The 144179-nt window shown below is 41.6% G+C and overlaps 1 protein-coding gene, 2 long non-coding RNA genes and 1 pseudogene across 4 annotated transcripts; 1 reads left to right on the top strand and 3 right to left on the bottom strand.

Annotated features, from left to right (window-relative positions):
* Positions 1-2069: 2069 nt before the first annotated feature.
* LOC139357933 (acyl-protein thioesterase 1 pseudogene) lies at positions 2070-4618 on the bottom strand (annotated as a pseudogene).
* A 32879-nt stretch (positions 4619-37497) lies between these two features.
* LOC105471819 (BUB1 mitotic checkpoint serine/threonine kinase) lies at positions 37498-77970 on the top strand. The gene is made up of 25 exons (XM_011724565.2): positions 37498-37647; positions 41246-41305; positions 41387-41525; positions 42743-42939; positions 45035-45078; positions 46053-46153; positions 47715-47767; positions 47859-48043; positions 49128-49279; positions 54022-54281; positions 55809-55867; positions 57115-57243; positions 57337-57447; positions 58203-58302; positions 59218-59299; positions 60424-60601; positions 62828-62915; positions 65567-65805; positions 66959-67102; positions 73570-73685; positions 73997-74158; positions 74336-74493; positions 74595-74766; positions 75972-76078; positions 77654-77970. The coding sequence occupies exons 1-25, from the start codon at positions 37622-37624 to the stop codon at positions 77847-77849; spliced, it is 3258 nt and encodes a 1085-aa protein (XP_011722867.2). The 5' UTR covers positions 37498-37621; the 3' UTR covers positions 77850-77970.
* LOC105471820 (uncharacterized) lies at positions 65726-118458 on the bottom strand. 2 transcript variants are annotated; one of them, XR_011612007.1, is made up of 7 exons: positions 118247-118458; positions 115600-115716; positions 111877-114202; positions 93437-93561; positions 84165-84290; positions 78436-78644; positions 65726-65861 (listed from the first exon to the last, which is right to left on the bottom strand). It is a non-coding gene; the product is annotated as an uncharacterized lncRNA (long non-coding RNA). The 2 variants fall into 2 exon arrangements; XR_011612008.1 differs by lacking the exon at positions 84165-84290.
* Positions 118459-121417: 2959 nt separating this feature from the next.
* LOC139357723 (uncharacterized) lies at positions 121418-124326 on the bottom strand. The gene is made up of 3 exons (XR_011611326.1): positions 124208-124326; positions 123874-123998; positions 121418-121844 (listed from the first exon to the last, which is right to left on the bottom strand). It is a non-coding gene; the product is annotated as an uncharacterized lncRNA (long non-coding RNA).
* Between the last annotated feature and the right edge of the window lie 19853 nt (positions 124327-144179).

Here is a 144179-nt window from a genome sequence, read left to right as displayed (position 1 = left end):
GAGAATACATGTCTATGGCAGGGAGATAGTATTTGGTCTGTTAGGGATAGTAAAGGAAGAAAGAATATTTCTTGAGAGAAAAAAAAGAATATTAAATAGAAACATCAGGGAAAAGAAAAGCCGGGTCCTCAAAATAAAAGGGCCATTAATTGAAGAGAGCACTTAAAAGCATTATCTCTGTTATTAGGAATAATGAAATACTACCTTATTCTTACTACATATTACAATCATGTATATTTGTGCTGAGTGTGTATATATATTTACACAATTCAACATATATATTTATGTATATTTATTTATACACAAACTACATGTAGTATAGTATATATATAGTGTGTATATATATAGTATAGTATATATATAATGTGTGATTGTGTGTGTGTGTGTGTGTGTGTGTGAGTGAGAACATGTGGTGTTTGATTTTCTGTTCCTGTGTTAGTTTGCTGAGGATGATGGCTTCCAGTTTCATCCATATCCTTGAAAAGGACATGATTTCATTCTTTTTATGGCTGCATAGTATTCCATGGTGTATATGTGCCATATTTTCTTTATCCGGTCTATCATTCATGGGCATTTGGTTTGGTTCCATGTCTTTGCTATCGTGAATAGTGCTATAATAAACATACATGTGCATGTGTCTTTATAGTAGAATGATTTATATTCCTTTGGGTATATACCCAGTAATGGGATTGCTGGGTCAAATGGCATTTCTGGTTCTAGATCCTTGAGAAATCACCACAGTGTTTTCCACAATGGTTGAACTAATTTACATTTCCACCAACAGTGTAAAAGCGTTCCTATTTCTCCACAGACTCGCCAGCATCTATTGTTTCTTGACTTTTTAATAATTGCCATTCTGACTGGCATGAGATGGTATCTCATTGTGGTTTTGATTTGCATTTCTCTAATGATCAGTGATGATGAGATTTTTTTTCATATGTTTGTCGTCCGCATAAATGTCTTCTTCTGAGAAGTGTTCAGATCCTTTGCCAACTTTCTGATGGGGTTGTTTGTTTATTTCTTGTATATTTGTTTAAGAATCCTTGTAGATTCTGGATATTAGACCTTTGTCAGTTGGGTAGATTGCAAAATTTTTCTCCCATTCTGTAGGTTGCTTGTTCACTCTGATGCTAGTTTCTTTTGCTGTGCAGAAGCTCTTTAGTTTAATTAGATCCCATTTGTCACTTTTGGCTTTTGTTGCACTGCTTTTGGTGTTTTCATCATGAAGTCTTTGCCCATGCCTATGTCCTGAAGGGTATTGCCTAGGTTTTCTTCTAGGGTTTTTATGGTTTTGCATTTTACATTTAAGTCTTTCATCCATCTTGAGTTAATTTTTGTATAAGTTTTAAGGAAGGGATCCAGTTTCAGTTTTCTGCATATGGCTAGCCAGTTTTCCCAGCACCATTTATTAAATAGGGACTCTTTTCCTCATTGATTGTTTTTGTCAGGTTTGTCGAAGATCAGATGGTTGTAGATGTGTGGGGCTATTTCTGAGGCCTCTGTTCTGTTCCATTGGTCGACATGCCTGTTTTGGTACCAGTATTATGCTGTTTTGGTTATTGTAGCCTTGTAGTATAGTTTGAAGTCAGGTAGCATGATGCCTCTAGCTTTGTTCTTTTTTCTTAGGATTTTCTTGGCTATAAGGGCTCTTTTGGGGTTCCATAGGAAATTTAAAGTAGTGTTTTTCTAATTCTGTGAAGAAAGTCAATGATAGCTTGATGGGAATAGCATCTGAATCTATAAATTACTTTGGGCACTATGGCCATTTTCACAATATTGATTCTTCCTATCCATGAGCATGGAATGTTTTCCCATTTGTTTGTGTCCTCTCTTATTTCCTTGAGCAGTGGTTTATATTTCTCCTCGAAGAGGTCCTTCATGTCCCTTGTAAGCTGTATTCCTAGGTATTTTATTCTCTTCGTAGCAGTTGTTAGTGGGAGTTCATTCATGATTTGGCTCTCTGCTTGTCTGTTGTTGGTGTATAGGAATGCTTGTGATTTTTGGACATCGATATTGTACTATCAGACTTTGCTGAACTTGCTTATCAGCTTAAGGAGTTTTGGGGCTGAGACGATGGCATTTTCTATACATACAATCATGTCATCTGCAAACAGAGGCAATCTGACTTCTTCTCTTTCTATTTGAATACGCTTTATTTCTTTCTCTTGCCCGATTGCCTGGCCAGAACTTCCAATACTATGTTGAATAGGAGCATCGAGAGAGGGCATCCGTGTCTTGCAGCGGTTTTCAAAGGGAATGCGTCCAGCTTTTGCCCATTCAGTATAATATTGACTATGGGTTTGTCATAAATAGCTCTTATTATTTTGAGATTGTTTCATCAATACCTGGTTTATTGAGAGTTTTTAATATGAAGCGATGTTGAATTTTGTCAAAGGCCTTTTCTACATCTATAGAGATAATCATGTGGTTTTTGTCATTGATTCTATGTGATGGATTACGTTTACTGATTTATGTATGTTGAACCAACCTTGCATCCCAGGGATGAAGCCAATTTGATCATAGTTGATAAGCTTTTTAATGTGCTGCTGAATTCAGTTTGCCAGTATTTTATCAAGGATTTTCGCATCAATGTTCATCAGGGTTATTGGCCTGAAGTTTTTTTTGTTGTGTCTCTGCCAGGTTTGGGTATCAGGATGATGCTGGCCTCATAAAACAAGTTAGGGAGGAGTCCCTCATTTTTAATTGTTTGGAATAGTTACAGAATAAATGGTACCAACTCCTCTTTGTACCTCTGGTAGAATTTGGCTGTGAATCTGTCTGATCCTAGGCTTTTTTTTGGTTGGTAGGCTATTAATTACTGCCTCAATTTCAGAACTTGTTATTGGTCTATTCAGGGATTCAGCTTCTTCCTGCTTTAGTCTTGGGAGGGTGTTTGTTTCCAGGAATTTATTCATTTCTTCTAGGTTTTCTAGTTTATTTGCATAGAGGTGTTTATAGTATTCTCTGATAGTAGTTTGTATTTCTGTGAGATCAATGGTGATATCGCCTTTTTTTTTTTATTGTGTCTATTTCATTCATCTCTCTTTTCTTCCTTATTAGTCTAGCTAGCAGACTATTTTGTTAATTTTTTCAAAAAAACTACTCCTGGAGTCATTGATTTTTTTAAGAGTTTTTCATGGTCAATACATGGTGACATTTTAGCAATTTTAGAATAAATCCATAGACTAAATCACAGCATGCATAAATCATTTATATCTTAATGGCTCATTTAATTATTTTATTTTATTTTACTTTTTTTAGAGACAGGGTCTTGCTCTGTTGCCCACGTTAAAAGGCAGTGGCAACCATAACTCACTATAGCCTTGGACTCCCAGGCTCAAGTGGTCCTTCTGTCTCAGCCTCTTGGGTAGTTGAGACTACAGTTGTGCACCACCACATCCTGCTAAATTTTTAATTTTTTGTAGAGACAGGGTCATACTGTGTTGCTCAGGCTGGTCTTAAACTCCTGGCCTCAAGTGATCCTCCCCCTTTGACCTCTCAAAGCACTGAGATTACAGGCTTGAGCCACCATGCCTGGCCTTAACTGTTCATTTAAACCTGAACAAATGTTCATTAAGCATACTAGTAATTTTTTTTTTTTGAGCTCTTTAACCCAGGCTGGAGTGCAGTGGCTCCATCTCAGCTCACCGCAACCTCTGCCTCCAAGGTTCAAGCAATTCTCCTGCCTCAGTCTCCCGAGTAGCTGAGATTACAGGCGTGCACCACCATCGCTGGCTAATTTTTGTACTTTTTGTAGAGATGGAATTTCACTAAGCTAGCTTCTTTTTCTCAAACATAATTATTAAAATAAGTGAAAAAACTTCATTTATTGTAATACTGATATATTCTACCATATATCTGTGTATAGAAATGTACAGAAACTTAAAAGATCATAATTGCCCATGAGGAGCCATAAGTTAGTTCATGCCATTGGCGTGTATTTGCAAAACATTTTCACACTGCAAACATTAGAAGTTTAAAGATCTGGCTGGGGGAAAGGTTTATACTCTACTACAGTGATGCTGGTGTATTTCTGCAGAAGGCCTTTGTAGTGAAATCTATCAACAGGAGGTAGGAGTTTATCAACAAATTGCTTGATAGCCATCATTTCCTGGCGACAAGCTGTGCATCACGCCTATGAAGGTTTTGAAGTTTACTTTGGCTGGATATACCAATGCTTTCAGATTTTCAACAGTAAGAAAACCAAACATTAGTGAAACTAAAGGATCACAATTTCCAAGGCACTGGAGAATAGAAATATCTCTATTTGTGCCACAATGGCACCCTGTAGAAATGGATCCCAAAGTGGGCAACTCAGTTGCCCAAAGTCAGCAACTGAGTGCAGTGACACTCAGTGCTGGTTTCTGCTTTGTGGTAAAAGATGTACATAAAGACAAGAGCTCCTCCTTGAGAAAATCCTCCCAAAACAATTCTGTAGAAGAAATGCCATTCTTCACCTCTTGATTTATCAATGCTTTTACATTTTCTGTTGCCTGTTTAATTCCAGGTTCACCCTTCCGTGAGTCTAGCGAAAGTCGTAAAATATCAAACCAAGAGGTCATAGGCAGATTCATACTGAATGTAGCAGGCACGACTGTTACATAACTGGAGCATGCAGGCAGATATATTGATATGTGAACTGATACATGCAAAGGTTTCTATCCATCCATGCCTGGTGTCTCTCAATCTATAAAAGCAAATCATCTCGATTTAAGACCCTCTCCACTGATGCCTGTCCCTTCAATCTGGGACTGGGCAGCTGGAGGTCCTGAGGGTCCCATGGGTTACATTCTGTCCCCAGTGCAGAGGGCCCCAGGAAAAGGAAGGCTGTGATGCCCGCACCTTCCCCACACAGCACAAGCCCAGTCTATTGGACCATCCACAGCCTACCCTGGGCAGGGCAGAGCCTCAATTTTTCAATATTAAGAATGATTTTAGGTCTGGGAGTTTTACAGATGGAGTTTAACAAACACCACATGTTCTCACTTGTAAGTGGGAGCTAAATGATGAGAACACATGGACACGTAGAGGGGAACAACACACACTGGGGCCTATTGGAGGGTGGAGAGTGGGAGGAGGGAGAATATCAGGAAAAACAACTAATGGATACTAGGCTCAATAACTGGGTGATGAAATAATCTGTACAACAATCCCCATGACACACAGTTACTTATGTAACAAACCTGCACATCCTGCACATGTACCCCTGAACTTAAAATAAAAGTTAAAACACAAATTAAAAAAAAAAAAAAAGGCCGGGCGCAGTGGTTCACGCCTGTAATCCCAGCACTTTGGGAGTCCAAGGCGGGCGGATCACAAGGTCAGGAGATCGAGACCATCCCGGCTAACACGGTGAAACCCTGTCTCTACTAAAAATACAAAAAATTAGCTGGGCGTGGTGGCGGGCGCCTGTAGTCCCAGCTACTCAGGAGGCTAAGGCAGGAGAATGGTGTGAACCCGGGAGGCAGAGGTTGCAGTGAGCCAAGATCATGCCACTGCACTCCAGCCTGGGTGACAGAGTGAGACTCTGTCTCAAAATAAATAAATTTTAAAATGCAGGTTAAAGAAGTTTCCTTTTATCCTTAGTTTTCTGGGAGTCTTTACCCTGAAAAGAGGTTACATCTGGCACATGCTTTTAGCATCTATTCAGATGATCATATGATTTTTCTCCTTTAGTCTACAGATATCATGAATGACACTGATTCAATTTCAAATGTTGAATCAGCCTTAAATTCTTGGGATAAATCGCACTTTGTCATGTCCTTTGTTGTTTCCTTTATTACTGTTATCTGTGCTCAATTTTATTGATTTCTGCTTTTTGTTTTTTTGTTTTTTAAGACAGAGTCTTGCTCTGTTGCCCTGGCTGGAGTGATCTCTGCTCACTGCAATCTCTGCTCACTGCAAGTGATTCTCCTGCCTCAGCCTCCCAAGTAGCTGGGACTATAGGCATGTGCTAAAATATTCGGCTGATTTCTGCTTTTATCTCTTGTATTTTCTTCTTTCTGCCTGTTTTAAGTTTAATTTGCTCTTTTTTCCCCTAGTTTCCTAAGGTGGAAGCTTAGATTATTAATTCAAGCCCTGTTTTATATTTAATGCTATGCATTTCCTCTAATGGCTAATTTAACTACATTCCACACATTTTGATATCTTATGTTTTTATTTTCATTCAATTAGAAATATTTTCTGATTTTCCTTGTAGAGTTCTCTTTAAAACGTGGGTTATTTATAACTGTGTGATTTAATTTCAAATATTTGAAAATTTTCCAGATTTTTTTGCTTTATGCATTTGAAAGTATATTGTTAGAATCATGCTAATTTAGAATTATTATCTCTTCCTGGTTGATTAACTCTATCATTACAAAATATCCCTCCAGTTCTGGTGGTTCTTATTTTAAACTATCTTATTTCTTATATTAATAAAACTAAAATGTCTTTCTTTTGGCTTTCATTTACACAGGATATTTTTCCATCCTTTTGCTGTCAACCTTTTTGTATCCTTATATTTGTGATGTTTCTCTTGTAAGCAGCAAATAATTGTACTTGTCTGTTAGTCCAGTCTGACAACATAATTGAGGTATTTTGCCTTTCTATTTTTATTGTAACTATTGATATATTTGGCTTTACATCTATCATCTTACTATTTGTTTTTCATTCATTCAATCTCTTCTATGTTCCTTTTTCTTTTTATTCTTTTTTTTGAAATAAGTATTTTTATTATTCTTTTTTCTCTATTAGCTTATTAATTATATGTTTATTTACTTTTACTATTTTCTTTTTTTTTTTGGAGACAGTCTCACTTTGTCACCTAAGCTGGAGGGCAGTGGTGCAATCTCAGTTCACTGCAGCCTCGACCTCCCAGATTCAAGCAATCCTCCTGCCTCCGTCCCCCAAGTAGCTGGGACTACAGGTGCACAACACCATGCCCGGCTAATTTTTGCATTTTTTATAGAGATGGGATTCCACCATGTTGCCCAGCCTGGTCTCGAACTCCTGAGGTCAAGTGATCTGTCTACCTCACAACTGCTCAGTGCAGCAGTTGTGAACCAGCCTCATTTCTTAGCTGTCTCCCCTGCCTGTGGGCGGCAAGCCACCCAGGTGTCAAGGCAAGAACCGAGGGCACAAGCTGTTCCAGTATAATAAAGAAAATATACAGAATAATAGTTATACTAGAAACAGATTATAGATGTGATTATATATGAATATCATTCATCACTAGTTTGTAACATTATTCTGTTCCAATATTATACTAATCTTTGTTCTACAATTATAACCTAGGAAAAATCAGGCCATGCAGAGATAGGAGTTGAAGGGACATGGTGAGAAGTGACTAGAAGACAAGAGTGTGAGCCCTCTGTTACACCTGGAAAGGGCCACTAGAGGGCTCCCCGGTCTAGTGGTAACGCCAACACCTGGGAAGACACCCCTTACCTAGTGGACCTTGGTCTAGCGGTAGCGTCAGTGTCTAGGGAAGGCACCCGTTACTTAGCAGACTGGGAAAGAGAGTCTCCCCTTCCCCGGGGGAATTAGAGAAGACTCTGCTGCACCACCTCTTGTGGAAGACCTGACATCAGTCAGCCCCACCCACAGCCATCCGGAGGCCTAAACATCCCCCTGTGATGCTGTGCTTCAGCAGTCACACTCCTGGTCCACTTTCATGTTCCACCCTCTACATATGGCTCTGCCTTCTAGATAGCAGTAGCAGAATTAGTGAAAGTACTAAAAGTCTTTGAAATGCATAGAAGAAGTAAAGGCATAAGCTCTCCTCTCTCTCTGCCTCGGCTGCCTAACAGGGAAGGTCTCCTGTCCGGTGGACACGTGACTTACGTGACCTTATCAATCATTTGAGATGACTCACACTCCTTCCCCTGCCCCTTTTCCCTTGTATCCAATAAATACCAGTGCAGCCAGGCATTTGGGGCCACTACCAGTCTCCGCGTCTAGGTGGTAGTGGTCTCCCGGGCCCAGCTGTCTTTTCTTCTCTTTGTCTTGTGTCTTTATTTCTACAATCTCTCATCTCCACACATGAGAAAAATCCACAGACCCTGTAGGGCTGGACCCTACACCTGCCCCATGCAGAGTGCCCTTTGAGGGGAAGGAGCTCACTAGATCCTCTGTGCCTTACCACAAAAGGGGCTAAATTCATGTTTTGATGATGGTAGATTGTTCTTTTTACTTATATTTTTCTAAAATACACGAGGTTCTTCTTTTGGCCATCTTCACCTTAATCTCTTGCCCATAAACCTGACATTAATAAAGATTAATAAGGGTTTTCTGTATTCTAGATATTCGCATCTCTGTTTCTAGGCTACACCTCCTTCTTTTTAACACGTCAAATTGAAGAGAAGGTCAATAGGGTGTAGTGTGGAAGGATGTCACAGTGTGATTAATAGCAAGGGCTCAGCCCTCAGACTGTCAGGGTTCCAGTCCCAGCTCTGCTCTCAACTAGCTGTGTGATCACGGGCTACATGGTTACCCTCGCTGTGCCTCAAGCTCCTCCTACAGGAATAGTGCCCACCTAATTGGTGTGATGAGTCTAAAATAATCTGCAAGAGGTGCTTGTTATAGCACATGGAACACAGTAAAACATCAAACATTAGCTATTATTAATATCATACTACAAAAGTGGTACTATGCTGTCTATGAAACTTGCTTTTTCTCATAACATTGTGCCTCTCCTGGGTTGGTGAACCCCCATTCACTGTCCTTGGACAGTGTAGTACTGACGTCTCGTCCTGTGTCTCTCACAGCTGACCTCGATCCATCTGATTATCTACGGGTTCCTGGAAGCTATTAACATCCGCAGCATCAGATGGTCAAGGGCCTTAAGGCCAGTCTTCCTAATTAACTTCCCTAAAAGTCATCAGGTAAGCATATGATTTAGGATACGTGATGGTTTGTTTTGCAGAAAGTTAGCTGGTTTCTTGTAAATAAAATAACATTTTGTCTCCATAGATCCGAAGGGCTTTCCGAAGCCTCCAGAGCACCCTGCCCAATATCCTCTCGTCTTCCATTGTTTATGTTCAGAGTGCTGATGTTCTCCCTGATGGCCTTGAAGCTTTTTGGGAATCAGTGAGCACATTTCTCCGGAAGTTTCTGCCTGGGAATTCTCCCATATTTAGGTTGAGCCTGTTGGTGGCACAATCTGTCACCAAACACAATCTTCTGTGTTCAAACACTGCAGGAGTGCTCTTGAAAGGGGAAAAGTGTGTCCGTGTATTAATTTACGTGTGTGGTTTTCACTTTGTGTTTTTGGTTCCTCTGTAGGGGTCTGAAAACAGCAGAGGGATCACCTTACTTTGAAAACCTTCTGGAGATAGCACTTGAGCTCTACGTGCTGGTCACTACAGCGAACAGCCCTGACATCATGTCCGCGCATCCTCGATCCACGTTCATGAACATCTTTTACCATAACAGATTTCGCGCTATTCAAAGCAGCTGTCTCCTGACTCTAGTAGGGCTGAGAGAGGACAAAGAGTGATTTTCTGTTGAGTCCTATTCACTGTAAAGGTTTTGAGAAAGATAAACTTTTACACCACTAATAGCCTATCCTCTCTACTTAACACTAAATTTAAATGAATTCTTTCAAAATGGAAAGGAACAGAAGACACCTCTTAAGATACAATTCTTAATATCTGAGCCCACTTTCTACTCTGGGATCTTCTTTGAGTCTTGAATTTAAAGACATAAGCCATCTTTGTAAAGGAATCTTGGCTGGTTCTCCTAAGCATTGATACAGTTTTTTGGCTACATCAAACAGGAAATAAATGTAAACATCAGTAATTGTTGGGGTCATCAGACCCAACACCAGGTCGTGGGGGTGACCAAGTCTGGCGTAGTCAAAGGATTGAGAAAAGACTGAGAGAGAGAAGTGTGACCAAGGGGCCATCGTGATCACGGAGGCTGCAAAGGCCTCGAGCTCTGGGAGCCCAGTGCTATTTATCGTTAATCCAACAAAGAACCAGGTGGTGAGAATGTGGAGGTCAAAAGGGCACACTGCATTAAGCACATGATTTACAGCTGTGATGGTTTAGCATTTGCTCTGCTACTTGAGATAATGGAGAGCAGGTTCTTGTAACTCAAGTTACAATCGATCCTGGGAGAGCAAGGAGCGAGGAGCCAGCAGGTCTAGACACATTCCAGAGCCACAAGCCCTGGACACTATCCAAGCCACGAGGGGTTTTATGCCCTGGGCTTAGATTATGGTGCGTCAGGGTAGCCTTCCACACTTTAGCACACAGTTTGGTGTTCCAAAGGCCACAAGGGGTTTTAGACCCTGGACCCTGGACATGTTCCAAGACTCTTTTTACGTTGTCAGACATGCAAGCCCTGCCTCAGCTTCCCCCAACACTCAGCTTTTTCCCAACATGCTCCCCTTCTCTTTTTTGTAAAAGAGAAAGTATCATTATTACTACCATTATTACTAGTTGTCATTATTACTAGTATAAAAGGTGGCCTCTTTTAATTGAGCAAGGTGATTGCAGACTGTGTAGCCCTTAACTGCTGGTTGGTGATCTAGCTTCATTTTTCTTAGCCCTTATTCAAACTGAAGTCACTCTGGTTTGAATGTTTCCCACATATCTTCCCTTTCCCTTTTACAACAGGACCGTTAATCCTAGGGGTTGCAGAAGGATGAAAGTCCATCTTCTGTAACTTCTTCATGCTGAATAGGGACGATGATATTCCTATTAGAGTCTCTTGTATTCAGGGTAGAAGGAGCTGAGTCAGAAAGCTTTGGTCTGTGTTAAGTATCGTGACTCCGGTTGATCTTTGTTCCATCTTTGCATTCAGATTCAACTGGCTCATGGCTCGTACTGGGGGAGCCGGTCCATGGTTAGGATCCATGGGTCCCTCCAGTCTCCTGTTCCATGGTTGTACACATCTTGAGGGCATGCACACGGTTCATTCATCTCCTGCAAAAACACAAGCATACCCTCACCCCCATGTTAGTAAATCTACTGAAACAGAAGCAAAAACTTTTGTGGCTGTAGCTGGGAGGCCACTGATAATGAGAAACAGGCCCCTTCTAACAGAAGGCACAGGGAAAGCAAATGGAGTCTTTTCAGACCTTCAATTTGCACTGTACAGGTGGATCTACTAGATGTGTTGGCTCATGATAGATCTTCAGATGTTTGGTGGGCACCCACACAGGCACCTGATAGTCATCTGGAGAGACACAAGCAAATCCTCTTCCCCATATAATTATCTTTCCTTTTTCCCAGCTCTTTGTATGTGACCATATCTTTTTCTAAGGCCTGCGGCGTTAAGATGAGTTAAAGAATGGAATGCTTGTGCATTAGCAAAAACTGCAGACACCAATGCATCTGCTCTTTGTTTAGTTAAAGGACCAAAAGGTCCTGTTGGAGAGAAAAGAAAGAGCATTTTTTTAAGACATAAGAGAATTTTAATCTTTTCATTATGGCAATGTAAGCCTAAAAATATATAAAATTGACCTAATAGAGAATAACTCCCCTCTCTTTTCATTCTAGAGATATACGACCCAAGGGAAAGGCCTAGGCTAGACCAGCAACCAACGTGAAGCATCCTGAGGAAATAATTTATCTTCTGAATAAATGAACGATGAGAAAGAGCATTTTTATCCTTACCGGCCTCCCCTCTATTCCTTTTATATTTGCCCTTTGAGCTCTAGCTAATTTCCATAATTCAGAATGTTCTTCTCCCTGCAAATCTCTGCTTGTCTTTGCTAGTCTCAACTTTTGTACCTCTTTAGGGCACTGATCAGTACCTCTGTAGGGCATTGACCTTATATTGCTAGTCTTCACCTATCCCTATCTGTCCCTGTGGTACCTGTTAGTACCTGTGAGTTCCTGCAAGTCTCTATTTATCTCTATCTCTATTTATCTCTCTCTATCTCTATCTCTGTATATATATTTGTCTCTATCTCTATCTGTATATTTATCTCCCTTATCTCTACTCACTTATCTCTGCTTACTTGTCTCTGCTTACTTGTCTCTTCTTCACTTACTTGTCTCTACTTCACTTACTTATCTCTACATCTTTCCTGGAAACCTTTTTTATGACCCTGGGTAGAGCTCAGAAATCCACCCTTTCAGCCTCAGCAAGAGACAAAAGAGGGACCCTGGACCTGGCACCAGATTGAAGGGAACAGGAAGTGCTCTCCTCTCCCCAAAGCAGGAAAACCAGTTTGGCCCTTGCAAATTTCCACTCCACATCAGCATCATCCTCAATTTCCTGGAATGAATTGTTGATCATGGCAATTAACATATTTAGCAAAACAATGACCATTGTAACATTATAGACTCCATAAAGAATATAACCAATGTTTTCAATGAATTTGTGGTTATAGTTGATGACTACTGATTTCACTTCAGAAAGTTCAAATATAGCCCAGAACACTGTCTTAAAACTCTTGTGAAGGCTTCATTTTGTTTTGCACCAATGTAGTGGGAGTAGCGGTTGAACATTCCCATCATAAAGGCCACAAACACCACAATGAACACATTCAGCCCATATCACGCCTGTGTGCTCTTTAAATCTGTTTTTCTCTAGCAGAGGCAGGTTAACCATGAAACTGAAGCTTCAGGATGACTTTACTTGCCCTATGCAAAGCAGCCCGTGATTTATTTTTTCCAGGGACTACTGCCCACCAGGCCTGTGGGTCAATTTGTAAGCACCCAACAGCAGGTCTACTGTACAAATAGGTCTTTTGTCAGACACTTGATTAACCCTATAAACAGCCTTTCCTATTGGATTAGTACTACCAAAGCCTCCTGTTCTTTTCACTGTGCTGCTTCCCAGCTTTATGTCAACGACTGAGCAATTCTCTCTCCTAGGGAAGCAGACCACGGAGTTAAGGAACTAATAACTAATTGAATTTCTCCAGTATAATCAGAACCAATCATTCCCATATGCACAGTGACACCTCTAGATCTTTCAAGTAATAGACCGACTGTTCCTGAGGGCAAGGGCCCCCTAACTCTCATGGGGACCTTCTTTGGTGGCTCCCCAGAAAGTAAGGAGATAGGAATTGTGCTGCAGAGGTCTATGGCAACACTGCCTGCTGTGGCAGGAGACAGTTGTTGCTGTTTGTAAAGGCACTGGCTGTGCCGGATATGCCTTGGTTTATTGAGGTGCTCTCCGAATAAATAAGCCTCAAATTCCACTGGGTCTTACTACTACCAATTGCTCCAGATTTTAATGTTGCAACTACAGGAGCGGTAAGTTTTGTAGCTAATTCATTTTCTCGCCCATAAAGGGGAGAGCGAGGAGGTGGCCATGCACTTAATTCAGCAGGTGGAGCCAACAGATTAGTAAAACAGTTTTTTCAGTTTCCCTCTCTTTTCTTTCATTTCCTCTGGTTTCTGTTTCTCACATTCAGAATCTGAAGTTAGTATTTTACACTCATTCTCCTCTTCCTCATCTGAATCTGCCTCATCATCTAGTTTGAAATGGCTCAAGAGCTGCTTTTATTAGAGCCCACACTGACCAAACCAAGACTGGAATTTTTGCTTCATTTTATATGCTTTTTAAAAATCTCTGCCAATTCTCTCCCATTCATCCAACTCCATAGTCCCTTGTTCCAGGAATCAAGGGAAAAACTGCTTTACTGCACTAAAGAGTGAAAACAAACTCTGAGTACTAAGTTTCATGCCTCCTCTTTGTAATACATGCATTAAGAAATTTTAATAAGCAGAATGTCTGATTTCACTTTGTCCCATTGTTACCCTGGTTCTTCTGAGCACTCAGCTTTCTCACTGAGCTTCTTTTAGATGTCCTCAGGTGTCCTTTGACGATGCGTCCTCCACTTTCACACGCTCTAGCGTTCCTTTACCAGGGTCTTTGTCGCCCCACGTTGAGCAGTCACGAATGTTGGGGTGATCAGACCCAACACCATGTCGTGGGGGTGACAAAGTCCTGTGGAGTCAAAGGATTGAGAAAAGACAGTTTGAGAAAGAGAAGTGGGACCAGGGGACCATTGTGATTGTGGAGGATTTGAAGGCTCTGAGCTCTGAGAGCCCACACTATTTATTGGTAATCCAACAAAGAAACAGGTGGTGAGAATGTGGAGGTCAAAAGGGCACATTGCATTAAGTACATAATTTACAGCTGTGATGGTTTAGCATTTGCTCTGCTACTTGAGATAATGGAGAGCAGGTTCTTTTAACTCAAGTTACAATCGATCCTGGGAGAGCAAGGAGCAAGAAGCCAGTAAGTCTAGACACATTCCAGAGCCTCGAGTCATGGATTCTATCCAAGCCATGAGGGATTTTATACCCTGGGCTTAGATTATGGTGCATCAGGATAGCCTTCCACCCTTTAGCACAGAGCTTGGTGTTCCAAAGGCCACAAGGGGTTTTAGACTGTGGACCCCAGACATGTTCCAAGACTCTTACATTATGTCAGACATGCAAGCCCTGCCTCAGCTTCTCCCAACACTCAGCTTTTTCCCAACAGTAATTGCCACCTTGCTTGCAAAATGCCAATTCTCCACCCATTTGGAAATTACTTAGGAGAAAAACCTCATGGTTTTTTCTAATGTCTTCTTATTATGGATTTACCTCATGCATATGAGTAAAGTTATTAAGTGGTACTGCACAGAGTAGCTAGTGCTCCAGCTCTAGAGAGTGGGCAGAGCCTCACTGCAAACGTCAGTCCACATCTGCTCCAATAGTGACCTCAGAGAGGCAGGTTTTCTGTCATCTTGTGATGCATAGGATCATCAGATCAACTTGCTCTTAGTTGTTGCTCCCTCTTGGGCCTGGGCCTGGTCCTGCTTATGTTCTCTTGGGTCTTTCCTCAGACCCCTGGCTGACAGCCTAGCCAGCAACCCCTGATGTCCCCTCCTGTAGGAAATTAAGTTTCCATTAAAAGTAGAGTGAGCACCTGTCACAACTTGCCATTCCACGATCATCACCGGGTACCTTTCATGCATTGTCCCTGCATGGTTAGAATATGACCTGGCCCCCAGCCAAGGCAGTTGGGTGTCCCACAGAGCCCTGAATTTGCACTGCACAACCCTCTTCCCAGCCATGCTTCTTATTCTCTTTGTAATTCCTAGCAAGTCACTGTCCTTTCTAGGCCTCAATTTTCTCATTGTGAAGGGAGAAAAGTGAATTGGGAGATCACTAAGGTCCTGCCACTGTGAAAATTGGTGCCTCTGTAAGGTACTAAGAATTTCAGAAAGTCAGGTGTGAAGCAAGCTGTTCAGCATTAGGGATATGGCTCTGAGGCCTCATCACACCCTATGGGGGAGAGCGAGTGTTAGAGGAGGCTTTCCGGTGCCTTGTGCACATGGACTGTGCATGTGGGATGTTGCCTAAGGTCAGCCTTATATGCATTGTGGAACTAGGGTATGGAAAACCAAGAAACATGATTATTTTGTTCTAGGACGCCTGCCTATGAGTTCAATTGGTGGTATTCTTTGTACTTTATAATCTACATTATCATCAATACCTACATCTTCATGTCTGTCTTTCTGGCCATGGTGTATAGCAATTATAGGAAGCATTTTCACATGTTGCATGTGTATGTGTGTGTGTTTTGTGGTGATGAACAGAACTTGTTTTTTACCCAATTCTATTCTCTATCTCTATTATAATAGTAAATTAGCTACTATAATAGATAAAAGTATGATTCTCAGTTAAATAAAATAGATTTTTAAAAAATCTTGTTACAGAAGAAAAAAAAAAACAAAAAGAGGATTAAGTACTTTTACTACTGGGCCGAAGGTTAGAATCATTGATAATAAAGTACTTTCACACATCGCTTCATTTAATCTTCACAACTCCTGAGAAACGGACATTGTCTCCTACCATATAAATGAAGAAACACTCAAACTGGGCAATACATTTTATGATAATCAGTCACAATTCATCTCGTGGATGTTTCCAGGCTTTACTTTGGGGTGATTTCTATTAACATCTGCCCTAATAACAGTTTTCTAAGGGTGCTACCCAGCTGGTTTCATCTCCTGGGGGCCCTCCTGGTGCTCTGCAGTGCAGGGTCTGGATGGTCCCAGGGACTTCTCAGTACCCTGCATTCTAGCACTCAGCACCCACGTCAAGATGGCTTATGCTCCCGCTCACTAGCCTGTGAGGGTCTGGAAGAATGGGACTCTCTTTTTTCTGTGATCTCTGGACCCCAGCACACTGCCTGGCAAATAGTGGTCATCACAAAAGAGGGTGTTGTCCCCAGGCTCCTGCTCTAAGCCAGATCTGGCTTGGTACAGACTATGGAGAACACAGATGACTCAGGCATGGGTCCTAGGAATCTTCTGTTCCAAGTCCAGTGGGGGCACCAAGGGAAAAGAGTGCCCATGTTAGCCCCTAGGCTCTTTCTATGGGATGGAGAGGTAGGAGGCCCATTCTCAGCCCCTGTTCCATTGCAGACCAGACTTGCTCATCTGTCCACAAGGGAGTGCCTGGGAACCCCTTGCTACCAGTGTAGGGCCATTTTCCCCAGCCTGCTGACCCAGAGTCAAGGCTGGAGAGGGGTTTGCAGGCAGAAAGATGCTGACCTTTCACCCTGCCATCCCATCCCAACCCCAGTCCACGAGGCTTCATCTGTGTTCTATACTTGGAGTCACAGGGGCCAAAGGCCTGAGACCCCACCCTACTCCAAACTGGCTAAGATAGCTCTCAATTCCTGGCTCCCCAACTTGGTCTCTGACCTGAAGCAGGGCACTGGACTCTGGGCTGTTTCTCCATAAGCAAAGTGGGCATATCTTTCTAATCAGTTAATGGTCAACAGTGTCCCCAAGGATAGTGATGGCTTACATGGAAACCCTCATTCCTGGAGATTCCAGACCATTCTCAAGTCTACAGCCACAGCAAGAAGGAGCCTGATACTCTGATTTGGTGACATAAGCCCCACCAATTGTTAATGCAAGTTTTTATTTGGCTGTATACACAATTTAAGCTATTACAATTTGTACAGTATTTAAAAATTAAATAATACTCTGAAACTGAGTAAAAAAAATTGGGGTGGATGGGATGTCAATTGCTGCCGAGAACAAACTGCTTCTACTCATTCCCAAAGTGAACTCTCTTCCAGGGCCCAGGAGCCCATTTACCTGCTCTGGGGTTTGGGCATCCTTGGTTTCCACCTTTGCACTGCTCTCCTGACCTATTAACCATGCTGGACGTTTTCCCTCACTTACTCCTCACTGCCCAATTCCCCTCACACACACCCCCACCCCATTTTCCACTTCCTGGCAATCCAGAAAAGATAGCTTATCTATTTAGAGCTTCCCAGATTGGTGTTCTTGAGTTAGGGGACAAGAGGAATTGGTGATGGGGAGGAGGACAGCACTGTAAGGAGCAGGAGGAAGGTATTCTCTGGAGAAAAAGTCATTCCCTGAGCAAAACATTTGTATAACTTAAATTTGCATAGTTGTTAACCAAGGAGCTCCTCAGGCCTTTCATATCTTAACATGCTGGGGGACTCTCCAAGATGGGAAATCAGTGGGCTCTGTTTCCTAGGTTAATTTCACTATATATCCCCAGTAAAATCCTCAGGACACAACTAACTCTTCGTTCCCCCCATTGAAATCTGACTGGCTCTGGCCTGCTCAGACTCCTCCATCTTCTAGTGGAAAAAGCACCACTGTCTTCATTATCACCAGATCCAGCTGCTTTGTAGTTGGAGGTAGTTTCCATCCTGCCTGATCATATTGTGTTTATACCCTTAGATAACTTCCCTCCTCCCAGAGTCAATTCAAATATTTATCCCACCTCAAAAACAGCCCAGATTGACCTCTGGGAACTTCCAGGAAAGCAATGAAAAAAGGGGTAAAATGCTCTAGGCCAAGAACTCCCAGCCTGCAGGCCTCAACACCCTTGGAGGCTGCAGTTTTGGTCACATCCGTGAGTCTTTTTGAGAGCACGCTGCTCCTGATACTTGGACCGCTGCACTCCAAATGACTCCACAACCAACCCCATGCTTTATGGCAATGGCAGTGGAGGAGGAGAACAGACCACTGGATTCTCCTGATGGAGATTTTCTCTTTTCTCCCCGTCAAGTCTGGATTTTCATCTCCATGGTAACAAGGTACAGGAAGGGCAATCAATTGCTGCTGCAGCCAGTAATAACCAAGCCAAGCCAGTTTATGGAAGCCCACAGGAAGCTTCTTTGAGCAGTATGGGTAAATCAATGTAGACCCACAATAGTGTTTTCCCCGCTGGACCTGGTGATGCCAGTCGGAGGGAAAACAGGTGGGTGCAGCCTGAACTGAAACACTGTCTATCCTGAACCCTCATCAGTCCACACCTAAGTGACTGAAGTCAGGAGACTTCATGCTGCTAAAGTCAGGGGACTTCATGCTGCTAATGTCAGGGGACTTCGTACTGCTCAGATCAGTGGCTCCCAAGTTGACCTCCACTCTGAACATGGCATTGGGAAGGGGTCTGTCTGCCGACTCGGCTCCTGCTGTATATGTGGGAGTCACACAGACACATCTGCTACTTCTAGTGTCCCTCAAGAGCTTGCTGCTGCACAAATACAAAATCAAGTTGTCCTGGTTTCTCAGTGTCTTTCCTGATGCTGTTTTAGATGAATAGTGACTGCTTGCTTTGCCTAGCTTCAGGGCACTGTGCTCCTAGGACTAGTGGCCACAACCTTGTCCTGCTTGAAGGCCTGCAGGAAGCCCTTGGGACGTGAGTACTTCCACTGTCTAGTGCTCTTGAACTGGTTATTTTAGGGAGATAGGGTGTGTCCAGCTGTGGGCTGGTCTCCGGGGCTGTGACAGTTCAAAGTGACAGTAAAGGCACTCAGTGTTAAGGGGTTCTCTGTGTCAGGGGTGCCTGGTGGCAGAGGCTGAGGTAGATGGGCGCCACCTCAGCAGAGGCTGAGATAGATGCCCTGCCTGACCTGTGCTCTCTAGCCCCTCCCTCATCCATCTGAAGCATGTGGGTTGAAGCGGGAGGCAAGTAAGGCTATCCATGCACAAGGCTGCCCCTCTCTGTGGTCTGGCAGAAGTGCATGTCTCTTTATTTTTATTTCTTTTTTCATTATTATACTTTAAGCTCTGGGATACATATGCAGAATGTGCAGGTTTGTTACATAGGTATATATGTGTCATGGTGGTTTACCACACCCATCAACCTGCCATCTAGGTTTTAAGCCCCGAATGTATAAGGTATTTTTCCTAATGCTACCCCTCTCCTTACCCCTACTCCCCGATAGGCCCCAGTGTGTGATGTTCCCCTCCCTATGTCCATGTGTTCTCATTGTTCAACTCCCACTTATGAGTGAGAACATGTAGTGATTGGTTTTCTGTTCCTGTGTTAGTTTGCTGAGAATGATAGCTTCCAGCTTTATCCATGACCCTAAAAAGGGATATTAACTCATTATTTTTTATGGCTGCATAGTATTCCATGGTGTATCTGTGCCACATTTTCTTTATCCAGTCTATCATTGATGGGCATTTGGGTTGGTTCCATGTCTTTACTATTGTAAATAGTGCTGCAATAAACATACATGTGCGTGTGTCTTTATAGCAGAATGATTTATACTCCTTTAGGTATAAACCCACTAATGGGATTGCTGGGTCAAATGGCATTTCTGGTTCTAGATTTTTGAGGAATCACCACACTGTCTTCCACAATGTTTGTACTAATTTACGTTCCCACCAACAGTGTAAAAGCGTTCCTATTTCTCCACGTCCTCTCCAGCGTCTGTTGTGTCCTGGTATAGACACTCGAGGGAATCTCCTGGTCTGCGGGTTGCAAAAACTGTGACAAAAGCATAGTATCTGGGCTGGATAGTACTGTCCCTCATGGCACAGTCCCTCATGGCTTCCCTTGGCTAGAGGAGGGAGTTCCCAGTCCCTTGCGCTTCCCTGGTGAAGCAACGCCCCATCCTGCTTCTGATCACCTTCCAGGGGCTGCACCCACTGTCTAACCACTCCCAGTGAGATAAACCGAGTACCTCAGTTGGAAATACAGAAATCACCCGCCTTCTGCATTGGACTCACTGGGAGCTGCAGACCGGAGCTGTTCCTATTCGGCCATCTCTCCAGATCCCCTTTGTTTTTATTTCTATTTCTTTTTTTCTTGCCCACTCTTTTGTTTCCTTTATCTGGCATTCCACTTTCCACAAAAGAACCATGCCTTCTCCAGATGATCCTAGTAGAAATATCTCTCAGTGTCTCACCTGCCCTTAACACATCGTCTTTTCAATATAAACATACGAAAGAGAACCTCTCTTCCTCTTTCTGGGCTCCTGTACTCAAAGGCCCGTGAATTCCACCATCTACTTGAAACCAAGCAGAGCTGGGGCTAGGAGGAGACACAGTGCTGAAGTGCTAGTTACATTGTTTAAAGCCCTGGGGAGCTGAGTTGCAAGCCAGCTGATCCCTTGGGAAGTCTGGCTGTATGAATCAATAAATGTTCCATTTTTACTCTAAAGAAAAAAAGTTGACAGAGGGAGAATGAAAGGAAACGGGCCCTTTATAACAATACAACTATCACTATGTAGAGATTACAATCCTCTAAAGAAGTCCTGCCTTAGGGGGCCCGGTCTAGGGACCTTTTGCCACTCATCAATCCAGAGGGGGCTCACTGAGTGACAGCTCTCCGGTGGAAGCACGGTTGGGGGTGCTGACTGGGACTACAGTGGGGGCCTGGCAGCATGATGAAGTAGGAAAGCAAAGCTGGCCTCTAGTACCAAATCCACATCCTAGGAAGGAACTCCACTTCTGGGGCTAATGGCAGAAGCTCAGACTAAGAGGTAATACTGTTTGTCCAGAGTTAACAGCAGACTCCAAACAAGTCATCAGAAATGTGGAAGTAGGAAAGTGAAGTTGAAGATGATGAAGGATTGGGACGCTCCCCTACCCATAAATGCATCAAGACCCTGAAGGCAGAATCCAGGGAAGGGTACTTGGAAAGAATGGCGGCCACAAGCTCTGCTTCCAGGGACCACAGCTCTGGGTTAGGAATTAGAACAGGATTCTGGCTCCATAAAGGTAAGCATCTAAGAGCAAGAAAGGGTTCCATGCTTTGGAGAAAGACCTGGGAATGAGAAAGGATGAAATATAGGAACGGCAGGTTTGTTACATAGGTATATATGTGCCATGGTGGTTTACCGCATCCATCAACCTGTCATCTAGGTTTTAAGCCCCGAATGCATAAGGTATTTTTCCTAATGCTACCCCTCTCCTTGCCCCCACTCCCCGATAGGCCCCAGTGTGTGATGTTCCCCTCCCTATGTCCATGTGTTCTCATTGTTCAACTCCCACTTTTGAGTGAGAACATATAGTGATTGGTGACCAAAAGCAGGAGTCCAGTTCTGAATCTGGCACCACTGGGAGAAGAGTAACTTGACTCAAGTATAATGCAAGTGGGGTCCAGTTCAAATAAACAATGACGATGATTCACTCCAAGAGCAGAAACAGTTTGGAAATTGCATGCCAGGACCACTCAGGTCGAGTTTAAAGTATGAGTTTGTCTGGGTCAGCCTTGCCCCTTTTAGCTGACTTAACATACCCCCTCTCTGGCCAGCACACCACTGAGCTGCCAGCCGCACTGTGTCAATGACATCACTCAACAGAGCCTTCTTGACTTGCTCCCCAAATGCTCTTGTGTCAGTTTAGTTTCCATCCCATTGCTGCTTCCTTGTTCCATCCCCTATCCTGAACAATTCAAGGTTTGCTCTTTACTCCATAAAGTCTTGCCCCCTTGGCTGCTTCCTTGACTTGGATCTTCTCTTCCATTTCTCTCTGCACCAAGTGTTTCCTGTGGTGACTAAACACACAGACGTGGGAGGTATAATAATTAAAGAGGAAAGAAACATGAAGGGTGGCCTGACGGTTAACAAGGACAGGTTTATTTTAGAAAACAAACCTGGGAGGGGGTTTTGGCCAAGTTAGGTTAGAATCCCACTTTCTTACAGACTAAGAGCTTTTAAGGATTCAGGGTGGGAGAGTTTATTAGAGGTTTGTACTGCTTTTGTGTTTCTTTGTTGTGCTTATTAGGGAGGGAGAGTTGTGTGTTTGTTTTCATACATCTTTCTGCAACTGCAGGCATACCCCCGAGTCTGCTTTTAGCTTCCCTATCTTAGTGGACCTGAAAGGAAAAGAATGTGCTTATTAAGGCCCACTGTTTTACTGGGGCCCATTGTATGACAGTGAAGTTTGGTAGTTACCCAAGAGAATTTCCCCCCACCTCCCTCTGTGCCTGAGCTGTTTTATCTGTGTTTTACTGTCTGCTCTTTCTGGCTGTTTGTAGTTAGAAGAGAAATGATTCCCTTGAAATGCATGAGGCTAGAAAGGGAGCTAGAACTTAAAGTGGTGGTGTTTGTCCAACATGACAGTGTTCCTGCTCTGTCAGGGGGATCAATGGGCCCCGACTTAGCGGGGGTGTTGGAAGGCAGAGAATGGGATGTAGCAGGGTCTGAAGAGTTCTTTCCTCTACCCAGCCATTCTCCAGGTTTAGGGATTCCCGAGTACATTTGGGAAGGGGAAACATTGAAGGAAGTAAGGTTTCTAAATTTGCCATCAGGATAGAACTAGGGAAATACTCTCTCCCGACTGATCTTTCTTGGTTAGATAGGCTGCCCTACAAATTTGTATACAGTTAAACACGAAGGATACATGGGGAGTGGGTTCTGATAGCACATCTCTGATTTTTCCTAAGGAAGTGGTGCTAATTCTTAGTAGTGAGTCTGAAGGAATATTTAGGTAGGATTCTTTTCTGTGTTTCCTGCTGCCAACGTGCTACCTGGCTGTTTCTCTTTTCCTTGGAAACCTTTATTGCTGAGTTATTCTCCACCGCACTCCCACTTTTCCTTTTCCTCCTGCTTCTAATTCTGCATTTGCTCAAAAAGTTTAATAACTATTAAAATGTTTACTCCGCCCTGTTTTTCATACTTCCTCTTTAACCCACCTCTGCCTTCTCCCAAGCAAACCAACTAGTGTTAAAATAATAATAATCTTTCTTATCTGTCTCCTAATCACATGCAAAACTGAATTTTTGACCTTTGTTTTTACAGTGTTGGGATTATATTTTCACTTCTGCCTCTTGCTTTTCACATGTAATTGAACATAGGAGAAGTGCTCCCAAGTCATTGCTGTAAACCAGAATCAATTCTTTAATGTGTAAAATATTTTGGGGTAAGAGTGTTTCAAAACTTCACTGCTGCCTGCTTGTTTGAGCACACGCTGTTTCCCATGTGGAGCCACTGCCCAGGGGCGGCAGAACACCTTTTGCACACTCCTCGCCTGCCACTGAGCTTCATTCCTTTGATTCTGTCCCTAGGAGGGGGGTGGCTGAGTTTGTTTTTGTTTGGTTTTGTAGATAGATATTGACATTACTTTCCAAAACAGCTGTAGCAATTGTCAATCCCAGTGGCAGCATTTGGGAGTATAATTTTTTCCCAGATGGGACCATGAGCCTAGTTTTGCAGCACTTGGGTTGATGGGGCCTGATAAAAATGGGTTACACAAAATGGCTCATTCATTTCACAGAAAACCCTAAAGGGCATCCAGAATGCTGTTTAAACCAACACATACCAGCATTATCTTGGGAATAAGGCATTAAGAACATTCTTGACCTATTTGTAGGCGTGAGGATCACATTCATTCCACTCTCATGAGCAGCTAAATAAACTCACTATACAGTTAAAACTTTACTCTTAAACAACTTTTATCATAACTATTGCTACTGTTTTATTTTTTATTTTTTTTTTAGAGACAAGGTCTCACTCTGACACCGAGGCTGGAGTGCAGCAGTGTGATCATAGCTCACTATAACCTCGACCATGAGATCCTGAGTTCAAGTGATCCTCTCACCTCAGCCTCCCAAAGTGATGGAATTATAGGCATGAGCTACCATACTCGGCCACTATTGCTGTTTTGAAAGGGAGCCCTCCTCTCCCCTACCACATTCTATATTAAGAAATTCCAAATTAAATGAAGAGATAAATAATTCAAGGATAATAAAGTTAGTAACTGTTCATGTAATGATAATAAAAATAAGAGTCAATTTTGTAAGAGGTGTATTAAACTGTATAAATTGTCCTGGCTGAGGTGTGGGGGTCGAGGGTACCCCAATGACTGATGTATATATAAAATAAAGTCAAAACTCTTGTTAATGTCTCAAAGACAACTACGAACAGAGTTAGGTTCATTGGCTCACTGCCTCAAGGGAGCCAGCATGCTATGGGAAACATGTCTCCCTAAGAAAGCACTAGAAGGACTGGTTGTAGGATTTGGGTTTGTGTTAGGTCATTGTATAGGCCAGGGTGTGGGGGTTCCAAGAAGCAGGCATTTGCTGTGGATTGGGTGCTGTCAGGAAGCAGGTATACATTTGTGAGTGGCCTTGTTTGATGAGAACATTCTGTGAAATTATTTATGTTCAACAAGACACCACCACAGCTTAGCGACAGGCCAACTCTTGACTCTGAGGAGTTGCATTTGCCTTTCTCCCACTGAAGAAATTGAGTTCATAGAGGACAGATGATTTGACCAGTGGACCTGCGTCCCCCTCGATAGCTGGGTAACTCCCATTAGGTGTCCTGCCCTGTCAGACCCTCTTCACCCACCTTGAATGGTTGGTGTCAAGAAAACAACTGGCATTTAGAAATTAGTTCCTAGAGGTAAGGGAAATATGGCCAAACTGAAGAGTTATTTGGGACCTGTATTCATTTGCTAGGGCCACCATAAGAAATTACCCCAAACTGCAGGACTTAAACAACAGAAATTTATTTTTTCACAGCTCTGGAGGCTGGAAGTCTGAGCTCAAGGTGTTGACAGGGTGGCCTCCTTCTGAGGACCATGAAGTAAGAGTATGTTCCAGGCCTCTCTCCTTGGCTTGCAGGTGGCCGTCTTCTCCCTGCCTCTCCACATTGTCTTGGACACGTGCCTGTGTCCAAGGTTCCTCTTCCTGTAAGGACACTAGTCATATTGAATTAGGGCCCACCCTAATCACCTCACTTTAACTTAATTACTTCTTTAAACATTCCATCTCCAAATAAGGTTACATCCTGAGGTATTGGGGTTAGGACTTCAATATATATGAATTTGAGGGGAGGGACAAAATTTAACCCCTCAGAGGATCTACTTCTGTGAAGATGGAGGCTTCTCTCCCACCAGGAGCAAAACTGCAAGAAAAGCTCATAGAAATACAACAGGTCATTATTGTCAAGCGCGTCCGTGTGAAGAGACCATCAAAACAGGCTTTGCGTGACAAACAAGGCTGTTTTTCACTTGGGTGCAAGTGGGCTGAATCCAAAAAGAGAGTCAGAGAAGGGAGATAGGAGAGGGGCAACTTTATAGGACTGGGGTAGGCAGTGGAAAGTTACAGTTAGAGGTGGTTATCTATTGTTAGCAGGGGAGGGGTCTGTCACAAGGTGCATGGTGAAGACATCATAAGACTCATCGTCCAGAAGAACAATGTCATGAGGTCAATTAATCAGCTGGGGCAGGGCAGGAACAAGTCATAATGGTAGAATGTCGTCAGGTGGATTAATTAGTTAAGGCAGGAACTGACTATTTCATTTCTTTGGAGCCGCTTTTCGGCTGCTCCAGACTTCTTGGCTCCTGCAGGCCATCTGGATGTACATGTGCAGGCCACAGGGGTTACAATAGCTGAGGTTTAGCTCAGAGGCCTGACAATTATGCTTTCTGCAACTAATTCTTCTCTTTTTTGCTTTCGAATGCCATGAAAGTGCAGTGACCACACAAGAAACAAGATGGCACCCATGACTGGTGCATCTGGTAGTCATTCCAGCCTTGTCTCTGATGGGCTTACAGGCCTGTTTTTTTTGTTTGTTTGTTTTTGTTTTTGGTCATTCTTCTAAGAATGAGTCATAAGGTTGTTCTTGGAAAGAACTAAAGAGGAATCACCAGTTAGTGACTGAAGCAGTTGAGGTTTGCAGTCTGCTAGAGTCACCCATTTATTTTCAGTGGTTTTTAAGTTTTCTTTTCAAAGTCACAGAGAACTATGCTAAGAACTTACTGCACAGTTACCTTGTTGGTTGCCTCCCCAGGACATACTCCCCATTTTACTTCCCAAAGCCCCTGATTTCCTTAGGTCATATGCCCATGTGATTCTGAGAAGCCTTTAGAAGAAGGCAAGAAACTTAACCAGTTCAGAGTGACACAGTGCATTTGAGACTTTGGAGAAAACAGATGAGACAAAGAACTGTTATAACCGTTTTGCTATCACGAAGAAAATTGGCATAAGGGCAAAGTGAATAAAGAGAGATAGCAGAGTTGAGGGAACCTGCAGACAAAGGGAGCTAGAGTCTCAATCAAACTGTACCCGAAACCCACCTACCTCTGGACTTTTCAGTTAAATGAACCATTAAATTCACTTTACTGTTTAAACTAGCTTGAGTTTTTTGTTGACTGCAACTCAAAATATCTGGATAGATTTATCAGCATCTCTGAAATGTTACCAGTGTTCTTCCAAGTGTGTACCAATTACTATATCATGACATACTAATTAATGTCCAGGATGAGAGATACTGATGTAGATGTACCTTGAATTTTAGAAAAATGAAGGAGACTATCATGTGGGAATAAAGGAAAGAAAACAGATCTCTGTGGGATTTTCGACATCATCAAAATCCTTACCAAGCCAACTGGGTCTAGGCAGGCATAGCATATGTTCAATAAACATAGTATATATTCAATGATGTGGAAGCAACTAAAGAATGAGAAAATGCTGACAATGGCAGAAGCAGCTAGAATGCAAGTTTGGCTTGAAGCTTTTAAGTGACTACTATAGAAAATATTTAAAGTGAATGTAGAAAACAATCTCCACTGTTTCTTGGAGAGTTGATCTTCCTACCTCTTATTTCATTTGACCCCCAAATATGTGAACCAAATAAAAAGTCCCTCCCACAATGCTGGTTGCAAAGTCCAAGTGGACACTGAGGTCCAAAGGTCAGAGATGATCAGAAAGATAAACTGGTCAAGGGAATTTAATGGTTCAAATTGATTATCCATCAAGAAGTCAAAATGGGCAGTAGGTCCAAAAAAAGAAGCCCAAGAAGTCAGAAAACCAGAAGCCCTAAGGCCTATCCAAAAGAGAAGCAGAAATAGAGAAACACTGCCCAGTGAACCAAGTATCCCAGGGAAACAGCCCTGGACGAATGCAGCACATGAATTGCAAAGAGCAACAAATGCAAAGACAATCTCATATTCAAAAGCATAATGTCATGCACTAATATGCAAAAGGAAGGAGACTGCAAAGATTAACGAATACAAGATGAAAATTTAAGAGTACTAGCAGCAGCAGTAATTGCAACAGCAGCAGGCAAGGCAGAAAGTCCTGTCTAATGGAAATACAACTTACGTAAATGCTGACTGAGGCTGAGCAACCATTTTAAAGTAATGTACATCTGCTAACATTACTTCTGGATAAGACAACTCTCTGGCAGGGAAATTATAGATAGGAAGACACGAAAGACTGGGATTGAAATGAACCAAGGCCATTACAATGTTGCCTCTAGTTACCTGTGCCTAGAAGCTTTTGTCATTCCCTGGAGGAAGAGAAATCAGCAGTTAAACATGAAGCATGTCTGTGTAGTAGATATGATAATTCACCATATGAATGCCCAAGCTAAGCATCTGATAAGCTAGTCTACACGTAACTTAAAGTCTCACTTCAGTTTTTCTCATTATTACTTTGTTTCCAAAAAGACAAGCTAAAGAATATTATTTAGACTTTGATACACACACAAGAATTATATTAGTGCCCAACTATATAAACATCTGTGAGGGGCCAGGTGTGGTGGCTCATGCCTATAATTCCAGCAGTTTGAGAAGCCAAGGTAGGTGGATTGCTCAAGCCCAGGAGTTCAATGCCAGCCTGGCCAACATAGGGAGACCCCGTCTCTACAAATAATTTAAAAATTAGTGGGGTATGGTGGTACATGCTTGTGGTCCAAGCTACTTGGGAAGCTGAGGTAGGAGGATCACTTGAGCCTCAGAGGTTGAGGCTGCAATAAGCCATGACCAAGCTACTGCACTCCAGCCTGGGCCACAGAGCAAGACTTTGTCTCAGAAAAATAATAATAAAATAAACTTCCATCAGGACTATCCCTGAGATTGGATGTTTTTAAGTAACCAGGTCTGAGACTTGCTCACCTCTCTTTTCTGTAGATTAGTAAGTGTCCAGCTCTTTGAAGGGCCAGAAGCCGATACAAGCTCAGCAACAATGATGATTACTTCCCAACTTGGTAAGAGGACAAGGTTGCTGTCCTGAGAATATGATTTTATAAAAGTAGAGATGCTGTTAAAGCTCAAGAAATTTTAAGCTTATGTTCAAACATGCAGATCACCTCTTTCGTATAATAAAAAAAAAATTCTGCTGGTCATTTTCCTGGGTTCCTGTTTCAGAGCTTCAAACACCCTTGGAATTTCCTGTGTGATAGGAGTGTCTTTGTTATGCTAATGAGGGGACCTCATCTGATGACTGAAGAAACACCATCATCCTTTGTCTCCCGCTGATTAGATAAACTACATGGATACAAGTGGAGTGGTTTTAAGGAGCAGGAAGTTTAACAGGCAAGAAAGAAGGCAAAAAGCTCCCCCATAGAGAGACTGAGGGAGGGGGACTCCTAACGGAGAGAAAAACCCCTGTGTGGCAGAAAAGTCATCAGTTATATTGGGAGGCTGGAGGAGGTGGTGTCTTATTTGCATAGGGCCCAGGGGATTGGTTTGACCAGGTGTATCATTTATGTAGCTCATGAAAAACCTGGTCCTCCTACCCTAGCCTTTTAATATGCAGATACAGGTAGCCATGATGTCCTGCACAGGTGGTGTTATCTGTAGGCGGCTATGACACCTGGCACACATGGTGACAAAGAGAAGAGGGGAGGAATTGCCAATTGGATAGACCTAGTTTCTAATTGCTGGCATTTGCGTATCAATACTTGCCAGCTTGGCTTTCCAAGCTGCTTTTCTATTAGGAAGGAAATGTTTTGGGAGTTGCTTTTATTAAAAGAAATGTCCACTGAGAACCTTCACCCTTTCTACCTACCTAAAAATTATTTCTTAGTAAATCCTGTATTACCATGGTGGGGCCCCTAGACGTCTTCAGGATGGAAGCTGGTCAGCAGAAAGACCAAGCACCTGATAATAGTGTTGATTGAGGCTTTGAGCCCTATGAGATCAGCTTGTTCGCCAGACCTCCAAGATGCTGAAGATTGATTTCAATGAAGTAGCTAAGTATTTATTCAATCATGCTTATGTAATGAGACCTCAATAAAAACTCTGAACACTGAAGCTTAGTGGAGCTTTGTGGTTGGTGAACACATTGATGTGACAGCAGAGTGACATACCGAATTTCCCAGTTAGGGGGGCATGGAAGTTCCATGTCTAGGACCCTCCCAGACCTCATTTTATGTGTATTCTTTATAATAAAATTCTAATAATAAGCTTAGGGCTTTCCTGAGCTCTGTGAGCCATTCTAGTGAATTAGTGAACCAGAGGGGGTCATGGAAACTCCCAACTTAGTGGCCAGTTGGTCAGAAGTGCAGGTGGCCTGAGAACCCCTGAACCTGCAGCTGGCATCTGAAGTAAGAGTAGTCTTATTGGGGACTATGCTCTTAAACCTGCAGAGTCTGATGCTAACTATGGGCAGTTAGTGTCACAACTGAATTGCAGTACATCTAGGTGGAGTAGAAACAGAACACATTCTATCAGAATCAGGAAAGGGATTGACCAGTCACCTCTCAAGAGTGATGTGGTCAGCTGTCACTGCCTACATGCCCAAACCACCACCTTTAAGATAAATCTGGCCAGGGCCTAGTGGCAGGTGATAAGCTAGTCTACAGGTAACTTAGAGTCTCACTTCAGTTTTCCTCATTATTACTTTGTTTCCAAAAAGACAAGCTACAGAATGTTATTTAGACTTTGATATACACACAAGAATTATATTAGTGCCCAGCTATATAAACATCTGTGAGGGGCCAGGTGTGGTGGCTCATGTCTATAATTCCAGTACTTTGAGAAGCCAAGGTAGGTGAATTGCTCAAGCCCAGGAGTTCAAGACCAGCCTGGCCTCTTTCCTCAGAGCTCAACACTTCCCTGACACATGATTTGATTTTTTTTTTTTTTTTTGAGACGGAGTCTCAGTCTGTCACCCAGGCTGGAGTGCAGTGGCACAATCTCGGCTAACTACAACTTCTGCCTCCCAGATTCAAGTGATTCTCCTGCCTCAGCCTCCCCGGTATCTGGAATTACAGGCACCCACCACCATGCCCAGCTAATTTTTGTATTTTTAGTAGAGATGGGGTTTCACTGTGTTGGCCTGGCTGGTCTCAAACTCCTGACCTCGTGACCTGCCCACCTTGGCCTCCCAAAGTGCTGGGATTACACGTGTGAGCCACCTTGCCTGGCCACCTGACACACGATTTGAATGGTGATTTTTCCAGAGAAGCCAGAACTCCTCTCTTCTTTCCCAGTAAAGATGATTTGTTATGCTTAGAACTAAATGTGATTTAACTGTTGTAAGCACGTGTAAAATAAATTTCCAAATAAGAAAAAAATCTATTTGTGGTCTAAGGGTGTTTCAGTTCTGAGGCCAGTTAGGCAGTCTAATAAATGTCCATCCTGACTGGCCATCTCTCTACTGAAAGTGAGCACAGAGCAATTCTTTTACGGAGGAAGCAAATGATGAAGTAAGATTCATCATCAGTCAGCAGAAGAGATAGAAAAGACTTCGGAAAACATATAAAGAAAGAAGCACAAAATATAGATTAAGCAACATCTCCTGAACACTACAAAGCATTTTAAACATATCCATTTTGGCAGACTTTCAAAATAAAAGCCTCTGTTTTTCAGGAATCCAAAGGAAAAATGGTGGGATCTGAAGAGGCTATTCTCATCCATCCTATTTTGTGAGTTAAGTCATAAGAGATCGAAAAGGTGATAGCAGCTGTGAAGAAGAAAGGAAAACAACCTTTGTCCTCAATGCCTGAAGGCAGAGAAAGGCTTGGAAAAGCTGTTGGTCTCTGGCCTTGCCCATAGGGATCATCCCACTAAACTAGGATTTAGGAGCCTAATTGGAGGGGATTGAGACTACAAATTTAGAATAATGCCCTTAAAGAAGAAAGTGACATGCTCCATGTATGCTTTCACTTCCAGGACTAAAATTTGCTGGATCGAGTTTCCTAAGTATTAGGACAGTCTGCCTCAGAATCCAAGTCAGCACAACTTACACAGCAATGAAAGAATCCAAAGTTCAAGAACAGAAGCTAAGGAACTCTGTAGCTGACAAGAGGGAGGAAGTCTGAAGAAGTGCACAAAGTGAAGTTGGGCCAGTTTGGAGGAAATACAAGCAGCCATATATCAGTGCTTAGGATTCAAGGCCTAGCTTCTGAACAATCAAATTGCCTCCAATAGGAAAGGGCAAGAAATATGGCCTCTGGTCTCTATTACTGATATGGTTTGGATCTGTGTTCCCACCCAGATCTCATGTCAAATTGTAATCCCCAGTGTTGGAGGTGGGACCTGGTGGAAGGTGATTGGATCATGGGGATGGATCCTTCATGAATGGATTAGCACCATCCCCTTGGTGCTGTTCTCATGATACAGTTCTTTCGAGATCTGGTTGTTTAAAAGTGTGTAGCATCTCCCCTCTCTCATTTTCTTCCTCCTGCTCCAGTCATGTAAGACATGCCTGCTGTCTCTTCACTTTCCACCATGATTGTAAGTTTCCTGAGGGCCCCCCAGAAGCAGAAGCCACTCTGCTTCCTATACAGCCTGCAGAAGCATGAGCCAATTAAACCTTTTCTTTATAAATTACCCAGTCTCACGTATTTCTTTATAGTAGTACGAGAATGGACTAATACAATTACCACACCTAAAATGGAATTAACATTTAGGGATCACTTGAGACCTTCATATAAACACCAGGATGATGTGCTGAACTGCACAACCTATCAAAGATTACTGGGGAGGTTTCTTGAGGGAGTTGGGATCCCATTCCCCTATCTCCCCTCCATCTTTCCTCCCAGTCTGCAGTGATACAGGGTAGAACAGGGCTACCATTGGTCCCATAGGTGTGCTCCAAAATCACAACACACACACAGATGAAAAATGTCTAAGATGGAGCTATAGATCTCCTTTTCTGCCTGTTGACTTTATTCTTAATATTCTACAGTCTCCTAAATTACTCCTTTGTTTTCTGAAACTATTCTAATTATAAATCTCCAACCTTATATAATGTTTCAGGGCACTATGTGCTAGCCACACATCTAGTACTACTACTTTGAATGTCTCTAAATTTCTCAGGGAAATGAAGATACACAAGTATCTGGGATTATTTACTTAGATCAAATCTGCAGAACCTAGAGAAAGTCATTTTCCTTTGTGAAACACAGCACTAATTTTGATATTATGTGTCATTCCAAGATATGTTAGGAATTAAGTTGAAAATCTTATGAGGTTATTGGATAGTGGAAGACAAAGGACCGTTATGAAGACAAAGGGACAGGTTTCTTCATTCATTTCACAGATCAGGAAGCTGATACCCAGATTGAGAGTTTAGGTCATTTGCCCCATTTACTGCTTCTTAGGAAAATCAAGGTTGGATCTTAAGTACACTGATGTGGCCTGATTTTCCTTCTCCAATAAGTTTGGAATTATGATGTTGGAATCGCAAGACATTGAAAGCCCATATACAAATGAATATACTTTATTTATTGGCCTTCATAATAGAGAAATTTATCAGAGTCATTTTTAGATAGATGGACATTTAGTATTAAAATCATAAGGGGAATTGGAGTCGGAAAGGAAGACAGACTTATAGCTGCACATTTCCGCATCAGATGCATATATTTAGACATAGCTAGATCTGCTGCTCTGACCCAGACCAAAGCACACCTCTCCTCTCACACTCTGGGGTGGGTTTGAGGAGACAAGGTAACAGAAACACTAAAGCAACAGTAATGCCAAAAATAAGAGGGAGTGCCACATTAATGAAGCAAGAATTATCATTTAATAGACTTTCAGACATTCTATGACAACTGCTGCACTCTCAACTTAGGCCTGAGACAAAATGGCAGAGGAATAAGATTAAAGACAAGGGTGAGAGCAGAGAAATCGGAGTGCCATCAGTGGCACGAGCTTCCAATTGGTGAATTTTTTAAAAATGAGCCACACATTTGCCAGCCCTTTGGTATTTTCTGCTTATATCGATATATATAAATGGCCAGTGTGTATTTCTTTGAGGTTTACAGATTTTCTTTATCAAAGTATCAAAATATTCAGAGATTCTTCATTTATCCCTGACATGTAGAGATAATGTGGAGCTCTTAGGAAAAAAAAAAAATCATTCTAGGCTTAGGAAGTGGAACCTGAAACTTCTTTCAATAAGCTTCTGAAGCCTGTGAACCAAAGTTGTCTGCTCTTTTCCAAGGCCTATTGTGTAGAAGAAAAAGGCCTGGTAACCCTCCCAACTCAACTTTGTTAAAACCAAAGTAGCAGCCTTCCCAGCACCAACGGCCTGTTTCTAGTAATTCTCCTAGGCTCTCCAATTATCTTGGATTCTTTTCTTTTTCCTATATATTAAGGACATCATTGTGTTCTGAGAACTGTCCTTCCATGTGATCTGATTCCCTCCTTCATCTTCCATTCTCTCTGCCTGCAACGCCAGTTTGAAGTCTGCAAATTACTTTTCTCTGCCTTTTCTGCCCATCCCTCTCCCTGTCTCCAATAAATCCTGAACACTACCAGGTTCAGGATTTAGGCTCTTTAGATTTTTTATGTTATTAGCCTAATAGGGATATTAAGATGAACACATTGTGTCGGCAGATCACTTTGATTTTTCCTCTAAGAATAATGGCAGAGGGGAACTGCCATAAGTGAAAATAAAGGGAAGCCATTGAATAAGCCAGGACATTATTCCTAGGAAAATGTGGGTCTCTAATTACTGCTGACAATGCTAGTATTTTATTTCTATGACTCCTGGATATACCTGCGGTGATTGGCATTGGAGTTTGACAAGGAGTTAGTTTGCTTTTTTAAGGGCAGTGTAGAACAGCATCTATAATACCTCACCCATAAACAAGCCTGGTGGGAGAGGAACCCCCAGTAACAGAAGTGAAGGAGAGTAAACAAGTTCTGTGGCTTTTAGAAAAGAGGGTAGAGCTAAGTGTAACTATCATGAGGTCCTTATGATCATATGCTTATTTGCTTCAAAAAGACTATTACTAAAGTGATGAAGTACAAACTTCTTAGTGTAGCATTCAAAATGTAACATCAAAATAACAAACCAGTCTTTCAAAAAAGAACCTCTAATGCTCATGAATCCTCAAGAGTGATTTCCTTCTAAAATCTTGATTTACACATGGAATGACCTCCCCAGGGTTCTGCCAGACCCATATCCATCCCCACTCCCTTCAAGGCCCAATTCAAGCCCCACCTTCCCTATGAAGCTTTGTCTGGCCAACAGGTCCACAAGACCTCTTCCTCCTCGGAATACCCTTAGCACAGGGGTCTCCAATCCCAGGCCATGGGCTAGTACCTGTTCATGGCCTGTTAGGAACTGGGCCGCACAGTAGAAGGTAATTGGCAGGTGACGGTCTGAGCTCAACTTTCTGTCAGATAAGCGGGATGTTAGATTCTCATAGGAGTGCAAACCCTATTGTGAACTGCCCACATGCGAGGGATCTAGGGTGCGAGCTCTTTATGAGAATCCAACACCTGATGATCTGAGATGGAACACTTTCATCCTGAAATCATCCCACCCACTGCCCACCCCCACAATCCCTCGCCCCCGCCACCACCCCACCATGAAAAATTAAAAATTGTCTTCCATGAAAACCTGTCCCTGGTGTCAAATAGGCTGGGGACTGCTGGCCTAGCAGATACAGTCTGAACTCTTTTGGCTCTTAATATACATATATACCACCTTTAACAATTCTTTATTTCTGTGTCCTCATTTCCCAGACTAAATCATTAATTCCTTCAGGACAGGCTCTGTTTGACTTAGACAAGGTTATAATTAGCACCTAGCTCATGATGGCTTCTCAATCAACATTTCCTAATTGATTACTGATTGAGCCACTATCAGAAGCAGATGAAAACTTGAGTTGATGGGACCAAAAGTGTCCTAGTTCCTGTGATGGTTAGCGGAATCCAGCACTTATCTAAAGACCTCAGAGTTTATTACCTTTTGAGTAATAAACCCCACAAATTGGAGACTCAGGTAGATTCAAAGCCATCAACACACTGGAAGAAATTTCGGACTCAGTGAGCATCGGAATTTCCAGAAGCTAAATTTTTGTTTAGGGTTTTTGTCTGTCTTTCTCTCTTTCTTTCTCTCTCTCTCTCTCTCTCTCTCTCTCTCTCTCTCTCTCTCTCTCGGAATTTCACTCTGTGGCTCAGGCTGGAGTGAAGTGGTGCAATCTGAGCACTGCAACCTCTGCCTCCCGGGTTCAAGTGATTCTCCTGCCTCAGCCTCCTGGGTAGCTGGGATTATAGGCACGTGCCACCACGCCTGGCCATTTGTTGTATTTTTAGTAGAGACGGGGTTTCACTATGTTGGTTAGGCTGGTCTCAAACTCCTGACCTCTTGATCCGCCCATCTCAGCCTCCCAAAGTGCTGGGATTACAGGCGTGAGCCACCGCGCCCGACTTTTTGCTTTGTTGGGAGGAACTCCCCTCTCTGTCGCTGGAGTGCAGTGGCGCGATCTCAGCTCACTGCAACCTCCGCCTCCCTGAGTTCAAGCGATTCTCCTGCCTCAGCCTCCGGAGTAGCTGGGGGGATTACCGGCGCGCACCACCACACCCAGCTAATTTTTGTATTTTTAGTAGAGACAGGACTTAGCCGATTTTTGTATTTTTAGTAGAGACGGGGTTTCACTATGTTGGCCAGGCTGGCCTCCAACTCCTAACCTCAGGTGATCTGCCCGCCTCGGCCTCCCAAAGTGCTGGGATTACAGGCGTGAGCCACCGTGCCCAGCCTTATTTTTTTAGGTATTTAACTCAAGAGGCCAAGGAAGCAGAACCTCCACCTAACCTCCTTCTAGCATGAACAGCTCTTTATTTTGTATTGTCAAGTGACCCTTGAAACACTTTTGAGAGGTAGAGTAAAAAGGTATTAAAGACCAAGGGCAGAGAAGACTAGGCTCTTTCCCAACTCACTCTTAAGAAACATCAGCGTATTACATATTACTTTATTAATTTTTTTTTTTTTTTTTTTTTTTTTTTTTTTTTTTTTTTTGGAGACGGAGTCTCGCTCTGTCGCCCAGGCTGGAGTGCAGTGGCCGGATCTCAGCTCACTGCAAGCTCCGCCTCCCGGAGCCATTCTCCTGCCTCAGCCTCCCGAGTGGCTGGGACTACAGGCGCCCGCCACCTCGCCCGGCTAGTTTTTTGTATTTTTTAGTAGAGACAGGGTTTCCCCGTGTTAGCCAGGACGGTCTCGATCTCCTGACCTCGTGATCCGCCCGTCTCAGCCTCCCAAAGTGCTGGGATTACAGGCTTGAGTCACCGCGCCCGGCCTACATATTACTTATTTCCTCTTTAGACATCTGGACTCCTCTACAAAGAAGTGTCTATTTTTGATTTTATGGTGTCTAAGAACTTGGTCTCCCAGAGTGCCCTGTCCCCCAAAAGATGTTGAAAGCGGGCATTCTGTAATCTACCCAAACTTTTCTGCTTTTATGTTAATTACAGCTGACTGTAGAGAAAGTCCAGTCCCGTGAGCCCCACCTTCCACGTGAAGCTGTTTGACAGTTCCCCTGTGTGGCTCAGGGCCCAGCCTTTCAGATCAGTTAAATAAAGCCCAGGGGTCTACTCCAAGGACACTAACCCATCACTTTCCAGTGCCTTGTATAAAATTACGCAGCCGACCCTAGAACGCCCCTGCCCCGCCCACGTCCCCTCTACACGAAGGCTGAGCCAAAAACTCCTCAGGTTTTTCCACAGGCCGTCGTCACTCCCTCTTTGCCACGGCATTTGAGATTCTGGGCTAAGACTATTGTTTTCAGCATCTGGGATATTTTCTCACAGCCGAGGACGCTGATAGAAAACTGCCAGAAAGCGGGAGGGGTCCGCGGCAGCAGGTCCCGTTTTTTCTCGCCTCCTGCCTCCCGGGTGCTGCGGATTACGCTACGACAGTCTCGACCCTGCACACGGATTTTTTTTCTTCCGTTTCCATGAACCAGACATAATGATTCTGAATTACATATTTAAGTGAAGGGGAGAAGAAACACGACTCTCAGGACCCAAGGACTGAGGCACGGTTTTTCTTTCTCAAAGAATTCCAGTTAAGACATTTTTCTCTTGCAAAGTCTTTCCTACAATGATGGTTTAATCGTGTAATTATGTAGACCAGCTACAACCTGGATAGCTAAAACAAAAAAGCCAATTCCCTACGCCGAGCCAAGCTAGCTCCCCCTCGCCGCGCCGCATCCCAGACACCCGGTGCTCGCTCAACAACTGCCAGGTTTCGGTTCAACCGAAAACCACGGGAAATGGGAGGAGCTACTGGCCCAAGGGAGGGAGGCGGGACTTGATCGCCGAGCAACGGCCCCGGCGATTGGCCAGCCTTCTGCCGCCGCCACCAATGGGCAGGCTCCCTGAAACGTTCGGCGAGCGGACTGCGGCTGCGCGGGGTATTCGAATCGGCGGCGGCTCCTGGTGTGTGGCTGAAATTTGGCCGCTGCCGGCCAGCGTCCTCTGGCCATGGACACCCCGGAAAATGTCCTTCAGTAAGTGTCCGTCTGGTGGGGCGGGGAAGCCCAGGGGGCTGGGGCGGCTGGGGTTAGGGCCTGGCCCGCCCCAGATCTGCCTTCTTTTGCCCCCTCCGCCCCCTTCCTGGGTTTGGAATGTGTCCCACCCAGCAAGGCCGTGGGCTGCGTGAGAGCCGGGGAGGGCTCCGGCACCTTGGATTCCGCTGAGGCCTGGAGCTTGTCCGCCCATCCACGCCACAGTGGCCGTTTGGAGGAATCTGGATAATTCGTTAGGTCCTCAGAGCTCTCGTTTATTCTTTGTAAGGAATCCCCTCCTGACGGTTCAACCTGAGAAAAATCCTGAACCTTGTGTTTAGATTTTATGATACATTTTCAAAATCAGGTGTTTAACAATTCGACTACAGTAGGGAACGAATTTAAAGTTGCTCTCCTATTCATAATCTCACTGCTGTTTTTTAAAAGTCTTTGAATACAGGGTACTTTTAAGAAAAAAAAAACTGAAAAAAAAAATAGCTTTGCCTATTATTGAGTGATGTGTGCCAACCCGCCAGCATCAGTAACTTTTGAAGTTCCCACGCTTTTGTTTTGTGACTTAGATGATTTACCCAGACTGTGACTTAAAGGCATTTAAAACGATTAAGTCATAGGTGCAGGAAGTAAAACTGGTCCGTTTTATCAGTTCCTTGGGATCAGAAGACCGAGATTGTTAAATATAGTCCAAACAAAAATCCATTTGCTCTAAGACTTTTTCTGTAGCCTTCAACCTAGCCGGCAAATTATTTTCTTTCAGAAGTCCCCCGCCCCTTTTTTTAAATGGAAAGCAAATATTCCTGGTCCTATTTTGGCTTACTAAAGATGAATTTGCTTTAATGAACTGGATGTTTTACTATTACAGGGTATTCAGGTCATTTTACTAGAGAAATGTGGTTGGTGTTAGAACATGAAATGTTTACCTTGGGCGGGCCTACTAGACATATTTTGGAAGAAAGGTTCTGAAATAGGGATTTGTCCCTCTGCTATAAAGCATGAGAGACATTTAAAATTCAGAATTTTTTTTTTTTTAGTTTTAAAAATAAGCAATACATTTATATGACTAAAAGAATATTTAGAACAGTATTTACCAAGAACTCCTGTACCTGTCTACTCTCCTACTCTGTCACATGTAACCGTTTTTCTAGTTTCTTTTTGGAAATATAAATATTTACATTATTATAATATATTAAATGTCTGCATGTTTGTATACATTTTTTGCCTTTACCACACATAAAATATAACAGTATGTACACTGCTCTTTTGCCTAACAATATCCCTGGAGATCTCTACCAATACATAAAGTTCTTTCTTATTCTTTTTTTTACAACCGTGTAATATTTCATGTACCATAATTGATCTAAGCAGTCAACTATTGATAGACACAGATTGTTGACAGTCTGTTTCAAATGGTGGCACAGTGAAAAATTTTGTACAAAACATTTTGCGGATACACATGTGTATGTGTCTTCCAAATCTGCAGAAGTGGTTTGCTGGATCAGAAGCAAATCAGTCCAGTTTTGGTAGATAATCCCCTTGGCAGGAATTGAGCGCATGCCCACCTACAAGCAAGATGTGACAGAGAGCCTGCTTCCCATTGCTGCACCTACACAGTCTTGTCACGGTTTTTATTTTTGCCAATCTGATGAGTGAAAAATTGTGTCTCAGCGAAGTGAATTTCTGTTTTGAGAGGTTGAACATTTTTCATGTTTGTGAGCCATGTATGTTTTTCTATGAAATAATTTCTTATGTCCTTTGCTGGTTAAAAAAAAATGGGTTAATAACTTTTTTTCTCAGCTTCTAAAAGCTCATTGTTTTTCCAGTTTATCATTTTTGACTCTATTTTGTAGGTTTTTTGTTTGTTTTGGTTATTTGCCGTGCAGAAGTTTTTATTTATATATAGTTGTCTTTATTTAGCTTTTCTTTTGTGGCTTCTGGATTTTGAGTCATAAGAAACATTGATTTCATTTGTATACCAAGGTGATAGCTAGAAGTAAATATTGCTTTTTAGGCAGGACATGGTGGCTCATGCCTGTAATTCCAACACTTTGGGAGACTAAGGTGAGAGAGTCACTTGAGGCCAGGAGTTCAAGACCAGCCTGCGAAATATAGTGATACCTCATCTCTGCAAAAAATAAAATAAAAAATTAGTCAGACATGGTGGCATGTGCCTGTAGCCTCAGCTACTCAGGAGGCTGAGGCAGGAGGATCACTTGAACACAAGAGTTTGAGGTTACAGTGAGCCATGATTGCACCGTTGCACTCCAGCATGGGCAACAGAGCAAGATTCCATCTCTAAAAAAATAAAAATAAAAATACATATTGCTTTTTTACATCTTTAAAAAAAAAATCGTATAGTGTCTCAGACAGAAAACCTAGGAGTCTTCCTGACTGGTTTACCACTTCTATTCTCACCTCTACCTCCTCCTTCACACAGAGGTACATTAAAATGCAAATTAGGTCTTGTCACCCCCGCATTTTCCTGCTCATCACACTTAAACCACACTGGCTTGCTTTCTGTTCCTGAAGTTCTCTCAGCCTTGACCATTTCCCCCTCAGATAGCTACATGGCTGTCTGGCACTGATCACATGTCACCGCCTCTGAGAGGCAGGATTTCCCTGACCAGCCTGTCTAAAACTAGTAACTCTTATCACATTCTCACCCTTTCTCCTGTTATATTTTATTTTGTTTGTTCTTCTAAGTACTTAGTGTAACCTGACATTACTTTGCATGTTTCTTTTTGTTTGTTTAGCCCCTCTAGCATCTGAATTCCCAAGGGGAATTTTGCTCTGCCTGACTGATTTTTTTCAGCTGTGGTTGAGTATGTGGAAGTGGGGGACGCAGAGTTCTCTGGGAGCTCTGTGGCTGATTTCTGAGCACTGCTATCATCTACTGTTCCTCTGGGACTTTGTTACTTTGAAGCCATGAAAACTGTGTCTGGAACTCTACTTTGTGGTACTCTGGGCTGCCTCACACCCATTTACAAGTCCTCTTTGACTCTTGTTCCAGCCATGTCTCAGCCATGCTCCTGGGAAGCAAAGGCAGGGGTGTGAGTCAGTGCCATGCCTGGATCCCACTGGAAGGGCAGGAGTCTGAGTCAGTGCCATGCCTGGATCCCACTGGAAGGGCAGGGATCTGAGTCAGTGCCATGCCTGGATCCCACTGGAAGGGCAGGGGTCTGAGTCAGTGCCATGCCTGGATCCCACTGGAAGGGCAGGAGTCTGAGTCAGTGCCATGCCTGGATCCCACTGGAAGGGCAGGGATCTGAATCAGTGCCATGCCTGGATCCTCTTGTTAGGAGGAGGAGCAAACTTCTGGACACTGCCCCTCATGGTGGTAGTGACATTGGGGTTCTGTGAGAGGAGAAGGACACTCGGGGACAGAGCTGGGACTTCTGGAAAAACACTGGCTGCTTCTGAGTTTTCTATGTCTGAGCGAATGCTTCTTAAAATTTTAAATACTATGTGGATTGATATTTAAGATTTTCATTGTAATGCATATAAATGGTATATGTAAAATGAAGTCTATCTTTTGCTTGTAGGCAGTATCTCTAATATCCCATGTGCATACCTTTCTCTCTTCTAGGATGCTTGAAGCCCACATGCAGAGCTACAAGGGCAATGACCCCCTTGGTGAATGGGAAAGGTCAGCATTTAGTTATTTTATTTCCCCTAAACAAACTATATGCTGTCCCGTGGAAAATTAACATTATCCATATTTTTCTAGATACATACAGTGGGTAGAAGAGAATTTTCCTGAGAATAAAGAATACTTGATAACTTTACTAGAACATTTAATGAAGGAATTTTTAGATAAGAAGAAATACCACAATGACCCAAGATTCATCAATTATTGTTTAAAATTTGTAAGTATACTTAAGATGTATAATCAAATCTATAATATTGTTGTACTTTTGCTTTTTAAACTTAGATTGTAAGATCGTTTTAGACTTTTAATTCCTTGTTTCTAGTTCTGAAGATGTAGAGAGGAAAGACTGTTTATTCTCTGATTCAACAGACTTCTGTGTCACTAGTGATTAAAAAATATGTAGGGGCTGGGCACAGTGGCTCACGCCTGTAATTCCAGCACTTGGGGAGGCCAAGGCAGGTGGATCACTTGAGTTCAGAAATTCGAGACCAGCCTGGCCAACATGGTGAAATCCTGTCTCTACTAAAAATACAAAAATTAACTGGGCATGGTGGCAGGCACCTGTAATCCCAGCTACTCGGCAGGCTGAGGCAGGAGAATTGCTTGATCCTGGGGGGTGGATTTTGCAGTGAGCCAAGATCATGCCACTGCACTCCAGCCTGGGTGACAGAGTGAGACTCTGTCCCCCCAACCAAGAAAAAAAATTATGTGCGGACTTCTCTCTACCAGCAACTAGTCAGTCAACTCTGTAATTGTGTCTCCAATTCAATTCGAGCACTACCTGAAAATACCTTCAGATTCCACAGGTTAAGGGTTCTGTTCCACAAGACTGCCTCTCACTTCTAATGCCAGTTGCAAGCCACAGGTTGTTTTACCTGTGCTTCTGACTGGCTGGCTATAAAGCAGAGTTCACACAACCCTCTCCCTGGGCCTGGGTTTGATGAATTTGCTAGAGTGGCTCACAGAACTCAGGGAAACACTTACTTTCGGTTAATGTTTTATTATAAAGGATATTACTAAGAATACCGATGAATACCAGATGAAGAGATGTTTAGGGCAAGGTATTGGGGAAGGTGTGTGGAGCTTCCTTGCCCTTTCCAGGTGTGACACCCTCCAGGAACCTCCATGTATTTAGCTCTCCAGAAGCTTGTCTAAGCTCTATCCTTTTGGGTTTTTATGGAGGTACCTTACACAGATGTGACTGATTAAATCATTGGCCATTGGTGATTGGCTTAAACTTCAGTCCCTCTTCCCTCCCTGGAGGTTCAGCGGTGGGGCTGAAAAGTCCAACCCTCTAAACCTGCCTTGGTTTTGCTGGTGACCAGCTCCCATCTGAAGCTACCTAGGGGCTCCCAGCTTAGCTGGCTAACTCCTCACCAGACGTAGACTAGCAGTTCCATTATTCTTACGTCTTTTTGTTTTGGGTTCCCGTAGGCTGAGTACAACAGTGACCTCCATCAATTTTTTGAGTTTCTGTACAACCGTGGGATTGGAACCCTGTCATCCCTTCTGTACATAACCTGGGCGGGGCATCTGGAAGCCCAGGGAGAGCTGCAGCATGCCAGTGCTGTCCTTCAGAGAGGAATTCAAAACCAGGCTGAACCCAGAGAGCTCCTGCAACAACAGTACAGGTGCTTACAAAGTCAAACTCACTGTGATGATTCTGACTTTGAAAAGGAGTGTTTGCTGTTAAAAATTGTATCGTTAGCAATTTGTACAGGGAAATCCTTCTAGTTTTGGAAAATGTGGATAATATAGGAGAGTGTAAAGAAAAAAACTGCTCAGAAATATTACTGTTAACAATAACTGGCACATTTCCTTCTTGTATCTTTTCCTGTGCCTGTGTGGGTATCTTTGTGTTTATATATTTTAACAGCAAGTCATATTGTATGTCTGGTTATACATACAAAGAAATACTGAAGAAATTATGAACTTTTAAACTACTTCTGTAGTAGTTGTGAAACCTGTCACAGTGTTGTGTCATAATCCAACCACTCTCCAACTGGACATTGAAGTTGTTTACATTTTGATTTTTATAAACGGCACTATGATAAATACCTTTTTTTTTTGGAGATAGAGTCTCACTCTGTTGCCCGGGCTGGAGTGCAGTGGTGTGATCTCAGCTCACTGCAGCCTTCCACTTCCGGCCTCAGGAGATTCTCCTGCCTCAGCCTCTTGAGTAGCTGGAACTACAGGGACGTGCCACCACGCCCAGCTAATTTTTCTATTTTTAGTAGAGACGAGGTTTCACCATGTTGGCCAGGCTGGCCTTGAACTCCTGACCTCAAGTGATCTTCCTGCTTTACTCGGCCTCCCAAAGTGCTGGGATTACAGGTGTGAGCCGCTGCGCCTGGCCTGTGATGAATATATTTCTTAATGAATAACATTGTTCACATTTTTAAAACTTTTTCTATGATCAAACATATGTCACTTAGGGAACTGTGAAAATACAGAAAACGAAAGAAAACCTTTTGGCATTTTCCTTGGCACTTTTTTTCTTTGTTACAGGATTGCATGCATGCTTTATATACATATACAGCTTTGTGTCAACGTCTTTTTCCTTCATCATAAAAGTATTTTTTAGTATATTTCCTATTTTTACTTAGTTTCTACTCATAGATTCTCAGAATTGAAACTGTTGAGTCAAAGGGTGTATGAAGAGTTTTTACACTTGTGGTGCATGTAACCAAACTACCTATTGAAGGTTATACCAATTGTTTACTCCTCTCATTAGTAGAATTTGAGATCCATTATCTACTGCACCCCTTGCCAGCCTTTAATATACTCATCTTTTCAATTTTTCTGTATTACTCATGCCTTTTTAAGATGTCATTATGAGATTTTTCAAACACACAAAAAAGAAAAAATTAGTATAATAAACTTCCATTTATCTATCACCAGCTTTTAATAATTAACATTTCATGTTTCTCAATGCTGAGGAATTTTAAAGCCTATCCATAACAGCAAAATATTTTTCCCCAAACCCTATTGTAAACATCTCTAAAGTCTTATTTCTTATAGAGCCTTATTCCATAATCATACCTAAGAAGACTAACAATAATTATTTAATATCACGTAATTTTCAGTCTTTCCTCATCATGTAAAATGGCTTCTTAACCATTGGTTTGTTTGACTTAAGAGCCAACGAGGCTTACCACTTGGTTGCTTTATAGCGTGCACTTTGGCTCGCATCGCTCAGAAATGTCAGGCGTGGGAATTGCACATTACTCGACAGGTAGAGTTGAAAATGAAATATGCCATGAAATGACATATTTGAGAACTTCTCACAGAGCGTGAACAATGATATGTCTGCCTTTCGAAGCAGTAATCTAAGTACTTTTGTACTTTCACTTCTTTCTTCCAAATATATTCATTATGTTCCAAATGTATAAAGTACCTAAAGTAGGAGTTCAAACATCGTGTGTTAGAACATTTGCAGACTTGACACATGGAGAAAGAGGGTGCATTTTTATCTGAATTTGAGAAATACTGACATAAACTAGGCAAAAGGAGGAAGTTTTGTAATACAGATAACGTACTGGATATAAAAATATTTCCAGAATTTTATTTTTTAATTTTGAAGCAACTCTAAAATTTAACTGTACATTCTCTCTTGACATCAGACTTTACTAGCTTATAATAAGTTGTCTATGGTATTTAGTTTTCACTCTAACAGCTGTGTACTGTTTTATAATCTATATTGATGTCTTTTCTGCTATCATTTAGGTTATTTCAGACACGCCGCACTGAAACCCATTTGTCAGCTCAAGGTAAAATCAGGCTGTCTAAAATGCCTGTTGTTGTCCATTTAGTCTTGGATTTGTACTAGTATTTTCTTTTCTTTAAAAAACAAACCTGGCTGGGCGTGGTGGCTCAGACCTGTAATCCCAGGACTTTGGGAGGCCAAGACGGGTGCATCACCTGAGGTCAGGAGTTCAAGACCAGCCTGGCCAACGTGGTGAAACCCCGTCTCTACTAAATACAAAAATTAGCCAAGTGTGGTGGTGGGCACCTGTAGTCCTGGCTACTCAGGAGGCTGAGGCAGGAGAATTGCTTGAGCTCAGGAGGCAGAGGTTGCAGTGAGCCGAGATCATGCCACTGTATTCCAGCCTGGGTGACAAAGTGAGACTCCGTCTCCACAAAAAAAAAAAAAAAAAAAAAGAAAACCCATCCAATTTTTAATGAAAACCAAATTGCACTCTCAGGTGACAGAGAAAGCATTCTGATCATCATAATCCCACTAAATAGCCCCAGAGAGCAGGGGCTTTGTCTTAGCATTTTAAAAGAGCAAACCTGCAAGAAAAGCTTGATAATGTCACTGTATTTCTAGGATTTTTTTTTTTAATTCAAAATTGACCAAAATACTTAATCTGGACTCCATCTATTTGTAATGGAATCAAATGTGTTTAATGCAACTTTTAAAGAAATATAGCCATTTCTTTTTCTTAGAACTAAATATCACATTTCAGCAATAAGCATTGCCTATCCTATCTGGTTGTTTAAAATTACTAGTTAGGTTTTACATTTCTTTTGGGGACTTCCTGGCATTTTGAATTGGTCAGAAAATTGTGTAATACTTATTTTAAAAATGTTTTAGTTGCAATTTCTGAGACAGTGTAAATGAGTTGATTTACTTCTTATGATTCCTACTGGAAGGATCAGGGGAATTTATTATGTGTGATAATTTTACTTAATATGGTTTTACCCTTAATTTCTCCTTACTTTATTCTCTTTTCCCTCTTAGCTAGAACCTCAGAACCTCTGCATGATGTTCAGGTTTTAAACCAAATGATAACATCAAAATCAAATCCAGGAAATAACATGGCCTGCATTTCTAAGAATCAGGTAATAATGACATTTGTAGCTTGTGTGGAAACTGGGAATGGTATTTAATGGCCAGCCTGGCTGCCTTCTACATCCACTTTGACATCTCATTTCTTTGGTCTTTCATGGCTCTAACCTCCATGTCAGCCATCTGCTCCTGTGGCAACTTCCTGGGCCTGTTATTCTCCCCGACTCACCTCAAATACAATTTGTTGTCTAACCCAGGGGCCTTCACCACATAGCCTCCTGTCTTTACTCTCCCCACCAGCTTTTCCCTTACCAGTGAGTGTCCTTCGCTCTGTTCTGCTGGCCTCTGCATAGGCTCTGGAAATCCCTACCTGGGATTGCACCCATCTGGGGGCTCCTGAGCCTGGCTTTCAAAACTCAGAGCCTCAAAGGTTGGTGCCTGTTACCTCAAGTAACAGGGAGGTCTCATACTTCCAGGCACTGGGACATGCTTCCAGTGTCCAATTCACTCTTGATGTTTTGTGTATCTCTTATGTTTCTAGGTTCACTCTTTAGTGCCAAAAGATAGTGATTTTAGACTTCTTTTCAGTCTCTTCAAACTTGGGACCTGGCTACCTCTAGCCTCCATCTCAGGAACTTCAAAAATACTATCTCAACAGATAGCAGATGCCATCAAGTGACATCTGTCAGTTTTCTGCCACCAACCAATAAATGTAACTGCATCCTTCCCTGTGAGAAAAGGTGGCCTTCTATCTGTGCTTGTCCTTATCCTCATCAAGATTTTTGCCCTGTGGAGATCTCTTCTGCCTCCATGGCGTATCAACATGGGAAAATGCTCAAGTCTCTTCTTCCCTCAGCCTCATGTTTCCCAACTATGTTTCCCATGTTACCCTCCACAGTACAACTTTCTTTCAGAGTTCATCAAGGACCTCCTTGAAGCAAAAGCCAATGGAAACGCCTCTGTTCTTAGGGTGTATGTACAGGTTTTATTAATGTAACACGTTCTTAGAAGTAGAATATGCATTCCTAACTTTGACAGGTAATGCAGCTTGTCCCAATTTACATTTTACATCCTATACTTGCTTGCCAGCCTCCTGACCTCCTTTTGCCCTGTCTAATCTCTAGACAGAGATGGGTCTTGATTGCAGTCCCAGTTCCCAGACCTAGCTCAGTGTGACATGGAAGTGTCTGGTAAATATTTGTTTAGTGAATGAATTTGAGAACTCTTGAGGGCAGAGTAGTACCTGAGGAAAACTTTAATTAAAAAAAAAAAGTTTAACACAGCACTTGGGAATGTCAGTCGCATAATGTTCAGACACTATGGTCTAGCTCCTAGACTATGAATTGAAGGGAAATAAACTATGGTTCTTCTCTACTGCTGAGTAGGACTTTATTAAAAAACAAAAAAGTCTTTCTTTGATTAAGTTGCAATAGTTATTGTGAGGTTGTGGATACAAAGTAAATCTTTTGATATTAATCATAATTTAAAATTACGTAAATCTTGGGATTAAGGTCCCTCTTCCCCTCAAGCATTTTCATATTGTTTTCTGAAGTAATTTGGGTGACGCTTTCTTCTCAGATAAGTGAATGCTGATGGTTGTTTTTTGTTTTTTAGGGTTCAGAGCTTTCTGGAGTGGTATCTTCAGCTTGTGATAAAGAGTCAAATATGCAAGTATAATCAGTGCATTAATCTAGTATTAGTTTCCTTTAAGTGCTCTTCGGTACATTGTTGTAAATAATGTATTTTCCCCCCTTATAGGGAACAAAGAGTGATCATGATTTCTAAATCAGAATATTCTGTGCACTCATCTTTGGCATCCAAAGCTGATGTTGAGCAGGTTGTTATGTATTGCAAGGAGAAGCTTATTCGTGGGGAATCAGAATTTTCCTTTGAAGAATTGAGAGCCCAGAAATACAATCAACGGAGAAAGCATGAGCAATGGGGTACTTGCAATCTTGTATTTTGAGTTATTCTTATGTCACCTAAAAAAATCCTCATCTCTGCGTAATTACTTTTTTATAGAATAATTGACTATGTTGAAAGACTGCAAAAGTCTTCATCTCATCCCATCAGAAGCCCGAAATCATTATTAACCCATTTTGCCTTTGCCCCGAGAGTACTACGCTGGCAGCGAGCTGCACCTTTTTTTTCTGAATTGAAAATTGCTTAACCACTAGTGTAGCAGCCAAGTTAGTCCAAGGACTAAATTGATGTCTTGGCAGCAAACTTATGGTTGAAAGAGTGCTAAATTAGATATACATACCACTGTCATCTTAGCTTTAGTGAAATAAATATTTTAAAATTTTTCAGTATTATCTGTATACAGTAATTCTAAACCCCTAGGTCAGTTATTTGAACCTTTATTCCACTCAGAACTTCTATACCATCTAAGTTATTTGGGCTGTAGCCATTCTAGGCCTTCCTTTTTTGTTCATTTTCATACTCAGTTGACAACAGAGAAGACAAGTCAGTTAACACAGAGGACTCATTTTGTGCTGGGCATAGATGCATTTTTCTTTCACATGCCATGACTGAAAGTCTTAAGCCAGCCTCTTTGACTTGTCTGTGGCATGGCTCTGTTAACCAGTTGTTGGAAATGGGACTGACCACAGCATGCTTGAAGCCCTGATCAGTTAATGCACTTCACTTCTACTTAGAAAGTCTCTAGAAATTTTTATCTTTTAAAAACAAATAAAAACTTACTTTAAAATGATTTGGCAATCATGATTGTTTACAAGAACAATCATGTATATGATGGTTAAAAAAATCTTTACTATTATACTGTGCTATTATTATTATTTTTGATCAGCATGTAGTTTTTTTTTTTTTAGTAATTTACATGCCCTGAACATACAGCAGCCAAGCTGTGGGCAGGTAAAAATTAAAAGGTAATACAAGTTTCGCTTCTAAAACCAAATATGAGAAAGACAAAAAAATCGGCCCCCTAAAATTTCCTCATTTTGCATGTATTCCTATGATTACCTGGATTTAAATTTTGCATGCACACCATTTTTATCTTTCCTAAAGTAAATGAAGACAGACATTATATGAAAAGGAAAGAAGCAAATGCTTTTGAAGAACAGCTATTAAAACAGAAAATGGATGAACTTCATAAGAAGTTACATCAGGTGGTGGAGACATCCCATGAGGAGCTGCCCGCTTCCCAGGAAAGGTCCGAGGTATGTTGTGCTCTTCATGACACGTCCTGTACCCAGCAGCAGGAATGGCAGTTTGATTTGTTCCTTTCTATGTGCTGTTTTAGAGTTAATTCTGATGTTAATTTAGCTAGTAACTTCCTGAAAGTCTAAAATAATTTGACACAGAAGTTCAAAAAGTAGAGTGAGAGTAGAAAGTTATAGAACAGAATGGTAGTATGTTTTACATGTTTGTGTGTATGTGTACATGTCTATACATTCATGTATTTATATATAGACCTTTTTCTGGTTTTTGTACAGTGACTATTGTGTAATGAATATTGGAGTATAGTACTCTCAATAATTTATCATTTAGATAAGTTTTTTGTTTGCCATTATTTCATCTTGGAAAAGGAGGTGATGAGTGTGTTAGAGCCACATATATTTTCTTAAAATTAGAAGTGAATGAAGGAGATTGGAAATAAACTCATTTAAGCTGTATAGTGGTTGCTTAATCTTTCATAGTATATGTCTGTCTATGACATAGGATACCATGAAGATAAAATAGTTTATTTTCTTACATATTTGGAAAGTATAAAAATACGTGACTATATGATGGTTTTTTAAAATAGCACATGAAATGTGTGTATATATGTATATATGAAGGAGAGCATTCATTTTTATATATGTATGTGTGTATGTATGCATATATATACACACACACACACACACGCAAAAATTCTTTTTTTTTAAAAAATTTTTAGACAGGGTCTTTCTCTGGCACCCATGCTAGAGTGCAGTGGTATGATAACTGTTCATTGTATCCTCCATAGTAGCTGCGACCACATGCATGTACCACCACACCACCTAATTTTTTATTTTATTTTTTATAGAGATGGGGTCTCGCCATGTTGCCCAGCCTGGTGCCAAACTCCTGGGCTCAAGCGATCCTCTTGCCTCAGCCTCCCAAAGTGTTGTGATTACAGGTGTGAGCCACCACGTCTGGTCTGAATGTTCTCCTTTATTGCTAACTGCTGTAGTTTGTATTTTTCCAGACTGACTGTGTATGAAAACACATAAATATGAATACAATAGAATGTTCTACATAAATAAGACTTATTTTCTGCTTTTTCTACCTAACACCTCTGATAGATCTTTCACTACTATTGCATAGATATCTAGCTAATTCTACTTGCAGCATAGTCTTCTGTCATACCTTATAAAAGGGAGTGTATCATGTAGAAACTGTTAGAAGTCATGCTGCCTTTCAAGTGTATGTACCTAAAATGCTGTCAGTCTGCCCTCTATAAACTTAGGATTGTGCACTCACATTAATAGTGTGTAAAAGGACTTGTTTCTTGTACACATTTGGCTAACATTAACTATACTAAATCTTTTCAAGCACCTGATGTAGTTTCTTTAATTATAGGTGGATTTGGACATTTTTGGGATACATTTAGTGGCTGTTTAACTTTTTTTCCTTTAAATTGACTGGATGGCTTTGTCCATTTTTCTTTTGAGTCATTTCATTTTTTTCTGATTTATTTGTATTTCTTTTTTTGTATAATTTATATTTTCCCTGGATAGTTGTAAGAAATTATTAATAAATTGTTCTTCCTGGCTCCTTTCCTGTGGTATATTCCTGGTTCCCATGTCTTTATTTCTCCTTAATGTCCTCATTTTGAAGGCACACATTCTCCAATAGCTTATTTAAAAAACAAACAAACAAAAAAGAAGAAGCAACAGCAGCATGTTTGAGGGGTTAGTTTTTGAGGTCTCTTGCATGTCTAAAAGCATCTTTATTCTACCCTCACACTTGGTTGATAATTTGGTTGGGCACAGTGTTCTAGGAAGGAAATCACATTCACTCAAGAGTTTTTAAAGACACTCCTTCATTGTTTTTTGGCTTGCACTGTTGGTGTGGAAAAACCCCGAGTCCTTCTCATTCTTGGTTCTTTGAGATGATGTTTGTTTTTCTCTGGAGGGGTATAGGATCATTTTTCCCCGCTGTATTGTGACATAGTGATGTATCTGGTATTTATCTTTTCATCCATTATACTTAGTGCTTAAATGTTCTAGTTTTGCAACTCTGGGGAATTTTCTTAATATATATTTTTAGAGGTGGATATTTTTTCCTCATACTCTCTGTCAGGCTATCCTGGACTGGTCATTTAATTTTCTTAATTTTCTTAAATTTCACCGTTTTTTCTATCTTTGTCCTTTTTTCCCCCTAATTTTCTTTGAGATTGCCTTAATTTTCATGGCCATCTTTTTTTTTTTTTTTTTTTTTTGAGACGGAGTCTCGCTCTGTCGCCCAGGCTGGAGTGCAGTGGCGCGATCTCGGCTCACTGCAAGCTCCGCCTCCCGGGTTCACGCCATTCTCCTGCCTCAGCCTCCCGAGTAGCTGGGACTACAGGCGCCCACAACCGCGCCCGGCTAATTTTTTGTATTTTTAGTAGAGACGGGGTTTCACCGTGGTCTCGATCTCCTGACCTTGTGATCCGCCCGCCTCGGCCTCCCAAAGTGCTGGGATTACAGGCGTGAGCCACCGCGCCCGGCCATGGCCATCTTATTAAATTCTTTTTTTTTTTTTTTTGAGACGGAGTCTCGCTCTGTCGCCCAGGCTGGAGTGCAGTGGCGCACTCTCGTCTCACTGCAAACTCTGCCTCCCGGGTTCACAACATTCTTCTGCCTCAGCCTCCCGAGTAGCTGGGACTACAGGCGTCTGCCACCACTCCCAGCTATTTTTTTTTTTTTTTTTTTTTTGTATTTTTAGTAGGGATGGGGTTTCACCGTGTTAGCCAGGATGGTCTCGATTTCCTGACCTCGTGATTTCCCCACCTTGGCCTCCCAAAGTGCTGGGATTACAGGCTTGAGCCACCACGCCCGGCCAGCATCTGCTTTTTAAACAGACTTTTACAATGTTCCTATCTTCAGCTCCACCTTTACTTCCATTCCCAGGTGTAGATTTCTGAACTTGTCTAGCAATTAGGGACACACCGCTCCTAGCCGCCTTCAACAGCTATGTTAAGTGTAGAATTCCTTCACTGTCATTTTGGTGAGATTTTTGGAGTATATCAAGCCACTGTCTTTAACTAGAAGCCTGCCTTTTTCAAACTTACTTCTCTGTATGAATAGCATCAGGTTATAATTTCCAAGTGGATTGCCTGTTGTCTCTAAATCATTTATTGATCTGCTCAGCCTTTCCCCATTGATTTAAAATATCTTTACCATGTACTAAATTTTCATGTATACAAGATCCAATTCTAAAATATCTATACCTTTGTTTTAGTCAGTAGATCTCTACTTGATCATTTCATAGATGTATTTACTACAACTTTCTTTTTTTTTGAAACGGAGTCTCCCACTATTTCCCAGGCTGGAGTACAGTGGTACGATCTCTGCTCACTGCAACCTCCGCTTCCTGGGTTCAAGTAATTCTCCTACCTCAGCCTCCCGAGTAGCTGGGATTACAGGCGCTGGCCAAGATGGCCGGCTAATTTTTTGTATTTTTAATAAAGATGAGGTTTCACTGTGTTGGCCAGGCTGATCTTGAACTCCTGACCTTGTGATCCACCTACCTCGGCCTCCAACTTTCTTACATGTTTTGGTATCTGGTGGAGAAAATCTCTGGTATTGTTCAGAATATTTCTTCAGAATTGAATATTATGATTATTTATAATCTTTACTAATTTGGTAGGTGAGAAAAGTGGTGTCGGTTATCATTTTTGCTGACAAAGGAGGATGAGGTTTTTGTATTTTTTTCCATTAGTCTGTAAAATAACTATTCTTGCCCTAGATATTTGGTGGTGTTTGTTTGTTTGTGGTTTGAGGCAGGGTCTCACTCTGTCATCCAGGCTGGAATGCAGTGGTGCAATCTCGGCTCGCTGCAGCCTCCTCCTCCCAGGCTCAAGTGATCCTCCCGCCTCAGCTTCCTGAGTAGCTGGGACTACAGGCACTTGCCTCCATGTCCAGCTAATTTCTTGTATTTTGTGTAGAGACAGGGTTTTGCCATGTTGCTGAGCCTGGTCTCAAACTCTGGAGCTCAAGCAAACCACCAGCCTTGGTCTCCCAAAGTTCTGGGATTGAAAAGTTACAGGCTTGAGCCACCCATGCCTGGCTGGTGTTTTTCTTAACAATTTATAAGCATACTTTTATATGGTGAGAAATTAACTCATCTAACTTTGTAACACTAAAGCATACAATTACAATCTTATATTGATGTGAGTAGCAAAGCAAAGATTTTAAATTTAGAGCTTATTATCCTTCCTGTGGTGAGACAGGCTTTTGTGGCAGTTATTATTGCAATTTATATTTGTGTTTCCTATTCTTCAAAGTGAAAATGGCTACGAAAAGTATTTTATTTATTTTTTCCCGATTTCAAGTCCTATCTCATATACCAATCTAAGGGTATTTTAATGGGAGGAACACTATAATGAGCTTTTGATAACACTGATTTGTTGACCTCTCCCAAAATTAAGTAAAGAGAAATAAGATAATACTTAAATGCTGATACAACTACAGAGACTTGTTATTTCAGTGGTTAGAAATTATGAGCTGCTAATGGTGTCTGTGGTTCAGAAGCTACAAAGCATCCGTTTTGTAGAGTGGTCTTTTTGTTGTTGACTGTACATTTCAGAATGCTTGAAGAAGGAGTATGGGGAAACGTCAAGGAAAAAGGAATCTACTGAAGACAGATGCCATGCTTTGAGAAGTTGTAATGCCTGATTAGTAGTAGTCTGGACTTCATGGTTTTGTTTTTGTTGTTTGTTTGTTCAACATGAAAGGTTAATCCAGCATGTATGGGGCCAAGTGTAGGCTCCCAGCAGGAACTGAGAGCTCCATGTCTTCCAGTCACCTATCAGCAGACACCAGTGAACATGGAAAAGAACCCAAGAGAGGCACCTCCTGTTGTTCCTCCTTTGGCAAATGCTATTTCTGCAGCTTTGGTGTCCCCAGCCACCAGCCAGAGCATTGCTCCTCCCGTTCCTTTGAAAGCCCAGACAGTAACAGACTCCGTGTTTGCAGTGGCCAGCAAAGATGCTGGGTAAGCTGAAGGTAGTCCTAGAGATGACAGTGATGTGATTGGCACTTGTCACCTTCTCTACATGACCTGCATTATCAGGAACAGTATGTAAAAGATGAATGACGTCTGCCTTTTATTTTTAGATAGGTATGTTGTTGAAAAAGCAAGTGGCAAAACATTGCTCCCAATCCTTTAGGCTTACTTATTCCATGCTTCTTTTAGAGTATTTATTTTATTTTATACGTTTGTGAATGAAAAATTTTCAATACTCTGAAAGTCAACAGTCACTTGGTAACTGAAGAATATACAGCTTTTAGGCTAAAATTGCCTTTGGTCACTGACTTTGAATACCTGCAGAGATCATAACTATCTAGACAATTACTTGACATGTATTCTCATATTCCTTCTGTCTTCCCATAGAGAGCAGTTTGGGATTAACACACATGATTCTGTCTCTCAAAATGTACCTCTGCATTGGAAGTTTTTACCCCAATTTTGAGGGATTTCTCCAGATTTCAGAAATTATAATTAATGTCATATCACTTTTTTAATTACCTCCAGTGATTTCGACTCTTTTAGCTCGTTTTTATAGGGATTTGTAAAATTAAAAATGCTTTGCATGTTTTACTTTATACCTTAACAGGGTTTATTAAGGGAACTCCAGCAATGTTAAATAGACACATTAGATCTACTACCCCAAGTGCACTTAAACTGATGTAAATGGCTTGCGTATCATTTTTTTCTTTCTTGATAACCATTACTTTTAAAGGCTGGAGGACATTGCACTGTGGCTGCTGGCTCATCACAGCAAAGGTGTCCTGCACAGCTGAGGCACACCAGTGCTTCTCCATGTCCTGACTCTGGTTAGCTGCCCGGAGCCGGGCTCAACTCTTTAACCTCTGTAATGAATGGGATCATTTGAATAGTCATAGGACTTTACCACGTATAGAGATGGTTCTTATTCCTATAATCACTGTGTCACACAAATGTTTACTACCTGGTCTTTTCTGTAAAAATTCTTTTCCTGAAATGGAACTCAAAGGAAAAAAAAAAAATTTTATTTACTTACACTGTAGACCCTAAGTGGTTCCATCTGTATTTTGACAGGCTTGTAATTATTGACTGATTTTTTTTTTCTTTCTATTATTTCTTGAGAGTTAAAAATTCTAATAGATTAAGCATTTTTTTTTTTTTTTTTTTTTTTTTTTTTTTTTTGAGATGGAGTCTCTCTTGTTGCCCAGGCTGGAGTGCAATGGTGCGATCTTGGCTCACTGCAACCCTACCTTCCAGGTTCAAGTGATTTCTCCTGCCTCAGCCTCCCAAGTAGCTGGGATTACAGGTGCCTACCAGCACACCTGGCTAATTTTTTTGTATTTCTAGTAGAGGAGGGGTTTCACCATATTGGCCAGGTTGGTCTCAAACTCCTGACCTCAGGCGATCCGCCTGCCTTGGCCGCCCAAAGTACTGGGATTACAGGCGTCAGCCACCGTGCCCAGCCTAGATCAAGCATTTTATTCTCTAGTGTGTCTCAAGAGTTTTCTCTTCCAGATGTGTGAATAAGAGTACTCATGAATTCAAGCCACAGAGTGGAGCAGAAATAAAAGAAGGTAATGTTTAATTATAATAAATGTGTTTCTGTCCATATTCCTCTATATCACTTAGAGGTGTGTTTTATGACTGTGGTTTATGAAGGCTTCAGGCCTTAATGAACCTGAGTGTTAGATTTCCTGTTCTTAGAGTATAGGTTATTTATCTGTGAGCCATTTCAAATAAATGTAGAAATCCACTTGTTAGTCACATCTTTTTAGTTTAACATTCTTTGGAAATGTAGTTTGTGAATACATTTCTAGTAAATTTCTCAGGAAATTAATCCAAAACAGAGTCATCTTTAGTATGTTAGGTAGGAAAGGCTAGCAAAAGTTTAGTTAGAAGTGTTCCACTGTTATTTGGTACCACTTTGTTGGAGGCATTTTCATAGAAGGTAAGTTTTATAAATAATAAGACACACAGATTGGACTTTCACATCCCCCCTGTGTGACTGGGACATCTTTTTTCTGGACAGTTTGGTGAGGAGCAGGGCTGTTTGAAATAGCTGGAGGCTCATTAACTGAACCAAGACTTATTAAGCCTGCTTTGTAGGTGCCAGGCACTGTTATACATAGTTAGGGATGAAGTCATGAACAAAAAAATCTCCACGCACACAGAGGGGGAAAGAAATGTACTATTGGAGTTGTGGGGTTGAAATTTCAGAGGTGGTGATATTTAGGTAAAGGGCTGAAGTTAGGGAGCTTACCATGCCACTAGCTTGGGCAATCTTTTCAGGCAGGGGGAATATTAAGTGTTAAGCCCTCAAGCAGGAAAATCTCTGATATATTCCAAGCACAGCAAAGGGACCAATGTGGGGAGGTAAGCAGGGAGAGGAGGAAGGTGAGGCCTGATCAAACAGGACCCAGGCTGTGCAGGGCCTTGTATTCTATGCCTGACTGCAGTGGAATGAGATGGGAAGCCAGTCTTAAGATTTACATTGTGACAATGAACTTGGGATAGGATACAGTGGCACTAAGGGTATAATTTATGACAAAGTTGCTAATCTGGTACAATCTAGACCAAACACTCAATCTCTTTAAGCCTTCATTTCCTTTTCTGGAAAAGGATAATTTTCACCTTATTTACCTCATAGGACTATTATAAAGATAAAAATGAAATATATGAAAGCACTATAATACTGGAAATCATTAGTGATAATTTTTAACGATGACAAACTGGTTTAATTGTAACTTGCTTAAATTGTGTGTCTTTTAAGTTATTCTGATTTGCCTACTGATACCACATTTTGTCTCCATTTCTTTGCTAGGGTGTGATACACATAAGGTTGCCAACACAAGTTCTTTTCATACAACTCCTAACACATCACTGGGAATGGTTCAGGCAACGCCATCCAAAGTGCAGCCATCACCCACCGTGCACACAAAAGAAGCGTTAGGTAAACTATTTTATCTGAGTGTGTAGCACCTGATGACAAGTTAATGAAAGCTCTTTTGCAACCTTTTTACAGTTATTCTTTTTGTTCTTTAAGGTTTCATCATGAATATGTTTCAAGCTCCTACACTTCCTGATATTTCTGATGACAAAGATGAATGGCAATCTCTAGATCAAAATGAAGATGCATTTGAAGCCCAGTTTCAAAGTAATAACTATTTAAAAGCTACTAAGTGCATAGCATTATAGGTGGTTATCACAGAAAATGTCAGGAATTATATAAGAGGTGGCCCTGCCCTTGATTAGCTTGTCACATAAGGGCAGGGAATGCATGAAATAAAAATAAGACAGTTCTTGACAAGGTACTCAATGTGTGTGATAGATTTGCTTGATTAAAGGAAAAAAAAGAATAGTGCTAAAGAAGGACAAAACCCCCATGGGTAAGAAGGGCTGAGTACTCAAGGTGTGACTTGAGCCTTCACTGGTAGAGGAATGGCTGGGGCAGAGTGTTAGAGGAGGCTGGCAGCTAGCCCACATTTGTTTAGAGTCAGGGGATTCATGCTAGAAGCCAGAGATCATGATAAAGATAAGTAGGAGCCAATTAGACTTAGGAGGACTTGAAATGTAAAACTCAGAGGTTAATTCTTTCTTGAAGGAAATGGAAAACACCCTGAGAGCTTTTATTGAGTGAGCCAGGTGACAATAGTAGTGATTTAGGAGAATGATTAACACCTTGCTGATATGTGGCAGGGACTCCCGACCTGGGACTTGAGTACAAAACCCTGTTACCATACTTAAGTCACTTCATCTCACTATAGTGCTTTATTGCCTAGTATTTGAAAAGCTGATATTAGTTATTTTCTGTCAGCTGTTACTCCTTTTTCTTATTTGTAGTTGAAGTGTAACGTAAAGGATGTTTTTTCCTAGTACAATAATTAGATGCTATTTTTTATTATATTGCAGAAAATGTAAGATCATCTGGGGCTTGGGGAGTCAATAAGATTATCTCTTCTTTGTCGTCTGCTTTTCATGTGTTTGAAGATGGAAACAAAGAAAATTATGGGTAAAAAAAAATACCATCTAGTTAATGGGTTGCAGCAGTTTTCTCTGGGACCAGAGGTGGTGGGGTGGTGAGGAGAGAATGTGAACTGCTAATCACATGGTCAAATGAGCCTTTTGACCACGCGACCGGGGGGGTGTTGCCAAAGTTCTCCAGATCTACAGTACTGCAGGAGTTCCAAGAGAGCAGGCCTCCCATAGCCAAAGCATGTGTTGAAAAAGGAAAACAGTGATGAACTAGCAGAGAACTGAGGTTTCTGTGGATTTGAAATTAGGTGTGAATGAATTCACCAGTACAGGTATCCATACATGCTCTGTTTATATTTGCAGCACTGATAAAGTAGACAAGGAAGTGGCTTATACTGGGTATTGCTGCAGATAATGTGTTTTAAGGCTAAGGGATATTACATTAGAGAGCTTTTACCTCGGGGTAGAGAGGGGTCACTCCAGGAATTTTCATTGTTAAAAGTTTGAACCATGGAAAGAGAGGTGTCAGTGTGAACTAAAGGTTTTATGGTATTTAAGAAATTCATAGTGAGGTAGAAAGGAGAAAGGGCATGGCTAGCTGTCAGAGAGGAATTCCATAGCTAGACAAGTGCTGAAAATTAAAAAAATATGTTGGCATCCATGACTTTCCACTGGCCATGGCCTTAATTCATTTTTGGCTTCTAAAAGTTGAGTGACAGAAATTTCTGTATTTTCCACCCTCACTTAAGACCTATCATTATAGGTCTACTTTTATAAGTCAAGTTAATTCAGTTACACTCAGTTTTGTTAGAACTGCTATAAAAGCAAGGAATATCTATATAAATATTAACTCATTAAATAGGATAAGTAGAGAACTTTTCTAATGGTCAAGTGATACCATTTATTTCCTTAGCATATTTTACTATTTATAATTTAGCAAATCTTTCCTTAGATTACCACAGCCTAAAAATAAACCCACAGGAGCCAGGACCTTTGGAGAACGCTCTGTCAGCAGACTTCCTTCAAAACCAAAGGTAAGCAAACCTGTTTTATCTATGAAATGGGTCCTACAACCCCATCCACTTTATTCTACCAAATGATTATGCCGGTCAGAGGATATTGTGTATGGGAAACTGTGCTGAAAAATATGAAACATAGGAAGAATATGTTTCTTTTAGGACATTATGTAATAATTATTCAAGAAGAAATAGGGTATTTTCCAAGTGTCCTACCAAAATTATTTATTAATATTAATTACTATGGCGGTTTCACATTTATCCACATATTCTTTGAATTTTTTCCTCCAGTTTAATTCATCTCCATTTGAGTGTGGCTAGATTTGGTGACTTGCTTCAGACAAAAAGGAAAGGGAAAGGGAAAATTAGATTACAGTAGGGAAACATGGCAGATTCTGCCTAACCATGTGATTTGGTCATGTTGGCAGTAATCAGTCATGTTGACAGCAGATATCCCCTAATAGGATGTAATGAGAAGAACACTTCACCTCTGATATCCTTCCCCAAAATCTGTAACCCCAGTCTAATCATGAGAAAACATCAAATAAGCCCAAACTGTGTAGGGACATTCTACACAGTTTCTGACTAGTGTTCAAAAGTGTCAGTACAAGAAAAACTAGGAAAGGCCAATAGACAATGACAGACTCAGACTCAAGGAGGCTAAGAACACTTGACAACTAAAGGTGACATGGGATCCTGGATTGCATCCCTGAACAGAAGAGGCACATTAGTGGGAAAAAACGGTGAAATCCAAATACTCTACAGTTAATAGTACTATTTCGTTTTTACAAATGTGCCACGGTTCTATAAGAAGTTGACATTAGAGGAAGCTTGGTGAGGAGGGTATGTGGAAATTCTGTGCTATCTTTGTAACTCTTCTGTAAATGACAACTTTTTCAAATTAAAAAATATATATAAAATTTGAAAACAAAAATGTGGCTCTTGCTGTAATGTAACTCCACTGATTTTCCAGTTCTGGGGAAAAGAACTGAACCATGATACTGTGGGCTGTGTTAGCCAGGGGTTGACATCTGTTTCTTCTTTAATTCCTATTTCTTTGGATCGTAAAGTGTTAATGAGTAAGGTTTCAGGGACAAAAGAGGGAGATTGCTGCTTTTTTTTCATTTCATGTTCTGTTATAGGAGGAAGTGCCTCATGCTGAAGAGTTTTTGGATGATTCAACCGTATGGGGTATTCGCTGCAACAAAACCCTGGCACCCAGTCCTAAGAGCCCAGGAGACTTCACATCTGCTGCACAACTTGCGTCTACACCATTCCACAAGCTTCCAGCGGAGTCAGTGCAGATTTTAGAAGATAAAGGTGTGTGTTACACTATTTTAGTGTTTGTCTTCTGCCAACTTTGATTCTTTCCGTTTTCTTCATGAAGTTTGATTCTTATAGTTTTCTTCATGAAAATTCCACATGGGAACTTGAGAATCATAAAGAAGAAACTTAAAATCTGTTCATTCTATTTTTGCTCATAGGTTTTTTTTCCTTTGGCATATTGTCGTCCTAAAGTCTATGTATTTTTAAAGTATAATAGCTTAGATTATAGGTAGAATGGGAGAAAAATCTATAGAAGCATTTAAAGGAAATAAGGTCCAACCCATTGTGTAGATAGAACATGTTTATTTTGTTTCATAGCAAACAAAACAGCCACTACAGACAGATTAAATTATTTGAATGCTAAAAATAATGAACATTTATATTTTCTAATTTAATAAGAGTAACAGCCAATTTTAGTCCTAGATGTGTGTCTACACACATATATGTCAACTTTATTAGACATATAGCCGAGTATGATAGTCAGAAAGTCTTATTTTTCTTACTTTTAGTGATCTGACTTTAAGAAAGTAATGATAAAACTCACAAGTAGTCCTTATTTCTACCCTGTTTCAAATCTGTCACCCTATATATTTAAAAGTTCATCATATATCTGAATTGAATCCTAATATATGACATTGTCATTGAGCACAGATAATTCTTAACTATTTATTAAGTACCAACCTACAAACTAGATAGTCCTCTCAGAGGATTGGTTCCAGGAACCCCTGCAGATACCAAAATCCAGGTGGATGCTCAAGTTGCATAGTTGACCCTGCAGAACCTGTGGATACGGAACCTGTGGATAGAGAGGACTGACTGTATGCTAACTGTATCATTGCTCACACTTTTAAAATATAGCAATTGTTTACCAAAGCAATAATAGAAGAGCTGCCAAAGAATTTCACTTCACTGGATGGAAGCATATTTTAATGTGGGTTCTGAGCCTATAGACCTAAACATTTTTGACCAAGGATTTCTTAGAGTGTTAATCCAATATAATACGTTTCTTTTCTGAATCTTAAAGGAGAGGTCAGTTGAAACTTTGACAATTGCCAAGCACCATCACAAGCTTGCCTTTAATTTAAAAAAAAAAAAAAAAAAAGATTAAAGCCTTTTCCATCCAGGAAAGGTAGTTTAATGAGTCTAAAGAATCTTTCAAAAAGTCAATATTGGCTATTCTTAGAGTATTTGCCACTTTGGCTCTATAAACAGAAACTAATGTTCTAGCGCTAAAAAGTAGTAACACCTGTTCAGTGAAGGAATATCTGATAAAATGTAATCCAATATACTTGGCTGTGTACAGTATTATAATCACTTGGTAGAAGTTTATTCTGTATTTCTGCCCTACCTAGTTTATCTATCTATAGATAGATTTTTTTTTTTTTTAATTATAGGGAGTAATAAATATTGCCAGGTTGCTTTCTGATTTAAACACAAAATCGTTTCAATAAATTAAATGCTAATTTAGTCAATCAACTAATTGACTACAACATGTTAAAGTGAAAGACACAAAATCTCTGCCCTACAGAAACATTGTAGCCTTTTACTCTCCATGTTCTTGTCTCCAGGTTCTCCTGAAGCTGGGTGTAGCCCTGCCATCCATACCAGTAACTTCTCATGGTCTGGTCATCCTGTCCACAATGGACTTGCCACTCTCTCGACCCCTTTTTTCTTGAAGGATTGTTAGGGATTAGATGTAGAGTTGAAATGCTCACATATATTAGTAGTAGATTTTATTTGTTTGCTTGTTTTTAAGAGATACGGTCTTGCTATGTTGCCCAGGCTGAGTGCAGTGCAGCCTCAAACTCCTGGGCTCAAGTGATCCTCCCACCTCAGCCTCTTGAGCAGCTAGGGCTACAGGCTCCTACCACCACATCTAGTTAATTTTAAAAAGTTATTTTAGGGATAGGGTCTCGCTATGTTGCTCAGCCTTGCCTCAAACTACTGGCCTCAAGTCAAGTGATCCTCCCACCTCAGCCTCACAAAGCACTGGGATATATGCATGAGCCACTGTACCTGGCCAGTAGTGGATTTTTTAAAGTGATTTTTTTCCTCCCATTTTTGGAATCTTATTATACATTTTACAATGGAACACTATTTTGAAATCATAATGCAAGTCAGTGTCAAAAGAAATCCTAGACTTTGTAACCATATCAAATGGTGTGTGTTGTGCACGCATGTGCATCTAACGTATCTGTCTCTAATTTTTGAATCTTTCAGAAAATGTGATAGCAAAACAGTGCACCCATGTGACTTTGGATTCTTGTGAAGAAAACATGGTGGTGCCTCCAAAGGATAAAAAATTCAGGTATTGTGAGGGTTTATTTGGTTCTGTCATTCTTGTCATTTCCATTCTAACATTGCTTACCATTTCCATTCTAGCTGTGCCTTTTAGGCTGTAGTAGAATACCTAATTTTAGCCTTAAAAGCTGATACAGATTTTATGGACTAGTAACTTTAAGTCAGAAGGTACTCTCCTTGAATATACATACAACAGTGAACCTAAGCACTTGATATATCAGGCCAGTGCTTGATGAGGAAACATCAGAGAAACCCAAGTTGAAGGACATTCTACAGCATACCTGGCCAGTACTCCTCAAAACTGTCAAGGTCTCGGGAAACTAGGAAAGACTAAGAAACTGTCACAGATGAAAGAAGAGTAAAGAGACATAACAACTAAATGCAACATGGTACCCAGGACTAGATCCTGAAGCAGAAGTTCCTTAGTGAAAAGAGTGGTGAAATTGAATGATGTCTACAGTTTAGTTAATAGTAACAGAGTAAATGTTGGTTTATTAGTTTTGACAAAGGTACCATTGTAATAGGAAATGATAATCTTGGCAGAAATTGAGTGAGGGGTACACAGGAATTCTCTATTATCTTTGCAACATTTCTTTATACCTAAGATTATTACAAAAAAAGTATAGTTGAAAAAAGTTTACAACAGGAAAATGTGACAAGTGAAAATAGCAGTGTATGAAATTGCATGTCTAAATTTATTTGTATAAAAATACATACTTCAGTATGTTTAGGTAGATATTTGGGTGTGTGTGTGTAGATATATGTGCAGTCAGTTCTCATTATTCACTGTAATTCTATAGAGTCACCACACTATAGAGTTTGTTCACACAAACACTGAATTAGTGAATACTGAATATTCTTAAAGGGAATACAGACAGCATCCTGCAAGCCTCTGATAACAACATTTTGTTGAAAAACACCTTATGTATTATATATTGTCAATTCATTAACATTGAATTCATGTCCAGCAACACTGACTTACATCTAAATAAAGCTTATCTAATACACATATTTTCACAGGTTTCTAGTGCTTAGAACATTAGAGAGCACTTCAGCACTATACTTTGGGACCATTTTCAATACCAAAATCATCAAGAAAAAGCACAAAGACACAAAAATTGTGGCACTAAGTATAGCTCGAAAAGGATGCTTGTTTACAGTATGAGAGCTGGAACAGGAAGGCTGAGTGACACCTTGTTCAACCTTAGCTGAGAACATGTATGTTAGGTGGCTCAATTTTTCACCGCTCTGCATATATGTAAATGACTGAAAAATCACTGTATTGATTTGAAGCTTACAAATAAATTTTAGCATGCAGGTGAATTCACAAATATGAAATCCATGAATAATAAGGATCAACTGTATACTGTGTGTGTGTGCATGTGTACACGTATGGATGTAAGTGTACACATATACATCCATATACAGTCATGCAGTTGCTTAACAACTGGGATACATTCTGAGAAATGCATCCTTAGGCAATTTCATTGTTGTGTGAACATCAGAGTGTACTTACATGAACTTAGATGGTTTGATTAGTTTACTACACACTTAGGCTATAAGGTATAACCTGTGGCTTGTAGACTACAAACATGTACAGCATGTTACTGTATTGAATACTGAGTGGCGTAAGAATTTGTGAATGTAAACATAGAGAAGATACAGTAAAAATACCGTGTAAAAGATAAAAATGGTGTTCTGTATAGGGCACTTCCCATGAATGGAGCTTGCAGGACTGAAGTTGCTCTGGGTGAGTCAGTGAGTGAGTGAGTGGTGAGTGAACATGAGGGACTAGGACATTACTGTATACTGCTGTAGACTTTAGAAACACTATAGTTAGGCTACACTAAATTTATAAAAAAAAAAAAAAACTTTTTCTTCAGTAATAAATTAGCCTTAGCTTACTGTGCCTTTTTTACTTTAAAAACTTAAAAACTTTTATCTTTTTGACTTTAGTGATAACACTTAGCTTAAAAAACAAACACATTGTACAGCTATACAAAAATATTTTTTCTTTATATCATTCTATAAGCATTTAAAAAAATATTTTTTTTCACTTTTTAAACTTTTTTGGTTAAAAACGACCACACAAACATACACATTAGCTGAGACCTACACACCTAGGGTCAGGATCATCAGACATCACTGGGAGACCAGAGATTTTCTGCTCCATTATGATCCTATGGGGCCACCATTGCACATGCTGTTCTCTGAATTGTTATTATGCAGCACGTGACTGTATATATGGAAGTATACTAGAGTGTTGTATTGTGATTGACATTTTCTGTTTGTTTCAATGTTATAAAAGGAGCCATTTTTGGAATAAAGTTAAATATTCAGTCTTGATGATAGTAGTGTCACATAGATGCAGCTTGGAGAAATAAACCCACTCCTACTAAATTTCCTACTAAAGAATATCCCATGTATTACCTCGCCTATTTATCTAATACAACCATATCTTGATTTTATTAATTCTGTTCATATTGTACTAGCTGTATATTTTCATAGATTTGTCTAAAAATGCTTTAATCAACTTTTAGTCTGTGAGGCTATTGTGAAATGTCATTTCTAGAATGAGAAGGGACTTTTATGTGACTGAATCCAACAGATTTCTAATCATGCGGTGTTTTGGTTTCTTTATTCCGTTCACACGTCCAGTCCAATTCAAGAGAAAAGCCCAGAACAGGCCTTCTCGTCTCACATGTATTCAGCATCGTTACTCCGTCTGAGCCAGCCTGCTGCAGGTGGGGTACTTACCTGTGAGGCAGAGTTGGGCGTTGAGGCTTGCAGACTCACAGACACTGATGCTGCCACTGCAGAAGATCCACCAGATGCTATTGCTGGGCTCCAAGCAGAACGGATGCAGATGAGTTCACCTGGGAATGCTGATGCTCCAAGTACGAACACTCACTCTTTGTTATGCCCTTGAATCAGGACAGTAGCGTGGGGAAAGCTGTCCCATCAAAGAAACCCACAGTGGGACTTGAATGTCATTGAGTCATTGAGTTCAGACAAGACTTGCATAATGCATCACAATGGAGTAACAGTAGCATACTTGAAGGGCAAATCAATCTATTTTAATTTTAGAAGGTATCAAAATAACTACTGTTAGAAGAGGGAATTAGAATTTGACAGCCTGCTATGTGCAAGGCATTTAATCTAATACTATTATATTTTACATTTTACAGAAAAGTAAACTGAGGCTCAAGGTTAAAGAGAACCCCCTCCCCCTCACCATGTTACACATAAACAGTCTGGCATAGTGGTTAAGAGCACAGAGTCTGGAGATGGACTGACTATGTTCTAGCTCCCTCACTTAAGTAGTCACGTGATCTTGACCGAGCCCATTTCAATTTTCCGTATCCCTCTTTTCTGTAGAGTTGAGCTGATGCTAGTACCTACCTTAGAGGCTTATTGTAAGAACCAGTTAAATTAAAGTACTGAGAACAGTGTTCTGCGTGTGCTTAGCACTGAGTGAGTGTTAACCATGTTGGATTAGTATTTGATAACTGCCACTAATATAATTTTTTGTAACATTCCAGGTTGGAGAGAAAGCTTTTTCTTACTTTTAGAAATTATTTCTCTTTTGTGGACCCAAAGTATATCTCATATATGCAAATTGCAGATAGGTAGTATAAGTTTTATGGATGTAAGTGGAAAAGCGATTAAATAATATGTGTTTATCTGAGCTCATTAGAATTAACTAATGTCCACATCTGCCCTTAAGACATGTATCCCCAATTGTGTTAAAGATAGAATCTAGCCGTTCAGTTGAGTGGAGAAAATGTACCTAGAGTTGATTCCCTTTGTCACAACTGAATATTGATCCAAACTTGTAGATATAAAATGGCAAATAATAAACTGCAGAGCTACCAATTTTGATTTTTAAAAATAGTTCTTTTTAATTTTGAATCAATGCTCTTAAAAGTATAAGGCTTTGAAAGCTTATTTAGTAAATATCTCTACTCACTTTGTCTACAATTTATTTGGTAAAGTTCTCGAGTTCTAAATTCATGTTCCTTTTTTTGTTGTTGTTCTCATTCCTTTAAGACTTCATTGTTGGGAACCCATGGGATGATGAGCTGATTTTCAAACTTTTATCTGGGCTTTCTAAACCAGTGAGTTCCTATCCAAATACTTTTGAATGGCAATGTAAACTTCCAGCCATCAAACCCAAGACTGAATTTCAATTGGGTAAGAATTATTTGGATAATATAATTTTAAATTCTTGTTTGTCTATGAGAAGTTGATGGTAACTTGTGTTTGTATGTGTGTGAGATTCTCCTATTTGCCCCCCTACCTCCAGTAGGGAGTTGTATCTGTAATACTAAACTGAATATTTTGTTAAGCCATGATTGTAGGATTGTGCTTGCTGTTGGGACTATAACTCCTATAGCTCATAGAGGGCAATTTGCCAATATCTATTAAAATTAAAAATGCATGTACTTTTAAACCCAGCTATCCACTTTTAAGAATTTCCCATAGATATTATTATATACTTCTGTAGTAAGATACTATAGTAATATTGGCAACAGAACAAGAAAGCTCACTCTGTACTGATAGGGAATGAGTTCCAAAACATACCATACTGTTAAATGAAAAGGGCAGAGCCGTATGTATTATATGCCACAATTAAAATGGTTAGCCGTAGGTGGGAGTGGGAAACAATGGGAGCAAGACTTCACAATATTCACAATATTAAAAAATTTAAAATTTTTTAATGAATAGACTTTAAGAGAAGTTTTAAGCTTACAGAAAAATCCAGCATAAAGTACATATTCCTACTTCCCCATATACACACACAGATTTTCCTGTTTTTAACATCTTGCATGAGTGTGGTACATTTGTTAAAATTAAGCCAATGTTGATGCATTATTAACTAAAGTGCTAGTTTACATTAGGGTTCACTCTTTGGGTTGTATATTCTGTGGGGTTTGACAAATGCAGTACAATGACATGTATCCGTCATTACAGTATCACACAGAATCGTTTCCTCATCCTAAAAATCCCCTGTATCTCACCTATTCATCCCCTCCTCCTTGTCCCCCAACCCCTGGAAATCACTGATTGTTTTGCTGTCTGTGTAGTTTTGCCTTTTCCATAATGTCATATAGTTGGAGTCATATAGTATGTACCCTTTTCAGTTGGCATCTTTTACGTAGCAATATGCATTTAAGGTTCCCCTGTGTCATTTCGTGATCCGATAGCTTTTTTTTTTAAAATCACTGAATAATGTTTATTGCATGAACATACCACACAGTTAAACCTTTCTGCTCATCTAATGAAAGAGATCTTGGTTACTTCCACGTTTTGGCAATTATGAATAAAGTTGCTGTAAACATCAGTATGCAAGTTTTTGTGTGGACATAAGTTTTCAACTCATAAGTTGGGTAAATACGAAGGAGCGTAATTGCAGGGTTATATGATGAGCGTATGTTTACTTTTGTAAGAAACTTCCAAGGTGGCTGTACCATTTAGCATTCCCACCAACAGTGAATGAGAGCTCCTGTTCCCCAGTCTTGCCCTCATTAGGTGGTTGTCAGCATTTTGGGTTTTAGCCATTCTGATAGGTGAATAGTGATATCTCAATCTTGTTATAAGTTTCAATTCCCTGAAGACATACGGTGTTGAATATTTTTTCATATGCTTATTTGCCATCAGTATATCTTCTTCAGTGAGATGTCTATCCAGATCTTTTGTCCATTTTCTAATTGGTTGGTTGGTTTCTTATTGTTGCCTTGTTCCTGATCTTAGGGCGAAAGCATCTACATAGTTTATTGCCTATAAATATGATTTTAGCTGCAGGTTTTTGGTACATGTTCTTTGTCAGAAAGTATCTATTCCTGGTTTGCTGAGAGGGTTTTTTTTTTAATCATAAGTGGGTGTTGGATTTTATTTTCGTGCTCCTTTCAATATTTTCTGCATTTATTGATATGATTATATGATGATTCTTTGTTGATGTGATGGATTTCATTAATTGAAATTAACTAATTAATTAAGTGTTGAACTAGCCTTGTATACCTGGGATAAATTGCACTTGGCTGTCATAGTGTATAATTCTTTTTATGTGTTGTTGGATTGGATTTACTTACAATTCTTTTTATACATTGTTGGATTGGATTTACTAATATTTTGCTGAAGATGTTTGTATCCATGTTCATGAGAGGTACTGGTCTATAGTATTCCTTTCTTGTAAGATCTTTATCTGGTCTTGGTGTCAGGGAAATGCTGGCCCCTTAGAGCCCCTTAGAATGAGATAGGAAGTATTCCCTCTGCTTCTTTCATCTGCAAGAGATTGTTGAGAATTGATATAATTTCTTCCTCAAATGTTTGATAGAATTCACTAGTGAACCCATCTGAGCCTAGTGCTTCCCGTTTTGGAAGGTTATCAGTTACTGATTCCATTTCTTTAACAGCTATAGGACTGTTCAGATTATCTATGTCTCTTTTGTGAGCTTTGGTAGATTGCGTCTTTCAAGGAATTTGTTCATTTCATCTCAGTTCTCATTTGTGGATATGGCATTCCACTGTTGATTTCTACTGTAATATTTATTTCTTTTATTCTGCTTACTTTAGTTTTAATTTGCTCTTTTTTCTAGTTTCTTAAGGTAGAATCTCATTGATTTTTAGATCTTCTTTTCTAATGTATGTATTTAGTGCTACAAATTTTCCTTTACTGCATCCCACAAATTTAGGTAAACTGTATTTGCATTTTCATTTGGTTCAAAATATTTTAAAATATCTCTTGAGACTTCTTTGACCAATGTGGTATTCAGAATTATGGTTAATCTCCAAGTATTTGGGGGACTTTACAACTGTCTTTCATACTGTGTATGATTTCTGTTCTTTTAAATTTGGTAAAATGTGTTTTATGGCCCAGAATGTTATCTATTTTGGTGAATATTCCATGTGAGCTTGAGAAGAATGTATATTCTTCTGTTATTAGATGAAGTATTCCATAAATGTCAATTAGATCCAATTGATTGATGCTACTATTCAGTTCAACCATGTTTTTACTGCTGATTTCCTGCCTGCTTTATCTGCCCCTTCTCATCTCTCCCTGTCCCTCCCCTCCCCTCCCCTCTGCTCTCCTCCCCTCTGCTCTCCTCCCCTCCCCTTCTTTTCTTTTCCTTCTTTGTTGAAACAGGGTATCACTCTGTCATCCAGACTGGAGTGCAGTAGCACAATCTTGGCTCACTGCAACCTCAAACTGGATTCAAGCAGTCCTTTGGCCCCAGCTTCCTGAGTAGTTAGGACTACAGTCATGCACCACAACATGCAGCTTTTTTTTTTTTTTTTGGCAGAGATAGGGTTCTCGCTATGTTGCCCAGGTCTTGAACTACTGACCTCAATCAATCTTTTTGTCTTGGCCTCCCAAAGTGCTGGGATTACAGGTGTGAGCCACCACACCCAGTTGATCTGTCCATTTCTGATGGAAGGGTGTTGAAGTCGCCAACTATAATAGTGAATTCATCTTTTTCTCCTTGCAGTTCTATTAGTTTTTGGTAACTTTTGACTCACATATTTTGCTACTTTCTTGTTAGGCTTATACCCATTATGTCTTCTTGGAGAATTAATCCCTTTAACATTATATAATGCAGGCCAGGCACAGTGACTCACACCTGTAATCCAGCACTTTGGGAGGCCAAGGCAACAGGATCAACTGAGGCCAGGAGTTTGAGACAAGTCTGGGCAATGCAGTGAGGCCTCGTCTCTACAAAAAATTTTTTAGAAAATTAACCAGGCATGGCAACATGTACCTATAAGTCCCAGCTACTTGGGAGGTTGAGGCTGGAGGATCACTTGAGCACAGGAGTTCAGATTAGCCAGGGAACATAGCAAGACCTTGTCTTGTACACACACACACACACACACACACACGTAATGCCCTTTTCTATGCTGATAATTGTTTTGCTCTGAAGTCTGCTCTATCAGAAATGAATATAGCTATTACACTTTCTTTTGTTAGTGTTAGCATGGTATATCTTTTTCTATTCCTTTACTTATTTATTTTTATTTTTTATTTTTTTGAGAAGGTCTCTCACTCTATCGCTCAGGCTGGAGTGCAGTGCCATGATCTTGGCTCACTGCAACCTCTGCCTCCTGGGTTCAAGTGATTCTCCTGTCTCAGCCTCCTGAGTAGCTGGGACTACAGGCGCACACCACCACGCCCAGCTAATTTTTGTATTTTTTTTTTAGAGACGGGGTTTCACCATATTGGTCAGGCTGGTCTCAAACTCCTGACCTCAAGTGATCCACCTTCCTTGGCCTCCCAAAATGCTGGGATTACAAGTGTGAGCCACTGCGCCCGGCCTTATCCCTTTACTTTTCATCTGTCTTGGTATTTAAAGTGTCTTTGTTTTGATTGGTATATTTAGATCATTGATATTTAAAGTGATTGTTGATATAATTGGATTGTCACCATATTTTTCTATTCCTTGCCCTTGTTCTTTGTCTTCTACTCTCTTCCTTCTCTGATTTTGAGTTATTTCATAATTCCATTTTGTCGCCTCTCTTAGCATATTAATTATACTTTAAAAAATTTTGTAAGTGCGGCCGGGCGCGGTGGCTCAAGCCTGTAATCCCAGCACTTTGGGAGGCCGAGATGGGCGGATCACGAGGTCCCAAAGTGCTGGGATTACAGGCATGAGCCACTGCACCTGGCCTCAAATATTTTTGTCTGTTCCTTTCTCCCTTCTTCCTTCTGGTATTCCCATTCTACATCTGTTACACATTTTGTAGTTGTCCCACACTCCTTAAATACTCTGTTCTGTCTCTTTCTTTATATATATATTTTTTGTTTGTTTGTTTTTTGCATTTCAGTTTTGGAAGTTTTTATTGGCCTATCTTCAAGCTCACTAATTCTTTTCCCTGCCATGTATTGGTGAGTCAATCCAAGGCATTCTTTATTTCTATTACAGTGGGTTTTTATTTCTAGCACCTTTTTTTGCTTCTCAGTTTCTCTCTGCTTATATTACCCATTTCTTCTTGCACACTGTCTACTTTTTTCATTAGAACCCTTAGCATGTCAACTAGAATTCAAAAAAAAAAAAAAAATTCTAGTGTGGACTGGGCATGGTAGCTCATTCCTATAATCCCACCACTTTGGGAGACTGAGGTAGGACGATCATTTGAGGCCAGGAGTTCAAGACTAGCCTGGGCAACATAGCGAGACTCTGTCTCTGCAAAAAATTAAAAGAATAGCCAGTCTTGATGGTGTGCACTCTAGCCTGGGTGACAGAGTGAGAACCTATCTCTAAAAACACAAACAACAAAATCCTAGTATGATAATTCTAAAATCTCTGCCATATGTGTGCCTATTTCTGATGCTTACTCTGGTGATTTTTGTCTTTTACTATGCCTTGGGATTTTTTGTTAAGAGCCAGACCTAATATATGAGCTAAAGGGAAATGAGATTAAATAGACCTTTAGTGTGAGCTTTCATGCTTAATCTGTCTAGGGTTAGGCTGTGTTTACAGTTTGCTGTCACTGTATCAGAGGCTATAATTGCCCTTTGTGTCCTTATTTTTGTTTCCTCTGTTGTCTTTGGGTTTCCCTAGGGACTTCTTAAATAAGGTCTGAGATGTGCAGTTCTTTACATTATAACTCCCCCAGTACTGGTTCCAGCAGTGGTTTCTGTTCCTGGCCTTCTACTTTGGCAAGCTGTGATTCTCTGTGTCCACCTGTCTGTCTCTCCAATTTTGGAGGAAGCAGATTGTCCTTTGACCTCAGTTCTCCAATGGATCTCAGAAGTGTTACTGATTTTCAGCCATTTGGCTTACTATGAGGGTGGAGGGATGACTCCAAGCTCCTCATATGCTGGACCAGGAACCAGAAATCTACTTCTTTACATCTGATTTTGAACATGTGAATTCTTTTTTTTAAATTAATTTAAAAAATCTAGTAAAGTCTAGGTGTGTTTTCTCACTCCTGTAATCCCAACACTTTGGGAGGCCAAGGCAGGAGGATCACTTGAAGCCAGGACTTTGAGACAAGCCTGGGCAACATGGTGAGACCCCATCTCTACAAAAAATTTAAGAATTAGCTGGGCATGGTGGTGCACGCCTGTGGTCCTGGCTTCTCGGGAGCCTGAGGTGGGAGGATCACTTGGGCCCAGGAGGTCGAAGCTGGAGTGAGCTATTACCTTGCCATGGCAACCCAGACTGGGCAACAGCAAGACCCTGTCTCTAAAGAACAAACAAAAAACTACTACAACTTCACCTCGGTGGTCTTCCCCCAAAATCCAGTAACTCCAAAGTAACCACAAGAAACACATCAAACGAACCCAATTTGAGGGCCATTCTACAGCATACCTGACCAGTACTCTTTGGAACTGTTAAGGTCATCAAAAACAAGGAACATCTGAGAAACTCACAGCCCAGAAGAGGCTAAGTGGACATGATGACTAAACATAATGTATCCTAGAACATAGGCAAAAACTAGGGAAATGTGAGTAAGATGCAGAGTTTAGTTAATAGGAGCGTAATACTTTGGTTGATTGATTATTTGTGACAAATATACCATAGTTATGTAAGAGTTAACAATTGCAGACAGTGGATGCAAAATATACAGAAAACTCTACTCTCGTAACTTCTCTGTAAATTGAAAACTATTTAAAATAAAAGGCTTACATAAATTAAAATTTTCAATGATCTTCTAAGGTTCTAAGCTGGTCAACGTCCATCACCTTCTTGGAGAAGGAGCCTTTGCCCAGGTGTACGAAGCTACCCAGGGAGATGTGAATGATGCTAAAAATAAACAGAAATTTGTTTTAAAGGTAAATGACCTGTGTTGTTTTTTGTATGATATAGAAATGAATTTTAGATCTTGAGTTTGCCAATCATTTTTTTTTCTTTAAGATAGTGGTGTTTTTATGTCTATAGTTGGCAATTAAAAAACAAAAACTACAAAGGATTTAGAAATTTTTTTCCCACTAGGATTGTCTTGCAGCAAGTCCCACATTGCAGCAACAGTTCATAGCTTGTTATCACTGTCAACACCACATCCTTATTGGGATAGAGGTTGCTTGATTGCTATCATTTTTCAGAATGTGAGACTGGATATGAATTTCACATACCTGATTTGCAGGTCCAGAAGCCTGCCAACCCCTGGGAATTCTACATTGGGACCCAGTTGATGGAAAGACTAAAGCCAACTATGCAACACATGTTTATGAAGTTCTATTCTGCCCACTTCTTCCAGAACGGCAGTGTATTAGTAGGAGAGCTCTACAGCTATGGAACATTATTAGTAAGTATTCATTTTTATGATGAGCACATGAATTTAAAATGCATTTTTGGCTTGTACCTTGCACGTACTTTTGTGGTTGGGGCTTTTGTGGAGTGGTGGGCAGGGGCAAAGCTCTCAATTTGAAATTTTATTAATCTTGTGCCGCTAACTCAGGATTCCACTTTCCATTGTTCCTAGAATGCCATTAACCTCTATAAAAATACCCCTGAGAAAGTGATGCCTCAAGGTCTTGTCATCTCTTTTGCTATGAGAATGCTTTACATGATTGAGCAAGTGCATGACTGTGAAATCATTCATGGAGACATTAAGCCAGACAATTTCATACTTGGAAACGGGCAAGTGTTATGCTTTTAACAGGGTTCTTCTCTTCCTATTTCCATAGCAGCCTTTCATCATTTGTGCTCATGCAGCCCGGCTTTGTTTGTGTTTAATACAGATTTTTGGAACAGGATGATGAAGATGATTTATCTGCTGGCTTGGCACTGATTGACCTGGGTCAGAGTATAGATATGAAACTTTTTCCAAAAGGAACTATATTCACAGCAAAGTGTGAAACATCTGGTTTTCAGTGTGTTGAGATGCTCAGCAACAAACCATGGAACTACCAGGTATAAAAGTAAAGTGAGGGACTTGGAAATATTTTTCTGTGTTGCACTCATCAGATTTTCAAAATGAATTTGGGGATCTAGGTAGTTTGAGGTGGTCTCTTGAGGAGCAGTTGAAGGAGAGATGAGCCTAAGGCCGACATGGCAGGGATAGAATTCTATTCCTGAAAAATACTCTACTTTCTTATTAGTCCATTATAGATCCTATTATCAGGAAAGGGGAGCAGATATATTCTGTGGTGTTTGATCGTCGGGAAGAGTATTTAATGATTAGTGAACCCTTCAGAAAGGAAGTCATACAGCAAAGAGACAGCTGGGTTTATTGAGGTCAAGGTAGGCCAGCCCGATTTCCTAAATCAGGGATAACAGGGAGACCCGCATGCCCACTCTGGGTGGAGCTGAGCACATGTTGGATATACCTGGGATGCTCTCAGGCAGGATGGTGGGTTTGACTATAATAGATGGTATAGCCAGATTCCCAACTGGTCAGATCAGGAAATGGATCATTATTATTCTAATGGAAGATTGCAGAATTTTCAACCAACTAGAATATTAGGTGGCCAGGGGGGAGAATGCTAATTGGGATAAATGAAAAGTTTTGAACCTGGGTTAACAAAACCAGCCACCAAGTTCCCTGGTGAGAACTATGTCTTTCCGGGAGCCCGTGGTAAAAGGGGCAAAGATTCGGAGGTGGGGGTCTTGTTTCCAGTATGCTGTCACTGCTAGTGAGGCCTTAGGAGACGGTCGTTTTCCATCCTGTGGATGTGGAGGGGACTGGAGTGTTCTTTTCAGTTATGAACATGTCACACAACAAGAGGCCATGGGGGCAAGTTAGAGAACGACAGCCAGAGTCCCAGGGGAGTGAGCCGGGAAGACTTCCAAGCTGTCCCTGTGGACGAGGGCTTAGAGTGTTGTGTTTGCCCCGTGTGACAGAATGAAGGACTTGAGAGGGTCGTGGTAGCTCACGAGGGCAGAGCTTTCCAAGAGACTACCTTAGGAGGTGGAGGGTCGTCTGCTATCCGTGGAAGCCTCTGGCAAAGCCTAGATATTCAGTAAGACATGTTAGTGGGGTGGTTGAACAAATGCCTTCCAAAATGTTTTCAAAGTAAAATCCTGTGAGTATTTAACTTGCTGCCTTAGACAGGCATCTTCATATAGTCATGTGTAAATTACCATTTAAGTCATATATACCTCTGTCTTCTTCATAGATTGATTACTTTGGGGTTGCTGCAACAGTATATTGCATGCTCTTTGGCACTTACATGAAAGTGAAAAACGAAGGAGGCGAGTGTAAGCCTGAAGGTCTTTTTAGAAGGTGGGTATTAGCGTTGGTGCTGTAGTGAAAAGAGAATAACTAGAGCAGAATGTTAGGTTCCATCTGGCAAAAAAAAAAAAAGGATCTCTGTCACCACATGGAAATCCTATGCCTTGGGCAGTATGGTGACAGGACAGTCCTGGGCACTGGGCACAGGGAGCAAGCTGCATAGCTTTACCACTTCTGTCTCCCCACTGGGGCAGCTGATGTTCTCACTGAAAGCTCCTGGCCAAATGGTTGACATCCTGTACACATGCAAATGTTTCCACCCCTAATCACCTAATGTCACTAGTCCTCAGGTTTTCACTTTTTTTTTTTTTTTTTTTTTGGTCTGGAAATACTGATCCTGTTTTTGTCAGATATTTGTAAGAAGCAAAGGAAATAGTGTGTGTGAAAGTACTTCATAAATTATAAAGTAATATGATGAGTAGCTCTCTCTCACAGGACAGTCCTAGCCCTGTGTTACTTGAGCTTCTCAAAGATTTTTTCTTTTTTTTTTTTTTTTTTGGTCTATAAATCACAGTGAAAATTCATGATTAGGCAAGAGTTCTTCCTGTCAACATGGATGGCTCTCCTAACACAATGTGTGAACACACTGTTGGAATGTTTTGTTTAAGCTGAGTTTTTGGTACCTGCATATTCATTATATCACTTATACTTTCTTTTTTGAGGCATAAAAACATGCAGAAAAGTACACTCATCTTAAGTGTACAGCCTAATGGACTTTTACATATGTTTATATCTTCTTGAGAAAACATAAGATGGGATTCCTGTGAACCTCATCTCCCCCAGCCCCTACTAAAAAAAAAGAAAAATAGCAATAATTTTATGAAATGTCATATACTGTACATAAATAAGGTGAGGTTCAGGCCCTGGAGGAAAGCTTATAACAACTATTCTTTATTCTGCATAATGAACCCTCGTGTTTGGCAAATACTTTATTCCATCTTTGGCTCAAAATTGAAGGAGCAGATAGTTACATCTCTGATCACCAGTGTGAAGAAGAGCTGGAAGTTAACCCTCAGCAGACCTGATGGCATTTCCTGTCTGGAGCACAATTCCGTTACATTCTACTTTCTCTCCAAAGCCTTATCTCCACGTTCTGGAGTTTCTGCAGTTAATTTTAACAATTTTAGTAGTTGGAACTCTTAACTCTGAGCTCTCTCCTGGGCAGTCCAGCCTGTCTACCTGGTCCTGGTGCATGTGCAATTAGGCTTGACAGAAGCATTTGGCCAGATTATCCAATTCTGGCAGTATTGTATGTATGGCTAGCCAGAAGCAGACAGTGTGGGTTTTTATTTAAAGAGAGAGAGAGAAAATGTTTTGACTTGCAGTATTGCTAAAAGATTACTTATATTGTTTTTTGGAACAAGATGTATAAGACGTTCAATTGGCTCTTGAATCTCTCTCATATGTAATAGATATAGTGTTTCCATACTTGCTGCATTGTATTGTGTTTAGGTGAGAGTTGTTACACTAAACTGTCCAAGCCTGTGGAAGTCAGATGCAGGGGTAGGGTTATCCTGCATATTGAAGGCTACATTTTAGCCATTATTTATGCTTTGTCTTTTTCAGGCTTCCTCATTTGGATATGTGGAATGAATTTTTTCACATCATGTTGAATATTCCAGATAGTCATCATCTTCCATCTTTGGATTTGTTAAGGCAAAAGCTGAAGAAAGTATTTCAACAACACTATACTAACAAGATTAGGGCCCTACGTAATAGGCTAATTGTACTGCTCTTAGAATATAAGCGTTCACGAAAATAAAATTTGAATATAGACAATCCTTAAAAATCACACTGTAAATACGAATCTGCTCACTTTAAACCTTGATTTTTTTCATTTGCTGTTTATGTAAATGTTTGTTAACAATAAATCCCACAGAATATTTCCGTGTGACTTAGTTGTTAAAATATTTCAACAAAATACACAACCACATAAGGTCCCTATGTAGCAGGCTTATTGGGCTGTTTCTGGGATGCACACATTCGTGAGAATAATTCAGATGTGAGCATTTAGAAATCACTTTTTAAACACTGACCTGTTTAAGCCAAAAAAGGGCCAAGGCAGCTATTTTCCCAATTTGAAGTTTGGTGTCTGTGTAAACACACACACACACACACACACACATTTCCCTAACATTTCCAAGGGACTTCAAGTTTTTATGAATAAAGCTTGCCTGCCCTTTATGGTACCTGTCCTTCATTAGAATGTATATCAATACTGACATTTTAATAATGCTGTTGATCAACTTAACAACAGTTATATTGATAGTTTCTTAGCTTGCCAATAAGACCTACATGGATCGAATAGAAATTTGAATGACAGAAAGGAAAATTGTTCTATTCCATACCTCATATATATGAAGCCATCCTAGGTTCAATAAGATCTTCAGCGTGTTATATTTCTTATGCATCAGAATTATGATTTCCCGGGTTGCATCCACACAGAAGGAAGAACTTATTCATGTATTTATTCATTCCTTCATTCTTCATGAATTTGTTTAATATCTATTCAATCAGTCCAAAACCTATTTATTTAACGTTAATCTTGAGCAGTACACTATGACAGACACAGAGAAGGACAGAGTGAAAAAACCAGATTAGAAAGGAGCACAGCCTGCGATCTTTTCCGTATTTTACCTGTACTCCCAGAGCCTCTGTGTTCTGCTGATTTGCTCTGATGTGACTTGATAGTCTTAGTCATTTCAATATGATGTAGCCTCATATGAAAAGCAAATAACTCCCTGAGTGTCTGATTTACTACCAAGAGGAAATACAATCAGCAAGGGAAATCAGACTCAATGTATGCAGCCTGCATGTGATGTTTGCAGAGGGTGTTGAAACATAAAATACAGGATATAGTATATACATGACAAGAACTCATGCATTGGCTTCAGGAATCTGGGCTGCTTTGGACCTTATTTATTTATTTATGTATGGACCTCACGTAAATCCAGGCTGTCTCTACCTCCTGATAACAACATTCTACTCTCTCAGGCTGAATTCTTCTACAGTCTAACAGCCCATAATACCCTTGTAAAAGCTGTGAATATACCTACTCGCTTGAATATCAATTACGTTAACACGGCAATCTTCGTTGTCTCCAGTTGCCCATGAAACGGAGCCTTGAAATTCCTCCAGAACCTAGGTCACCTTCATGCCAGCAGTCTGCTCAATCACCTCGATGCTTAGTCACTAAAAGGGCTTGCTAAGTTAGGGAGCCTCGTGAAAATAAAGTGATGTAACTATCAGGATCTTGTTCCTTTTTTATTGCACTAACAAAATAGAAAATATAAATGGTTCCCCAGAATGTAATATTTAAAGACCTATCTCCTTTAGTGAAAGAAAAAACCTCATATATTATGCTTCCTTAGACATATTTTTTGTCTTTTTCGTCCTTTGAAACATAGATATTTCCTATATATTTTTCTTGCTAATAAAAATTTGAGGCAATTTTGTTAAAAAAAAGCACAAGGATATTTATATGTGTGTGTGTATACATATGTGTGTGTGCATGTATATATATACACATACAGATACGTATTTCCCCTTCTCACTAAAGTAACTCAGTAGACATGTGCTCTTATTTACACAGTAAATGCACACACATGTGTACAGACATCCAACTTGACTGAAGTCTTAAAAATCTCGGCCTTCTCTCTGACTCTTTACATCTAAGAGCATGTTTTCTATATGAGAGATGTCTAAAAAATCACAGTAGCCAGTGACTGCACACCAATGCTGAGCAGATTTTGAAAATATCAAGTCCTGGACACATACTGTCTACATGTAAGACAGACTATGAAATACTAGTAAAGAATGGGAACACTTCTTTTAATTCCTTAGGCTTCACACCTATAGAAATGAAAACCACAGTCTATTAAAATGATTCAATGAAAAAGCTGTGGCTCATTTCAGTTTTTTATTTTATGCCAGGGATGAATAGCAGTATGGACTTCAAAACAATAATTACCAGGGCCTGAAAATGTACTTCTGAAAGTAACCCTGTGGAGAATTATGAGAAATATACTTGGAATATAAGCAGAAACTGGAAGGATTAATAGAATAAAAACAATGTATTTTTTCTTCTTTAATTTAGTGAAATCAGTAAGATTGACTAGCATCAACCACTGAAAATGCAGGGAAGAATACAATTTTAATATTTTGTTTAACAAAATGTGCCACTTCTGTATTAGAAGGGCTTCAGTTTGGGTCCTACTGTTGTCACTCAAGAACTGTGTGACATTTATGATATCATAAATTGATTTCATAAATGACCAAATATAGGGTTAATCTATATCTAAAGGCATAATTTTAGCTAGAATCAATATAGACTTAGATTTCAAGTAATTTGGTAGGCTCTTCAGTTTCTGGAGACATCCCGATTTATTTTAGATTATATGTATGTAAAATTTTTAAAGTAAAGTAAATCAGCTTAAAAGTGATTAAGGTAAATCAGCTTAAAGTCCATACATGTAATAAATATTTCTTGTGATTCATTATACTATAGGTACTAGTTTCAGAGTTAGAAACTGAAGATACAAATTCATAAGCATGTTGAGTTGATGGATTAACCACACACCACACATCAAATTAGGGTGTCACTGCATGCCTTACAGTTTCAAGAGATATTACAAAATAGTAAACACTAACTACAGCCTATTGTGTAAAAGATGACTTATTAGAATTTATGCCCCATCCCATGTGGTTAGAACTTCCTTGAGCGCCAGAGCCTTCTATATTCTCAGTAAAAAAGGCAGTGTGCATTTTAGTTTGTTAAATGAAAAGTGTAAATTAATGATTAAGTTTCTAAGTGAGTCATTATCATACTACCTTTCCAAAATTTTAATAAACAATATAAAAATTGATAGGAAAATTCTCATTGTCAAATATCATACAGAATTCTCTAATCTCAAGGAAGAATGATAATTGGGTGGGGTTTCATGAACAAAGACAAAGTTGTTTCTATTCAGCTTGCTCTAAAAAAGAAAAGAAAATTAAAAGGATCTAAAGCCAAACTTTTAGTTCACATTAAGACATGTAAAATCTAAATACATTACACTTACTATTTTTTTAATTTTCAAACTAGTACATAAAAATAATGAATCACAAGGAATATTTATTACATTTACGAACTTTAAAATCAAAATATATTCACTTTTAAGCTGATTTACCTTATTTTTAAAACTTTATATAGAAATAATCTAAAACAAATCAGGATATCTCCAGATATTCAAGAGCCTGCCAGGTTACTTGAAATCTAAGACTGTATGGATTCTAGCTGAGGTTATGCCTACAGATATAGATGAACCCTATATTTGGAAATGTGAGACTCGTTTTCCTCATTTTTACTTGACTATTTGTGCATTTTTATTAATATTTTAAGACTCCTTTCTTTTTCACTTTATCTGATACAAAAGTATTCTTGATGCTGTACCCAGAAAACATGAGACAATAATGTCTTCAACATATCAGCATTATTTGTAAGATTTACAGTAGTATTTAGTGATATGCCAACTAATACAGAGCAGTGAATTTGGTAGGAAGTGGATATATTTAAAGACTAGTATAAACTAATTATAATACACAAAACTACTCTGCTTACTGATTAAATTTTTTGTTAAATTTGTTAGTCTGGAGGCAACAGTCAAGGTGGGTCAAATAGTTGAATGTACCTGTGGAAGCATTCAGCTAGCTCATTACTGAAAAGCCCCAGTGATATCTTAACCAATACCTTGTTGGAAAACAAAAGGTCCATAGAATTATGCTTCCCAATAGGAAACTGTTTTAAAATATACATATATTACATTTAAGACCCTTTTACAAAATGTGTGTTTCTTCTTTATTCTCTTTAAATTTGGTTGATATATTTACATAAACAAATTTTAAATACTACAAATTTTGAATATTGGAATGAGAAGCTTACTTTGTTCTCTAGGTCATTTTTCCAAATGAGTAAACAAAAAATGGTAAGTACAATATAAGAGGAAATTATCCACCAACGGTACAGTGCATTGCAAACAAGCTCTCCCTCTATCCTCGCTTATCTCAAAAGCAAACTGAATGTGGAAGAGAAACTAAAAATACTTTTTTAGAAATAAAAAGAATTGTGAAAAGATAAGAGTGTTTGTTGTTTGGCTTTTTGTAGTGTGAAAAAACAGACGTCCGATGACACAGAAATTTCAAATGGACACCCAGGCTAAATTTTAAAAAGACAATGCTGTTATCACAGATTTATTTACATTGTCTATTTATTATTACTTACGTATCATTATAAATACTCTCTTGAATAAAAATTATAAAGAGAGAAAAACTGAATAGATGTAATGACTATATTATCAAAACCCTAAAGTATTTATTATGTACCTTAGAAAGAACTCAAAAGGAAGGGATTACAAATTATCACATATTTAGTCAATGTATTTATTTAATTGTGACAAGTGAAATACTATTAAATAAATTATGTTCTGTCTTCAGACTAAACTCATCCCAATTAAGGGTAAGCATTTTGTAAGTACTTAACATATGTTATTGTATTAACAACTCATGTAATACCATGGAGTTTCACCAATGGCCCTGGTGGAACTATGACTGCTGCTGAAAACATGTTGCATTTTGCCTCTGGCAAAATCTTTTTCATTTGCTCCAACTGTAGTCATCCATTTTCTAGAGTGGTGCTACTTCGGATGCTAATATCACTAGTCTGTCAAAATATATGAGGGACTTAAATCTTTTATCCAAATAAAGATTACAGGGATTTTTTTTTCCCCCAGTGTACTAGCCATTTGCTTTCTTCTAATAAACAAAAGAAATGCTGAGATTAAAAAAATTACATTTAGTATTTTGAATATGACAAAAATATTTTGACCTATATTTGAACATGAGTAATCTGTGTATTTGATAAATGTTAAATTATTATATTCTTCATTGTAAGAATATTTCAAATGTTTATTTTTACTATTATTATTAAAGTAGCAACCTAATATTTTTCCTAATTCAGGTAACTTTTTTATTAAAGGAAGTACATTTTATTTTTAAAAGTTACATGCAAGTATATAGGTATTTAAATTTTTTTTTATTTTTAACAAAAAATAAAATCCTACCTTTGCAACTAACTTATTTTCATTTATCACTCTATTAGGGATATTTGTTCAGACATATCTCTCTTTCTCTCTCAATAGGTAGATAATTATGCACTTCATTTTTTACATCTCTTAAACATTTGACTTTGACTTTTATGACTTTTAATCATAGATATTTCCAAGTTTCAGGAATCTTATATCTTTACATTTTATTTTAGAATAAGATAAACAGCTTGCAGACAGAGTACTCACTAAGTTAGTGATGAGAAAACTGGTAGTTCTCTACAAAGTACTAACTAACACTTAGTCACAACACCAAACTAACTTCAAAATGCAATCCTAACATTTGTTAACAAGGAGAATCAGTATATTTACTACTGATTACCATAATGTGTGTTTGCGTGTGGGGAGGGTGTTCTAAATTATTCTAGTAGAAATGTAAAGGACTCTTGAAAAAAGTTATAGAATATCATTGCCCTTGATGTCAAAAATCTGTTTTTAAATCTATTGTTTCCTAATTAATATAAGAATTTTGGCAATGTATACTACATTCCCAATTTGCTTTGAGACTAGACACATTTATTGTGTCTATGTGTAAGAATGATGTGGAGAAATCTACAAGGTAGAAAATTGGCATCTCTCATTTCTGCACATCTTATAGAGCAGAGCCACTGATCACCTTTGTTCAGATTTTTTTTTTGAATGTTTTTATAGCAAAAAGCTTTGGAAGATAGAGACAGTGTCTCACTCTTTGAAGCAAAGGGAAGATTTTTTATTGATTATTATAATGAAAATAATGCTTCTCTCTTAACCATAAAAAATGTTCAGAATAAGAAAATGTCTTTTTTTCTACAAATTATTCTAGGGTTCCAGGCTTTCGTGGTTTGTCTGACTGTCATCATTTCCAGACACCAAAATGAAACAGTGGAAATCCAGGTCAGAAGTTAATTTTAACAAGGTTGCCCTTCTAATTATCGGGTTGGCTGACATTTACTCACGTGGTCACACTTAGCCAGGAAAAATACTGGTGAATGTGGTCTTAACCTGAGTAGCCATGAGGAAGGAGAGAAAAAGGTTGGATAGAGACAGGCTGAACAACCACTGATACATGGTCTTTAAAAATCCTGGGTAAAAAAGAATAAACACAAGGAAAAATTTTTAAAAAGAACGACTATGTGTAATAATCCGAATAAAATCTAAACATGATAGCTGGGAGTTGGGTGGACACCAAAGAGAGATAAGTGCAGGACAAAAGAACTTAATAGGAAGATATAAGCACTGGGATATTTTAAAAACTTAGGTTATACAAACATGAACACTGGTCAACAACATACTGGCTACCAAGACTCAGAGTGTTAAAATTAAAATAATGAAATATGTATATTATGCAAATATATAGCAACAGCAAAAAAGAACAGAGAGGAAGATAAAAAGGAAGGAAAGAAGGAGGGATGAAGGTAGGAAAGCAGATCAAACAACTCAGTAGCAAGGAAAAACCCAACTGAAAAGGTGTAAATGATATAAATATGTATTTCTCAAAGGACATAAAAATAGCCAACATATATACGAACAAAATGCTCAAAATCACTTATTATCAGGGAAATAAAAATTAAAACCACAATGATATATCACCTCACACCTGCTAAAGTAGCTATTACCAAAAAAATAGCAAAGATAGCAAGTGTTGGTGAGGACGTGGGGAAACAGAAAACTCCTATACACATTTGGTGGGAGTGTAAATTCGTCTAGCCATCGTATAAAACAGTATGGAGATTTCTCAAAAAACTAAAAATAGAACTATCATTTGGTCCAACAATCCCACTTCTGAGTATATATCCAAAGGACTTGAAATGAATATTTCAAAAAGATATCTGTACTCCCATGTTCACTGCAGCATTATTCACAATAGCCAATACATTGAATCAACGTAAGTGTCCAACAAACAATGAATGGATAAAGAAAATGTGGTAACACAAACAGTGAAATACTATTCAGCCTTAAAAGGAAAAAAAATTCTTGTCATTTACAACAACATGGGTGTATTAGTCCATTCTCAGACTGCTAATAAAGATATACCTGAGACTCGGCAATTTATAAAGGAAACTTACAATCGTGGTGGAAGGGGGAGTAAACACACCTTTCTTCACATGGTTCCAGGAAGGAGAAGAGCAGGGCAAAAGGGGGAAAGCCCCTTATAAAACCATTAGATCTCATGAGAACTCACTCACTGTTACTAGAACAGCAGCATGGGGGTAACCACGCCTATGATTAAATTACCTCCCACTGAGTCCCTCCTACAATTCAAGATGAGAATTGGGTAGGGACACAGCCACACCATATCAACTGACAAACCTGGACGACATTACGCCGAGTGAAGTAAACCAGGTACAGAAACACAAATACTCCATGATCTCACCTATATATAAAATCTACAGAAGTTGAACTCATAAAAGTAGAGTACAATGATGGCTATCAGAGGCAGGGTAGAGAAGGGAAATGGGGAGATGTCGGTCAAAGGGTACAAAATTTCAGCTAGACAGAATAAATAAGTTTTTGAGATTTATTATACAGCATAGTGACTACAGTGAATACGAGGGTAATTTACATTTCAAAATTGCTAAAAGAGCAGATTTTACATGTTCACACCATGTAAAATGATAGATTTGATGAATATATTAATTAGCTTGATTTAATCATTTCAGAAAGTATATATATATATATCAGAACATCACAGTGTACCCCATAATATATACAATTATTTCTTGTCAAAAATGAAGGAGGAAAGAAGGAAAAGAAAGAGAGGAAAGGAAAGGAAAGGAAAAGAGAGAAAAGAGAAAAGAGGGAAAAGAGAAAAGAAAAGAAGTTGTACTCTTAACATTCCTACATTTAAATATAAAGATGAAGACAGTTTCTTCTTCTGAGTGTTTTGAGGGCAAGAGGATGTGAGTTATGCATGACAGTGATACATACGGGCGAATAAAACTAGTGAGCGCTCCACATAGAACAACAGGTCATGATGCAAGCTACGTGATTAAATTGCACTTTTCCACTTGAAGTCCAAAAAAGGGATGCAACATATATTACATAATACAGTCATGTGCTGCACAATGATGTTTCAGTAAAAAGTGGACAGCCAATAAGACAGTGGTCCCATAAGATTACAAAGGAGGTGAAATATTTCTATTGCCTGGTGATATTGTAGGTTTTCCAGTGGGACAAGCTATGCAGGTGGAAGCCAGTGATAATGATGATCTTGACCTTGTATAGGCCTAGGTTAAAAAGTGTGTCTGCATCTCATTTAATCATAAAAAAATTTAAAAGGTAAAACAAAATAAAAAGAATTAAAAATAGGAAAAAGAGTCAGAGCAAGATGGCTGAAAAGGAACAGCTCCAGCCTCTAGCTCCCAACGCGAGTGACACAGAAGACGGGTGATGTCTGCAATTTCAACTGAGGTACCGGGTTCATCTCACTGGGGAGTGCCGGACAATCGGTGCTGGTCAGCTGGTGCAGCCCGACCAGCGAGAGCTGAAGCAGGGCGAGGCATCGCCCTCACCTGGGAAGCGCAAGGGGGAAGGGAATCCCTTTTCCTAGCCAAGGGAAACTGAGACACACAACACCTGGAAAATCGGGTAACTCCCACCCTAATACTGTGCTTTACCAAAGGTCTCAGCAAATGGCACGCCAGGAGATTATATCCCACACCTGGCCCGGAGGGTCCCACGCCCACGGAGCCTTCCTCATTGCTAGCACAGCAGTCTGAGATCTAACTGCAAGGCAGCAGCGAGGCTGGGGGAGGGGCGCCCGCCATTGCTGAGGCTTATGTAGGTAAACAAAACAGCCTGGGAAGCTCGAACTGGGTGGAGCCCACCACAGCTAAAGGAGGATTGCCAGTCTGTAGACTTCACCTCTGGGGACAAGTCAGAGCTAAACAAAAAGCAGTAAAAACCTCTACAGATGTAAATAACCCTGTCTGACAGCTTTGAAGAGAGCAGTGGATCTCCCAGCATGGAGGCTGAGATCTGAGAACAGACAGACTGCCTGCTCAAGTGGGTCCCTGACCCCTCAGTAGCTTAACTGGGAGACATCACCCACTAAGTGCAGACGGACACCTCACACCTCACACAGCTGGGTACACCCCTGAGACGAAGCTTCCAGAGCAAGAATCAGACAGCAATACTCGTTTTTCAGCAATATTCTATCTTCTGCAGCCTCTGCTACTGATACCCAGGCAAACAGGGTCTGGAGTGGACCTCAAGCAATCTCCAACAGACCTACAGCTGAGGGTCCTGACTGTTAGAAGGAAAACTAACAAACAGAAAGGACACCCACACCAAATCCCCATCAGTACGTCACCATCATCAAAGACCAAGGGCAGATAAAACCACAAAGATGGGGAAAAAGCAGGGCAGAAAAGCTGGAAATTCAAAAAATCAGAGCACATCTCCCCCTCCAAAGGAACGCAGCTCATTGCCAGCAACGGATCAAAGCTGGACGGAGAATGACTTTGACGAGTTGAGAGAAGAAGGCTTCAGCCGATCAAACTTCTCAGAGCTAAAGGAGGAACTATGTACCCAGTGCAAAGAAACTAAAAATCTTGAAAAAAGAATGGAAGAATGGATAACTAGAATAATCAATGCAGAGAAGGCCATAAACGAACTGACAGAGATAAAAACCATGACACGAGAAATATGTGACAAATGCACAAGCTTCAGTAACCAACTCGATCAACTGGGAGAAAGAGTATCAATGATTGGAAATGAGGCGAGAAGAGACGTCTAGAGAAAAAAGAGGAAAAAGAAATGAACAAAGCCTCCAAGAAATATGGGATTATGTGCAAAGACCAAATCTACGTCTGATTGGTGTGCCTGAAAGTCAGGCGGAAAATGGAACCAAGTCGGAAAACACTCTTCAGGACATCATCCAGGAGAACTTCCCCAACCTAGTAAGGCAGGCCAACATTCAAATTCAGGAAATACAGAGAATGTCACAAGATACTCCTCGAGAAGAGCAACTCCAAGACTCATAATTGTCAGATTCACCAAAGTTGAAATGAAGGAAAAAATGTTAAGGGCAGCCAGAAAGAAAGGTCGGGTTACCCACAAAGGGAAGCCCACCAGACTAATGGCAGATCTCTCGGCAGTAACTCTACAAGCCAGAAGAGAGTGAGGGCCAATATTCAACATTCTTAAAGAAAAGAATTTTCAACCCAGAATATCATATCCAGCCAAACTAAGTTTCATCAGTGAAGGAGAAATAAAATCCTTTACAGACAAGGAAATGCTTAGAGATTTTGTCACCACCAGGCCTGCCCTACAAGAGACCCTGAAGGAAGCACTAAACATGGAAAGGAACAACTGGTACCAGCCATTGCAAAAACATACCAAAATGTAAAGACCATCAATGCTAGGAAGAAATTGCATCAACTAACGAGAAAAATAACCAGCTAATATCACAATGACAGGATCAAGTTCACACATAACAATATTAACCTTAAATGTAAATGGACTAAATGCTCCAATTAAAAGACACAGACTGGCAAATTGGATAAAGAGTCAAGACCCATCAGTTTGCTGTATTCAGGAGACCTATCTCACATGCAAAGACACACATAGGCTCAAAATAAACAGATGGAGGAAGATCTACCAAGCAAATGGAGAACAAAAAAAAGCAGGGATTGCAATCCTAGTCTCTGATAAAACAGACTTTAAACCATCAAAGATCAAAAGAGACAAAGAAGGCCATTACATAATGGTAAAGGGATCAATTCAACAGGAAGAGCTAACTATCCTAAATATATATGCACCCAATACAGGAGCACCCAGATTCATAAAGCAAGTCCTTAGAGACTTACAAAGAGACTTAGACTCCCATACAATAATAGTGGGAGACTTCACCACACTGTCAACATTAGACAGATCAACGAGACAGAAAGTTAACAAGGATATCCAGGAATTGAACTCAACTCTGCACCAAGCAGACGTAATAGACATCTACAGAACTCTCCACCCCAAATCAACAGAATATACATTCTTCTCAGCACCACATCACACTTATTCCAAAATTGACCACATAACTGGAAGTAAAGCACTCCTCAGCAAATGTAAAAGAACAGAAAGTATAACAAACTGTCTCTCAGACCACAGTGCAATCAAACTAGAACTCAGGACTAAGAAACTCAATCAAAACCACTCAACTACATGGAAACTGAACAACCTGCTGCTGAGTGACTCCTGGGTACATAACGAAATGAAGGCAGAAATAAAGATGTTCTTTGAAACCAATGAGAACAAAGATACAACATACCAGAATCTCTGGGACACATTTAAAGCAGTGTGTAGAGGGAAATTTATAGCACTAAATGCCCACAAGAGAAAGCTGGAAAGATCTAAAATTGACACCCTAACATCACAATTAAAAGAACTAGAGAAGCAAGAGCAAACACATTCAAAAGCTAGCAGAAGGCAAGAAATAACTAAGATCAGAGCAGAACTGTAGGAGGTAGAGACACAAAAAACCCTCCAAAAAATCAATGAATCCAGGAGCTGGTTTTTTGAAAAGATCAACAAAATTGATAGACCGCTAGCAAGACTAATAAAGAAGAAAAGAGAGAAGAATCAAATAGATGCAATAAAAAATGATAAAGGGGATATCACCACCGACCCCACAGAAATACAAACTACCATCAGAGAATACCATAAACACCTCTACGCAAATAAACTAGAAAACCTAGAAGACATGGATAATTTCCTGGACACTTACACTCTCCCAAGACTAAACCAGGAAGAAGCTGAATCCCCGAATACACCAATAGCAGGCTCTGAAATGAGGTAATAATTAACAGCCTACCAACCAAAAAATGTTCAGGACCAGACAGATTCACAGCCAAATTCTACCAGAGGTACAAGGAGGAGTTGGTACCATTCCTTCTGAAACTATTCCAATCAATAGAAAAAGAGGGAATCCTCCCTAACTCATTGTATGAGGCCAATATCATCCTGATACCAAAGCCTGGCAGAGACACAACAAAAAAAGAGAATTTTAGATCAATATCCCTGATGAACATCGATACAAAAATCCTCAATAAAATACTGGCAAACCGAATCCAGCAGCACATCAAAAAGCTTATCCACCATAATCAAGTGGGCTTCATCTCTGGGATGCAAGGCTGGTTCAACATATGCAAATCAATAAACATAATCCAGCATATAAACAGAACCAAAAACAAAAACCACATGATTATCTCAATAGATGCAGAAAAGGCCTTTGACAAAATTCAACAGCCTTTCATGCTAAAAACTCTCAATAAATTCGGTATTGATGGAATGTATCTCAAAATAATAAGAGCTATTTATGACAAACCCACAGCCAATATCATACTGAATGGGCAAAAACTGGAAGCATTCCCTTTGAAAACTGGCACAAGACAGGGATGACCTCTCTCACCACTCCTATTCAACATAGTGGTGGACGTTTTGGCTAGGGCAATCAGGCAAGAGAAAGAAATAAAGGGTATTCAGTTAGGAAAAGAAGAAGTCAAATTGTCCCTGTTTGCAGATGACATGATTGTATATTTAGAAAACCCCATTGTCTCAGCCCAAAATCTCCTTAAGCTGATAAGCAACTTCAGCAAAGTCTCAGCATACAAAATCAATGTGCAAAAATCACAAGCATTCTTATACACCAGTAACAGACAAACAGAGAGCCAAATCATGAATGAACTCCCACTCACAACAGCTTCAAAGAGAATAAAATACCTAGGAATCCAACTTACAAGGGATGTAAAGGACCTCTTCAAGGAGAACTACAAACCACTGCTCAGTGAAATAGAAGAGGACACAAACAAATGGAAGAACATACCATGCTCATGGATAGGAAGAATCAATATTGTGAAAATGGCCATACTGCCCAAGGTAATTTATAGATTCAATGCCATCCCCATCAAACTACCAATGACTTTCTTTACAGAATTGGAAAAAACTGCTTTACAGTTCATATGGAACCAAAAAAGAGCCCGCATTGCCAAGACAATCCTAAGACAAAAGAATAAAGCTAGAGGCATCACACTACCTGACTTCAAACTATACTACAAGGCTACAGTAACCAAAACAGCATGGTACTGGTACCAAAACAGAGATATAGACCAATGGAACAGAACAGAGCCCTCAGAAATAATACCACACATCTACAGCCATCTGATCTTTGACAAACCTGAGAAAAACAAGAAATGGGGAAAGGATTCCCTATTTAATAAATGGTGCTGGGAAAACTGGCTAGCCATAAGCAGAAAGCTGAAACTGGATCCTTTCCTTACTCCTTATATGAAAATTAATTCAAGATGAATTAGAGACTTAAATGTTAGACCTAATACCATAAAAACTCTAGAAGAAAACCTAGGTAATACCATTCAGGACATAGGCATGGGTAAGGACTTCATGTCTAAAACACCAAAAGCAATGGCAACAAAAGCCAAAATTGACAAATGGTATCTAATTAAACCAAAGAGCTTCTGCACAGCAAAAGAAACTACCATCAGAGTGAACAGGCAACCTACAGAATGGGAGAAAATTTTTGCAATCTATTCATCTGACAAAGGGCTAATATCCAGAACCTACAAAGAACTCAAACAAATTTACAAGTAAAAAACAAACAACCCCATCAAAAAGTGGGCAAAGGATATGAACAGACATTTCTCAAAAAAAGACATTCATACAGCCAACAGACACATGAAAAAATGCACATCATCACTGGCCATCAGAGAAATGCAAATCAAAACCACAATGAGATACCGTCTCACACCAGTTAGAATGGCAATCATTAAAAAGTCAGGAAATAGGTGCTGGAGAGGATGTGAAGAAATAGGAACACTTTTACACTGTTGGTGGGGTTGTAAACTAGTTCAACCATTGTGGAAAACAGTATGGCGATTCCTCAAGGATCTGGAACTAGAAATACCATATGACTCAGCCATCACATTACTGGGTATATACCCAAAGGATTATAAATCATGCTGCTATAAAGACACATGCACATGTATGTTTATTGCAGCACTATTCACAATAGCAAAGACTTGGAATCAACCCAAATGTCCATCAGTGACAGACTGGATTAAGAAAATGTGGCACATATACACCATGGAATACTATGCAGCCATAAAAAAGGATGAGTTCGTGTCCTTTGTAGGGACATGAACTCCTTTGTAGGGACATGGGTGCAGCTGGAAACCATCATTCTCAGCAAACTTTTGCAAGAACAGAAAACCAAACACCACATGTTCTCACTCATAGGTGGGAATTGAACACTGAGATCACTTGGACATGGGAAGGGGAACATCACACACTGGGCCTATTATGGGGAGGGATGGCATTGGGAGTTATAACTGATGTAAATGACAAGTTGATGGGTGCTGACGAGTTCATGGGTGCAGCACACCAACATGGCACATGTATACATATGTAATAAACCTGCACGTTGTGCACATGTACCCTGGAACTTAAAGTATAATTTAAAAAAATTTTTTAAAAATAAAATAAAAAGGACATTGGTGAAGAAGTAGAAAAAGTTTGAGTAAGGTAGATAGTCTAGTTAGTAATATTGTACTAGTGTTAATTTCCTGTTCTTGAAAATTGTATGTTTTTGTGAGACACTAAAAATAGGAAAAGTTGAGAGACAGATGAGAACTCTTTGTATTATTTTGGCAACTTTTTCATTAATTATAAAACTGGTTCAAAGCAAAATGTCTATGAAGATCAAATAGTGAAAATAATAAAGAACTGGGGAAATGCAAAGACATGGATCGAAAAGAATACAGAATCTAAAACTTCCATCTATGTATTATACTTTGTATATAATAAAAGTCGCTTCAATAATCAGTGGGTAAACTAAAAGGTTTCTTATTAAATGATGTGGGAAAACTGGTTCACTATTTTGTGGAAAAAAAAAAAAAGATCTTATCACATCACACCAAAACCAATCTAAAAGGATTAAATACCTTATAAAAAGCAAAAACTAAGGCAATAATAGAATAAAACATCAAATAGTTTTGGAACATGTGTATGTAGAAATATGTTTTATCTTTTTATAAAGACAAACTATAATCGGTACAGATGAGTATATCAAAACTAAAGATTTTGGTTCAATAAAAGACAGCAAAAATATATTCACATGTTGTAAGACAGAATGGTGATGTATGCAATTTCTAAAACAGCTACAGATTTAAAATTATATTATTTTAGAAGATCAATTCTAGTTTTGCATTAGATTGAAACTCACTTTTTGATGCGATTCTGCAGGACAGTCCTTTCAAGGCTTTTCTTTTGTTGTGTCCATCATCCTCAAGAAGGCCACAGTCCTTGGCGTCCACGTGATCAGTGAGCTTCCCATCTTGTACTTCTTCCCTTCAAGGAGGAAGAGATAACAGAAATGCAGTCAGGTCCCTCGGCAGAGTCCCTCACGTGGCCTCCCAGGCATGGTCTGGTGGTCAGTGGCCAGCTACACCCAGGGCACTCACCTAGAGAGACCCCTGACAACAGGCACACGGGGTCAGGCTAGGTGCCACCAGGCACCAACAAGGTTAAACACAGCAGGGTCTTTGAGTGTGGCCCACCTCTAAGTCTGAGGGTCACCCAGGGAGATGCTCTACTCCGTCTTGGATTCCCACTCCGAGCTCTTGAATCTTCTCTTCAAAAGCAGTTTCCACTTCACTTTTTTTCCTAATGAATATGCCACAAAGAATGCCTCCGAGACAAATGCTATGAAAATCCTGAGGAGGAAGAGGTGGAGGGGGTTAGGTTGAACAGCCACGGTCTAGGTGACAAGGAATCCTGGCTCCAAAGGGCGCTTGGCCCAAGTACAAAGGCAGCCTATTGCTGCAGAGAAAATGCAAGACATGGGGAGAAATGACAACAAAGTATGCCCCAAGGACTGGACAGAACTCCCATTCAATCCAGAGACTCATTCCTCCTCTACATCCTAATTAAACAATGAACATCAGGAAGAAAATACTGTTTATTTGAAGGGGAACCTTAGGCCAAATAATTGCTGGAAGACAATTCTCCATGAAAGTCTCAGGTGTCTGTGGAGTCAGGGTCTACTGCACAAAGGCCTCTAGAGCCAGTTTAGGAATGTGTCTCTAAGGAGGTGTTCCAGGACAGTGACACAGAGGGAGGGCTCCCTCCCCACGGACAGTCCAAGGCAGCAAAGATAAAGACCGTACATTATCTCCCAGGAGATTTGCTTGCATTCCAGAGTAAAGATCAAGTCAGTCTCTCTCTCTCCTCCTCCTTCTACTCCTCCACCTTTTTCTCTCCCCTCAGCAAGGAGGATGAGCAGGTCACCAGCAGCCCTACATGAGATCAGTTGCCTGATTTTGGAGTCCTGTGCTGCACCACAGCCACTCCATCCGGTCCTCACCACACTGGCCTGTGGAATTAGGGCTCAGGAAACTGACATGAAGCGTTGCTGGGGCTGCTACTCTTGCCATGAATAGCAGGCCGGCCTGTGTCTGGCCCGGGATCCGGTGTTTCCTGTTAGTATGTGCATTGGCAAATGAACATGTTAGCTTGCCAGCAGGGTGACATCTCAGAGCCTTCATGTTCCTGACTTGACAGCAATGATGACATAGCCCAGGGCTGTCACAGCACTCGCAGGCTTTTTGGAGGGCAGTAGAAAATATCTGGCCAGACATAATGGCTCACATCTGTAATTCCAGCACTTTGGGAGGCAGAGGTGGGAGGCTCCCGTAAGCCCAGAAGTTTGAGACTAGCCTGGGTAACATAGTGAGACCTCATCTCTATACAAATTTTTAAAAAGAAGAACTCATTACAGCCTTTTTAAGAACTCCAGCCCCAGCTCTGAGAGGGGTACGATCCTGATGACCAGAAAACGGCCATGTGAAAGAATCACAACGATCACAGGTACTCAAATGCAGGCCACTGGAGTCACAGATTACAAGAGAAAGAAGAGTCATTTTGAGAGGGGACATGTCATAGCAGCTTTCAAATGCTTACTGAGTTTTCCCATGGAAAAGAGATAAGGACAGAACTGGGATCAGTGAGTAAAATTTGCCTGGGGGCACATTCCCCTCCCACTAGAACCCACCATGGGGCTTCCACTAGAATTCACCTGGGGGCACATTGCCACTAGAATTCATAAGGGGAGGCCAGGTGCAGTGGCTCACGCCCGTAATCCCAGCACTTTGGGAGGCTGAGGTGGGTGGATCACCTGAGGTCAGGAGTTCGAGACCAGCCCGGCCAACATGGTGAAACACTGTCTCTACTAAAAATACAAAAATTAGCCGGGCTTGGTGGCGGGCTCCTGTAATTCCAGCTACTGGGGAGGCTGAAGCAGGAGAAACGCTTGAACCCAGGAGGCGAAGATTGCAGTGAGCAGAGATCCTACCAATGTACTCCAGCCTGGGTGACAGAGTGAGACTCTGTCTCAAAAAACCAAACCAAAACAACAACAAAAATATTTCACCAGGGGACACATTTTCCTTCCACCAGAATTCACCAGAGGTCCCTTCTACTAGAACTCGGCAGGGGACACATTTCCCTTCCACTGGAACTCACCAGGGGGCACATTTCCCTTTTAGAACTCACCAGGTGACACATATCCCTTCCACTAGAACTCACCGGGGGACTCATTTCCCTTCTAGAATTCATCAGGGGGCATATATCCCTTCCACTAGAATTCACCAGGAGTCCCTTCTACTAGAACTCACCTGGGGACACATTTCCCTTCCACTAGAACTCACCAGGAGTCCCTTCTACTGGAAGTCACCTGGGGGCTCATTTTCCCCCTACCTGTGGATGTGCTAACTACCAGAGCAGGATGACAAGGGAGCTGACCCCTTTGGCTCTTCGGAGTCCCATTGGTTAGCTGGATTTCAGTGGAAGCTGGACAGCAACTCAGGGGGCATGTTTCAGAGATGATTCAATCTTAGTGGGGAAGGGTAGGTAGACAAGCCAGGCCTCAGTTCCCTTCTGGTCCACACTACTTGGAAGGCTCTGAAACGTATGTTATATACAGATGTGCCACATGCTGGTGACACCGCAGGGAACACAGATATGGACAGAAAGAAGACCCTTCCCTCCAAGAGCTTAGCACCCATTGGGAAGATGCCACCCACCCAACCTATACCAGGGTTGGACAGGAGAAGAGGGGCGGTCCCTTAGGTGTGCTGAAAAAGGAGATCCAAAATTCCCAACGCGGCTGGCGGAAACTCGCTTAACAATGAGGATGACGACCACTATGTGGAACAAGATGAAGTACAGCTTTGCAGCCTGGTGGGTCACCAGGGCAAAGCCATCTGGAAGGAGTAGGAAGTTAAGGAACCAGACCTTTGAGAAACTCCATGGGTCCCCTGAACTCCAAGAGGCCAACAGATAATCCTCTTCTGAGGATTTACTTTCCACCTTTTCTACCTCACCCCAGGGTGCAGACCATCCCATGGATCTCCACCTTCTCAGAAAGGACACTGTGCCACTGGTGAACCACTGTGAGCTCCGTCAGCACAGTGAATGCAAAGGCCGAGTCACTGAAGTTGTTCTTGCAGTACCTGCTTCAGGCAAACGCAGAGTCCTGTAAGGCTCAGTTCCACAAACCAGGGCATCAGGAGCAGCAAAATTCGGATCAAAGGATTGAACTTTGCCATGGAACACTCCCATCCTGACGATGGCAACGACATAGAAGACCACCTAGGATGGGAGACACTGGGTCACCAGCAGGCGCCCAATGCTGCAGAGGAGCAGGCAGAAGCAGTGGGAAGAACTGTAGGTCCAGCCAGTCATGCTCCCAGGGCCTGGCAGAAAGGGCATTACTAGCTTGTATTCCCAGGGAGGGTCACCCTCCCCAGTCAGGAGTTCCAAGCAGCCAGAAGAGGGTGGGCAGGGGTCGGCCAGTCTGCCAGGAAGCCTGAGCTATTTGCAGAGAGACAGAGGACGCGGCCAGCTGGGCCACACCTTGACCTCCCCAGAGTCTATTTACAAAGTCAGAAACGAAGCTCCTAGCAAGTTAGTGGGTTAAATATTCAAAAATATAATAGTACTCTAGGGAAAAAAAAGTAATAAAGGTCAATCTTCACCTTGTTCTTTATACTAAAATAAATTTCAAAATAAATAACCAAAGAGTTAGATGTAAACAAAAAACGCATACCTGTACTACAAAAAAAAAAAAAAAAAAGTAGAAAAAGCCCTTACTGAGCATGATTTAAAACCTAGAAACTGCAAAAATTGACAAGTATGATATGTAATAAATCTAAGCTTTTATACACTCAAAAACCAAACCAAAACAAAAAGCCTTTATGTCAAAAAGGAAAAAAAGGTAGCAGATAAGGAAAAAGGAAAAATAATTGCTCTGACAGCCTACCAAGGCCCTATTTCCTTTAGAGGTCAAAGGCATATCATATCAAAAATTAAACAAACGGAAGAACAGACCAAAGATGTGAACAGGCTGTTTACTGAAAAATAAGCATAAATGGCAAAAAGGACATAGAAAAGATGCTTGGCCTCATGAATAACTAAACAAATGCAGTCCAAATGATACAATGCTGTTTCCTCACCTATCAGATGGGGGAAAAAATGGAAACATTTAATAACCCCCAGTGGGGAGGGGTGCAGAGAAACACATGCTGTTGCGCACTGTGGTCTGGAGTACCTGTGGCAGCCCGTCTTTTGGAAGGCAGGTTGCCATTATCGACCCAAATTTTAAACCCATTTACCTTTGGCCAGCAGTTCCACTTCTGGGAATGTATGCAACAGATCCACGCACATAAACCCACAAAGATGCATGCACAAGAAGAGTCCTTGCTGCATCATTTGTGATGGCAAGAAGGCAAGACCACTCGGCAGTCTGTCAGTAGTGGGGCTGGGCAGACACATACTGGACTCTTCCATCCATGGAGCACTTTTAATCATGGCAGAGCTTACCTGCAGGCACGCGCCTCCCAGAACACAGGAAGAAAATATTCAGAAGAAAGTCGTACAACAATATTTTGAATGTGTTATCCCACTTGACTAAGGATAAACTGGATACCTACAGGCATGCATGTGATACTCATGTATGTTGAAATATTTAGGAAGAGTAATAAGAAATGCTGAATATTTGCCTCTGGAAAAGAGCCATGTTGGGGGTAGGCATGGGCGACTTATAATCAATCTTTCACTCTTCTGTGCTAATGGAATTTTTTTTTTTTTTTTTTTTTTTTTACCATTATCAAGGAAAAGAACAATAAATGCTCTGTTGCAGCCTCCACCGCATCCAGGTGGAGCCACCCTAGAGTGGGAGGCTCCTGGTCCCTGTGCAGCCTTGTATGGCCTCATTGTTGCTACTGCGGACCTCAAGGAGCAGGTGGGCCCTCTCCACACCAGGGCAAAGGAGGCTGTCCCTGGCACTCCCTGAAAGGAAGCTGGCCCTTAAACCTACATCCTTAAGAGCCTACGTGCTTACCTGCTAGCCGGGAATACCCATCTGGACTGTGGATGGGAAAGAAACTGGGTCAGCCCACTGGGTTGTTGGTGTTTACTGCAGCACCCAGTGTACCTAACTGGTGTATGCCCAATGTTTCTAGAAACTTCAGGTTGCTTAAGAATGGCTACTGGAAACCAGTGAATTTCATTTACTTATTCTCCCTTTCTTTCTCTCCCTTAAAATAAGGCTTACTTTGGGAGGCCAAGGTGGGCAGATCACGAGATCAGGAAATCGAGACCATCCTGGCTAACACAGTGAAACCCCGTCTCTACTAAAAATACAAAAAATTAGCCAGACGTGGTGGTGGGTGCCTGTAGTCCCGGCTACTCAGGAGGCTGAGGCAGGAGAATGGCGAGAACCTGGGAGGTGGAGCTTGCAGTGAGCCGAGATCGCGCCACCGCACTCCAGCCTGGGGACAGAGCGAAGACTCCGTCTCAAAAAAAAAAAAGGCTTATTGAGAGTTGCCAAGAATGAACATCTTACCACTTTTGTTACATCAGATAGCAACGAGAGCAGCTACTTGCAAAGACAAGTCCACCAAACATCAGCATCGTGGGCCCGACGTTAATTAATGTGGTCACTAAAACCCGGAATCTAGGACAAAACAAAGTCACTGACACAAGGCAAAAGGGAAGGTGGGAAGTAAAACTCACACCCCACCACCATGTTCCCCTCCACACCTTTCCCCAGGCCTGAATCTGTTCTTTAAATGTCCTCAGGAATTTGCCTTTGTAGCTGCGTCAGCATCGGTCCACCCACCAAGCTAACAGGGAGTTAACCGGTGGCTTCTCCTGAAGCAAAGCAAGGCAGGCTGGACCAAAGCAAGGAAGGCAGTCATAGAGAAACTCATCAGGAAGACACAGGTGGGTGTGGAGACGGGAAAAGGATTTAGCCTCATCTGTTTTTCTCCCCCAACTTTTCCTCCATCCAAATCTAGCCTGTGTTAAGGCTGTCCTGGAGGCTTACGTTGACAACTGAACACCTTCTAGAAGGGCAGGCCCGTCCTCAGTGGGAGCCATTTCCCTAGCACTCCCTGGAAGAACACTGGTCTATCTAACACCGAGGGCAGGGCTTACCTGGGCTTTGGGGTCAGACTCCTGGGTTTGCATCCTGATCTGCCTCTTTCTTGCTGTGCACTATTGGGAGAGTTACTTAACCTCTCTGAGCTTCTGTCATCAACTGTAAGCTAGGGATAATAAAACTAGAGCTATCGGGGGTCACAGGTGGGATTTAATAAGACAATGGTTAACACACTCGAGTTAGCACTAGCTGCCATCATAACTCTTAGTTAGTCACCGTGCAAGCAGGCACAATGCAGGCCAGTCACAGGGATGAAAGTGACTGTCACAATCCCTGTCCTCAGATGCTCTTTATCCATCTTCATTGGCTTCGGTCCCCACAGCTGTGCACCCCAGAGAACCCCAACAAGTTACATCCTGGATTCATAATTGGGCACATGTACAGTAAGCAGGTGAAGGTGCTTTCCACAAGGCCCAATGTGGGAACCCCTCAAGCCCAGCTATTGCATGCCACTTTCTCTTTATCTTTGAAGGCTGAGGATGACCCTTAAGAGCCGGAGTATTCTCAATACCAAGACAATATCCAGGATATGCTGACTGTTATATTCCCTGGCTGGAAAAGAACACAATCGTTTAACATTCCATTGTCTCAGAGCCTCTGGCTTGTTCCTTTTACGCAGTGAGGTCTGAGGCTCTGTGGGTACCAGGGATGATGTAGCTTCACTTCAAGGACAGACAACGGCTGTGAGCAATGAGGAAGCAAGAGCTGCCTGGAAACACCAACCACTCTTGCACATCAAAGCCGGGGGCCAGCTTTAAAGAGATGCCCAAGTGAGCGTTTGGTGTGATGGATGCTTACAAACAAAATCTCTAAGATACAGCTAAACACAAACAAAGCCACCATCCTCCCAAGAGGATGCAACATTTTAAATTATTTTTTGTCCCCTTTTTCTGGCTCCAAACATCTTAACAGTGCACAGCAGGTGTTCAACAGACTGATGAAACGTTCAACAGATTGAATGCAGGATCCCCACCCCAGGAGGGAGTGAAGCTGAGAACTGGCAGCACTGACCTGACTGAATGGTGGCATTGGCCACAGTGACCGCCAGGGCAGCAATGATGATCAATGTATCAAACCCAACAGTGCAAAAGCTAAGTCGGTTATGAATCAAGAGAAAGGCCTGTCAGGTTTAAGACACGATGAATTCAGGGAAAACTTCAAATCCAATATCGCATGCAATGCAATGATTCAGCCATAAAACTGATTTCCATCATTTTTAGGATGGTAGACATGAAGCCAGAAACACTGTTTGAGCAACCTAATGAGCATCCCTTGGCTGCTCCAAATAACCACCTCTGGGCATTTGTAGAAATCATCTAATTCATATCATAGTAATCATCTTCCAAAATAGGTCTAATCTGTAAGAATACTTTGGCACATTTTCAGAATACACAGTCCAATCTTGGTTGGCATCGATTTTACTAAATGCATTGTAACTTTTTAATTGAAGAGGAAATTCATCACCTTGTTACTTTTCTGTCTGACAACTGTGCCACAGGACAATAGAATATTGGACAACATTAACCCATTCCCCTTTGGTCATATGCACAGCATAATGAGTTCCTGACCCTCAGAGTGGTCAGACCTGCATTTGTGTCTCTGTGTCCCACAGGGCCTGACACAGTCAGGCAGTCTGCAGCATGTGCAAGATGGTTCAGGACTGGGGGCAGGCAGTCTGGAAAAGAAACAGCCCACCGGTAAATACGTTCCCCACCCAGGGAAGAGTTTGCTAACAGTCCTCATTGTAAGATGGCAAAGGGAGGTATGGAAGGAATCGCCTTGTTGGGTGTGACGTTCTAAGACTGTAATAATAAGAAATATATATTTGGTCTTCACCACTACACTTGGTTCCTGACCAGAGCCAGAAAATCCTTGTAATTTTCCAACTCATAAAAGTATACCATGCAATTTTACACAGCCATAAAAAAGAATGAAATCATGTCCTTTGCAGCACCATGGATGGAGCTAGAGGCCATAGTCATGAGTGAACTCACACAGGAATAGAAAGCTACATGCTGTCACTTACAAGTGGAAGCTAAACATTGAGCACATATGGACATAAACATGGGAACGACAGACTCTGTGGACAACCAGAGCAGGGAGCAGGGGAGCAAGATGTGGGCTGAAAAACTAACTATTGGATACTGTGATCACTACCTGGGTGCAATATACCTATGTAACAAACCTGCACATGTACCCCAGTGCCTAAAAGTTGAAATTGAAAAAAAAAACAAAAAAGAGTAGGCTAGGTGCAGTAGCTCATGCCTGTAATCCCAGCACTTTAGGAGGCTGAGGCAGAGGATCACTTGAGCTGAAGAGTTCAAGACCAGCCCGGGCAACATGGCGAAACCCCGTCTCTACAAAATACAAAAATTAGCCAGGCATGGTTGCGTGTGCCTGTGGTCCCAGCTACTCAGGAGGCCAAGGTGGGAGGATCGCCTGAGCCTGGGAGGTCGAGGCTGCAGTGAGCTGAGATCACACCACACTGCACTCCAGCCTGGGAGACACAGTGAGACGCTTTCTCAAAAAAAAGGAGTAATAAAGGTGAAAGGAGAATCTTGTAATTCCTAACAAGCACCTTTCAGCCCCACCTGAGTTCATGTTAATGAAGTGCCTTTGGAAAGCCCTTAGGAATGGGGTTTGTTGCCAGGGGAACTACTGTGCCATTAGAAAGTTGGGACTTTCAGCCCCACCCCTTCTCCAACTCCCAATCTCTATGGAGGGGGAGGAGCTAAAGGTTTAGGTGATCGTCAGTGGCCAAAGATATAATCAATCATGCATACATAATGAAACCTCCATAAAAATTCCAAAGGATAGTGCTGGGAGAACTTCTGGCTTGGTGAACACCAAGGAGGTGTGAGAAGTGCTGAGAAGAGAGAGTGTATGCTGGGAGAGGGTACGGAAGCTCTGTGCCTCTTCCCCGTACCTTGCCCCTGTAATCTCTTCCACCGGCTATGCCTGAGTTGCATCCTTTTACAATAAACCGGAAATCCAGTAAGTAAATTGTATTCCTAAACTTTGTGAGCTGCTTAGCAAATTATCAAACCCAAGGAGGAGGCCGTGGGAACCTTGGATTTATAGCTGTCCACTTAGAAGCACAGGTGACTCCCTGGCTTGTGCCTGGCCTCTGAAGTGCAGGTGGCCTTGTGGGACTGAGCCTCAACCTATGGAATCTGACAGTAACTCCAGGTAGATAGTGTCAGAATTGAGTAACTTGTAGGACACCCACTTGGTGTCCAGAGAGTTGAGCAATTGGTGGGTGTGAGGAAGAAAACACACACATTTGGTGTCGTAAGTATTGTGAAGCAGTAGAAGAGGACATTTTGCTTTCATTTTAAAAAAGATCCTTTCTAAATTCAAGATGCCATGATCTGTGATTCTAATTTTAGCTAAAGTCAGTTCAAACTGACATCATGAATAGCAGTTTTTACTGAGTCAGAGGTTCAGGATCTTATTAAGATGCCTCCAAACTGGGCAGATGGAACTTGGCGAATGGCAGCCATATTCCCCACAATGTGGTAGGAAATCCCCTCTCACCCCTATGCCAACTCTCCCCTCCCGAGGACACAATCTCACCAATTCCAGAACTGCCTCCTTTTGAAATAGGCTCTGGGCTCACACGTGTACAGCTTCAGGAGTATCTTCATGATGTAGAGAGATAGGAAAAGTCATTCTGCATAGGAAATGAAGGGGTTTTCTCATCCAGAGCCATGAATATGGCATTTATTGGAATGATGACATCAAAAACCCAGACAAAAGTCCTGGCATGAGAAAAAAAAAAAAAAAAGAAGAGAGACATCCTGTCATGCCACATTTCAGTGACAAGAACATCAGCCTGTTCAGAGGGGCTGTTCTGTTTCCCGGCAGCACACACACTCCTCATCTATGGAAGGTTCCAGTGGGGCTGGGTCCTGACATGCACCTGCCTCCTGCTGCCCCTGGTGCAGGCCTTCTCTCCAAGGAGAAAATGAAGACAGGGTGAGAAGAGACAAGAGAGCCATGGTTTTCAAAGGTGCCTCTTTGGGAGCAGAGCATCTGGGCCCGATGACAGCTCAGGGGACAGGGAGAAGGTTTAAGGTTCGGCACAAGATCATCACACCGTTGCTACTTGCCCCTGGAAACTTAACATGCTTCACTAAGCTAGCTTCTGAAAACCTCTTTACCCTTCATACACCCAGGTCTTCCAAGAGACTGGCACGTTAATCTTCTTCACCAAGTTCAGAGTGAAAATGGGTGAAAAACATGACAGCTGGGCTCAACTCAGCTTTTCAGCTCCAGAGCCAAGAGCAGTGGCACAGGGAACACTGGCTAAGTCAGGGGCGTGGCTCTGAGAAGACCCAGGAGGGACTAGCCCAGTGTTCTCTGTGATGCCTATACTCCAGGCCCAAACACTTGGGGCTGCATATGGACATGCCAACCTCCACCACGTGAAGCACATTGATAGATCAATGTTGGAGTTCAACATTGGGACTGACTTCTGTCGATCCCAAGAAGACAGCCTCTCCATGTAGGGCTTTCCTAAAGATAAGATATGGTCAGCTAAAAGGAGTATTTACCTACTTCCAAGGCTGAGCTGCTTGCAAGGACTTCTGAACCACACGCTTTAGTGAAACATTAAATTCAAAGAAAGCAAGAGGCCACCATGGCTAGGAATGAGCCTCTAACAAGAGGGGTATTCCAGGTCACAAATATTAGAAATTGGATCTCAAACTAGGATAAATGGCTTTTTCTGGATGTCATCTACTTGAAAATAAAAGAATTAACTGGCCTCCTCAACAATCATTCCAGCAACTGTAACTCGTGAGTGCTTACCATATAATTCCCAGCATCAAAGGCCACATTTGATATCAACTTCATATTTACTCTGAAGGGGCTGGAATCTCCTGAATTCAGAGAGTGATGACCTTCCCTGGCTTAGAGAGCATATTTAGTCTGTGGCCCTTGATCATCTTAGGAAACATCACAGAAGGAAGCATCATCTAGAAGCCTGTCCTGGTGAAGGTCAAACAGTGTGTTCTGAAGCCTTTCCATGCCTCCTGAGACACCAAAGGCAGGGAGCAGGGGGATAATTTGTAGCTTCAATGATGAAACACATTCTGTAGAGTTGGCATAGCAGATTCCTCTGTTTTTAAAACAGCTTGAGAGAAAACTGCCCCTGTCTCATTTGCTTGTGCCAAACCATCTTCTGGACTAAGAGGCTTGTAGATAACTGGTATACCCGTGGCATCCAGGCTTCCAACAAATGTCTCTTGATGTTGATGGTGACCACTTGGATGTTGAAGAGGTCAGCCAACCGTAGAAAGTTCATTTTGTCTGCAATGGAAATACAACCCCAATATCCATGGCCACTATAACACGAAGGTCCAAAGGGTGAAGCCAAGTCAGCACAGACTCTCGGCTCCACATTTCACAGGTAAATATCTACAGCCCTAAAGGGTGAAGGCTCAAGGCCAAGGAGCCAGTGAGAGACAGAGAAAAAGAGAGAGGTAGAACCAGCAAGAGGCACTGCCAGCCTCCAATCCCCCAGGCCTCCTTCCTGTCCTTCCACAGGCCCCTCTGCCAATCCCAAGTAGCTGAAAGCGATTGTGCTCATTTGCAGAAGCCACACCTCACACCCTGCCTTCCACCCTGCGTTCCTCTTCACATGGGCCACTGCTGCTTTCAGTGTCTGCCTTGACCTACCGTTCTAGCCTCAACTCCACTTTCCGTTTCTCTCCATGTAGTTTCCAAAGTATTTGTGATCCACACCCTTGAATTTGAGTTCCTCCCTCTGCACACTCCCTCTCCCTGCCTTCTTCTCAGGGATTCACTCAAACCCGTAGCTTCCAAGATGAGCTCACTCACCACCCCAGGCCAAAGCACAATGGGTGCTTCCTTGCTTTCTTGACTGACTTAGACCCACCGGACTGATGAACTGAACTGATGCTCTCCAGACCTGCTGAATGCCTGGGGCCAAAAGGTTATGCTCCACTACTCCATGTACCTCTCTCTCACCGGTGGGGTCACTGGGCTGGTTCTCAACTATTTATGTATGAACATCCGGTAATTATGTATAACTTAAATAGTACATCAGTGGATGAAATCAGAATGTGCAGAGTGTTGCTGCTTCTTTGAAAACTAAACTGAGTGCTTTGGAACCTCTAAAGCAAGTTGCTGAAATAAACTGCAGGAGCAAATCAGGTGTAGCTGAGACCACAGGGAAAGGGTGGGGCGGGAGTTTTAGAAACCTAGAAAGTTTTCCATGGAGCATGCCTGGCAGATACCCAGGTCTCCACTTCAGTTTTCAGAAGGAAAAAAAGAATCATCATTCCACAGGTGGCACACATTAAACACGCGTGTTGCTGTTTCCGTCAATGCCATACGGTGCTAAGAACATGAAAGCACACGCGTCCATCAAGTTGGATGAAAAACATCCTTAGATATCTTAGCATCTGTCAAGTTTCCAGATCTTTAGAGTTAGAAGGAAAATACACATATACATTTTAATGACCCTTTTAATGCCCATTCAGAGAGAAGTCCAGCCTCAGGGAATTATGTACCTGGATCCGGGGACCTGGGCGACCCGAGCTCCACCATCAGAGCTTATGGAGACACTAAGATGACAACTATAACTACGATTCAGGGTGAACTGGTGAGGTCACTGACAAGGAATCCAGCCCAAACCCTCACCATTAAACAACCTCAATCAACAAGGGACAACTCAGCAAAGTCCCTGGAGTCACATCTTTTAATCCAGAAGATTCAGCAGAGCAAGAAAGATGAAAGAAATTCAAAACTAGTCAGTTTGTGTTCAGAAAGAATTTGTACCCATCTGCAACTTCACTTTGTAGCTTAGGGGTCCACAAACTCTATAAAAGGCCCGAGAGTAAATGTTTTAAGCTTTGCAGGTCACACACTCTCTGTCACAACTATTCAACTCTGCCATTATATATAAAAGCAGCCAGAGACTATATGTAAATGAATGAGCATGGCTCTGTTCCAATAAAACTTTATTTACAAAACAGACAGCAGGCCATATTGGGCCAGTAGACTATAGTCTGCAAACCCTTGTAAATACCACATTATTTCCCTCATATTCTCTTTGTTAAGTATTCTATTTAATCCTTTTCTTTCTGTACTTATAAGTTTTGTGTTTGTCAGTTAACACTATTGTTTAACACTTTTGGTACTATCAGAATTCCAGGGTTTAGCCTTGGTGACTACAAATCCTTACAACTGCTAATCAAAGGGAAAAATGGGAATGTTCACAAATGTCTTGCTAATCCTCGACTGCACAGTGTTGAGACCATTGTGAAGCATGTAATCCTGTTTTCCTGTTTGGCTTTCTGTTACTAAGGCTGTCTTCGCAAGTGTTACTTGAGCAAAGAAGTCTCTTGGGGCACTTAGACAGCAGAAATTACTACTACATCCTGTGAACTATAATCTAGGATCCTCCAAAGCCAACCAATCTGACTGGCTGTCTTTTTCTTTCTTCTTTTCTCTTCAAGATAGAATCTCGCTCTGTCACCAGGCTGACCTCTTGGGCTCAATCGCTCCCCCCTTCTCAGCCTCCTGAGTAGCTGGGACTACAAGTACGTGTCCCCACACCCAGCTAAGTTTTGTATTTTTTGTAGAGATAGACCACATTGCTCAGGCTATTCTCGACCTCCTGGGCTCAAATGATCCTCCTGCCAAGGCCCCCCAAAGTGCTGAGATTACAGGCGTGAGCTACAACACCCAGCCTGTCTTTCTTAAAAACATGTGTGCCTGATAATATTTAAATGGACACAGCTGTTTTGTAGAAGGTAAGACTGGGGAAATGGGTTAAACCATCAGCTCAGTGGACTTTCTTTTGGCCACATTTATGGAGCTTCAGTAAAATCTGTGACTCTGGTAGATTTTTATATTCAAACTAAATGAATTTGTGTCCTCATTTAATTTACAAATAGGACCACAACTCAGGTAACAAAACTAAGCAAGGCTAAAGGCTGAGGACCCAGCCATCTTGGTGACTCCAATCATGGACTACCAACTGGAGGTCAGAGCACCCGTGGGGGTGTGTGTGTGTCTCAGGGGGCACCTGCCTTTTCTGATGTCCTAGAACAAGTGCTCCCCAAAGGGTGGCTGCTGGAATACTGCTGGTCAGTCCTCATGCTCCCCACCCTCCCCGAGATAAGTACTGAAATTTCGAACCTTGCAGAGCAATTGACAGAATAATTTCATGCCTGCTGAATCTAATCATGAAAACCTGAGACTTGTATTTTGTATGCTGTTTGTATGTGTTACTGATTTTTATTGTATTTTACTAAAGTCTCAGTCAATGACAGATTGGAAATATAAAAAGCTTCAGCACATTTTGAAAAGTGCTGTGCTCCAGGGTTGCCTGATGAGGTGCCCTTCCTCTCCCTTCCCCACCATTAGTACAGCAATCACACACTCCATGGCACCTCCAGTAACTGCCTGTCCCTAGCAGGGGGCAGCACAAAGGAATCTGTTCAGAGCCTGAGAAGCCGGACCACCTGAGCAGACACTCTGCACTGTGACATTGGACCATGTGGCCAAGGAGATGCTGCTCGGGTTCCTGCAAAGGCCTTCTTCCATGGGTACAAAGAGAATAGAAAGAATGACTAAGACCTACGATTTAATAGCTCAACAGAGTGATGATAGTCAATAATAACTGTATATTTCAAAATAATTTAAAGAATGTAATGGGATTGTTTGTAACTAAAAGGATAAATGCTTGCAGGGATGGAGAGTCCATTGTCCATGAAGTGCTTATTTCACGTTGCATGCCTGTATCCAAACATCTCATGTACCCCATACATATATGCACCTACTATGTACACACAACAAATATTTTTAAATCATTTAATTTTTTTTAAAAAGGCCTTCTTCCATCCTGAATCCAAAGCTCTTACTGGAAGATGCTGGCACCGCCCAAAAGTAATAGTGTCTTGCTGCGCATGTCTCTTTTTCTCCTGAACACCAGATTCAAGTAAGTCCCAGAAAATATTTGTCATCTTCTTCTCACACATGCGTGGAGACATCATGAAGCCCACAGTACTGTGGGACTAGTTTGAGAGTCCTTGTCTCCCTTAAATGAACAGCTGCGTATAATCTCGCCATCCTATCAAACCTACCACTCCATCTGGGTGTGTTCCTATCGGGACTTTCTTAAAACTGGTGAAATGGGAGTGCCCTGCAGCTGGGGGTGTATTAACATCTCACCTATCCCGCGTTGCTACCTCGTCTTCACAGTCATTTTTAATGCTATCAAAATCTCCCATTAAATGACTATCAAAATGTGGGTAGTTTAGCACAAGGATAAAAAGCACAAGCCTTGGAGCCTTATGGTCTCTGTCACTTGTGTGGCCTTGGACAAATGACTGAACCTCTTTGAGTCTGTTCCTGTGTTAGCAGATGAAGATAACAAAAACACCTCAATGTCCCTGGGGGAAGATGACACAAGCGCAGTGCATGGAGAACAACCATAACAATGGTTCACACATGACAAGCACGCCACAAATACGAAGCATCTTAATAATAGCTATCAACCCTGAACATGTAGGGTACCTTTAACTTTTCACTTTCAAATGCAAAATGCAAACTGAACATGAATGTATGTATCTCTTTTCCAATTTCTGATTACTTCCCTAAAGCAGAACTGCAGGAATGGAAGGACCATATCACCAGGTAAGGGCTCTGGGATGGCCGTGACCTGCTGACACCTGCCTGGGGCCATGTACACTGGGACAGGGCAGTGAGATCACAGCATGAGGTTGTTAACTCCATGGCATTCTTGCCAGCAGGTACACATTTGTATGTGCTAAGCTAAACACATTTTAGAACAGTGCTATTGCTTTACCCATTATTTTGTGAGGCTCAGTTTCAGAGCGCACAGGGAAGAGGACAGTCAGAGGCAAAGCCTTCTTACCCATGTGCCCCGTCTGTCCCTCATTGGAGATCCTCAGGAGAAGCTCCAGGTGGGTCCTGCTCATGTCTGGCATCACTACCTGTGCCAGCCGCCTCCACTGGGCCTCCTCGACCACAAACTCAGTGCCCACCATGACTTTCAGAACGTTGAATGCCTCTATCATTTTATGACCTTTCAGGTATGCCAGTTTGCCAACCTCATTCTTTAAAAAACAGATTTGTGTGTTTTAAGAGAAAGATTCAAGAAAGCATCCCTTTTTTTTTTTTTTTTTTTTTTTTTTTTTTGAGACGGAGTCTCACTCTGTCGGCCAGGCTGGAGTGCAGTGGCTCACGGTCTCCGCTCACTGCAAGCTCCGCCTCCTGGATTCACACCATTCTCCTGCCTCAGCCTCCGGAGTAGCTGGGACTGGGAGCCTGCCACCATGCCCAGCTAATTTTTTGTATTTTTTTTTTTTTTTAGTAAAGACGGGGTTTCACCGTGTTAGCCAGGACGGTCTCGATCTCCTGATCTCGTGATCTGCCCACCTCATTCTCCCAAAGGAAAGCATCACTTTCTTACCCCAACGTTTCAAGGTATTCAAAGAGCCAAAGAAACATCACCAATGGGTGGGCTCACAAGCAAAGTAAATGACGCCTCCCGGATTCAGGAGTACTTAGCTAACCCCACTGTGCATCAACAGAACTCACCTTACCAAGCTGAAATGAGGTAGCCCGGGAAGGAAAGTCTGTGCAGTGAGAAACAGAGCAACAAGAGGCGGCCAGCTCTCAACTCCACCCTGCCCAGGAGGAGGGAAGATTCCGGAAAGGAAGGAGATCAGTTGTGGTATTGAGAGGAGAGAGAGACACCCAGCAAGAAGGTGAAGAGAGATACACCATGCAGTCAGTCGAGAAAGAGAGGAGGAAGAGGAGAAAAGTGAGGGAAGTGAAACTAGGCCAGATGTGGTCTGGGGCTAGAAGGACAACTAGGGTCTGCTTGGAGCTGCCATCTTGCGTGGTCACAGGGAATTCTGTGGGAGCGGGGAGGCTCTGCAGCCCTCCTCAGGGCCATCCAGCTACCATGCCCATCTCCATTGCTCCTGTAAGTCTGTCGCCCACTATCATTGCTTCACCGATGACACAGCTAGACTGTAAATTCCTGAAGTGAAGGGCTGGTTCCTCACCATCGTTGTGGCTCTTCAGGACCCTGCATGGTGTCTGGCACATACAGCGTGTCTAAAATGTTTGCTAAGGCATGTTGCAGAAAATTAATTTCCAAGGGGTGTTCCTTGGGTTTGGGAGGGGCATAGTAATACTTCTGTTCCACGGTGAAGGAGAGGAGAGGCGCACCAGACTCTCTGGAATGTTCTCTCCTACCAGAAAGAGGAAGAGGCCAGAGGAGGCCTAGCTTTGGGGTGAGGAGGAGCTGAAGTTCCTTCTGCACAGAGACTCCTTGTGACCTGGACAGAGCCAGACACCTTCAAAGGCCAGACCGACCCAATCTCAGACTTGCCCTGCCATCCCCTTCTCTTGAACTGCATTGAAGTTGTCCTGACTTCGGCTCGCCCTCAAGTGGACACTCCATTAGCAAGAATACATTCAAAACAGAACCAAAAGGCCAAAAGCCCTAAGGTATGTCTTTCCTTAAGGAAAATCACCCTTGGAAGAAAGACTTCTCTGTACAGTGAGTTTCATAATAAAGGAAAGAGACACCCAAAGGTCTATGCTGGTGAGCGGCAGTGGAGGAAGGGTGGATGAGACAGCCGAGGTGCCCCGGGGGATTCCTGGGTGCAAATCAAACTTCCTTCTACCCCAAGCACCCACTCAACATTTCCACAAATTCTCCAGACATCAATCAAGGAGGCAGGAACCAGGGCAGGAACTGCCGGTTTTAAGAAGTTTCTTTTGTTTTAAGGGAGAAAGGAGCTGGAAGCTTAGAGAATATCCTCACTCCAAATCACACTGAGAAGATATCAAGGAGCCATTAGCTATTTGATGCGTTAAGAGCAAGAAGCAAAGTAGCACCTGACATTGCCCATGAAGGGGCCAGTGCCCCGGCCAAGTCCTCTGTCCTGTGGATCTCCTGAGACAACGTCACAGCCATCACAAAGATGGAAGAGCCGCCCCGCTCAGCAGAAGGAAGCAAGACATCAAGTCGTCAGGTCCACCAAAGTAAATAGGATCAAGGACACTTTCAAATATTTAACAAACGCATTCACTAGCCTCCCAGCCACTGCACCCAGCCCCACCCCCTACCCCCAGCTCACGCCTGTTACCTTTAAGTGCTTCCTATAATTGCGGTACACCATGGCCAGAAAGATGGACGTTAAGATGTAGGTATTGATAATGTGGATTATAAAGTACAAAGAATACCACCAGTTGAAGTCATGGGCAGGCATCCTAGAAGAAAATAAGCATGTTTCATGGTTTTCCATACCCTGGTTCTGCGTCCGGAATTGGTGGGTCCTTGGTCTCGCTGACTTCAAGAACGAAGCCGCGGACCCTTGCGTTCTTAAAAACAGTGTGTCCGGAATTTGTTCCTTCTGATGTTTGGACGTGTCAGGAGTTTCCCTCCTTCCGGTGGCTTCGTGGTCTCGCTGACTTCAGGAGTGAAGCTGCACACCTTCGGGGTGAGTGTTAACTCTTAAAGGCGGCGCGTCCGGAGTTGTTCCGTCCGGAGTTGTTGGTTCCTTCCGGTGGGTTCGTGGTCTCGCTGACTTCAGACCTTCCCCGTGGGTGTTAACAGCCCTTAAAGGCGGCGCGCCTCCGGAGTTGTTTCTTCCGGACTTGTTCATTCCTTCTGGTGGGTTCGTGGTCTCTATGGCTTCAGGAGTAAAGCTGCAGACCTTCACAGTGAGTGTTACAGCTCATACAGGCGGTGCAGACCCAAAGAGCGAGCAGCAGAAAAGATCTATTGCAGAGTGAAAGAACAAAGATTGCACAGCAGGGAAGTTGCTGCCCCTGGCTCAGGTGGCCTGCTTTTATTCCCTCATTTGGCCCCACCCACATCCTGCTGATTGGTCCATTTTACAGAGTGCTGATTGATCCGTTTTACAGAGTACTGATTGGTCCGTTTTAACAGAGTGCAGATTGGTGCATTTACAAACCTTTAGCTAGACACAGAGCGCTGATTGGTGCATTTACAATCCTTTAGCTAGACGGGAAAGTTGTCCAAGTCCCCACCCAACCCAGAAGCCCAGCTGGCTTCACTTCTCAGTTCTACAATGCATATAAGGCTGACCTTGGGCAATATCCCACATGCACAGTCCATGTGCAGGAGGTACTGGAAAGCCTCCTCTAACATTCGCTCTCCCCCATAGGGTGTGATGAGGCCTCAGAGCCATCACCATCCCTAATGCTGAACAGCTTGCTTCACACCTGACCTTCTGAAATTCTTAGTACCTTACAGAGGCACCAATTTTCACAGTGGCAGGACCTTAGTGATCTCCCAATTCACTTTTCTCCCTTCACAGTGAGAAAATTGAGGCCTAGAAAGGACAGTGACTTGCTAGGAATTACAAAGAGAATAAGAAGCATGGCTGGGAAGAGGGCTGTGCAGTGCAAATTCAGGGCTCTGTGGGACACCCAACTGCCTTGGCTGGGGGCCAGGTCGTATTCTAACCACGCAGGGACAATGCATGAAAGGTACCCGGTGATAATCATGGAAGGGCAAGTTGTGACAGGTGCTCACTCTAAAGGAAACTTAATTTCCTACAGGAGGGGACATCAGGGGGTGGTGGCTAGGCTAACAGGGGTCTGAGGAAAGACCCAAGAGAACATAAGCAGGACCAGGCCCAGGCCCAAGAGTGAGCAACAACCAAGAACAAGTTGATCTGATGATCCTATGCATCACAAGACGACGGAAAACCTGCCTCTCTGAGGTCACTGTTGGAGCAGATGTGGACTGACGTTTGCAGTGAGGCTCTGCCCACTCTCTAGAGCTGGAGCACTAGCTACTCTGTGCAGTACCACTTAACTTTACTCCTATGCATAAGGTAAATCCACAACAAGAAGACATTAGAAAAAACCATGAGGTTTTTCTCCTAAGTAGTTTCCACGTGTGTGGAGAATTGGCATTTTGGGCAATTACTGATGTTTACATTTATTTCCTATTTGATGTAGCCAAAAACCTGCATCAATGCTTAGGAGAACCAGTCATGATTCCTTTACAAAGATGTCTTATGTCTTTAATTTCAAGACTCAAAGAAGATTCCAGAATCGAAAGTGGGCTCAAATATTAAGAATTGTATCTCAAGAGATGTCTTCTGTTCCTTTCCATTTTGAAAGAATTCATTTAAATTTAGTGTTAAGTAGAGAGGATAGGCTATTAGTGCTGTAAACTTTTATCTTTCTCAAAACCTTTACAGTGAACAGGACTCAACAGAAAATCACTCTTTGTCCTCTCTCAGCCCTACTAGAGTCAGGAGACAGCTGCTTTGAATAGCGCGAATTCTGTTATGGTAAAAGATGTTCATGAACGTGGATCGAGGATGCGCGGACATGATGTCAGGGCTGTTCGCTGTAGTGACCAGCACGTAGAGCTCAAGTGCTATCTCCAGAAGGTTTTCAAAGTAAGGTGATCCCTCTGCTGTTTTCAGACCCCTAAAGAGGAACCAAAAACACAAATGAAAACCACACACGTAAATTAATACACTGACACATTTTTCCCCTTTCAAGAGCACTCCTGCAGTGTTTGAACATGGAAGATTGTGTTTGGTGACAGATTGTGCCACCAACAGGCTCAACCTAAATATGGGAGAATTCCCAGACAGAAACTTCTGGAGAAGTGTGCTGATTCCCAAAAAGCTTCAAGGCCATCAGGGAAAACATCAGCACACTGAATATGAACAATGGAAGACAAGTGGATATTGGGCAGGGTGTTCCAGAGGCTTCGGAAAGCCCTTCTGATCTATGGAGACAAAATGTTATTTTATTTTATTTTATTTTATTTTATTTTATTTTATTTTCTGGTTGACGGAGGATATTTATTGAGGGTTTACTGGGTACAGGGAGAAGGGTTGGATGGCTTAGGATGCAGAGACCCCTCCCCTGGGATCCTGCAGCTCCAGGCCCCTGTGGGTGGGGTGAGGGCTGGGAACCTATGAACATTTTGCAGGGGCCACCGTCTTCTCCACGGTGCTCCCTTCATGCGTGACCTGGCAGCGGTAGATTCTGCGGAACCTCGGCTGCTCGGGCGTCAGGCTCAGGTAGCTGCTGGCCGAGTACTTGTTGCTCTGTTTGGAGGGTGTGGTCATCGCCACACCCTGGGTGATGGGGGTACCATCTGCCTTCCAGGTCACCGTCAAGATTCCCAGATAGAAGTCATTCATGAGACATACCAGTGTGGCCTTGATGGCCTGGCGCTCCTAAGAGGATGGCGGGAACAGTGACTGAGGGGGTGTCCTTGGGCTGACCTAAAACGGTGAGCTGGGTCCCCCTGCCAAACACATGCTTCAGTGAATTATGCTTGGATTGAAAACCCTGGGGCCAGTCTAGGAGCTGTGCTGGAGCAGGAACCTGCAATTTTCTGATTGAAAATCTTGTCAAAGGTTATTTCATTTCTCTCTGCAAGATACTTCTGCATCATACTCCGGATACTTGGCTCGGGCAGGACGGTCCTCTTGCTGGCGCGGGCGGCCGGGGTCGCCTTGCTCTTCTCCGTGACCATCAGGTAACTGGCATGGGCCTGCACAGCCTCCAGGTCCGCCATGTTGGCGAGCTTTGGCGGCGGCGGCGGCGGCGGCGGCGGTTACTCGGGACCCGGATGGGACCCGCGCCAGCTGCAGCCGCCGGCCGCGCCCGGACCTGGCCGTGGGCAGCGCCGCCTCCGCGCGCCCCACCAGCGCCCTGCAAACCCTGCAGGCTGTAGCCCGCCGGGGTCGCCGCGCACCTCCCCGCTCCACCCCCTCGCGCGCTGCCCAAAATGTTATTTTATTTACAAGAAACCAGCTAACTTTCTGCAAAAACAAACCATCACGTATCCTAAATCATATGCTTACCTGACGACTTTTAGGGAAGTTAATTAGGAAGACCGGCCTTAAGGCCCTTGACCAGCTGATGCTGCGGATGTTAATAGCTTCCAGGGACCCGTAGATAATCAGATGGATCGAGGTCAGCTGTGAGAGACACAGGACAGAGTTGTCAGTACTACACTATTCAAGGAAGTGGATGGGCCAGGAGAGGCACGATATTATGTGAAAAAGCAAGTTTCATAGACAACATAGTACCACTTTTGTATTATGATATTAGTAATAGCTAATTTTTGACGTTTTACTGTGTTCCATGTGCTATAACAAGCACCTCTTGTAGATTATTTTATTTTAGACTCATCACACCAATTAGGTGGGCACTATACCTGGAGGAGGAGCTTGAGGCACAGAGAGGGTAAGCAAGTAGCCCCTGATCACACAGCTAGCGGAGGGCAGAGCTGGGACTGGAACCCAAACAGTCTGAGGGCTGAGCCCTTGCTATTAATCACACCGCAACATCCTTCCACACTACACCCTATTGACCTTCTCTTCAATGTGACATGTAAAAAAAAGGAGGTGTAGCCTAGTAACAGAGATGAGAATATCCAGAATACAGAAAACCCTTATTAATCTTTATTAATGTCAGGTTTATGGGCAAGAGATTAAGGTGAAGATGGCCAAAAGAAGAACCTCGTGTATTTTAGAAAAAAATAAGTGAAAAAGAACAATCTACCATCATCAAAAAAACCTGAATGTAGCCCGTTTGGTGGTAAGGCACAGAGGATCTAGTGAGCTCCTTTCCCTCAAAGGGCACTCCGCATGGGGCGGAGAAGACAGCCAAGAAAAGAGGCTAGCTCACATCTGCTGCACTGGAGGGAACCAGTGGCTGTCCCAGGGGAGCGGGGATAGGTGGATCACCAAGGGTTAAGATATTTGAAGGGCTTCACGGAGGAGGCACTCTTTGATGTAACCTACAGCACAGCAGAGCTTTAAAAAGAAAAAAAAACAGAACTCAGGAAGGTCAAGAGCTAAACAGAAGATACCATAAAAGGACTCTTGAGGAAGTACTGGGCTGGCATGTTGGGAAGCAGAGGTTCCTGGGAGTGGGGGCAAAGGAAAGCAGCAGAAAGTGACAGGGACCTATGGAAGGTGACTTTGCAGGCCAGGCTAAAAAGGCAGGTCTCATTCCCAGGGCCGTTCAAATAACAGATGGAGCAAAGGAGTGAGAGTACAGTACAGGAGGCTGCGTGAATATATCACATTCTACTTAAGACATATGTCTTGTAATTTTTGTCAGGAAATAGGGTTGTTTCCAATTTTTCCATATTATAAACAATCAGCCACCACCAATTTTGTGGCTAAATCTTGGAATGCATCCTTCTTTCCTACAGATAAATTCCCAGGAATGGGAGTCCAGGGTGAAAATATATTCACCTTACAGGCTTTTGAAAGGAACTGCCAAAGAGCCTTCCAGAAAGATAGTTTTATTCCTTTCTCCAGTAGGGTGTAAGAACATTTGTCTTATGGCAAAGACATGGAATCAACTTAGGTGCTCATCAATGGTGGGTTGGACAAAGAAAATATGGTACATATACACCATGGAATACTATGCAGTCATTTAAAAAGAATGAAAGTCTGTCCTTTGCAGTCATGTGGATGCAGCCGGAGGCCATCATCCTAAGTGAATTAACAGAGGAACAGAAAACCAAATACTGCAGGTTGTCACTTATAAGTGGGAGCTAACACTGGGTACTCATGGAAACAAAGGCAACAGTAGACACTGGGGACTCCTGTGGGGGAGGGACAGAGGAGGGGAAGGGTTGAAAAACTACCTGCTGGACTCTAGGCTCACTACCTGGGTGATGGGATCAATCGTACCCCAAACCTCACCATCACGAAATATACCCATGTAACAAACCTGCACGTGTATCACCTGAATCTAAAAATTGAAATTACAAAAAAAAGTTTGTTTTCAATCTTGCTAAGATTGTTTTATAGGCAAATACATGGTATTTTATTCTATAATTTTTTTTTTTTTTTTTTTTTTTGAGGCGGAGTCTCGCTCTGTCGCCCAGGCTGGAGTGCAGTGGCGCGATCTCGGCTCACTGCAAGCTCCGCCTCCCGGGTTCCCGCCATTCTCCTGCCTCAGCCTCCCGAGTAGCTGGGACTACAGGCGCCGCCACCACGCCCGGCTAATTTTTTTGTATTTTTAGTGGAGACGGGGTTTCATTGTATTAGCCAGGATGGTCTCGATCTCCTGACCTCGTGATCCGCCCGTCTCGGCCTCCCAAAGTGCTGGGATTACAGGCTTGAGCCACCGCGCCCGGCCTATTCTATAATTTTTAATTAGCGATGTTAAACATCTTTCCTATCGGCCATTTTACATATTTTTTTCTTATGAGTTGCCTTCACTTATCTTCAGAGAAATTATCTATTGACATATCTCTTTTTCCTTTAATTTGGAAGTGCTCTTGATATGTTAAAATGTCTGCACTGCCACATTTTGCCGTATTTGTTCTTCAGTTTGTGGTTTGCTTGCAGCTGTGCTTATGGCATTCTCTGTATGGAAGTGTTGTTTTATCAAAGACAAATCTATGGAATTTGTTTGCTGCATGGCTCCTGCCTTGGGTCATAAACTCTTACAGGTACTACAATGAACACTCGCCGCTATGGCTACCATGATGCAGATGTTTGGTGTATCCTTCCAGAAAACCATTGGAGGAGTGACTTTTGCAAAATGTACCAGTCTCCCAAAGTATGCATTCAGGCAGAGTACGTCTGCTATTGAGGTGGCCTGCAAGGAGAAAACAGAGGCTGAGCACGAGGGCTTGCCATGGGGGGGCTCAGCTTTAGTTATCTAGTACCACCCCCTGACCCCGCTACTATATTACCTTTCCTGTCTGGCACCCTCTGAGAATTTGCTATGCCCCTTAATTTTACTGAAAATTGCAGCAACATTTTCTGCCGGTTAGAATGGTTTCTTCCTGGCCGGGTGCGGTGGCTCAAGCCTGTAATCCCAGCACTTTGGGAGGCCGAGACGGGCGGATCACGAGGTCAGGAGATCGAGACCATCCTGGCTAACACGGTGAAACCCCGTCTCTACTAAAAAATACAAAAAACTAGCCGGGCGACATGGCGGGCGCCTGTAGTCCAGCTACTCGCGAGGCTGAGGCAGGAGAATGGCGTGAACCCGGGAGGCGGAGCTTGCAGTGAGCTGAGATCCGGCCACTGCACTCCAACCCGGGCGACAGAGCCAGACTCCGTCTCAAAAAAAGAAAAAGAAAAAAAAAAAAAAAAAGAATGGTTTCTTCCTCTGAAAAGAAAACCTGCCACTGAGTCACAAACTCCATGACCCATACTGGCAGGGATTCCTGGGAGGGGCTGCACCAGCAAGCTGAGGACCAAGAACACATTTCCCCAGAAAAGGGGGAGGGGGAGGTCAGAGGCAGGCACCGTCTATGCTCTCAAATTCCCCATGTTCAAATTCCAGACACCTAGAAGTCCCATTTCTCTAACAGTAAGGTCATTCCCCAAAGATGTGTTTGGGAATAATGGATCCTTCCGTAAAAGTCACAGCAGTGACTTTTCTCCCACGGCTGTCGGGCTGAGCGATCCCCTACTGGCACCAATCTGAGGTCCTCACAGGAGGATGTTCTTTCTGCTCGTTGCCGTTTCCAGGCCAGGAGGAGCGGAGGCTGAGGCGGGGATTGTTCCAAGGGCAAGACCTGCTCACAGCTCACAGGGCAGACACAACCTTATTGTCCCAGGCCCCTGCCAGACGGAGGGCCTCGCTGGGAGTCCGTGTGCCAAAACCCGAGGTGAGGATTTCACTGAAAGGCAGAAGAAAACCCTGCAGGCGCGGCAAGCCCCTCCACCGCTCCTCGCGGTTCCCCCCGCCCTTCCTGCCCAGCCGGGCATGGCCGGGGCGGTGTTGGTGTCCACAGCCGGGCGGTAGCGCCCCCTAGTGGCTTCCTCCTGCCGCCAGGCGGAGAACAGAGGTTTCTACAGGAATGGCTTCAGCAAGGCTGACTCCCGGCCCTCCCGGAAGGACTCACGCAAGGTTTAGTCCCCTGCTCTTTAATGGTGAACACAGGGAACAGGGTGTAGGTCAAAGAATGAGTGAATTCTTAAGTCATGAGACGTTGATGGGACGGAATACTCAGCACTGTGTATGTATGTGTGTGTGTGTGTGTGTGTGTAGCAACATGAAACAACCGTGCTGATGAAAATAGCAGGTTGTGGAACGATACATATGAAATATGTCGTAATATCCCATTTAGGACTTAGAAATGCAATTATACGTTAATATATCTAATATACATGACGGTAGTCAGGTTCCGTTCCAGGATAAACAGCACACTCAGCAGGCACCCCTGGAAAAGGGGTGTCTGACTGAGTAGCCGGGGCGTGAGGAGAAGGAGGAATAAGGAGCAACTTCCAGCTTCTTACTCAGGTTCTGGATTGAATTATTTAAATGTCTTTGTATTATTGGCTAATTAAATGTCTTTGTATTAATGGCTAATAATGTTGAGGCTCCTTTCACGTTCTTAAGAAATGCCGGCCATATATAACATTTGAAAAGATTACATTGTAACTCAATACATTTAGTATAATGCTTTACGTAATAATAGATATTATACATACAAAGAAATAAGAGAGCCATCTCAGGGATGCCAGGACTCCACACACCGCAATGGCTGAGTCAGCGAAAACCCGGCTCCCGAATCCTGCTGGCAGTGGTGCTAGAGCATCAGTGCAAATACCAGGCATGGTTTTAAGGCAGGAAGAGAGACTTGTCAGAGCACGCTCCGCCACAGCTCTGACCGAAGCCAGTGCTGAGTCAGCATTGGGCCTGTCCTGGGCCTCCAGGGACTCCCACAGTCCTGGGAGGGAGGTACCATTTGTCCGGAGTTTGCAGATGAGGAAATGGGCCACAGAGAGGTACGGGTGGCGGAGAGCCAGGTGTGAAACCAGACAGTCTGGCCCTGGAATCCATGCCCCAAAGTCCTTAGCTTTGCTCCTGCAGGACATAGCCCAGAGGTCACTCTCAGAACCAAAGACCAGATGTCCCTCCCACGCTAGCTTCAGTTGCCACCCTGACACATGACATGCCACACATCTCAGGTCTCGCTGCACTGAAACCTCTCGGGTCATGGGGACGCACTCCCACTGATTCCCCTGCCTGATCGTGGGGCCCGTGACAAGACTTGGGAGAATGAGGGGCACAGTTGCCGGCTCTGCAAAGGACCACCTGTGCTCAAGATGCCATGGCGATCTGGTATAGCCAAACCCTTAGGGACGGAAAATAGAAAGATGGGTGCCAGGGGCTTTGGGGAAAGGGAGATGGGCATTGTTTCATGTGGACAGGGTTTCAGTTTTGCAAGATGAAGAGTCCTGAGATGGATAGTGGCTGCACAACATGAGTGTACTTAGCACTTAGACGTTACATTGTGTTTACTTAACCACAGTGAAAAATTGTAAAAATAAAATAGGTCCCTTTTGCCTTCCCAGAAGATGCGTTTGCTGTCCTGGGAGATTTCCAATGCGGAAAGTGACGTCAGAAAGCAAGTGCTTCAAAATCTTGCCATCGTTGTAATTCTGTTAAAGAAGCTTTGAGAGCACACTCCTGTCCCTGAAATAGGCCGTTGTGACAATTATATTTTCATATTCATATTTTTCTTCATTTTGAATAAGCTCTACCTTTAAAAGCTACTGTATTAGAACATATTCCTTTAACATATTCATAATTCATTTACGTAACAATGTAGCACAATATTAGTTTAATAGAATAGCAAAATACCATATAAAAATAATTGAAAAGCTTTTATAGACTCACTGAAAAGACTACATGTGTACATATATGTGTACAGCAAGTGCTCGTCACAATCTCTTCAACAATTTTTCTTGCCTTATGTCCATGATCAAACATAAGAACGACCCCCAGCGGGGCCCACCTGGGTAGCCTCTCCATGCCATTCAGCTGACCGCTCAGGCCAGGCCAGGCCTATTCATAGGCTCATCAGAACACTGAAGGGAGCCTGGGCTGGAAACATCACCTCCAGACAGCACATGCAAAAAGAGGTGACAGCTTGTCTCGGTTTCTAGTTGTGGACCCTTCCAAGCCCAGCATCATGCACTGGTTTCAAAATTGGGATTCTTGGGATATATGTCACTGGGTGAGAAGTTCAGAATCTCATCCAAGGAAGGGCCTTCATCCTCTGGAGCAATTTCAGACTTGAACATCTGCTGTAGCAAGGCATCCATGGTCCTGTATTCTAGGAGGAAGGAGAAAGAGGCATATGGGCAGGGTGTGGTGGCTCATGCATGTAATCATAGCACTTTGGGAGGCTGAAGTGGGCAGATCACCTGAGGTCAGGAGTGCCAGACCAGCCTGACCAATATGGTGAAACCCTATCTCTACTAAAAATACAAAAAACTAGCTGGGCGAGGTGGCGGGCGCCTGTAATCCCAGCTACTCAGGAGGGATTGCTTGAGGCAGGAGAATTGCTTGAACCCAGGAGGTAGAGGTTGCAGTGAGCCAAGATCATGCCATTGCAATCCAGCCTGGGCAACAAGAGCGAAACTGTCTCAAAAAAAAAAAAAAAGAGAGGCACATGGACTCCAGATGCGCTGAGGTCCTGGGGAGCACCGAGCAGGCCAAGGCTTTCCTGAAGGCTGGCCCTGAATCAAAGACAAGACTCTGCACACAGTAACCAAACACTTCTTGAAAAGAAAAAAAGCACTCATCCATCCTGCTGCTGACACCCACAGAGCTCCCCCACCACTGGAGGCACTGAACACAAAGAAGATGCTTCTAGAAGGCTAGGGGAGAACAGCCACCCTTAGGGGCTACACTCTCACACCACTCCTGCAGTCTGGGCTGTAACCTCAGGCTGAGCTCATTGTAGGGTGCCTCTGCTCACACCTGTAATTCCTTCCAGCAGGCAGAGGCGGGAGGATCACTTAAGCCCAAGAAGTTTGAGACTAGCCTGGGCAACATAGTGAGACCTCATCTCTACAAAAATTAAAAAAAAAAAAAACACGAACAAACAAAAAACAACTCCTGACAGCCTTTTTAAGAACCCCAGCCTTGACTTTCAGGAGAGTCTTGATAACGAGGAAACACCCATGCAAGAGAATCACAATGATCACAGGTGCTCAAATGCAGGTCACACGAGGAACCAGGGTGCTGGAGTCACACACTCTACCAGAAGGAGACCGTTTTGAGAGGTAAGATGTCATAGCAGCTCTCAAATGCTGACTGAGTTCTCTCATGAAAAAACATCAGGACAGAACTGGGACCAATGAGTAAAATTTACCTGTGGGTGCATTTCCCTTCCACTGGAGCTCACCGGGGAGGACACTTCCCTTCCACTGAAACTCACCAGGGAGGACACTTCCCTTCCACTGGAGCTCACCGGGGAGGACACTTCCCTTCCACTGGAGCTCACCGGGGAGGACACTTCCCTTCCACTGGAGCTCACCGGGGAGGACACTTCCCTTCCACTGGAGCTCACCGGGGAGGACACTTCCCTTCCACTGGAGCTCACCGGGGAGGACACTTCCCTTCCACTGGAACTCACCGGGGAGGACATTTCCCTTCTAGAACCCAAACTGAGATGCAGACTGATTTGGGTGTACTCAGCCAATTTTATTCATTGAGAATTAATGAAGCAAGTAAATGAATAGTTGTTAAGGGCCTCTATGTCCCAGGGACACTGTTAGACCCTGGAGATACCATGAAGACCCAAAAGACATGGCCTCACCCATGTGGGCTTCGTACCCACCCATGTGGAGTCAGCAAGGAAGACAGATAGTGATCGAAACAGTCACTCAGCGATGAATGTCCTGCTGTCATGTGCAGAGAGGAGGGAAGAAGAGCTGGGGGACCACAGAGCACCTGACCTTGTCGGGGACACGAGGGGCTTTTCTGAGGAAGGGCTGCCTGAGCAGAGGCCTGAAGGATGAGGGACCTCAACTCCCCAAAGTGAGGTGAGAATGAACCCGAGGAGAAAACAACATCTGCAGAGGCCCTGGGGTGGATGGAGCAGGGGAGTTGAGGGGCTGAGAGGCCCGCAGAGCTGAGGAGCAGCAGGCATGGTGGGTTGGTGGGAAGGGAGAGAGGCTGGGATGCTGAGAGGAGACAGGTGCAGGGATGAGGCCATGGTGAGGGGCCTCATGTTTATCCTTGAACAATGGGAAGCCACTGAGGGTCAGATCTGCCTTCTGGAAACATTACACTGGCTGTTGTGAGAACAGAGTGGAGGAAGATCAATTGTAGTTTTGCATCAGATTGAAACTTACTTTTTGATGCGATTCTGCAGGACAGTCCTTTCAAGGCTTTTCTTTTGTTGTATCCATCATCCTCACAAAGACCACAGTCCTTGGCGTCCACGTGATCAGTGAGCTTCCCATCTTGTACTTCTTCCCTTCAAGGAGGAAGAGACAACAGAAACGCAGTCAGATCCCTCAGCAGAGTCCCTCACGTGGCCTCCCAGGCATGGCCTGGTGGTCAGTGTCCAGCTACAACCAGGGCACTCATCTAGAGAGACCCCTGACAACGGGCACACGGGGCCAGGCTAGGTGCCACCAGGCACCAACAAGGTTAAACACAGCAGGGTCTTTGAGTGTGGCCCACCTCTAAGTCTGAGGGTCACCCAGGGAGATGCTCTACTCCGTCTTGGATTCCCACTCCGAGCTCTTGAATCTTCTCTTCAAAAGCAGTTTCCACTTCACTTTTTTTCTAATGAATATGCCACAAAGAATGCCTCCGAGACAAATGCTATGAAAATCCTGAGGAGGAAGAGGTGGAGGGGGTTAGGTTGAACAGCCACGGTCTAGGTGACAAGGAATCCTGGCTCCAAAGAGCGCTTGAGCCCAAGTACAAAGGCAGCCTATTGCTGCAAAGAAAATGCAAGACACGGGGAGAAATGACAACAAAGTATGCCCCAAGGACTGGACAGAACTCCCATTCAATCCAGAGACTCATTCCTCCTCTACATCCTAATTAAACAATGAACATCAGGAAGAAAATACTGTTTATTTGAAGGGGAACCTGCAAGGGGTTCCCAGGCACTCCCTTGTGGTCAGATCAGCAAGTCTGGTCTGCAATGGAACAGGGACTGAGAATGGGCCTCCTACCTCTCCATCCGGTAGAGAGCGCCTAGGGGCTAACATGGGCACTCTTTTCCCTTGGTGCCCCCACTGGACTTGGAACAGAAGATTCCTAGGACCCATGCCTGAGTCATCTGTGTTCTCCATAGTCTGCACCAAGCCAGATCTGGCCTAGAGTGGGAGCTTGGGGACAACATCCTCTTTTGTGATGACCACTCTTTGCCAGGCAGTGTGCTGAGGTCCAGAGATCACAGAAAAAAGAGAGTCCCATTCTTCCAACCCTCACAGGCTAGTGAGCGGGAGCATAAGCCATCTTGATGTGGGTGCTGAGTGCTAGAATGCAGGGTACTGAGAAGTCCCTGGGACCATCCAGACCCTGCACTGCAGAGTACCAGGAGGGCCCCCAGGACATGAAACCAGCTGGGTAGCACCCTTAGAAAACTGTTATTAGGGCAGATGTTAATAGAAATCACCCCAAAGTAAAGTCCAGAAACATCCACGAAGATGAATTGTGACTGGTTATCATAAAATGTATTGCCCAGTTTGAGTGTTTCTTCATTTATATGGTAGGAGACAATGTCCATTTCTTAGGAGTCGTGAAGATTAAATGAAGTGATGTGTGAAAGTACTTTATTATCAATGATTCTAACCTTTGGCCCAGTAGTAAAAGTACTTAATCCTCTTTTTGATTTTTTTTTCTTTTGTAGCAAGATTTTTAAAAAATCTCTTTTATTTAACTGAGAGTCATACTTTTGACTATTATAGTAGCTAATTTACTATTATAATAGAGATAGAGAATAGAATTGGGTAAATAACAAGTTCTGTTCATCACCACAAAACACACACACACACACACAAAACATGCCATTTAAATATGCACCCAGAGGTGCTGGAAATAGTAATATCTGTGTATTGACTCTTAGTTCGAATATTAATATTTTGCTTTTATTACAGTATAACATACCTTCCAAGTAGCATCCAGATAAAGTAAAATAACCAATATTTTTCACAGTTGAGCTGCTAAACATTAATCAGGATTTTACTATTATTGTTTTCTAAGATTTACTGGTATATTTTGTTGCCTGTATTCTATAGTCTCAATTCCAGTTATATATACAAATTGGAATTATTTTAAAAAATAATTCCAGTTTAAAACAATGATTCTACTTTGTGTATATGACAAATTGAGTGGCTGTTTTCATGCAGAGCTCTGTGTTATTTCTCGAGAGTGGAATTGAAAAGATATAGCTAGAAAGTGAAACTGCAAGAAAAATTACAATAGAAAAGCTGTTTTCTGGACCTTTATCTTGTGGAGGTTCTTTGGGATGGGAAGTGTCTAGTCATAGTCTAACAAGCTCCCTGGCAGAGGAGTTGTTAAGGGGCCTCCAGCCTTGGACAGGCTGTGGGAATAAGTGACCTTTCATCTCTGCCAGGGGAAACCAGACCATTGCAGAGTCCCTCTGGCACAGGGTTGCCAGATTTAGCAAATAAAAATACAGTATTCCCGGTTACATTTGAATTGTTTCTAATTGCCTATGCATGTGTGATTCAGATAAAAGAAAACTACTACGTGAGATATAGTTATGCTAAAAATACCCTGAAATAAAATGAAAATATGTTGAAATAAAGAATAAATACCTAAATTATATACCTCTTTCTTTAATTATATTTCCCTGATGATTTGGCTTCTTAACAATTCCTTCTTTTGCAGGATTTGCTTACAACATTCTTTGCAGTTAGTCTGTGTTCCATTTACACTTAGCTTCTGCAAGAATCACATGAAACTTATTTTGTGTTTTTTGTTTATTGAACATTATTATTATTATTAATGAGAAAACATGCTCACCATTAGCATTATGAGCCAATATACAGAACATGTACCGGCAGAAGGTTAACTCTGGGAATCACTGAGCCAATATACGGAACATGTACTGGCAGAAGGTTAACTCTGGGAATCACTCTTTACATCTGATTTAAATACATAAAATTATTTATGGCTGATTTGCTTTCCCATTCCTTTGGATTACATCATATCTCTTGATCAACAGCTTTTAAAAATGAGCGTTGTTCTCAATTTATATTCCTTTCGTCAACACTACACATGATTGGTTCACTGGTTTCCATGCTGGAAGGGTACTTAGTTACACTGATGTAAAACAAATCAAATTCTTTAAGGTATAAAATCCATTTCAAAAGATAGTCATGGCAATGGTCACTTTTAAGTCAGTTTCTTTTCCTTTTCCTAAGTATACTTCCATTTAAAAACAGACTTGACACTTAAAGAGTTAACACTTTCAAACACTTTCAATGCTTCTTTCTTTAATGCAATGAAGTTCCTTTGAGTGCTTCAGTAACACGGGTTTTCTTTTTAATCTGCAAAATCCTCTACACAATCCTATTGCTAAAGAGATATTGAAACTATGAACAAGAAAGAAGCAGGTTTCACCGGATGAATTACTTAAAATATCAAGGATTTGTGAGGCCTTTTCTTTAGAATTAAAGTATGATTTCAATGCTTAAAATAAAGAATTCTCTCGACTACATTTTTTAAAAGGAACCAATAGCTTTTCGAATGCAAAAGAGTTGAAGAAAACTGAATGCCAACAAAATCACAAAAATTCTTTCATCACTCAGTTTGGATAGCATAAATACAGAAGAGAACAATTTTATGACAACTTTAATACCAATGGGAAGACATCGGCAGCTTTGCAAGCAGCATTACACACAACATGAGCGGGACACCCAAGACCCTCTGTTGCCTCGTCCGTGCCTTGTTTCCACTTTGAGTAAGCATTGTTTGCACCCCTACACAAAGATCCACCAAATTTTTATCTTATTATCTCCATCGAAAGCAGTAATTTTTTTGCTATTGTTTCCAAACTCTTATTTGCAAGGATTTTTCTGGTAATAAACTTACAAGCAGTCTTTTTCATGAGAAAAAGGGAAAATGTTGTCTATATTATGAAAACTTTGTGTTTATGGCTATGCTGTAAAGAGGTGAGGCACTTAGATCTTTGATAATAGTCTCTGTAATTATAAATTAAGCTAATACTTTTTTTTTATTATTGCAGTAGATTTTGTCCTAGCAGTAGTAAGTTTGCTTACAGTTTTAGAAAACACTTCAGTAGTATGTTCACACCATCATTTAAACAGAAAAACTACTGTTGACATTCAGTGTGGGAAGCCGTTCCAACTTCTGTTGTGATTATTTTATCCTCTTTGTCGAAATTTCTCTTAATAAAATTTTTGTTACTTATCACTTGCATTTGTCCTGTGAATCATACATCTCTGTTTAGCCTTTAGCTTTGCTTCTCTAGTTTATACAGGATTTTGTTCTGTAAAAGGGCCATATATGCAAATGCTGAAGGAACCTAGAAACTAAAGAAGGAGGCAGACAAATTCAGTTTGTAGGTTTGGGGTGATTTATTTGGGAAACTTGCAGCCACAAGGCAGGTAGGTCTCTGCACTGCAACCCCCCCAGAGCCAGGGCTTTACCTTGTGGAAACCATATGTGTTCTAGAAGGAATGTGTAGGTGGTTACAGGCATCACAGCCTACGATTTCTGCAACAGCAACGAGGGTTCTTTTAGAGGAAACTTACAGTGAATAGGTGTTCCTGATAAAGAGTTATACACCAACTAGATGTTTTGGAGGCATTCCTAGACTCAGGGTTAGTCAGAAGTTACACAGCAGATTAGTGTTTAAAATAAAGTCACTGTTTTTCCCATTGATTTTCTGCTATTCTTGATGTTGAATGAAATATGCACAGAGAGCTTCAGAATAACTTATTCCTCGCTGAATACATGTTCATTATTCAGAAAATTTATCACAAAATTTACACAAGCATTTTGGCATTTGGGGGTTTAAATATACAGACAGTCCCTGACTTACGATGGCTGGATGATTTTTCAGCTTTAGGATGGTGTAAAAGCAATATGCATTTAGTATAAATCGTACTTCAAATGTCCATACAAACATTCTGTTTTTGACTTCAGTACAGCATTCAGTAAATTACATGAGATATTCAACACTTTATTATAAAATAGGCTTTGTGTTAGATGATTGCCCAACTATAGGGTAATATGTAAATATTTTGAGCATGTTTCAGGTAGGCTAGGCTAGGCTAAGCTATGCTGTTTGGTACGCTAAGAGTAATATGTGCATATTTTTAACTTATGATGGATTTATCGGGACGTAACCCCATCACAAATCAAAGAGATCTGTATACAAATAAAAAAGTTGACACTCAGGACCACTACTGGATTTGAACATACTGAGTTTGATGACCTCAAAGCTGTATCAGTGCATCTGTCACTCACAAGTCTGAACCTAAACTTTTAGGGTTGTAGGGTACCAAACTAACAATAAATTGAACTCTGTCTGATACCAAAAAAGGATAAACTTTCCATTTACCTGAAAAGGAGAACTGTAGGGTAGAGTCTCCCCTGACAAAGACAAGTGTTTTTATATAAGATTTTGGGCAGCCTGATATTCAGGGACTGGTGGACTTTCAGAAGTGAGAGTGTTCAGGGATTGCCAGACTTTCAGATATCTTAGTGTGGACATGAGAATAAGGATGCTGTTGAACCACTGACTTTCTTTTTTTTTTTTTTTTTTTTTTTTTTTGAGACGGAGTCTCGCTCTGTCGCCCAGGCTGGAGTGCAGTGGCGCAATCTCGGCTCACTGCAAGCTCCGCCTCCCGGGTTCACGCCATTCTCCTGCCTCAGCCTCCCGAGTAGCTGGGACTACAGGCGCCCGCCCCTGCGCCCGGCTAATTTTTTCTATTTTTAGTAGAGACGGGGTTTCACCATGGTCTCGATCTCCTGACCTTGTGATCCGCCCACCTCGGCCTCCCAAAGTGCTGGGATTACAGGCGTGAGCCACCACGCCCGGCCTGAACCACTGACTTTCAGAAGCATGGTCACTGGAGTGAAGTGGCTTGCTGACTGGCTATTTTCTAGAAGCGTGAGGCTGTCAGTGATGGGCTAACTTTCAAGTCTGGGATTTTAGCATTGGCTGACTTTCAGATGCTTCAGCTGTCATTGATTTGCCAGTGTTCACGAGCTTGGCTACTGGAGGGAGGCTGTCACTGGTTGGCTGATTTTCAGAGCACCTGTGCTAATTTTAAGTTACCACTAATTAGTGGTGATTTCTTGTTTGTAACTTGGGTCTCTGGCCAAAGAAAAGTCTTTTCCTGTTTTGAATATGAAAAGTAAATAATTAATTCTCAGTGCTCCCATTTGGTCTTCCTTTAGCTAAACCTGAAGGACAGACAATGTGGGATTGTCCAGATTCTCACATTTAATATAAATGGGATCATATAACACATGGCATTTTGTGTCAGGCTTCTCCACTTAGCACAATGTTTTCGAAGTTCATTCATGTTGTGGCATGTGTTAGTACTTCATTGTGACTGACGTATTGAATAATACTCCGTTTTGTATGACTGAATAATATTCCATTGTGTAGATATACCATATTTTGTACATTTACTCATTAGTTAACAATTATTTGGGTTATTTCTACTTTTTGACTATAATCAACAATACTGCTTATGAACATTTGTGTACAAGTTCACATTTAAACACATGTTTTCAATTCCTTTGGGTTTTACACCAAGGAGTGGAATTACTAGGTAATAAAGTAATTCCATATTTAATTTTTTGAAGAACTACCAAACTCTTCTCCACAGTGACTGCACCGTTTTACATTCCTGTAAGCAATGTATTAGGATTCCCATTTCTCCACAGCCTCACTAATACCTGTTATCTCCCCTCACCCTTTTTAAAAAATTGTGGCCATTTTAGTAGACATGAAGTGATTGTGGCCATTTATTAATTGAATTGTTTTCTTAAATTTCATTTTTGGAATGGTATATAAAATACAGTTGATTTTGTATATTGATTTTGTAACCTGCCGCTTTGCTGAATTTATTTATTAGCTCTAATTGTTTTGTGACTGATTCTTTAATATTTCGTATATATAATATTACATCAAGCTGGGGCAACATGGCAAGACCCTATTGCTACAAAAAATTAAAAATTAGCTGGGGAAGGTGATATGTACCTGTAGTCCTAGCTACTGGGGAGGTTGAGGCAGGAGGATCACTTGAGCCCAGGAGTTTGAGGTTATACTGAGCTGTGACTGCACCACTGCAACTGCACTCCAGCTTGGGCAATAGAATGAGACTCTGTCTCAAAAAAACAAAACAAAACAAAACAAACAAACATAAAGATGGCATCATCTGCAAATAGTGATAGTTTTACTTCTCTCTTTACAAATTGGGTGCCTTTTATTTTTTTCCTTGCCTAATGGTCCTGGCTAGACATTCCAACACAGTGTTAAATAACAGTAATGAGAGCAGACATCCATGTCATGTTCCTGATATTAGGGTGAAAGCTTTCAGGTATTCACCATTAAGTATGATGTTAGCTTTGGGTGTTTCATGGCTTCCCTTTGTTAGGTTGAGAAAGTTCCCTAGTTTGTTGAGTATTTCGTTTTGTTTTTTATTATGAAAACATGATGGATTTCGTCAAATGCTTTTTTTCTGTATCGATTGAGTTGGGATGATCATGTGGAGTTTTTTCTTCATTCTATTAAAACGATGTATTATATTGACTGATTTTCACATATTGACTCACTCTTGCACTCATGCGATATATCTCATATATACTTTTTTAAAATGCTGCCGGATTCAGATTATTTGCATTTTATTGAGGATTTTTGCCTCTGTATTCATAAGGGATATTGGTTGCTAGTTTTCATCTTTGTGATGTCTTTGTCTGGCTTTGGTATCAGGGAAATACTTGCTTCATAGAATGAAGAAATGGTCTCTACTATTCCAAATATTGGAAGAATTTGAGATGGATTGGGATCAATTCCTCTATAAATGTTTGGTAGAAATCTGTTATCAAGCAGTCTGGTCTTGGGCTTTTCTTAGTTGGAAGATTTTTTAAATTACCAATTCAGTCTCTTCATCTGTGGTATTCGGATTGCTTATTTTTTTTTCTTCAGTCAGTTTGACTAGTTTTGTGTGTTTCTAGGAATTGGTCAATTTCATCTATGTCATCTATTTTGTTGGCATGCAATTGTTCATAGCACTCTCTTGTAATTCTTTTGATTTCTGTTAGGATGGTAGTAAAGTCTCCACTTTAATTCTTGATTTTTTTCCTCTCTCTTCTTTTAATCAGTCTAGCTAAATGTTTGTCTTCATTTTTTAAAGTAGGGATGGGGTCTCACTATGTTGCCCAGTCTGGTGTCAAACTCCTGGCCTCAAGCAATCCTCCCACCTCAGCCTCCCAAAGTTCTGGGAATGCAGGTGTGAGCCACCATATTTTGCCAGCCAAATTTGCTTATTTTATCAATCTTTTCTAAGAATAAAATTTTGGTTTTGTTGATTCTTTCTGTCATTTTTCTGTCTTCCATTTCATTTATCTTTGCTCCAGTCTTTGTTATTTTTTCTCCTTCTGCTCTTTGGGTTTAATTGCTTTCCTTTTTCTAGTTCCTTAAGGTTGAAGTTCAATTGATTTAAATCTTTTTTCTTTTCAATGTGGGCACCTACAGCCATATATTTCTCTCTACCTACTGCCTTTGCTGCATCTCATAGGTTTGGGTATGTTCTGTTTTTCTCTAAATATTTTCCATTTTCTCTTGTTATTTCTTTTTGATCCATTAGTTATTTAAGCGTGTGCCATTTAATTTCCCCAAATTTCTGAATTTTCTAAATTTCCTTCTGTTATTGATTTCTAAGTTTATTCCATTGTGTCAAAGAAGATACTTTGTATGCCTTCACTTGTTTTATACTTACTGAGGCTTCATTTGTGGATTAACCTATGGTCATCCTGGAAGCTGTTCCAACAGCACTTGAAAATTATGTTTTGCTGTTGTTTGCTGAAATGCTGTATATATGTTTGTTAGATTTAGTAGGTTTAAAGTGTTGTTCAAGTCTTCTGTTTCCTTGTTTATCATTTGTTTAGTTGTTCATTTTTTTTTTTTTTAAATGGAGTCTCACTCTGTCACCCAGGCTGGAGTGCAGTGGTGCAATCTCGGCTCACTGCAGCCTCTGCCTCCTGGATTCAAGCGATTCTCTTGCCTCAGCCTCCCGAGTAGCTGGGATTACGGGCACTCGCCACCACACCTGGTTAATTTCTGTATTTTTAGTTGAGACGGGGTTTCATCATGTTGGCCAGGCTGGTCTCGAACTTCTGACCATAAGTGATCCACCCACCTCAGCCTCCCAAAGTGCTGAGACTACAAGAGTGAGCCACTGCTCCTGGCCATGATTAGTTGTTCTTTCCATTATTGAGAGGAAGGGGTTGAATTTTTCAATTTTATTATTTAACTGTCTATTTCTCACTTCAATTCTGTTTTTGCTTCATATATTTTGAGACTGTTATTGAGTGCATATAACTGTTATATATCTTAATAAAGTGACCCTTTTATCATTATATACAGCCTTCCTTGCCTCTTGCAACAATTCTTGTCTTAAAGTCTATTTTGTCTGACATTAGTAGCCACTCCAGCTCTCTTTGGGTTACTATTTTCATGGAATATCTTTTTTTTGTCCTCTCATTTTCAACCTATTTGTGACTTGAAACCAAAATGAGTATCTTGTAGCTAGTGTATAATTGGGAAATGTTCACCCATTCTGCCAACATCTGGTTTTTAAATGAAGAGTTTAATCTATTTTTATTTAACGCGATAACTGATCATTACTTCTACATTTTATTTTTGTTTTCTAAATGTCTTACATGTTTTTTGTTCCTCAATTCCTCTGTTTTCCCTTCTTTTGTACTAAAAATATATTTTATTTCTTTTTTTGGTGTTGTCTGTCAGTGTGCACAGAAAGATATTTTTTATAGTACCATTTAGATTCCCTTCTCATTTCTTTTATTACATGTTTTTAGTTATTTTCTTAGTGTTTGCCCTGGGGGTTATAACTAACATAATTTATAACAATCTAGATGAAATTAATATCAATTTTTCCTTTTTAAAAATTTTTTTGAGACAGGGTCTCTACTGGAGTGCAGTGGCATGATCTTGGCTCACTGAAGTCTCCGCTCCTGGGTTCAAGCGATTCTCCCACCTCAGCTGGGCAAGTAGCTGGGACTACAGGTGCGTGCCACCATGCTTGGCTAATTTTTGTATTTTTTGGTAGAGACAGGGTTTCACCATGTTGGCCAGGCTGGTCTTGAACTCCTGACCTCAAGTGATCTGCCTGCCTGAGCCTCCCAAAGTGCTGGGATTACAGGTGTGAGCCACCACACCCAGCCTCAATTTATTCTTGATAGTGCACGAAAATTTTGCTCCTATGTATCTTTGCTTCCTCCTTTATTTTGTTACTGTGGGAGAAGGTGGAATTGGGTTCCTTACTGCTTACATGTCTTCAGAATAACCAGTGATTCCTATCAGTATATATGTGATTGTTATTAAGAAGTATAGGAGTGGAGAGGGGAATTAATAGGCTCTGGGAGTTAAAAGTTTCTAAGATTATTTACTCTTAAAAGCAGCAAAGCTGTAATGAGATATTTGAGGTTGTTGTTCATAGATAGTATCTAGGATTGAACTTCACTCCAAGTAATTAAAAATTTTACTTTTAAAATTAGGCAGGTTCTGGGGGCCTATAACTACTCCCTGGTTCAGTAATTCACTAGAAGAACCTACATAACTTGGCATCAAATTATACTCACCGCTAAGGTTTATTGCAAAAAATACAGTGCCAGAACAGAAAAAAAAATATATATATATATGTACAGGTGAAGGCTAAAACACTCAGGAACAGGATTTCATCCTTCTGCATAGGTTACACAGACACATTTTCCTTCCCAGCTTTGAACAGCAGAGAATTCAGGCACATTTCTGGTGCATACCTACTATGCAAGCACTCATGCTGTGTGCTTCAAACCAGGCACCAGGCGTACATCATAGAGGTTCGTGTTTGCTTTAAATGATGTTGATGGTTTGGTACATCCTGCCCCAATGTGCTGGGCACAGAATGACATCATTTGTGAACATTCCAAGGTTTAGTTCTTAGAGCCTGGTTCCAGACATCCTCAGAGATAAGCTAGAATTGAGCAAAACAGATTTGCTGCACTGACTCTTTCCCTGCAAGGGGTTACCGTAAAAGTGGAATATGAAATGCCTACTTAAGTTCATAGTTGTGCAGTGTTCTATGTGTCTTAGGGGAAGAGTGTACAAATATAACCCAAACAAACATCCTTTGAAATAAAGAAAACTGAAAAAAATCAAATCATATATATGTAGAGATTTAGCAGATGAATTTTTCCTGGCATCAGACAACTGACTCCAGTTGTCCATGATCAGAAAATAGCAAAATTCCTATTTCCCCTTGTTGCAGTGAAGCTGGGCTTTCTGCTAATTTCTGACCCTCTGGGTAGAAATCCCTAAATAAGTGGGAAGACAAGGAAGCACCTGAGCTCCAAAGGAATCTCCCGAGATTGTCTGAGTGGAGTCTGGGCAGTGATGACAGTGGGAAGGCAACAGTCTTGGGTCACTTCTGAAATTTGGCCCTTCCTGGGGCTCTCCAGCTTGAGCATGGTGCAGCTGCCCTCATACTGACGGAGCTGAGCAGTGTCCTTGGAGATGCTGCACACCTTAGGCCAGAGCAGCACAGCATCACACTCCAGGTAGGCTTGATCTCTGCCTCCCTGTCACAATGCTGCTCCTAATTCCTTAGGCCAGATGCCTCACTCCAGGGGCAGAGCCACCTCTCTCTGTTCTGCAGGAGCAGCACTGCTGGGACCATTTTCCCTCCTCACCCTGCTGGTCTGGACAGGGTCCATCACAGGGCTCCTGCCTCTGGCCTCCACTGGACCACAAGGACAAAGTCAAAGCCCTCCACCTGCCATGTGCAGTCACCACCACCTTCCCCCTTCTCCCTAGGAGGTCAGGCAGGAGCTGGGGAAGATCTGTGTTCCCTCTTCTCCCACCCCAGAAGCACTGTGCTCCTGTGGACTCTCGCTCTTCCCCTCCTAGACCTCTGTCTTGGTAACCAGCTTCCAAGCTGGGCCCCGCCAGTCCCTCCCTCCTGGTAATCCTGCCTGTGTGTAGTCCCCTCCACACTAAGTCATGGCTGGCCACGTCACTGACAGAATCCTGAAAAAATGAGACTGCGTGATTACTTAGGCTACATTATAAAATATATTGAGATTTCTGCTATGCCATCTTAAGATTGCTCACTTTGGGAGGAGACATCTGCCACATGATGAGGACATTCAAGCAGTCCTAGGGAGAGGTCCGGGTGGTAAGGAGCTGAGGCCTCCAGTGAACAGCCGGGATTGGTTGGCCAGTCACCTGCATGAGCCACTGTAGAAGCTGATCCTCCAGCCCCAGTCAAACCTTCAGATAACTGCAGCACCATCTGATGTCTTTATTACCACCTCATGAGAGACCCCAGGCCAGAACCACCTAGCTAAACTGCCTTTCAATTTCTGATGCACAGAAACTGTGGGAGATAAAAGATGTTTATTGTCTGTTAAGCTGCCAAATTTGGTTAATTTCACAGCAACAGATGACTGACACTTTGCCTTGTCACACATATGCTAAGACTTCTTCCTCCTCCCTGGAGCTGCTCTGCTCCTGGGCCCAGTCAGATGCCCAGTCTGCGTCCCCAGGGTGTGTCCTTTCTTGGTCACTTTCACTAATGATCCTCTCCCTGCTCTCCTTCTTCATCCAACTCTCGTAAAACCCTGGGAGTCCCTGCACAGTTTCTTTCCCTGTCCAAAGTCCCTCTTTGGAGTGGCTGAGAAACAAACAGTCTTAACCGAAACACTCCAATATTACCCCTCTCTTTATATCAAGGGTCTAATAATAATAGTTAACACTTATTAAGCACTTGTTATATGCCAGAGTCTTTGCTACATGTTTTCCAAGAATTGCCTCATTCAGTCCTTAAAACAATTCCGAGTATACCATCTTTACCTTGAGTTTTTCAGATAAGTATATAAAAGCGTGGGTAGGTTACTCAGGTCACACAGCCATAAACTGTGGCTGCAGCCTCCTTCCTCATGAACTCTCCTTAGGTCTGGTGTGTCCTGAGATGCATCAGAGATGTCATCCTTTTGAAAGTATATTCTCTTCTTAATTTTATTTGGGGTGGGTCTGCTATCTGTTCAATACAATTGACACCGATTCTCTAGCCTCATCTATCTTGGAGTTGAGTCCATGGTGACCACAAGGAGATTTTCTGCCCCTTGAGCAGAGGATTACCCTCTGTGGGATGCAGGACCTCTTAGACAGTCTAGCTTTGTCACACAACAGCAGGACTGGTAAATGACTCATCTTGACTGCCACAAAGTCATATGACCTATCGTCAGCACGGACACACATTCCACCCCAAGTGGGGACTTATCAGGTGGTATGACCTTCAGAGGCTGGCTGTAATGCTTCTTGCATTTCCTGACCACTGTTTTATAGCATCACACAGGTATTGTGGGGAGCTGCTGCCACGGACAACTTCAGACACTGAAATAGCTTTTTCTTTTAAGCTGCACATGGGTGTAGTCCCTGGAGTTTTTGCCCACAATATCTATCTCAAAACAGGGGTCCATGGGTGAATCGACCTTCTAGAGATGCGAATGAAACCAGCGTCATTGTTCCTGGTGTCATTATGTCTATAGATTCAGGATGTTAGAGAGTGGTGCTGCAGTCTTTTCTGTTTGAGGCAAAACATAAACAGCAGGTCCTGGAGGGTCTTGTCTTATGGATGGTGTGAATCATGTTGGAATTTGGAAGCCTAAGGGCCACCCGAGCCCATGGGCTGGGCAGTCTCTTCCCATGCATGCTCTAACATTCAGATGTGCCTACAGATTGTTCAGTGTCTTCATGGCTCATGGCACTTGAGCACCCTTCTCTAAGGGATTCCAGACTTTCCTGGGTGGAAGGAATAAAATCTACCCCATATAATCGGTTCCATAGGATGCTGAGGGGTAAATATACTAAGATGGAAGCAGAGAGAGTCATATAGGAATATAGGATCCCCACATGACATCCAAGATCAGTGAGTGCTTTAAAGCTAGTTGTGATATATTCTCTTCATCCCTTTCTGATTCCTTGTGTAGGGCCTAGGAAGATTGTCTTTCTAATGCCGTTTTGTGTCTTTAACTGGGATTCATGCAGCCTAATATCCTGAAATCCCGTTCACTTTGTTCTGTCGTGATTTAGGGTGTAGTTCTTTCTGAAATTTTTTATCTTGTTTGTGTTGAAGTTTTTATGTACTCTTGTTTCCTTTACTGCTCCTTACTGTAAGGATGCTAAGATAAGGAAGAAGTTGAATTGTAGAGAAAGACTGAGATTTTACAAGCTTTAAAAAGAGTTCACACCCTTGTTGGGCTGAAACACTGCACCGTTTACTCCTGTACCATCTTTGATGTTAAATCAAGTTTAATAACTTAATACTGCCTCCTTACATATTTTAAGTTCGGCCTACAGGTTTCTCTGTACAGCGTGAACTACAACCTAAATGTAGTTGTAAACAGACTGTAGCCTCCTCTTGTGCCAACCACCAAGTCTTGGCCAATCAAAGGTGGCCAGCTGTTCAAACCGTGTGCGAATAAGGCACAAGCCAAGCTGTAACCAATCTGGCTGTTTCTGTACCTCACTTCCATTTCCTGTACTGTCACTTTCCTTTTTCTGTCCATAAATCTTCTTCCACCACATGGCCGCACTGGAGTCTCTGAGCCTACTCTGGCTCGGGAGGCTGCCGGATTTGCGGATCCTCCTTGCTCAGTGAAACTCCATTAAATTTAATTGGGCTGAAGTTTTTCTTTTAATGTTGGCCATCATGAAACCAATAAAATCTGCTGAGAACCTAATGACTAGATTTCTTTTTGACTTTTTCTGTTTTGTTTGTTTTTCTTTTCTGATCTATTTTGTCTTTTCTCCATTTTCTGGTCCTTCTTTCCCTCCTGGCTTATATTTCTAGCATCACACGGGGAAATATTTTTTTTTCTGGTAAGATATTAGAAATTTGGCCTGTTTAGTCCATCTCATGGTTTTCTGTGTTCTGAAATATCTTTCAGTTTTCAGTCACAATTTGAAAGCATTGTTAGCCCTGGTTATACAAACGTGCCTAGGATGTGACTCAGGTAAGCTTTTCCATATTTGCTGTATTTCACGTCTGAAGCATCTCACTGGTAATGTCCAGCCAGATCTAAAAACCTCTCTCCCGGGGCAGTCCTTCCTGAAGACCCCTTTGGTTTTCAGAATTAGTGGTATTAGCCTACCCAGCAGTCATGTGCCAATTCTCCTATTCAAAAGATGCTCCTTGCTAAGGAATTTATTATCTCCCGGCAAAGTCTGATGAATTAATTTCATAACCATCTCTCTCCAGAAGGTGTCTGGTGAAACCTCCTGTCATATATGGTCCTTGGTAACTCCTAAGCCCCTTTTGCCCCTCTCAGAGCCACAACCTGGCTTATGAACGAATGGCCACAGCTTTCCTGCTAACCACCATGGATTTCAGTGGGTCTAGCTGGCCTCCATTCCTGGTCTTCCCGAGAAGTAAGGTCAAGAGCAGCAAGGGCAGTTGGACTTAGGTCTAGTGCTCTGTTTCTGGTCGTCAGGGGGAGTGCTGCAAGATCCACCAGTTCAAGGTGCTAACCTGAGCCTATCACCTCTGGACTAAATGGGGTAATGCAGTTGGGTGATGTTGGACAACTGGAAGGAGGATTCAGGTAGCCCCAGCCAAAACAAAAGAGCTGAAGAACAAAAATATGCTGTCTGGCTGACATTAATGGCCAATATTTAAAAAACTTACATATCCCCTTGCCAGTTTATAGCTCTTAGATTTTTAAATATTTATCTTTTTACATACAAACATACTTAGTGTTGTTTATATTAAAAATTAGAAAAAGATCCTATATACAGCATATAAACAGACAAGAAGGAAACCTACTAAAACATTAGTGATTAAAATCTCTAGGTGGTGAGAGTATAAGCGATTTTATTCTTTACAGTTTTCTTAGGTTTCCAAATATTCTCCCATAGGAATATGATATTTTTAGACTCAGAAATGAATATACACAGTATACACATTTCCATTTTCATTGTGACTGTGGTGAGTTTTTTTGAGTGTCCTTATCCTGCATTCTTTGAAATTTTCTCTAAAGAGATTTATGTTCTTATTGAAATAATAAATTTTATAAAATAACTTTGTTTATGGTCTGTTTCGTTGTACAGATATTTTTCCATACTGCTCTATATGCTTACATTTTATACATATATACACATGTTTGTATCTTTTAGTTCTTTTTCCAGTATGAATAAAAACCAATATACTCTATATCATTTTTTCTTACATATTGGCTTTAAGGTATTTTTCCAGTCACTTTTAGGTCTTTAATCTTTCTAGAGATTTAGAGAATATGATGCTTTAGGAATCTGGCTTTATTGTCCAAATGGATAGCTAATTATACCAACATCATAGATTGAAAATACCATATTTTCTCCACATATGTTAAACCATTAGTAGGCATAAATCTTTCTTTGCCATAAAAAGCTGAAGTATACAGTAGAAAATGAACATATATGCCACATAGCTTTGGTATTAAACACATATGACTACAGATTCATTTTCTTTTTTGTAGAAAAAAAGACTCTCACATTTTTCACACTTTCATAATCCTAATGGTTCATCTTTTCTCCTGATGACAGTATGTAGAGTCATCAAATGCCCTTGACTTTCCATGCCACAACCTCCTTTCTGTTCCAGAGGGACCCCTGCCAGCCTTCCCAAAGAATACCCTCTTGAGAATTCACTCACGAAATTTTACAAAACTGAAAATCACTCAGTGCTGACTCAATTTTTCCTAGAGTGTTCAGCATTATCTATTCATAAAATACTTAATTTATGCCCTGTTATGTAAATGTCCTCAGTGACACTACAAAGGTTTCTTCTTTGGGAAAATTATACTGGAACACAGGCAGTTTCCCTAAACTTTATCTCTTTAGACATCTTAATTGTGCATACAGTCTAACCAGATTTGTAACTGTAGACCTAAACTGCCTTGACACTGATGTAGCTGATAAAGAATTATGGGAAGAACATTTCCTGCAACCTTCAGTTTCTGTGGGGTGGGGTGTGGGTGACAAGCAATCGAGAATCGGTGGTGCATTCATTTCCGAATTGGCATGCAATCACATTGCATTCCAAGACTACATTACTTATAGGGTTCTGTGTTACAGACACATGGCTGCTATGTAAAAATAGAATGTTTTATAATTCTCACCAAAATGTTCTTTGAAATATACAGTTACATGAGTCAAAATAAATCACAAAAGGAGTTCAAAAACATTTTGAACTGAGTGATAATGAGAAAGCAGCACATCGAAATTTGTAAGAGGCAGGTCAAGCAATGCTTAGAGGGTAATTGTATAGCTAAAGAGAAGAAAGAATTCTGCCTTCAGACTGGAAATTGCAACATTGACTCTGCCCTGGATCCCAGTCTGAAAATTTTGGACTTGCCAGCCCCCACAGTCATGTGAGCCAATTCCTTAAAATAAATATCTTTATTTCTACACATATGCACACCCACTCCACTTGCTCTGTTTCGCTGAAGAACTTTGACTAATACAGATTTTACTACAGAGAGTGGTTCTAGGGAAATAGTCTTAAGGTTGAGTTTCTGAATTGGTTCTGGGGCTTCTGGAATTGGTTCTCTAATCTGATCACTAATGACTCTATTTCCAGTAGCAAAGAAAACACTGATAGTTTATGGCATTATGTGATGATGGAGATAGGTAGAATATCACTATTGAAAATGTTTAATCAAATATTTGTAAGACATAAGACTATGAGTGCCCATGTATTTGATATCTTAGAACATTTTTGTTAAATTAATGAGGATGAGATTGGCTGGTTGCTCTTAATGTCATTGGACAACATGGAGAGAGAAAAGGATGAGCTCAGGGATTCAAATTTTCAGCTTAAGCCTTATATAAGTGATTTGAAATGTATGTCCTGAAAGAGACCCTTATCTCCTGTAGCTTCAGGGCTGAGATTGCTGAAAGCCATAAAAATGATGGGGTATTTTTATCAAAGTTCCCCTACTTATTATTAGCTGTATAGCTTTGGTTTGGGGATGCAAGTTCATTCTCTGCATGTTAATTTTTGAACTGCTATGCATTATCTAACCTAAAGATAGCGTGTAAGGTTAAAAAAAATAGGGACTTTTGTCTTGATTTCACTTCTTACTGGCTGTGTGGCTCTGGTCCAGTCTTAGTGAGACAGCTTCCTCATATAGTCAAGATGATGAAAACATGCTAGACTTATAGAATTGTTGCAAGAAAGAAATTGAGGGGACATTTTGTCAACTGTAAAATATTAATACACAACAAGTAACTGTTACTATATTATAACATTAATTTGTAGTACCTTGCATTAGAGGGATTGTTAGAGGCAAATATGTACTCACAGTTTTGCATGTCAGCTGGGCGCAGTGGCTCATGCCTATAATCCTGGCATTTTGAGAGGCAGAGGTGGGAGGATCGCTTGAGCCCGGGAGTTCTGGACCAGCCTGGGCAACAGAGGGAGACCCCGTCTCTACCAAAAAAAAAAAAAAAAAACCCAAAAACCAGGTGTGGCAGCACATCCCTGTAGTCCTAGTTATTCAGGAAGCTGAGGTGGGAGGATTGATTGTGCCTGGGAGGTTGAGGCTGCAGGAAGCTATGATTGCACCATTGCACTACAGCCTAGGCAATATAGCAAGATCCCATCTCAAAACCAAAAAAAAAAAAAAAAAAAAAAAAAAAAAAAAAAAAAAAAAATTTGCATGCCAAAAACATTTGTAAGGCACAGGAAGAAGTTTTGGAATAGAAACTGGCCCAACCATACGCCCCGTTAAAAGTCCCCAAGATCCCAAACTCCTCACCATGTAATTAGCACACATTCAAAAGCTTTTGGCCCAAACTGTGTGGACAATTATATAAGAAATAAAAGCAACTCTCATCATTCCCACTCCTTTACCCTTGTCTGAAATAATGATTTTTAAAAATCAAATCTTTTTTTCTAAATTTGGAAATAATATAATCTTTTATGGCTTCAATTCCTACTATAACTTCCCCACAAAACAAAAACATTTATAGCCTTAATTTGCTTATGCAATGAAAGTAGAGAAAAAAGTGATCATTTTCTCACTGGTCTGAAGCTGCTTTCAGGAGGCTGTTCATCTTGCCTAAGAAATTGCAGCACAAAATCAGCCCCATATAGAATTGAACAGATAATCCAGTGGACACTCCTTAATCCAAGTAGCCCAAGCCTCCTTGGGCCCCTCCCCAATGTAGTCAGACCATGCTCCTACTTAAGCTCCCACGAAGCATTCCTGGCCATCTATTCAACCCGGAAAGACCAAAATACCTTTTCTCCCCATGTCTAAGCCCATGTCAGACAATCCCCTAAGCCCATGTCAGACAATCCCAATCAAAGGCATAAATCCCCTCTCTTCCCCGCATCATTTGTCTCCTATGTTGCTTACAGCACACGTTTCCCTGAATCCTCATAACTTGGCTATGAGCAACTATAAGCTGTTTTCAATCCATTCAGGCAACCCAGGGACTCTCCTCATCTTACTCTGATGGGCTGACTGGATGACAATATTGTCAGGCTACATGGCTCTCTCCACTGAGAGCAGAATGGCAGGGGTCTTTGAGATACCCATTCTCTTACTCCATCTGTCCTCACCAGGGTGTCCCATGGCATGTGTTTTGAAGGAGCAGGTGTAGCACGGTGTGCTGCCATGGGGTGGAGAGAGCAGGACTGGGGCCTAGGGGGCAGAAAGAACCTGGCACCAGAATGGTCAGCTCCAGCATGCTTCTTTCGGCCCAGTTTCAACACCCTTTTACTTGGCACAAAGATTTGAGAATTTGCAGGTGGTCTTGAAGTTACCAAATTACACATGTGACAGGGTTAGGGCCTTCCCTCCCCTACCACTGCCCTGCCTTGCACCTGGGAGGAAGGGGATCTTTCAATATAACAAGGAGAGTGACGTCCCTTGAGGTGTGGTCAGTGGAGAAAGCAGTGCTGCCATGTAGATACTCCACTCTATGGATCTGGAAAGGACCAGGCATGCCCTTGCAGAAGACTGAGAACAGTTGGGTGCAGGTACCAACTGGATGGAACCCAGAGGGAGAGGGCAACAAGCATCCACCCCTCCAAGGCAGACTGGAAGACTCACTGGTGGGCAGGGGCAGGGAATGCCCATTGGCCCCAATCCCCTCAGCTCCACATCTTTCTGAGCAGCTTTGTTTCCTTCTTGGCAATACACCTTGTCACTCTGTGGTAGGTTAGCAGGCTTTCCATGGCCATGTCCAAATAGATCCCAAAGTATTCCAAAGGCCATCTACCCCCGACCTCTGCCCCAGTCCCTAGAAGCTCAGCACTCAGTTGGCCCTCAGGAAATGTGGGCCAAATTGAATTACTAACCTGTTGTTACCCATGAGATCACAGCCAGTGATGCTGTCGGTAGGATAAAACCTTGACAT

The sequence above is a fragment of the Macaca nemestrina genome, chromosome 13 (genome assembly GCF_043159975.1).
Source record: "Macaca nemestrina isolate mMacNem1 chromosome 13, mMacNem.hap1, whole genome shotgun sequence".
Lineage (NCBI taxonomy): Eukaryota > Metazoa > Chordata > Mammalia > Primates > Cercopithecidae > Macaca > Macaca nemestrina.
Note: the sequence above shows the minus strand (reverse complement) of the source record. Positions and strands in the feature narration are given on the sequence as shown.

Excerpts from the sequence above, each read along its gene's own strand:
- LOC105471819 (XM_011724565.2), top strand. The coding sequence starts at position 37,622 with ATGGACACCCCGGAAAATGTCCTTCA. Across the intron at positions 57,448-58,202 it reads ATTTGAAGCCCAGTTTCAAA|AAAATGTAAGATCATCTGGG; the intron begins GTAATAACTATT and ends ATTATATTGCAG. Across the intron at positions 67,103-73,569 it reads CAAGACTGAATTTCAATTGG|GTTCTAAGCTGGTCAACGTC; the intron begins GTAAGAATTATT and ends TGATCTTCTAAG.